The 128,684-nt window shown below is 45.5% G+C and overlaps 1 protein-coding gene and 1 non-coding gene across 2 annotated transcripts; one reads left to right on the top strand and one right to left on the bottom strand.

Moving 5' to 3' along the window:
- Nucleotides 1-983: 983 nt before the first annotated feature.
- TMEM241 (transmembrane protein 241) lies at nt 984-92,664 on the top strand. Its single transcript, XM_032310246.1, is given in 17 exon segments — nt 984-1,144; nt 5,502-5,548; nt 13,754-13,831; nt 28,148-28,229; nt 42,536-42,613; nt 51,349-51,374; nt 53,270-53,321; nt 54,922-54,970; nt 55,722-55,767; nt 57,133-57,168; nt 59,961-59,995; nt 68,592-68,661; nt 72,393-72,486; nt 89,539-89,668; nt 90,185-90,201; nt 90,203-91,237; nt 91,268-92,664. Coding segments are annotated over 16 exon segments (1,218 nt in total). The 5' UTR covers nt 984-1,072; the 3' UTR covers nt 90,509-91,237; nt 91,268-92,664.
- On the bottom strand, nt 86,976-87,083 carry LOC116572539. The gene has a single exon (XR_004278396.1). It is a non-coding gene; the product is annotated as a U6 spliceosomal RNA (small nuclear RNA).
- Nucleotides 92,665-128,684: the final 36,020 nt, after the last annotated feature.

Below are 128,684 nucleotides of genomic sequence, written 5' to 3' on the forward strand. Positions count from 1 at the left end.
TTTTTCTACATTTTATTTTATTTTTTAAAGATTTTATTGAGCTATTCAGCAGAGTGTCAGTGAAAGAAGGAACACAAGCAGGGAGGGGAAGTGGGAGAGGGAGAAGCAGGCTTCCCCTGGAGCAGGGAGCCCTTGTGGCGCTTGATCCCTGGACCCTGGGATCATGACCTGAGCCACCCAGGCGCCCCAGTTTATTTACCTTTTATGGAGAGGCAATACATCTAATGTTTGCTTGGATATTATAGTTTGATAAACAATTTTACACAGGAAATACAAAATTTTAAGAAATGAAGTTTTCAGGGTATGTGGTGCATTTCCAAAATCTATGTTTCTGCTGGTGGTGAACATTTGTACCTCTAGTTCCTGACAAAGTCCATCAACATGTTTCAGGTATGTTAACTCCTGTTTGCCAGAAGCCTAACCAGGTAAATTTTCCACCCAATATACTAGGGATAGGGGCAGTGCTTGAAACTCTACTTTTGGGAGGATTTCTTATTTTATGTAAATTTCAACACAACGGAATGACTTCTCTTCAAACAAACTATACTCATTCTAGCTCCTCAATGTTCCTTCTTTTAAAATAATAGTTTTCATTAACTTTTTGGTGTCGTTTGCAAAAGTAATACAGACTCAATGTAGAACATGGGGAAAATTCAGTAGGGCATGAACACCATTTTGGTCCCACCGTTTACAGAGAGCGATGAACATTTTTCTTTAAACGGCGGTGGAATGTCGTGAACTGTTTTGTAAACGGCAATTTTTCCTTGTTTACCATTTTCGACTTTTTTTACGGTGTTTACTGTCCGCCCTTTCTCCACAGGCAGCCGCTGCTGCCGCTGGTTGACCTTACGTCTCCTCCGACCTCCCCCGCCCAGCCCAGAGCCGCTGAGCGGCAGCGCAGGCCGGGTCCCTTTAAGAGGCAGGCGCGCGGTAGGGAAGGGGGCGGTCCCCGCGCGGATTGGCGGAGCTTGGAGCCACGTGGCTCTCCTGGCAGCAGAAGCGGTGACCCGGCTCCCGCAGGCTGTCGCGGAGCTTCCCCCGCGGGTCCCCTGGAAGGGGCGCGGGCTGACCGATGTCCGTGAGGAGGTGCCTGGTGGGCCTCACCTTTTGCACCTGCTACCTGGCTTCTTACCTCACGAACAAGGTGAGGGGGGCGGGCGCGGGGTGGCGATGAGCGCACGTGGGACGTGGAACAGATGCAGCCTCCAGCTGTGAATCTGATTTTTCCTGGTGGTGGTGGAGAGGAAGCTGACTCTGTATGGCATCCTTGTTCAGAAATAGGATTCGCTGGACTATACTGGCCCCGTTTCCCGCACTGGAAAGCATCCCTTACATCTCCTGGGACCCCGACTTTTTGGATTGGCAAATTCCCAGGAACTTAATTTTGGGTTGTGCACACTACTTTTAAGGGAAAGAGAGCAACTGGCTCTTGTTCTCTGGGGGAAGGAAGAGTAGAGGAAATCTGACAAACCCTGTTTTCCTTTCTGAAACACACCCCTGCCCCCAGAAACCCACAAGATTCCAGAAGCTTTCACATAGAAAAGATAAGTCCATTTACATCTCCATCTTTCCCTTACACCACTAATTCCCAACCCTTTTTAAAAATGACATTTCCAGTATCTCTTAGACATTTCCAGTATATTCAAGAGTATTCTGTGGAATTATTTTAGAAAGTAAAATGTAAAGCTGATTTATTTAAAGTAATGTTATGAAACCCTTTTTATGAAAAGGCAGAAAAGCAGCGGTACCATGTTTTTAATTTTGTTAGGAGGGGCAAACTGGCCTTGGATTTGGTACCATGAAGGGAAATGTTGGACCCCTGTAAGCTAGAGTGGGGCATCCCCTCCTGTTCTGGACACTGGGCTTGAAACCAAGACAAAGTGGTAATACCAGGCCCAGGACTACCTTTCCGCACTGTGGGATCTCCACCGTCTCCCAAACACCAAACCCCTCTTGCTCCTGGAAAAAAAAGCAACAAACTTAACCAATAGCATTTCCTAATACCTTCTCTCTTAATGTGAGCGGCTGTCTTCAGTATACTCAGAGGATGTGCCAGAACCCTTCTTCCCCATGTCCAGTTGATTTTTAGTTCTGGTGATGGGCCTTTGAAGATCCATACATAGTACCTTCCTGAGAAGGATTGATGGGTTTGCATCCTGACTTCACTTAACCTGGTCTTTGAGGCCTTAATTTCTCTAAACCTAAGTTTTTTAACTTTAAGAAAGGATTGGCAAGTCCTCTTCAAAGAGTTGTTCTGAGGATTAATCGAATTGATGTTAGGTAGTTGGACAAGTGCCTCAAATCATGGTAAATAAGGTAAGTGGTAATTAGTCTAGGAGAAACGGAAGGAAGGAGAGACAATCTTTTGCTTATAATATGACACAATAATTATTAGCTTTTAATGGGTTTGTCTTTTCCTTATTGGACAGGTAGCTAAACTAAAAGATTTATTGTGGCACCTGTTCTGGAATAAGTGAACTTGTGAAATCCTGGCCTTTTCATTTAACTATTCTGTCTAGTAAACCTGATGAATGTATTGGTAATGTTTCATTTAAAAACAGAATGGGGACGCCTGGGTGGCCCAGTTGGTTAAGCAGCTGCCTTCAGCTCAGGTCATGATCCCAGCGTCCTGGGATCGAGTCCCGCATCGGGCTCCTTGCTCCGCGGGGAGCCTGCTTCTCCCTCTGCCTCTGCCTGCCATTCTCTCTCGCTGTGCTCGCTCTCTCTCCCTCTCTCTCTGATAAATAAATAAAATCTTAAAAAAAAAAAAACAGAATGACCTTTCTTTTATCTCTCTATAATCAGAAGGGAAAGAGTGACAGGTCTTTCATGCAAATCCAGGAGCAGGAGCAGTGGCATTATTGGTCAACAAACAGTCAAACAAAGTATCTAAGCAGGCAGATAACATTTAGTTCACTGAAATGTATACCCTCTCACATTTGCATCTGTGGCATTATTTTTGTATTTATTGGGGTCCTGCACCATTTTCTGATCAGTGTAATAAAGACAGTACCTTCCGTGTGCATCATGCCTCAAGGTGCTAGATAAAAAGAAACCAAACTGTCATGTCTCTAGGAATATCTAATCTGAGTAATAGAAATCATAGATTCCCAAGAACCCTCAGAATTTAAACAGTAAACCCTACTCCATTTTCCACGGTGGTTTGGAGTGCTTTGGTTCAGAGCTCTTGGGAGTGCCTGAGTAGATGGAAAGTGGAAGAATAATGGCAGAAGGCAGAGAGAGAGAAGGGGAGGTAAGGTTGTATAAAAGGGAAAAGGGAAGTGGAATCAGAGTAGAGGAAAGCAGATGGGAGGCCCAGGTAGGGGGTGGAGACGTAGTCCTTCACAATGGGACTCAGGTAGGGAGTTCGTAACTCTTAGATTATGCCATTGTCTCAACCAGGACAGTCATGCTTCTTTCTGGCCTCCATTGCAGGTTGGCTTGGACCAAGTTGGGGCCAAATGAGAAAACAGCTGTGCTGTGGACCCCCAGCCTATAGCCTCTGCCAAATGAATTTTCTTTTGAATTAATGTAGATCATTTTGTGTTTACAGGACAGGATCCTCTTCCAGTTTTTAGAAGACTCTATGCTAGGGGGGTTTTTTGTTTGTTTGTTTGTTTGTTTTTTCCTATTTCTCAGTATAGTTTCCTTCTCAAACTATTTCCCTCTGTGGCTGTAAAAAGAAAATTCATTCAGGGACGCCTGGGTGGCTCAGTGGGTTAAGCTTCTGCCTTCGGCTCAGGTCATGATCTCAGGGTCCTGGGATCAAGTCTCGCATCGGGTTCTCTGCTCAGCGGGGAGCCTGTTTCCCCCCTTCTCTCTCTCTCTGCCTGCTTCTCTGCCCACTTGTGATCTCTCTCTGTCAAATGAATAAATAAAAATCTTAAAAAAAAAAGAAAATTCATTCAAAAAAATCTCGTCAATTTTAGTTTTATCGATTCTACTGTTAAATGAATGGTTGATTTTAGTTTGAACAGCAAGTGTTGACCTAGTCTGAGTGGCCTGTTGTTCTGGCCTCTGGGAGGTTCTGGCAATAACCAGGTTCAGGGCCCAGGCAGCCGCTGGTCCTTCTTCCCCTTACAGCTATTAAGCCTTCAGCCTGGAGACAAAGTGCATGTCTGTTCTCCTCTCAAAGGCTCCCAAATTGCTCCTTTTTCCTGGAGGTGTGCTCAATGCTATTCCACCAAAGAGCATTTTTTTTCTGAGCAACACTTTCAGTGAGATGAAGAATTGCTGAATGAATAAATACTAGGACTTAGATTCCATTTGTCAGAGATTTCTTTCTTCACTCCTTTTTAGCCAGGTGAGGTGAGAGCTTCAGCCTTTTTCCATCTACTCCCCAGTATCTACAACAAAGCTCAGCAGACAATAAACTAAATAAATATTTACTATCTTCCTGAAGGTTGTCAAGGGTGAGGAGCCCAGGGCCTAGACAGTCACTTTATCCTTTCTCTCTCTCTGTTTTGGAATGAAAATATCAGGGAAAGGTGGGGCAGAGCATATGGAATTATGTGAGTAAATTGATTTCAGAGAAGAAGGGGGTCCATCTCTAGTGAATATAGATCAGAGCTCAGCAGTTAGCTGTGATTGTGACATTTAGGAGCTCCTATGGGGAGGCCTATGTGTAGGTTAATTCATGGGAAAAAATAAGTATGTAAATTTGCCCAATACCAGTCCATTCTGTTTTCTAGATCATGTGAAAAATCAGTAGAGTCTCTGTCTACAGCCTTTAATGACTTTTAAACTTTACAAAAATTCTTAGTGTTCAATAGTAGGAAAAAATAGGAAGAGATACCCAGAAAACAAAACACAGCCCCCTCATTCATGAAGTATTGTGAAAGACATAATTGAAATACATATTGACCTTAGTTGGGTTGGTTTTATAAAATCCTTAAAATGCGAAAGCACAGAAAAAATTATGATGCAGAATTAGTTAAAAAAAAAAAAAAGATCTTTAGAATGCAAAAGCCAAATCCCCCCAAATGAAAGAAAAATGAAGGAAGTAAAGACTACTAAGATGCAGTTCTTGCTTGAAGAGAAACAGAGAAGGGGTTTGGATTTTTAGATAAATTGAACAGTAAATAACGTGGATACCGAGAAAAGAGACACGGCCAGTGTTCTCCAGTTGGTGCAGTTCCAACATGGCACTTCTGAGGTCTGGGAAGAGGCTGTGTGGTTGGGCTTCCACAACAGAGACCCAACTGCTGTTCATCCCAATCTGCTGATGGTCCCAGTTCCTTTTCTCCACCAAGAGGTGCTCAGGGTTCTGACAATACTGGGGGAAAACAGACCCAGTCTTTTTACTATAGCTTGGAAGGTCTTTCTTTTTAAAATTTTTGCCCAATGTGTGATTTGCGGGGGGGGGGGGGGGGGGGGGGGGGGGGCTAAAAGCCTTCTTGAAACTTGAGTATATTTGTATTTCTTCAATAGGGATTTCTTTGGTTATATAATCAACTCTCGATAATTTGAAAATGTCCATTAATCTGGTATTTTTTTTTCAGTATGTCCTGTCTGTCTTGAAATTTACCTACCCTACATTATTCCAAGGGTGAGTATCTTTTATGCTCTTTATACACATTTGTGGGACATATCCAACCAGCATCATTAGCTAAAATACTTTTAGGAGTGCTTTGTGGCTCCGTAGATTAAGCTTCTGACTCTTGATTTCTGCCCAGGTCATTATCTCAGGATTGTGAGATTGAGCCCTACTGCGGGCTTCATGCTCAGCAGGGAGTCTGCTTGAGATTCTTTCTCTCCCACTCCCCCTTCCCCTGCTCCTATGCTCTCTCTATCTCAAATAAGGATATAAATCTTTTAAAAAATATTTTTAATAAGTACATAGATTTTTTAAATGAAATAGACATACTGTAATTTGTTTAGCTGTTCTATTAATGGGCATTTAAATTGTGTCCTATTTCAGGGGGGATAAAAACAACAATGTTATCAGAGATTTTTATACTCAGTCTGTCAAATTTCTAGCTATTTCTTTGGGATGCATTCCTATATAAGAAATTTGGGTTAAAGAATATGAACTTTATTAGTATCCCTCCTGAATATTAAATTCTTTTCCAGAAATGTGTTACCAATTTGCATTGTCTGTGGGAGTTTCTATAATATTGTATTTAAACCATGACTGTTTTTTTCTTTTCTGATGATTTTGTGAACCGCAAATGGTATCACATTGTTTTGTCTTATCATTTTTCAGGAAGTTGGACCATTTTCTTTTCTTTTCTTTTAAGATTTTATTTATTCGAGAGACAGAGATCACAGGTAGGCAGAGAGGCAGGCAGAGAGAGCGGGGGTGGGCATGGGGGAAGCAGACTCCCGGCTGAGCAGAGAGCCCGATGAAGGGACTCAATCCCAGGACCCTGAGATCATGACCTGAGATGAAGGCAGAGGCTTAACCCACTGAGCCACCCAGGTGCCCCCAAATTAGACCATTTTCTTATGTGTGTTACCCACTTGTACCGCTTTTATCAGTGAATTGTCTATTTGTGCTTTTGGTTTTTTGTTTTTACTGGGGTTTTAGTATTTTTCTTATTAATTTAATGACTTCTTATTTTAAGAATGCCAACCACTTGTCCATCATGTTTATTAGAAATTTCATTTTTTGCAGTTTGTCTTTTGGCTTTTCATTTTGTTCATACTTATTTTGATTATTCAAATATATTTTCGAGTGCCGTCGTAGAAAATTTATTGCTAAGACATAAGAAGGAGGGGCGCCTGGGTGGCTCAGTGGGTTAATCCTCTGCCTTCAGCTCAGGTCATGATCTCGGGGTCCTGGGATCGAGCCCCGCATCGGGCTCTCTGCTTGGCGGGGGGCCTGCTTCCTCCTCTCTGCCTCCTCTCTGCCTGTGTCTCTGCCTACTTGTGATCTCTGTCTGTCAAATAAATAAATAAAATCTTAAAAAAAAAAGACATAAGAAGGAAGCAACAATAAACTACAGATAAATCTAGTGTGTGGTCTTATGATTGAAGAATGCCATTCTTAGAAAAAAGATAGAAGGAAAAAGGGATGTGGACGTAGGCCAACAGTGGAGATGTGGTAGAAGCAGCACGGAGTGCTCTGATACTCAAATTTCCCTTCCTTACCTCATCCCCACTCAAGCTTTTTAAGTAATTAATTTAGTTAGTTAAGATTTATTTATTTTAGAGAGAGAGAGAAAGCGTGAGCTTGGAAGAGAGGAACTGAGGGAGAGAAAAGAAGAGAGAAACTCAAGCCGACTCTGTGCTGAGGGCAAACCTGATGCGGGGCTCGATCTTACAACCCCGAGATCATGACCTGAGCTGAAACCAAGAGTTGGAGGCTCAACTGACTGTGCCACCCACACCTAGTGGAGTGCCACCCTCCACTCAAGCTTTAAAAAGAAATTGTCTTAGGGTGCCTGGGGGGCTCAGTCAGTTAAGCGTCTGCCTTTGGCTCAGGTCATGATCCCAGGGTCCTTGGATGGAGCCCCGCATTGGGTTCCCTTCTCAGTAGGGAGCCTGCTTCTCTCTCTCCCTCTGCCTCTCCCCCTGCTTATGCTTGCTTTCTTTTTCTCTCTCTCCCATATAAATAAATGAAATCTTTTAAAAATTTTTAAATTTTTATAGTGGACAAATTTTTTTTTTTTTTTTAAAGATTTTATTTATTTATTTGAAAGGCAGAGATTACAAGTAGGCAGAGAGGCAGGCAGAGAGAGAGAGGAGGAAGCAGGCTCCCCGCTGAGCAGAGAGCCCGATGCGGGGCTCGATCCCAGGACTCTGAGACCATGACCTGAGCCGAAGGCAGAGGCTTTAACCCACTGAGCCACCCAGGTGCCCCAATAGTGGACAAATATTGATGATTGATTGGTACCACTACTTTCATGTTTATTTTTCTCCATCTCAAGCTCATGTAGATATTTACCTACATTTCATTACAGCTTTATTCAATTTTTTTTTTTTTTTTTTTTTTTTTTTATTTGACAGACAGAGATCACAAGTAGGCAGAGAGGCAGGCAGAGAGAGAGAGAGAGAGAGAGAGGGGGAAGCAGGCTTCCTGCGGAGCAGGGAGCCCGATGCGGGGCTCGATCCCAGGACCCTGAGATCATGACCCGAGCTGAAGGCAGCAGCCCAAACCACTGAGCCACCCAGGCGCCCCGCTTTATTCAATTTTTAATCATTATTCATTTACTTAAATGTGTGGTATAATGTGAGGAAATCATTCCTCCCATAGTTTTGCTTATGTTAGCTCTATATATTTTTTAAAAAGTTTATTTATTGGGACATCTGGGTGGGTCAGTCATTATGTGGCTGCCTTCAGCTCAGCTCATGATCCCAGAGTCCTGAGATCAAGCCCCGCATTGGGCTCCCTGCTTGGAGGGAAGTCTGCTTCTCCTTCCCCGTCTTCCCCAGCTTGTGTTCCTTGTATAGCTGTCTCTCTCTGTCAGATAAATAAATAAAATATATTTTTTAAAAGGTTTATTTATTTATTTAAGAGAGATAGAGAGCATGAGTGGGAGGAGCAGAGGGTGAGGGCAGGAGAATCTCAAGCAGACTCTGCTCAGCTTGGAGCCGATGGAGGGCTTGAACTCACAACCCCAAGATCAAGAGTTGCACACTCCACTGACTGAACCAGCCAAGTGCCCCATATACTAGCCCTAGAGTTTATATTTCATTATATAATCCTTCCTTTTGCCTTTGGGTTATTAATATATTTGAAGTTATTTTTCTAGGGTCTGTCTTTGAGTATTTGTCAATTCTTATGAAGAGGGGCTAGTACTAAATTGTTTTAATTATTATAGCATTTAGATATGTCATAGAGCAGGACATCCCTCATTCTTCTTTTTTAAAAAAAAATGATACAAATGTGAACAAGAAAACAGGGTCATGATATTTGCTAGACAAGGTTCAGGACAAAAAGCACTAAACATATGAAGATGTTTTAGGATGCTAAAGATGTGTTAGGATGCTAAAGCATGCAGTTCAAAATGAAAAGACATGTTATAGATGTCATGAAAAGACATGTAGGAATGTGGGGTTCAAAACAAAAATAAAACAGTGATGAATATCTTTGAGCCAGACAATGAGGCAGGAATATCAGGAATACATAGAAACATGCAAATAATAGGAAACAAATTTGCCACTATTTTCCCATAATAGTTCAATTGAAAAAACAAAAAACTAGTGTTCATGTATGCATATGTATGTATGTATATATATAACCTATATATATAAATATATATATATATATAACCTATATATATAACCTATATACAATTATAGGTAAATATCAAAGGCTGTATCTTTACAATAGAGACTATATCTTCTTCTCAAATGTCCAGGGAATATTCACTATGAATAAAACAAGCAATAACTTGCCCAAAGTAACACTTATACAATCTTAGTGCCCTAAAGCTAGATTTTATTTTATCTTTTTAAAGATTTTTTTTGTTTTGTTTAAAGATTTTATTTACTTATTTGACAGACAGAGATCACAAGCAGGCAGAGAGGCAGACAGAGAGAGAGAGAGATGGGGAAGCAGGCTCCCTACTGAGCAGAGAGCCCGATGTGGGGCTCAATCCCAGGACCCTGGGATCATGACCTGAACTGAAGCAGAGGCTTTAACCCACAGAGCCACCCAGGTGCCCCTCTCTAAAGATTTTATTTATTTATTTGAGAGAGAGAGAATGAGAGATCGAGAGAGAGAGAGAACAAGTGGTGTGGACGGGTAGAGGGAGTGGGGGAAGCAGACTCCCTGCTGAGCAGGGAACCCGAGGCAGGGCTTGATCCCAGGACCCCAAGATCATGACCTAAGCTGAAGGCAGATGTTTAGCTGACTGAGCCACCTGGGGGCCCCTAAAGCTGGAATTTAATATCGAAACCAAAAATCTCTATTTATAAATGATTCTTCACTCAAAAGGAAGACATAATTAAAACACTACTGAAAAATTGTATTTTGCCTATAAGATTTGCAAAATAAAATTTCAAAATTTGGTAACACAGCCCTGATGAAGATGTAAAAAACAGGTGCTCTACTACATGGATCTGGGACAGCAAATTGGTACAGTATCTGTGAGTGACACTCTGGCACTATGTAACACTGTTGCCAACAGTCCGAATTTTTCAATTCCACGGTTCTACTTCCAGGAATTTATCTGAGAGGTTTGTTTGCATTTCTGTAAATGAAATATGTATGAAATGAAATATGCAGCTCTGTGACTGCAAGCATTTTTTAAACAACCTGATTTTCATCTCTATAGAACCCATTAAATATATTATATCCTTAATGGAATACTACTCAAATGATAAAAATAATAAGGACACTCAGGTATTGAAAAGATTTTTGAAATACATTTAATGGGGGACAGAAGCAAGTCTGTAACAGGGTAGCACAATAGCATCGTGTAGAAGTGTGTGTGTATGTTTTCCTTATTTAAAAATAGGTGAAGTGAGGCGCCTGGGTGGCTCAGTGGGTTAAAGCCTCTGCCTTCGGCTCAGGTCGTGATCCCACGGTCCTGGGATGGAGCCCTGTGTTGGGCTCTCTGCTTAATGGGGAGCCTGCTTCCTCCTCTCTCTCTCTCTGCCTGCCTCTCTGCCTACTTGTGATCTTTTTTCCGTGTGAAATAAATAAATAAAATCTTTAAAAAAAAAAAAAAAAGTGAAAAAACTACCCAGGGCAGTTACCCATAGGAAAAGATGGAAACAGTGCAGAGAGTGGGCAGGCAAGGGAAGGAGACTTTCAAACACTTGTTTTTGTATACTTTTGGATTTTTGTTCTTTATGGTTTCACCAATATATTATTTTGGGTAAACTTCAGAATGATTTTGTCAGGTTTCTCTCAAATATTTCATAATAAAACTTTAAAAAATATTGTTTATGATTACACACACCGTAGCCCCCTTATCCGTGGTTCCTCTTTCTGCAGTTTCGGTCACCCACGGTCAGTTCTGTCTGGAAGTAGATGATTCTCCCCTGACTTGCTGTCAGAGGTGGATGGTAGCCTACAGGTACATCAGAGTGCCTACATCATTCACCTCACGCCACCTCACCATCTAGTCACTTATCCTCTTGGGCAACGTGAGAAGGGTGAATACAGAGATTCTGAGAGAGAAACCACATTCACATAACTTTTATTATAGCATATTGTTATAATTGTTCTAGTTTATTATTGGTTATTGTTGTTAATCTCCTACGGGGCCTAATTTATAAGTTAAACTTTATCATAGACGTATGTGTAGGAAAAAGCACAATACATATTTGGTTCAGCTCTATCTGCAGTTTAAGATCCCCAGGCATCCTCTGGGGATCTTAAAATGCATCCCCCACTAGTAAGGGGGATGGGGAGCCACTGTATTTCAGTCAATAAAGCTGGGATGTTGTTTTCCCTTTTAGTGAACAGGAATCATTTTCTGATCCTGCCTGTCTGACAGTTCTCTCCAGGAAGAGAGAATTAGGCAACTTGGGTGGGAAGGGAGGATGTCTGTCTCCGGATTGCCTTTTCCCTTGCATATCCCTGGATGGGTCAGACTGAATGTCCTCCTCTGACAGATTGTAAGGTCTACAAATGGAAGAATTTTTTTTAAATCTCTTTTGTCTCCGGAGTATCCCCAGTGCTCACAACAACGCCTGGCATGTAGGAGGTGCGCCGTGGGGTGGACTAACTCATTCTACAAATCCTTATTGGGTACATACTATGTGCCTGGCCCTGTTTTAGACACAGGAGGTACATCAGTGGAGAAAGCAAAGATCCCTGCCTTCGTGCAGCTTTCTTTTCTCTTCTGCCTATCCCTTAAATTTACTGCAATGGATGACTTCTTCCATTGAGTTGCTTGACTGAAGAACTCCCAGAAACCTGGGAGTCGATTCCCTTGTCTCCTTCATCCCCAACATCTAATTAACCACCAGGACCTCCTAAACATCTTCAGAATCTGTCTGCCTTCTTCATCCAAATTGCCCCTTCCCGGGCCACTGTCATCTCTCAAATTACTCTTGACATTTTGAACTGGGTAATCCTTTGTTATGGGGCTGTCCCATAGGCTGTAGGAGGTTTGGCAACATCGCTGGCTATGACTCACCAGATCCCAGTAGCAACCCATCCCTTCCCCCACCCCCAGTTGTGACAACCAAAAATGTCTCTAGATACTGCTGAGTGTCCCCTGGAGGGAGAACCATATGGTTGAGTGCCACTGCTCTAGATAACGTTGTTGGAGGGCATGACCCACAACTGTCTGCCCTGCTTGGCTGGGTCAGTGAAGGTTTTACAAAGGAGGCGTAAAAATGGGATCTTACAGGATGAACAGGTGTTTGTCCACACACAAGGAGATGGGAGCATTTGATGGGTCAAGAGGACAGCACATGGAAATTCTTAGAAGTATGGCAAGGTCTGGCACATTTCCGAGGCTGTGGACTCTTCCCGATGGCTGGAGTGTCACTGCCTGTAGCAGGACAAGCTGGTCCTGGAAAGGGGGGACTGCAAGTCTGGGAAGGCTTGTGTATCACACACAATTGACTTTATCTTAGAGGCCAGCCGTTCTCCCGTGTTATGTCACAAGACACGGGTGTGTTGTAATCACTTCCCAGGTGAGGTGTCTCGAGTCATAAATGAGGTTTTGAGGTCTACGAATGACTCACCTAAAATAAAGCAATTAGAGTGAAACAAGGGGAAGTTACGCCACTAGTACCCTCTTGTTCATTTTGAACTTTGCTGTGCTTTGTGTCATGGGAGGGGCAGGGGTGTGTCATTTACAGCCTGGGCTCCCCCTGGGCTCTGCATGCTGAGGAAGTGTGTCTCCCGTGAGCTCTGTGGGCCTCTGTGTGTCATGTCAGAAAAGAGATTGGGGGGCGCCTGGGTGGCTCAGTGGGTTAAGCCGCTGCCTTCGGCTCAGGTCATGGTCTCAGGGTCCTGGGATCGGGTCCCGCATCGGGCTCTCTGCTCAGCAGGGAGCCTGCTTCCCTCTGTCTCTCTCTCTCTCTCTCTCTCTCTCTCTCTCTGCCTGTCTCTCTGCCTACTTGTGATCTCTCTGTCTGTGGAATAAATACAAATTTTTTAAAAAACCTAAAAAAAAAAAAAAGAAAGAAAAGAGATTGGGAGTTGCTGCCAGCCACCTGGGAAGAATCAACTATTTTGAAAACGAGCGAGTGGCAACATTAAGTTTGCATTCTAGAACAAGCCTTGGGGCTGCAAGGTAGAATGGGTGTTGCGGGATATTCCTGGGGATAGGGACACTGTTAGCAGACTGATGCGAGGTTCGGATGTGCCATGATGGGAGTCTGCATTAGGCAGAGGCGGAAGGGACGAGGAGGGGAAGGCGTGGCCCTTGAGAGCTGTGATGGGGATTACCGTGCAACAGGATTTTCTGGGCTTTGGTGTGGCTGATTAGGGACAGGGGCGGTAGACCAGGATGGGGGAGGGAAGTTCAAGGTAATGTTATAGGCAGGTTATCACTGGGGTGTCAGGGTGGTGGTCTTCGGGGGAGCACAGTGATTTGGGAATCATCAGTGCAGGGCAACGGAGGAAGCAGGGACTGTGGGTGAGATCAGTCAGGGACTAGTCTAGAATAAGAAAGAAGAATATCAGTGTCAGCACGGAACGGTAGAGCTGGACTCGAGAGTAGACAAGTTGAAAAGGAGGGGTCTGGGAACTGGGATGCCGGTTAGGGGAGGGTGGGAGAAAAGTGTTGGAGGGAGGCTTGGTGTGTATATTTGTGTGAACCAATGGGTCTGCTGAGGCTGGATTGTGTTTGAGGCCGTAGCACTCTCTCAAATTCACATGGGTTCATATCCTTTTCAGGTGGCAGACTTTAGTTGGTGGACTTTTGCTTCATGTGTCATGGAAGCTGGGCTGGGCCGAGATCAACAGCAGCTCAAGGTAGAACAACCTTTTCTTGCTTGATTCGTGATTCATACGCTGGCTTATTTTCACATTATTTAATTTCTTCTGGTGCTACATTGGGAAACAGGGATGTTTATTTGAGCTACTTGATCTCTTAGTTCCCATCTAACCTTGAGATTTTAGTGCTTTTATAATCCTATAGAACTCAAGGAGTGTTTTCCTGGTCAGTTACTTAAATAATACTAAAATTAATCAAGAGACACACTTTATAACACTGTATTAATTGGGCTTTGTTGTAGATCATGAGAGTGAGGAAATGAGCTTCTAAATCAACTTAAAATTTTTTGGTAAATTTTTTTTTTAATTTTATTTATTTTTATTTCCAGCATAACAGTATTCATTATTTTTGCACCACACCCCGTGCTCCATGCAATCCGTGCCCTCTATAATACCCACCACCTGGTACCCCAACCTCCCACCCCCCGTCCCTTCAAAACCCTCAGATTGTTTTTCAGAGTCCATAGTCTCTCATGGTTCACCTCCCCTAATTTTTTGGTAAATTTTTAATTTTGAAATTATTTACTACTTTACAGAACAGTTAGAAAATACTACAGAGGCCTGGGTGGCTCAGTGGGTTAAGCCTCTACCTTTGCTCGGGTCATGATCTCAGGGTCCTGGGATCGAGCCCCTCATCAGGCTCTCTGCTCAGCGGGGAGCCTGCTTCCTCCTCTCTCTCTGCCTGCCTCTCTGCCTACTTGTGATCTCTCTCTCTGTCAAACAATTAAATAAAATCTTAAAAAAAAAAAAAAAAGAAATGCCACAAAGAACGTCTGTATCCTTTACTCATGTCTCTCAATTATTATTTTACCTCACCTCTCCCACCATTTGCTCTTGAGAGAAATATGTATATATATATATTTTTTCCCTGAACTATAGGAGAGTAAATTGCAGATTCAAGAGTAAAATGCCTCTTTTCTTCTGAATTCTTTAGTGTGTATTTTATTTTTTTAAAAAAGATTTGTTTATTTGAGAGAGAGAGCACATGAGCACACAAGGGGGAGAGGCAGAGGGAGAGGGAGATGGAGAATCCCAAGCAGACTCCATGCTGAGCGCAAAGCCCAATGTGGGGCTTGATCTCACCACCCCGAGATCACCACCTGAGCCAAAACCAGGAGTCAGTTACCCAACCAACTGTACCCCCCACCAAGCACCCCTTTCATGTGTATTTTCCAAGCGCAAGGACATTTTCTTATATGACTATAGCTTAGTAATCAAAATGAGGAAATTAATATCGATGCCATACTAGTATCTCATCTCCAAACCAAATTCATATTTTTCCAGTTTTCTCAATAATGTCCTTTATTATGTCCCTCCCCCTGCTATTCTGATCTAGGGTCCATTTCACATCATACATTTAATTAGTTGTTATGAATCTATTAAGACAACTTGTGGAATAGATTTAAAAGAAATCTCAAAGACCATGGCATCATTTTTCAGCCAAAATTAAAATCTGAATTGGCTATGGACTCGTGCCTCACCTAGATAAATTCTCAGAATTCTTTTAGAGCATTACGCCTCCCCTGAAATGATGTACAAAATGAAAAGCAAATAAAGTCAAGGTTGATATGGACAAGGCAAACAGCCCTCCTGAGTGATCAGGTCAGTCACCTTCACTGGAATAACATCCTCACCTTCATAAAATAAAGATACTTTTGGAATTTTATATGTGATATTAAGCAGAGGGCTTACTTTATACTCCATTGTTATGGTAAATGGTTCAGTGGGAACTGGGTCTTCATTTAAACAAACAGTACCCTGATTTCACAAGGCCTGTGATTGTTCCAATATTTAGTTAAATAATGAAGCATCCTGATTCCAGATGGTTCCATTTATTCCTTCACAGAGGCAAGAGACTGGACTAGAATGAAGGAACTGTCAGATTGGGGACTGGAGTCCACTGGTGCTCATCAACATGGGTCCCCTACTCTGTTTACAGTATTCCTGATAATTTTCTTATAATTTATGATGTGAATTATTTCCTTCATAAAATAGTCTTTAATTTTTTTGAAGATTTTATTTACTTATTTGACAGAGAGAGAAAGATCACAAGCAGGCAGAGAGGCAGGCAGAGAGAGGGGGAAGCAGGCTCCCCGCTGAGCAGAGAGCCCAGTGCAGGGCTTGATCCCAGGACCCTGAGATCATGATCTGAGCCGAAGGCAGAGGCTTTAACCCACTGAGCCACCCATCTGCCCCTAAGATAGTACTTTAAACATTACTTTAATACAAATGTAGTGATCTAAAGGGACACATGCACCCCCATGTTTATAGTAGCAACGTCCACAATAGCCAAACTATGGAAAGAATCCAGATGTCCTTAAACAGATGAATGGATAAAGAAGATGTGGAATATATATTCAATGAAATACTACTGAGCCATCAAAAAAAAAAATGAAATCTTGCCATTTGCCACGACATGGATGGAACTAGAGGGTATTATGCTAAGTGAAGTAAGTCAATCAGAGAAAGTCAGTTGTCATATGATTTCCCTGATATGTGGAATTTAAGAAACAAAACAGAGGATCATAGGGGAAGGGAAGGAAAAAATAAAACAAGATGAAATCACAGAGGGAAACAAGCCATAAGAGACTCTTAATCATAGGAAACAAACTGAGGGTTGCTGGAGGGGAAGGAGCTGGGAGACTGGGGTAACTGGGAGAGGACATTAAGAAGGGCACATGAGGGGCACCTGGGTGGCTCAGTGGGTTGGGCCTCTACCTTCGGCTCGGGTCATGATCTCAGGGTCCTGGGATCGAGCCCCGCGTCGGGCTCTCTGCTCGGCGGGGAGCCTGCTTCCTCCTGACTCTGCCTGCCACTCTGTCTACTTGTGATCTCTCTCTCTGTCAGATAAATAAATAAAATCTTTAAAAAAAAAAAGGAAGAAGGGCACATGATATAATGAGCACTGGGTGTTATATAAGACTGATGAATTGCTAAACTCTGCCTGTGAAATTAATAATAGTCTCTCTAAAACAACAACAGCAACAAACCCCTAATACATTACTTTAGCCATGTTTTCTTAAAAGCTATGTTATTGGTTCATACTTAAAAAAATTTCTGTGGAGGGCGCCTGGGTGGCTCAGTGGGTTATGCCTCTGCCTTCTGCTCAGGTCATGGTCTCAGCCCACAAACCTGAGCTAGGTTTGTGTTTGCCCTGGTTGCTGTTTACTACTGGGCTCAGCTTTTTTATTGTATTCATAGAGAACCGAAGACCAGCTTTGCTGTGTGACTGTGCACTTGGGTAGGGATAGCAGAGGTTGGACTCCATTAAAGATGAAAACAGCAGCAGGCAGACAGCTTGGAGATGCCGAGATCATCGTGGAGTCGGGAATGTACCAGTGGGGCTGGTGGGTGCTCCCCCAAATCGGTATTTATTTATTTTTTTTTATTTTTTTTTTTTTAAAGATTTTATTTATTTATTTGACACAGAGAGATCACAAGTAGGCAGAGAGGCAGGCAGGCAGAGAGAGAGAGAGAGAGAGAGGAGGAAGCAGGCTCACTGCCGAGCAGAGAGCCCGATGCGGGACTCGATCCCAGGACCCTGAGATCATGACCTGAGCCAAAGGCAGTGGCTTAACCCACTGAGCCACCCAGGCGCCCCCAAATCGGTATTTAATAACATATGCCATGAGAGCTTGTTTAGCCTCCTTATAGCCTGGAGCATGGCAGACTCCCAGATTCCCTCTTAAAACAAGTCACAGTAACTGGCACCACATTTCCTACTTGGCAGAGATGCCACATTTGCTGTGTTGGTCAGTCCCTGGCCACATCATATATTGACTACATTGAGTGACCCGATGGGATACATCTTCTTCAGGAGTTTTACTCAGCAACCAGTTATTACAAAGTGTTGGACGATGCCCTGAGCAGTTCTGTCTTGGGGAAGATAGCACTGGTTTTTAGGCATTAGCCTGTCCTTTTATGGTAGCTACTGTCACTGCCAAACCATTGCAGAACGTCGAAGTGATTTTTCTAGCAGCTGTTGAAGTCCTGTGCTGTAGGCTGTTTGTTTCCAAAATGTAATCCAGAACACTGTGACCGGACATCTGGCAGTGAAACCATGGCATTCTTTTTTTTTTAATTTTTTTTTTTTTTTAAGATTTTATTTATTTATTTATTTGACAGAGAGAAATCACAAGTAGATGGAGAGGCAGACAGAGAGAGACAGAGGGAAGCAGGCTCCCCGCTGAGCAGAGAGCCCGATGCGGGACTTGATCCCAGCCCTGAGGTCATGACCTGAGCCTAAGGCATCGGCTTAAACCACTGAGCCACCCAGGCGCCCGTAACCATGGCATTCTTTACTAGATTCTGGAATCATTGCTTCTAGAATCAGGTGTGATTTCACTGGAGACTTTACACACCATCCTCTGGTTCCTTAATTACCAAACTACATGTTTAAATAGAAACATTTGGAAAGTATTTTTTAATGTACTTACTACTTTTTGTTCACTATGCCTAAGACAGCAAATTTTTAACTCCCAATTTTCCAAGTATGAGACGTTCTAAGTTAATAATTCTATGTTACAATATCTTTGTGACCAGAGGTTTCTTTTTTTTTTAATTTTTAAAGTGTTTTTAAAAAAAGATTTATTTATTTGAGAAAGAATGTAGACGAGAGAGAGTAAGCACAAGCAGAGGGAAGAGGTAGAGAGGGAGGGAGAAGCAGGCTCCCTGATGAGCAGGGAGTCTATGTGGGGCTCAATCCCAGAATCCCTGGGATCATGACTTGAGCCAAAAGCAGACACTTAACCAAATGAGCCACCCAGGTGTCCCTGACCAGAGGTTTATAACAGATGAAGAAGAAAGCCTCGCTCCTTAATTTTCCATTGAGAATCTTTGCTGGAGAACCATAAAAAAATTTTTTTTGATAAAACCTCCAAATTAGGGATGCCTGGGTGGCTCAGTTGGTTAAGCTGCTGCCTTCAGCTCAGGTCACGATCCCAAAGTCCTGGGACCGAGCCCCACATCGGGCTCCCTGCTTGGCAGGGAGCCCGCTTCTCCCTCTCTCTCTGTCTGCTGCTCTCCCTGCTTGTGCTCACTTGCTCTTTATCTCTCTCTCTGACAAATAAATACATTTTTATAAAAATCTAAAAAAAAAAAATTGAAAAAAAAACTCAAAACCTCCAAATTAACTCCAAATTAACTTGAGAAATGAACAGTTATGAACCACTTAGGATATAGTTCTTTTTATGATTATTTGTTTTTAGTTTTATTTTTTTAATTAAAAAAAATTTTTAAATTTTTGATTATTTGTTTTTCAGTGAGATAGCTTGCCTTCATCAAGGTACGCTATCTTGGTTGCCTTGTGGTTGGAATTTCTCAAGTATGTTTTCATGTGTTCGTATTTCATTTTGAGGGACTCTTACTGTTTTATGAACAGTTGCCTTTGCTTTCCGAGGAAAGTTAACACTCAAATTTTTGTATTTTTGATATTTCCCCCCTGTTGTCTAGGGATTGCTTTAGATATATATGTAGGAATTACTTTTGGGGAATCACAAAACCAGCTTTCAAAGGGTTCTCAGGAAACATGGAGAACTACTGAAGGGACATAATATTGAATAAAATCTGATTAGTGTTGGTGTGGTGATTATGGTAGTTCTCAGCAAGAGTCCACGAGGTTAGGGATGGTAGATGACAGGATTTTTTTTTTTTTCAGCTTTATTGAGGTATAGTTGTCAAATAAAATTGTACGATGTTTAAAGCATACATTATGGTAATATGGTACAGGTGGGATTTGGCCTGTGGGCCATAGTTCGAGGACTCCTGTTCTGAGTTATGCTTTGTGAAAAACAGTATCATCGTGGAGTTCCTGAGTTCAAGTAATGTTAGGGCTGAACTTTGTCAAGGGACTTGACCCTCTGTGAGTCAGAGAAAAAATAAGAATGAAGGAGGAAAGGTCTAAGAATAGTAGGAAAGAGGAAGAATAGTGAATAAGATTCTTGGATGACCATATTCACCAATAATGGACCCAAAAAATGACATCTAGGCATCTGCTGTAAGTAGGTAGGTAGTATATGTAGAAGTCAAAAGAAGAGGAGGAGGAGGGAGAAGAAAAAAGAAGAGGAGGAGTAGAATATATGCAGAAGTCCTTGTAAACTATGAAGCAAATATTGACTATAGTTGTGAGGTATTATGGTTTAAGGCAATTCATGAACCCTGTTGCTACCTGGGTGGCTTGGTATTTTTATGTTTGGAAAATGTCTTTAGTTCCACTAGGTGTCAGCATAATGCAGAGAATTTTCAAGAACTTGGCTCAAGGAGCCCTTCAGTTACCCATGAACAGATAAACTTCTGAGTGTTTTGAGGGAGCAGATGTTCCTTCCATAATGCATGCTCTATTTGAAAAACAAGTGATTTAATTTAATTAGCCTTCATCTCGGTAACAGCAGTTTTATAATTCATGGCAACAGACTATTGTTAGCTTCTTATAAAATGCTATATTCATCAAGGTTCTTAGGGACAAGAGAGTGTGCACAAGCAAAACAAAAAAAAGAAACACACACACAAAAAACAAAAAACAAGCCAAGACTCAAACAAGATGCGATACTTGTGCATACAAATCATGTAAGAAAAACTATGTTAGCACCACAGTTTTCAAACCAGACCCCATGGCAAATAGTCCTTTCCCCCAGGAGTTGCTCAGCGATCCCTCCCTGCAAGCACAGATACACATGCTCACTGGCTCTGCAGTGGTCCCCATACCACAGAGACCTGGGATTCTTCCAGCGCCACCTCAGGATTTAATTCCATCTTGCCTCCTTTGTTGGCACATAGGATAAGGAAAGAATAAGCCAGCATGGGAGGCCCAGAGGATGCCACCTTATAAATTGTAGATGGAGAAAATGTGCTTGGTTTGTTCCTAATGTGCAGGTATTTGGCTATTGTAGAATCTTAGAGTTGTAGTGGGAGATTATATATGTCATATATCAATAAATATATAAATATAGATATATAAATATATTAAATACATATTATATACATATATATATTTATAAATATAAATATAAAAATATATATATATAATCTTACCTTTAGCAGCTATAACAAAAATACCGAAGATTGGGTGGCTTAAACAGCAAACATTGGTTTTTCACAGTTGTAGATGCTGGGAGGTCCGAAATCAGGTTGCCAGCATGGTTAGGTTCTGGTGAGGACCTCTTCTTGTTTATCTTGTTGTATCCTTCAGAGTGGAGAAGAGGGAGGAAGGAAGGGAGAAAGAGAGAGAGAGAAAAAGCAAGGTCTGTCTCTTAAAGGGCCCTAATCCCATCATGAGGGTTCTACCTTCATGAACTTATTACTTCCCAGAAGACCCACCTGTAAATACATCATGCTGGGGTTAAGATGTCAACCTCTGAATTTGGGGGTGGGGGGACATGAGCATGTAGCCCATAGCAGAGGGTAGAGCCAGGGTAAGTTCTCTGGCAGATAGTTTTGTAACCAGTCCTGCACCTGGGTACATGGATCTTTGAACAGCAATTCCACTTCAGGAAATTTATCCCCATACTGCAAAAAGATAAATATCGAAAGGGAGCGTATTCAAGGATAACTATTACAGCATTAGAATAGTAAAAAGAAGATTAACTTTTACCTCCAGCAATGGCCTATCATTCAGTTAGTGATATTACTCAATTAGTGATGATTTTTTGGAAAGATGTTAGGCAGATGATGGAACAACTTGTATAGTAGGATCCCGTCTTCACTGCAGTGTTCATGTACATGCATACGGGCACTGTTTGGAGGGAGACCTAGCGAGGTAGTAATACTGATTATCTTTGGGTAGTGGGATGGTCATTGTAATGTTTTTCTTGATTATCTGTATTTTGAAAATTTTCTAGCATGGATAGGTGTGACTTTTTTTTTTTTTTTAAGATTTTATTTATTTGTTTGACAGAGAGAGATAGCAAGAGAGGAAAAACAAGCAAGGGGAGTGGGAGAAAGAGAAGCAGGCTTCCCACTGAGTAGAGAGCCCAATACAGGCTCTATCCCAGGACCCTGAGATCATGATCTGAGCCAAAGGCAGACGCTTAACGACTGAGCCACCCAGGGACCCCGGTACGACTTTTTAATAAGAAAACAAGACATAGGGGCGCCTGGGTGGCTCAGTGGGTTAAGCCGCTGCCTTCGGCTCAGGTCATGATCTCAGGGTCCTGGGATCAAGTCCCGCATCGGGCTCTCTGCTCGGCAGGGAGCCTGCTTCCTCCTCTCTCTGACTGCCTCTCTGTCTACTTGTGATCTCTGTCTGTCAAATAAATAAATAAATCTTAAAAAAAAAAAAAGAAACCAAGATATATTATTATAGGAAGCAAAATGACTGCCTCCATGCCAAGTTTCGGAGTTCATGTCTTTTGAAGAAAACATATTTGTTTTTCATTGCAGTTAGTTTTCCATTGTCCCAGTTCGAGATTACAACTGATTATTAGAGGTATTTACTGTTTATTGTTAGAAGTTCCCATTAGGGGTCGCCTGGGTGGCTCACTGGGTTAAGCCTTGCCTTTGGCTCAGGTCATGATCCCAGGGTCCTGGGATCGAGCCCCGCATGGGGCTCTCTGCTTGGCGGCAAGCCTGTTTCCCTCTCTCTCTCTGCCTGCCTCTCTGCCTACTTGTGATCTCTGTCTGTCAAAAATAAATAAAATCTTAAAAAAAAAAAAAGAAAAGTTCCCATTAGGGCCGTTTCAAAGAGGCAAATGGCAGTATATAGGTATTTTTCACTTTTATCCCTGCCCTTAAAAACCTAGTAGCTGTAAGCACCAGCAATCCAGTTCAGAGCAAAGTCTTTGAAGGGCTTCATAAAAACATGGGAAGAAATGGGAGTTAGGGTCATGTCTGGAGTTTCCTGGTTTGTTTTGTGGCTGTTGTTTTTCGCCTTGTACCCATTTAGAGAAAGGAGGGAAAATCTTTTTTTTTTAAGTTACAAAGTAATACATGATGATTCCTTCAGCAAATATTTGAATGTCTAGCATATATATCAGATATTGTTCTTGGTAGGGGGGTAGGTGCCCAATGAACAAAATAGACAAAAATCTTTGCCCTCATAGAGCTTACCTTCTCGTTGAGATAGACGGACGAGGAACGAAGGAAAATAGAAGTATTTGATGTGTCAGATGGCAGGCCAGGCGGGGGAGTAGGCGTGGATGTGTGTGCCTCAGTGTGTTCTAGTGGGCGGGCTTGGGGGTTGTTCTTTGACTCATGGATAAGATGGCTTGTGAGCATAGATCTGAGTATGTGAGAGAGTGAGCCATGCAGGGTTCTGGAGGGAGAGGGTTCCCGGCCGGGAGGCAATAGTCAGCCGTGAGGTGCTTGGCACACTTGACAACCAACAACGAGGCCAGAATGCAGCTTTATATTCCTTGTAAATGAAAAGGTCATTGTGGGTAACTTTAACTTTAACTGTTGTATATAGAGTACGCATATTTTTATTTTTTTTATTTTTTGTTTTCCTTTTTAAAGATTTTATTTATTTATTTGTCAGAGAGCGAGAGGAGCGAGAGTGAGCACAAGCAGACAGAGAGGCAAGCAGAGGCAGAGTCAGAGGGAGAAGCAGCCTCCCTGCCGAGCAAGAAGCCCAATGTGGGACTCGATCCCAGGACGCTGGGATCAATACCTGAGCCGAAGGCAGCCGCTTAACCAACTGAGCCACCCAGGCGTCCCTAGTACACATATTTTTAAAGCTTTTGATAAGTGTAGCCAAGTAGTGTGTATGTATATATGTGTAACTTTTCATATGTTAATTAGCTATTTGTATTTCTTATGTGTAACACACACACACTCACACACTCACACACACCCAAATACCTGGTTTTGCTCACTATTTTTCTTTTGTGATTTTTTAAAATTGAATTGTGAACACTCATTATACATTAAGAATATGAAATTCCAGCCTGTTTTATATGCTGCCAGGAGTTTTTCCTAGGTCATTCATCATCTCTTGGTTTTCTTTACCGTGATTTCTGACCAGTGCATTTTATGCAGGTGGATCTGTCAATCTTCCCTAGTGGTTTCTGTCTTTGGGGTTATGTGTAGAAAGACCCAGAACATTTATTAAGTGTCGTTGTGCCATGCACTGCTCAGGACTTGTGCACCCTTCCTCTGCCCCCACGTCTAGTGACCCAGTAAGCCCGAGATACATCCAGCCCTAGAGGACCTCACCTAGAAGAAAGGGCACAGCCCAGGGAAATGTGTGAAGTTTGTCCCTCCCTTAGAACTCTTGGCTAATGTTGGCTAACTGCAGGAATATTCCTTGGCAGTGAAGAGAGCTGATTATAATTCCCAAAGATTTGGGTAACCATGTGCATGTTATGAGGTTATACTCTTCAGTGCCCAGAACCAGGTATGATTTCCATCCTTACTGCTTTATTTCCCTGGAAAATAGTCCTCCATTTTAGCAGCATTAACTAGGATTTTTAAATTACAGTATATATTTCAGGGGGCCCCCGGGTCGCTCAGTCAGTTGAGTGACCAACTCTTCATTTTGGCTCAGGTCATGATCTCCGGGTCCTGGGATCCTGCCCCACACTGGGCTCCACTGGGAGTCTGCTTGGGATTCTTTTCTCTTGGGATTTTCCTTCTGCCCCTCTTGTGCTTGCACTCACGCTCTCTCTCTGTCAAATAAGTCTTTAAAAAAGAAATATTTCAAGAGATGGCAAAAACACAAAAAAGCACCACCCTTGTAGTCCTTGTTCCCACCTTGTTTCCGCACAACCTGGAAAAGCATGGAAAACTCAGTTGCCTTGCCTTTTATTTGCCCCAGGTAACTGTTGAAAGGTCTGACCCGTCCATCTTAGAGTAGCACAGTAGTGGATAGTCCTGGAGAACCCTGTAAGCCAGAGAGCCCAGGTCTGATTTCTGAAGCATCAAGCGCAAACCGTTCTTTAAGTGATGTTCACTGTCAGCGGCCTAGACTCCTTGCGGCAGGTTCTCTCTGGGAGGGAGGCAGTGTGCATGTCTTTGACTGCCTGTCTGTCTGGTTCTCCTGCTGGTTTATAAATTAAGTGATATCAGTGTTGCAAAGAATTTGGGAATGAAGAGTTAGGAAAGAACAAGCTTGTGACAAAGCCTAACCGAAACCTTAAGAGACTTTTACTGCTGTGATTAACGGACCAAGGGGGGGAATGTTGGGTCCCTTCTGCTTCTCTGCCCCACCCCTTGCACCCACTTTAACTCTGAGTTTTACCTCAAATGTCACTTATTAGAGAAAGGATTCCCTGTCCTCACTGACACTGAATCAGGTGCCCTTATGGTGCAGCTTAGTCCTTTAGTTTCCTTAAAACCTTCATCCGTGTAAGATTTGACATTTATATGAGCAAAACATTTATAGCTCCCACCTTTGTGAAACTTGCAGTTTATTTGAGAGGCGAGAGACACGTTAATAATATATATGTTATATATTATCTGACTCTGATCATTAATGGGTTAATTGAAAGATAAGTCAAAAAAGCATTTTTGGATGAAACAATCTATTTTGACTTACAATGTATAAATGTTCATTCATTTGCTAATCTCATGGGAAGGCTTTTGCTTGGTGTATGGTTTGTATGCTGGGTTCCCTTGAGTGTTTTCTTGTATAAACTGCACTCAATGTATACCCTATGATTTTCAGTGGAATGAGAGCTTTGATACTTTGGAACAATGGGAATGCAGAATTCTTCTCGATTTTTAATTCTTTTTCTCCCACCACCCCATCATTTCACACTGGTTTTGCCCGTGTCTGTTTCGGCAGCACCGTCCCCAGTGATTCGTATTCATTCTTCTCTACAGCAGCTATGCTTTTTTGTTGGTGTGCGGAGGAGGGAGGCAGCTGTCTCTGAAAAGAGCTCATGGGGGCCAAGACAGGGTCAGGCAACCAGCTGCTTCTGCAGGTCTCCAAATTTCCGCCATCAGTGCATGTTGCTTTGGCTCTGTCCACCTAGGAGGTGGGCCCCGAGTGAGAGGACTGTGGAGAACATAAGCCCCAGCGCCTGGGTCACAGTGCCATGCTTCTATCCAAATGCTCACACAGCTGCTCTGTAACATTTCCCAGAAGTCTCTTTGGTCCAACTAGATCTGTGTTTATTTTTTATAGTTAGTCATTTTTTTCTTTTTAATATTTTATTTATTTGTGAGAGAGCAAGAGAGAGAGAGAGCACAAGCAGGGGAAGCGGCAGGCAGAGGGAGAAGCTCCCCACTGAGCAAAGAGCCCGATGTCGGACTTGATCCCAGGACCCTGAGAACATGACCTGAAGTGGAGGCAGACTCTTAACTGACTGAACCACCGATGGGCCCCAGTTAAAGTCATTTCTTTGTTTTTAGGATAGAGGATTAAAATATAAGATGTCTACTAGCTGTGATTTCTTTTTCACATTCATGGTCATTCAGATGCCCAGATGTCTCTTAGAGCATATGACTGGTGAGGCATTTTCTTTTTTTAAGAGGGAACAGAGCACCGCCTGGGGCCTCACTGAGCTCAGGTCCCAGAGTACTGGGCCTGTGGCTGCTGGGCACCCCACTGTGTCACACACTGCCCCCCTCCCCACCTCCCCTGTGCTCCCTGCGGTGTGTACTGTGGGCTGCCTTCTGGTGCACTGCAGGCCGGGGGGCCTGGAACCTGTCTCCCTTGACCCTTGTGATCTTAATATCTAACGGGAAAGCCATTTCCTAGAAGAATAGCAATTGGTTTGATGTTCTGCTTGACACATGAGGATGGAGAATGGCATCTTCCTTTCTCTGCTCCCCTTTTGGGTACAAGTGCAGACCTCTCTTATTGCAGCAGGACCAGGAAGAACAGAGAATATTCCTCGGGAATTAGCTGCTCAGTCTGCAAAATCATGCTGTGTTTGCAGCTTATTTATTTATAGGTCAGTGTCTCCCATGAGATTTATGAGCTCCTCGAGGGCAGAGAATGAAAGGGTGGCTTAAAGCTAGGTCTTTAGAGTCAGATGACCTGATTTCAAATTCTTTCTTTGCCATTACCAACTCTTCTGACCACAGGCACGTTATTTAAATTATTTATGCCTCAGTTTTCTCATTTGCACAAGGGAGATAATAATAACAACATTTTCTTCCTAAGGTGGTTGAGCAGATTTTATTTATTTATTTTTTAAATGTAGGCTCCACGCCCATTGTGGAGCCCAACACGGGGCTTGAACTCACAGACCTGAGCTGAGATCATGAGTTGGATGCTTAACTGGCTGAGCCGCCCAGGCACCCCATGTTGTGCAGGTTATTTAAAGACACAGCATAGAAAACATTCAGCGTAGTGCCTCGTTTGTAACAAGTGATCAAAAATGTTACCTGTGATCCTGCTGTTCACAGTAATTCTGGTGCTGTTAGCACCTTGCAAGTTGCTGTCAGTATTTGCTGAATGAATATATTCAGGAAGTAGGGTTCAGAAGCCTCACTAGAGACTAGAGACATTTGAACACCAGGTTGACTGGGAAGCATACAAGGGTCTGATCACAGATAGAGTGCCTGTCCGTGCTAATAAAGTTAACAAAGAACATTTCTCCAGCAGGGACCATCCCAGGAGAGCAGTTCATTGAGTTAGCTGGGGTTATTATGTTAAATTCTGCTGGATCGGTCTCATTTATTTCTGTCTATTATTAGAATAACTCTACGGAGCTAGCATTAGCGGACCGAACGTGTTGGTGATGCATGGGGGCAGCAAGTGATTGGTGCTTTATGCAAAAACCGGGATTTTGCTTTTTTGGAAGAATGCATGATTCTAAACTGTACTGAGAAAAGCAGTGTTGGGTGTGGCCACAATTGAATCAAAGAAATGCACCCTTCAGAGGTCCTTAGAGATTCCAGGTTAATGGTGGAAAGCGTCAGCATGTGGGCACCCAGCTTGAGGCCTAGCATTCGTTTTTTTAGAATTCTGTCCTTTGACACTTTCTTCCTTTTGTTGTGGTTCCATGGAGCTGTTTGGTGTATTGCCTAGGTAAATAGTCTTTTTACATTCTTAATACTTTGGCATGAGTTCAAAGCCTCTAGCTTCTTAAAATCCAAAGAATAATGTTCACTGCCCCTTAAAAAAAAAAAAAAAATCAGATCTGTTCTCTCTCCCAAACTGCCGGAAGCCGTCTTCTATCTTCAGCTTGTCTGTGCCCTTTTGGGGGCTGGAAAGCAGATGCGGTAGCTGGGTAGCTCTGTCAGCCTCCCTCACTTGCAGGGGACACAGATGGGCCACACTTTCCAGGTTGCCCAGAGATGTTAAGACAAGGACCGTTGTCATATTTGGTGCATCTGAAGGGTCATGCCTTGCAACTAGGTCTTTCGGACAGGAAGTGACAGAAATCTGATGGCCTCTTTCCCTCTTCCCAGATCTGATGTTTGGACGTGGCTTCCTGCTTCCGCGTTGTTTGTGGGTATAATCTATGCTGGTTCCAGGGCACTATCCAAACTGGTAAGTGTTAGAAACTTTTTAGAGAGACAGTTTCTCTTTCCTCCTTACCTTTGCTTTTTAACTTTTTGCAGCTTGGATCAATAGGGGACAAAACAGCTTTCATAATTGTACATCTAGATTGGAGAACAGTGTGGGGCCTTTTACCCCTCTCCCTGAATTGAGGATGACCAGATAACAGGCTTGGGCCACCTTGTTTTATAAGACAAGGAGGTGTAGATGGAGACACAGGGAGAGAGAAGGTGATTTTGATGGAGCCTGACACAGACAGGGCCAGCCCGCTCTGCCTTGATGCAGGCTGTCCTCGGGAGCAGGGAGAGTGGGCTCAGCCTGCTCCTTGCTTCTGAGGAACTGTAACCCTGCCCACTGGTGACGTGGACTGGGGAATGCTGGGCTTAGTAGCCCTGTACATGCCTGGCACGGCATTGGTACCCAGTCCATGGGGACACTATTAAAACAACTGTCCACCTGTTCTGCCACCTCAGCTGCCCAGGTTTGAGCTCCTCAAGGGAGGGAACTGTAAAGAATAAACTTCTTCCAGGGTAGCTCAGTGGGTTAAGCCTCTGCCTTCAACTCGGGTCATGATCTCAAGGTCCTGGGATCGAGCCCCACATCAGGCTCTCTGCTCAGCGGGGAGCCTGCTCCCCCTCTCTCTCTCTGCCTGCCTGTCTGCCTACTTGTGATCTCTCTCTGTCAAATAAATAAATAAAATCTTAAAAAAGAAAAAAGAATAAACTTCTTCCAGTTATCTTATATGAAAATAAAAAAAATTGGGTTATTTTTTCTATCAAAAGAGAATCCGTTGATACTGCCATTAACCAGAGACTCAGAATGAGGTTTAAAAGCCGGTAATGTGGGGGTGCCTGGGTGGCTCAGAGGGTTAAGCCTTTGCCTTCAGCGCAGGTTATGATCTCAGGGTCCTGGGATCGAGCCCCACATTGGGCTCTCTGCTCAGTGAGAGCCTGCTTCCTCCTCTCTCTCTCTGTCTGCCTCTCTGCCTACTTGTGATCTCTGTCTGTCAAATAAATAAACAAAATCTTAAAAAAAAAAAAAAAAAAGCTGGTAATGCCTCTTTCTGTCTTGTACCCTGACTGCTCATACTGTCTTTATCAGAAAATGATTGGGTTCTGACTTTTGGAAAAATGCGAAATTTGTGCAACAGTTTAGTCTTTTTATGCAAAGTCTGTTGTTATGTTGGACCCTTAGGTCTCATATATGGAAACATTAAAGCAAACACCAAATCCGCCTACCTGCACAACAGTATTATTGTTAGGACAACCCCGAAATTTGCAAAATAGTGGTTAAGAGTTACTAGTGGTGATTAAATCATAATTTTTCTTTTGTGATTCATAAGCTTGAGTCATCGGATGATGTATCCCATTGTGGGGGAAACGTCCTGGGTGGGCCCCAGAAATGACCCACGGCACATAACTGTGCTCTGCCCAGAGCCAGAGCCCTGGGCTGCCCCTTCTTTTCTGTCCACTTCCCTGTCTGCGGCCTCGCTTTACACCCTCTGGCCTGCAGAGGGCGCTCCCCCTCGTAGAGCAGAACACAGGTGTTGATAAAAACAATGCGTTTTTTCAAAGTTTTAATTTAAATCCCACTTAGTTAACATCCAGAGTAGTAGTAGTTTCAGGTGAAGAATTTAGTGATTCAACACTTCATACAACAGCCTGGTGCTCGTCACAACAGGTGCGGTACTTAATCCCCATCACCAATATAACCGGTCCCCCCAGGCTCCTCCCCTCCGGTAAGCAGCAGTGCCTTCTTTATAGTGAAGAGTGTTTCTTGGTTTGCCTCTCTTCTTTTCACCCGCTATGTTCGTTCACTTGAAAAACAATGTGTTCTTGTTCAAAGGCTTTGAAAATTTCTTATGGGATCTGAGAGTTACAGATGCCAGAATTTTGAAGTTTGAATAACTATTGTTGTGCTAATAATAACAGTATTTTTTGTTTGTACAGTGCTTTTTTGTATGTTTCCATAGTGATTTCCTCTGTACCTTTTTATGTGATTCTCAGTCACCTGACAGGCAGCAGTGGAAGAGGCAGACGCTAATCACCTGACAGAGGAAGAACTCAGGTGTGGAAAGTCTTGGTAACCTGCCTCTAGCCCCAGCTCGTGACAGCTCCCCTGACTCCACAGACCTTTCGCCTTTTCAGATTTGTCTCTCTAGGGCCAGCATATGTGGATTTTAGAATAGCCCACGGTAGAGCAGTTAGGCGTAACTTTCGACTTTTAGTTACAAGTTATAGAAAGCTCATAAACTATTCTAAGCAGGAAATGAACTGGTTCCTAGAATTGAAAAGCTGTAAATCAAGCAAGGCTTGATCCAGGGGGTCCAGTGACGTTCTCAGAACCCAGTTTTGTCTCTCTGTCTTTCAGTTCTGCGCTATCTTTGCTCCATTCCACACCCAGGCTCTCCCCTCACGGGTGTTGTTGACTCTAGGCTCACATCCTCACAACATGAAGTCTGACGCAGGAGACTTTTCTCGTAGCTCTTGCAGGAATCTCAGGATTCACTCTGAACGCATCAGTAGGACCCCCGTCCTTCCCAGGTCTGAAAGCTCACCAGGAAGATGGAATTATGCTGATTGGTCGGCCCTGGATCCCAGTGTTCCTGGACCACTCACTGTGGCTTCAGAGACTCACAGCACTGTTCGGCCAGCCCTGCTCGACAGGGTCCTGTCTGGATCCCATAGCCTGAGAGTGGGGCTGGCAGATCCTTGATATCAGGATGCTTCACCAAAAGAAGGTGTTAGGATACTAGGTGGCCTAAAATCCCTCAGAAGTCCATTGTAAAGGTCGGTCCAGTACATTGTCAGGCAGATGGGATGTTCTGTAACCAAGAACTATGCTTCTTGAAGTGTGATGCACTCGTGGTGTCAGTCTGGGAGCTCTGTTAGCTGTCCATAAGGAGATCGTGCCAGAATGTACATCAGCTTTGGCACTAAACACACTATTTAGTTGAGCTGACATTTTTTTTTTCATAGCCAGACTTTTTGAAGAAGGAAGCAGCACACTGATTTACCTTTGGGCTCAAGCTCCTTATTTTGGGGGAGGACTGGTACCATCAGTGACCCTGGCCTAAGGCACAGCCTTCTTTAAAGGGTGAGAAGAAGGGTGCCTGGGTGGCTCAGTTGGTTAAGCGACTGCCTTTGGCCTAGGTCACGATCCTTGAATCCCGGGATCAAGTCACGTGTCGGGCTCCCAGCTCCACGGGGAGTCTGCTTCTTCCTCTGACTCTCTCCCCTCTCATACTCTCTCTCAAATAAATAAAGAAAATCTTTTAAAAACAAACAAACAAACAAAAAAACAGTGAGAAGAAGCTGCTGCAATTCTAACTCTTTGAGCAAAGGGAAAACAACCCAAACCCCAATATACCCAATTAGAGTGGGAGGAGTACAGAAAAGAGGTAGTCATTGTTTTTGAGAGAAATAACAGCCCAGCATCTTTCCTTTGTTTTCTGAGTTTTTTGTTTTTATATAGTTGCTTACAAATTTATAGAGTGGGTTAAACACAAGGCACTCATACAGCTTGTGTGAGATAGAAAACAGGCATCAATATGCCGGTGCAATCTGTCAGTTTAATGAATCTACAAGGAATTGGAGGAAAGTGCTCCGTTAAAAGCCGTGGGTGTATTGTTATGCAGAACACTTTCTCAGGAGTTCTGCTCCATAAAGCCCTCCTTTATCTGACAAGATTTTGAAGCTCTCTTCTTCTGATGTGCAACTCCTAAGAGGAAACAGGTTTAACTCTGGAAAGACACAGCAGGGAAAATTCTTTACTGATTTTTCCGTCTCACAACCGAATGGCATACAGAGTTAAGGGAAGGGGGCTAGTCTTGGGGCTATCCATTCAGGAGATATTTATCAGGGATCTACTGTGTGCCAGGTGCTTAACGACAAATAAGAGATGCTTCCTGACCTTGATGTTAGTATGTCCCGGGCACTTTCTATCGCTCCTTTTCATGATGTATGAAGTCAGACTTCATTACTTCCCCTTACAGATGAGAAAACTGAGATCCAAATTATTTGGCAAAGGTCAACAAGCACATAAATGTTAAAACGGAGGTGCCAACCCAAGCCTGTCCAACTGCAACCGTTCATTTCCGAAAGTTACCCTCTTCCCCCTCCAAATCATATCCACCGGGGGAGGTCAGCCCATGAGGACTGGGCTGGGGGGAGTGAAGAGGAACCATGTATTGGCTGTCCCTTCTACTTGGGCTCATTTGGGTCAGCTTCTCCAGCTGTCCTATGCTAAATAAGGTCCCAGTGATGATGGCTCTGATGACATGAGTGTCGGTCTTCGGAGGGTCAGTATGACCTCGACCAGTCATTAACACTCTTGTTGTAATTTCCCAGCCGAAGCCAGGTCAGCTAGACAGGATTGCCTCAAAGCTTGTGCTGGTGAGTGTTTTTTAGAACAGATGTGCAAAGTCAGACATTAGTGAGGTTGCCAGCGGGAGGCCATCCTGGTCGTGGTGATCCGGCCGCTTGAACCGTGTCATTTTCTTGCTTCAGGGAAGTCAGAGTCTGTAGTGCAGGACTGCTCTTAGTTCTCACCCAGCCCTTTGATCTTGGGCCTTCCCTAACTGTTGTCATGGTTTGCCTTCCATGAGCGCGCCCCACGCATCGTGATGGAGATGGGCTGGGGTGTTGGTGAGGAAACACACACAGATGATAAACCTAGATGGAGCAAATCAGTTAAGCAAACTGGAGCCCGTGAGTCCCCTCCGCATTTGTTTGGCTCGAAAATTACATGAAGGAACTTGGATCTGCAAAGGAAAAGAATGTCACTGTTGATGTAAAATGGAGAGTCTCTGCTAACGTTCGCTGGCACTGCTCATCTGAGGCGGCTCTCCTTCGCTTTCCTGTTGTTTTCTTCCCAGACTCACCAGAGTCCGTTTGCAAGGATTACTTTGTAAGGGGTAGGCTCAGTGGCAAAATAGTAAATGCTCCATCTGGATTTCAGGTATCTTCTTGCTCCATCTAAAGGAGATGGTCTCAGGGTGCCCGGGTGGTTTAGTCAGTTAAGTATCTGACTCTTGATTTTGGCTCAGGTCATGATCTCAGGGTCGTGAGACTGAGGTTCCTCAGTGGAGAGTTCTCTTGGGATTCTCTCCCTCAGCTTCCCCCCCGCCCCCCGCTCTCTCTCTTTCTCTAAAATAAATAAATAAATAAATAAATAAATAAATAAAATTTTAAAGATGATGTTTTCCATAACCTATATTAAATCACTTACTAAAACAGGGCTCCGAGGGGGAAAACTTAATGACATTAGATTTGGCAGTGATTTCTCAGGTATAGCACCAAAGACGCAGGCAACAAAAGAAAAAATAGACACATTGGACTTCATCAAAATGAAAAACTTTGGTGCGTCAAAGGCCATTGTCAGCGGAGTTAAAAAGGCAACGCACTGAATGGAAGAAAGTATTTGCAAATCATCTGCCAAGGGATGTGGAAATAAAATTTTAGGCCGAAGATGGAGCTCCTCCTTTCTGGGGTGCTAAGTCAGCAAAGCAGACTTCAGCATTCCTGGAAATGCTCCGCTTGACCAGAAACACAATACATCCAGACAACCAGTCCCAAAACGCCAAGGCAGCTCTGGGTTTTATACCTTCTTGTTCCCTGATCGTCCCAAATAAAGTAGATGCGCCATCCCAGCCATTCGTGGCATTTCCCCGTTGCTGCTTCTCATGCTTCATAAAGCTCGTTCTTTCCCAGCCCCCCTTGGGAAGAGGGCTCCACTTGTTCTGAGGTGCCATACTCCCCTAATCCAAGGGTTGTTTTCCCTTGAATGAGGGACATCAGACTCATTACTAAATTGTTTTAGTTCTATCATTTGACAGGGATTACTATCCAGAATATAGAGAAGTCCTCAACTCAACAACAAAAACCAACCCAGTTCAAAAATGGTCAAAGGACTTAAACAGACATTTTCCCAAAGAAGATGTACAGATGGCTAATAAGCCCAGGAAAAAATGCTCAGCGTCTTTGATCATTAGGGAAATGCAAATCAAAACGATAATGAGGTACTACTTCACACCCATTAGGATGGCTGTCGTCAAAAACCCAGAAAATAACCGGTGTTGGGAAAGATGTGGAGAAAGTGGAACCCTTGGGCACTGCTGGGAATGTACACTGGCACAGCTGCTCAGGAAAACACGAGGATGGTCCTCAAAAAATTAAAAATGGACTTATTCTATGATCCAGCAATTTCACTTCTGGGTTCATACTCCAAAAAATTGAAAGCAGGGAGTCGAACAGGTATTTGTACCCCTGTGTTAATGGCAGCATTATTTACAATAGCCAAAAGCTGGAAGCAACCCAAGTGTCCACGGATGGGGGAACGATGCGGGCTGTGGAATACTATTTAACCTTAAGAAGGAAGGAGATTCTGACCCATGTAACACTGCAGATGAACTTCGAGGACAGTATGTGAAATGAAACGAGCCAGTCACGACAGGACAAATACTAAATGATCCCTCTTCTGAGGTGCTTATGGTCAAATCGTAGAGACCAAAAGTAGAATGGTGCTTGCCCAGGAGGGAGGAGAGAATGAGGGGTTACTATTTAATGGGGACAGAGTTAGAGTTTTACAAGTTGAAAGAGTTCTGGAGCTAGAGAGCGGTGATGATTGCACAGCACTGTGAATGTACTTAATACCACTGAACCGTATACCTAAAAATGCTTAAAATAGTACATTTTATGTGTAAATTTTACCTCAGTCTAAAGGATTATATGAAGAGGAGGGGATGATAGCAGGTTCTCACTTGCTTTGCTCAGAATTCCTTTGGGTGCCGTAGGATGTGCACATTTGGCTTAACTCGTTCAGTTCTATGCACTCGGGTAAAAAGTATGAGAAAAATAACAATTCATTGAGAGCAGGCCAGTCCGCCCTCTGTTCTGGCCTGTACGTTTGTGCCCCCAAGTGAATGAGCTGGAACACGCTGCCATCCCTTCAGCCTTTTCTTACCCCCAGGCATCTCACCAAGGTGGAAGAATCCTTGGTAATTTATGATGTCATTTCTTTCTTTCTTTTTTTTTTTTTTAAAGATTTTATTTATTTGTTTGACAGAGATCTCAAGTAGGCAGAGAGGCAGGCAGAGAGAGAGAGGACGAAGCAGGCTCCCTGCTGAGCAGAGAGCCCGATGTGGGGCTCGATCCCAGGACTTTAACCCACTGAGCAGGGGCTTTAACCCACTGAGCCACCCAGGTGCCCCACGATGTAAATTTCTTGCACGGTAAGGCCCGTCAGACACAGACCAGCTATTTGAGGTGATGAACAAATGACGACAGAGATGGCCTCCAAACTCATACAGGAGATAGACTGCCAGGAGGGGAAGCTGGTCCTCTGCGCTCAGGGGCTTTGCCTTTAGACAGTCCTAAGATTAATGTAAATAAACACTTAAATTTAACTCACACAAGTCAACTTAGAATATATTCATGGATATGTAGGTGTACTTATTTGAATACCTCATCATCCTCCAAAAAGGATGGGTGGTGACTTGAATAATTAAAATAAGATAGACATTTTTTTTATGTAGACCCCACACCCAGCATGGAGCCCAACATAGGGCCTGAACTGAGATCAAGATGCCGATGCTTGACTGACTGAGCCACCCAGGCACCCCATAATAGATAATTTTTTTAAAGATTTTAAAAATTTATTTGACAGAGAGAGACACAGTGAGAGAGGGAACACAAGCAGGGGGAGCAGGAGAGGGAGAACTCTCCGCCAAGCAGGGAGCTGGATGTGGGGCTTGATCCCGAGCTGAAGGCCTACGCCCAATGACTGAGCCACCCAGATGTCCCCAAAATAGACATTTTTTAAGAACAGAAATTTACAAGAAATCTAGTTACAGAATAATAGAAGAACTAGATGAGGCCACGGAGAGACTTAGCACATAAAAATTTATGGTGTAATATCCTATAAAATAAATGCAGATGGGGTCTGAATTCAATTTTCAGCGTTCTCTAGCCAAACCATAAAGTTACAAGACTGCTTCTCCCTCTGCCCCTCCCCCTGCTCATGTTCTCTCTGTCTCTCTCAAATAAATAAATGAAATCTTTTTAAAACTAAAAAATAAAAAAGTTCCAAGACTCTCATCAGTGCTTCTAAGAGCAGAGGTCATCGCTACACCTGTCATGCAGAGTGTAACATACAGCAGTGTTGACTCACTGTGTTGTAAACCCAAAACTAATGTAACATTGTGTGTCAACAATCTTCAGATTTAAAAAGTTTCAAGAAAAACAAGGGTGAGGTCATTGCTGAAGAAGAGCAAACCTTCCTTGCTCTCAGGTTCTGAGTCCTCAAAAAAGGTAGGCTGGGCCACTTAGTGAGGCAGGGTCTCTGATAACACCCTTATAAGAAAACACAGTGACTGCCTGGTTTCTTAGAGCATTTCTGGGTGCATGATGAAATAGAAAAGTTCAGTAGGAGCAGTTGTGTGGGGCTAAAACAGATACCCTGCTTATCTGGCTCCCTTCGCAGACTGCCCTCAGGCAACCCTCCAGGAACATCGTTTCCGGTGTGCATGCTTCTGATAAAAATTGGGTAGCCAACGACTCCCTGCCAGGAGTGCAGTTATTGTCTTGTAGATTAAGCCCACACCTACTATCTAAAAATCACCCAAAGAGAAGATAGGATTGACATTCTTTTACAAAAATTAAGAAGCCAGTCCCAGGACTCTGCTTGGAAAAGGGTGGGGGCGGGTGTCGGCGTCTGCTGTGACCCATGGCTGTGCCTGTGCACAGGGTCAGGATTTTCCATAGAAAACTGTTCTCAGGCCGAACACCTGAACAAATAATAATCAAGGCCTCAGAATTTTCCATTCTGGAAAGCATGGGAATAATGAAAAATTGTAAGTAATAGATGCCAATTTCTCTTCCCAGCCAGAGAAAAATGTCCAATGGGACATGGATAAGATGTTGAATTTTAAGCTAATGGACTCTAAAATTAGTTGCAAACTGTGCCCCTAAGTAACTAAATGATTGGCCTGCAGTGTAGTTGAATTTGATTAATTACATTTTGTAATGATGATATGGGCTTTACAGTAGTTGATCTTGGCCATTTTTCCTGATGAAAGATGGTAGGACCTTTTGTGGTTTAGAGTATACAACATGGAAGAACATGCTTAGGTTTCTGTTCTCTTTAGCAGCAAACAAGTATATAGATTTTCTAAAAGTGGTTTTCAGACTTTTTAAAAAAGATTTTATTTATTTATTTGATAGAGATCACAAGTAGGCAGAGAAGCACCCAGAGAGAGAGAGGAAGGGAAGCAGACTCCCTGCCAAGCAGAGGGCCCGATGCGGGGCTCGATGTGGGGCTCTATCCCAGGACCCTGGGATCATTACCTGAGCTGAAGGCAGAGGCTCTAACCCACTGATCCACCCAGGCGCCCCTGGTTTTCAGATTATTAAGAGGCAGGTTAAAAAAGAGAACCGAAGTATATTCCTCCATTTTTCTCATCTGTATAATGGGAATGTTAATAGTATCTACCTCGTAGAGTTATTATGACAACTAAGTATGCAGAAGCAGTTAGAATAACAGCTAGCACATAATAAGCACTCAGTATATCTTAGCTATTATTATGGCTAGCATAACTTCTCAGAACTTTGGTCTGATTTAACATAAGTTCTGCTGATCCTCAGTAAGATAATAAAGGGCAGGTTTTCTTTCTTTCTTTCTTTCTTTTTTAAAGATTTTATTTATTTATTTGACAGAGAGATCACAAGTAGGCAGAGAGGCAGGCAGAGAGAGGAGGGGAAGCAGGCTCCCTCCTGAGCAGAGAGCCCGATGTGGGGCTCAGTCCCAGGACCCTGGAATCACGACCCAAGCCGAAGGCAGAGGCCTCAACCCACTGAGCCACCCAGGTGCCCCATTCTTTCTTTCTTTCTTTCTTTCTTTTTTAAAGGGCAGGTTTCCTTAAAGAATCACTCACTCTGGGGTGTCATGAATGGATGGCACAGTTTATAGACAGGGACTTGTACAGAGTTAGAGGCCAAGGAAAATCAGTAATTGAAGTTTGCAAACTGCGTTAATCGTTGTTTTTCATAGACCTTTATGGAGGCTGAGATGGTCAGTTGAAGAATGACTGTTTCTAAAGCCTGCTAGCTTCTCAGTAGAGAGATGGCTTAAGAAATCCAGATTTCAATTTGTTAAAGTAGAAATGGAAGCTATCCTTTAAAACCTGTCACAGAGTTTACTCTGAGTTCACTAATTTTAGATCATACCAGGATTCTTACTGGAGGAAGCAGACTGGTCGGATTTAGAACCCACCAGTCCTCCTGGACTTGGTGGACAGTTGTAGGGCTAGAAGGCTGCCCTGGTGGGCTTGCCATCATTCGGGTATCGTAGCACTGAGGTTAGGAGCATGGGGTCTGTGGTTAGAGAAGCCTGCATGGGAGCCCTAAACCGGCCGTGAGCGTTCAGCAAGTTGGCTCGTCTTCACAGCGTTCGGTTCCTTGTCTGTAAATCAAGGTACCAGCACCGAGTAACTGCGTTGTTGGAAGGAGATTTAAATAACAGAATGTAATTAAAATAATTAGCACTGTGTCCAACACATTGTTGGTAGCTCTCATTAGTGTACTTGAAAATCAATTCTGTGTGTAGCAATAGATCCTTTTCCAGAATGTGATGAGAGCAGGGCCTGGGGAGATTGAAAAACCTAGTCACAGTTTATTAAAATTCTTATTAATTTTCTGAATTAGCCTCCTTGAGATCTAGAGTTAGGGTCTAGAGTTCCTAAATCTCGTCTTCTTACGGTTTTATAGTCAAGGAGGCAAAAGCATTTTTTTAAAAGATTGTATTTATTTATTTGACAGGTCACAAGTAGGTAGGCTCCCTGAGAGAGGGGGGAAATCGTGACCTGAGCTGAAGGCAGAGGCTTAACCCATTGAGCTACCCAGGCACCCCCAAAAGCATTTTTTAAAAGGTCTTAATTTTAAATAAATAGCATCCATGTCGCCCTTTTGTATTCATTTTCATGTACACATAATTACCCCATCCAAGATTTTCTTTTCTATCTTCTAAAGCCAAGAACTGGAAGGCCAAGCCCTGAGTTTGCCAAACATAGGGCTAATGCATTGAGCCAGTTAAAAAAAAATCTCTCTTACCATCTTTAAAATGCATAAAAGTTAATTCAGAATATAAAAACTTAAGAGGAATAAAAAGAAACACAAAAAACAAATGAAAAATTAGGAAATAATAAAAATAAAGTATGATTTTTTTAACTTCACTTTTTAAAAAATAATTTAATTCCAGTGTGGTCAACATACTGTGTTGCATTTGTTTCTGGTGGACAATATAGTGATTCAGCAGTCTCCTACATCACCTGGTGCTCCTCACAGGTGCACTCCTTAATCCCCATCACCTATCTCCCTTACCCCCTCCCCCATTCCCATGTGCCCTCTGGTCAGTTTGTTCTCTGTACTTAAGTGTCTGTTTCTACATTTGTCTCTTTTTTTTGTTTCTTAAATTCTGCATGTGAGCAAAATCATATGGTATTTGTTTCTCTGACTGACTTACCTCTCTTAGCATTTTACTCTCTAGCTCCATCCATGTTGTTGAAAATGACAAGATTTCATTCTTTTTGATGGCTGAGTAATATTCCAGTGTGTGTGTGTGTGTGTGTGTGTGTGTGTGTATACCATCTCTTCTTTATCTATTCATCTGTACTTGGACTGCTTCCATAATTTAGATATTGTAATTTGGGGTGCATGTGTCTCTTTGAATTAGTGTTTTGGTGTTTTGGGGGTAAATACCCAGTAGTGTGATTGCTGGATCATAGAGTAATTCTATTTTTAACTTTTTTTTTTTAAAGATTTTATTTATTTATTTGACACAGAGAGATCACAAGTAGGCCGAGAGGCAGGCAGAGAGAGAGAGAAAGAGAGAGAGAGAAGGAAGCAGGCGCCCTGCTGAGCAGAGAGCCCAATGCGGGACTCGATCCCAGGACCCTGAGATCATGACCTGAGCCAAAGGCAGAGGCTTTAACCCACTGAGCCACCCAGGCGCCCTATTTTTAACTTTTTGAGGAACCTCCATACTGTTTACCAGGGTGGCTACACCAGTCTGCATTCCCACCAATGGTGCACGAGGGTTCCTTTTTCTCCATTTCCTTACCAACACCTGTTGTTTCTTGTCTTCTTGAGTTTAGCCATTCTGACAGGTGTGAGGTGAGATCTCATTGTAGTTTTGATTTGCATTTCCCTGATGATGAGTGACGTCGAGCGTCTTTTCATGTGTCTCTTGGCCATCTGTAGATCTTCTTTAGAGAAATGTCTGTTTATGTCTTCTGCCCATTTTTAATTGGATTATTTAATTGTTGAAGTATGACTTTATTAGTTTTTTAATTTTATAAAGTATAATTTTAAAAGGAAAAAAACTAGATTGAGTTGCACTTTAATGAAAGATAAATTAAGAGTAGAAATGTTACAAAGGCAGGAAATAGAAGGCCAGAACTCCAAAAGAAATAAAATAGTGCAAGTTAGAACAAAATACTAAAATAGGGCAGAGCTACAAAGTTATAAGAGTTTTCAAAACAAGGTAAAAATATATCCTCCAAAAAGATAAAGACTAGATCCATCTGGAAGTAGGCGAGCGGCATGATCTTAAGTGAGTTTTCCAAGCTGGAATGATGTCCCTGCTCAGGGTTCTCTGTCGAGGCTGCTGAGGGCAGGCTACCTGTTAATACTGACCACCTTTCACTCAGTGCTCCGGAGCCACTCATCTAGGTTGTTTACCTCCGTCTATCATTCCTCCCAGGTGCTCTGTGTTGTAGGTATTGTTATCCCCAAACAGAGGAGCAAACTAAGGTTAGCCTAGGCTCAGTTCCACCTATGCTTGGTCTTTTTCTGACTTTCAGGAAATATTGCTATCATCATCAACAACAGAGACAATAACAAAATCCCATGCCCTTTAATTCTTCTTGCTCACTGGGTCAAGATTAGCCACCAAATTAGGAGAGACAGCCATTCTTAGCAATAGCCCAGCGATTATAAACACATAGTGGGTGCTCTGTGTACCTTAATAACCGTCTGGAGTGTTCGGTTTTTTTAGTATCGTTTTCCCTTCCTCTTTTTTTTTTTTTTTTTGGGTGAAAAGTTGATCCTGGTTATTCAGATATTTATCTCAGCTCAGTCTCCTAAATATTTCCTTAATGTGGACACTCGCCATTGTCACTGCCACTACCAAGTTCAGGCCACCATCTTGTCATTCCTTATATTAGTTTCTTATGGTGCCTGTAACAAATGACCACATACCAGGTGGCTTAAAACAGCAGAAACTTATTCTTTCCAGTTGTGGAGGCCAGACATCCGAAATCAGTGTTGTTGTGCCCAAATCAAGGTGTGGGAGCAGGGCCGCTGTACGCTCCAAAGGCTCTGGGGGAGAATCCATGCCTTGGCTCCTGCAGCTTCTGGCAGCTGCTGGCATTTCTTGGCTTGGGACTGCCTCACTCCAGTCCCTGGCTCTGTGGTCCCAGTGCCTCTCCCTCTGTGTGCGTCAAATCTCTTTTCTCTTACAAGTACGTGCGTTTGCATTGAAGGCCTCCCCAGATAACCAAGGGCGAACTCCCCATCTCAAGGTTCTGAACTTAATCACAATTGCAAAGACTCCTTGTTGTTGTCCATTTTCCAGTCTGCCACACCTCTAGACTTTACCAACCACCTCTCCCTTTTGTCCTCTGCTGGGAGCCCAAGTTCCTTTAACCATGCAGATCTAATCCTGTGACTGCCTTGAAACTCTCAGCAGCTCCTTGGCTCTTGACAGCCTGACGACCTCTCTAGGTTCTTCTCCCCAGCTTCCCCCTTCACGTCCCACCACGCAACCCCACCCCCATGTGTGTTCCTGGAGGAGTGGGTTCACTCCCACCTGGGTGGCCCCTCTCTCTGCCTCTTGTTGAGTGGCTCACTCCAATTGACATTCCATTCTCATTTCTCCAAAGGACTTCGCTTCCTCTCCCCAAGCAGGATTGGTGTATCCCTTTTGTGTATCCCAGGAGAACTCTGACCTTGATAGGGACAGTCTCCTGATCACATATGCACCCTGGGTGTTTCCTGCACCTGGCACAGTGCCTGACACATAGTAGGTGCTTAATAAATAGGCGTTGAGCCTCTTAGCTTGCCAAGAGTAATACTATTAACAGAGAGCCCTAATCCGCGCCAGAGAGTTTTCGCTGGGGAGGATTGTGTATGCAAATGCCAAAAGTTCCCACGGATCGTTATTTTTAAGCAGAAATCAAGTATTATGTAATTATGGGATCAAAGAAAACATTTTCATGCTTATTACATTCTGTTTTCTTTCAGGCCATTCCTGTGTTTCTCACTTTGCATAATGTAGCTGAAGTTATCCTCTGTGGGCACCAGAAGTGTTTTCGGAAAGAGGTAAATGGTAATGCAGAATGCTAGTTTCGCTTCCTTTGCTTTAACTTTCAAAGATGCACCTTTTCTTATGGCCCAAATTAGTGTCTACCTTTTCCTGCCATCTGTTTCCTGATGGTGGTCAAGTCAGCTTGGCAGTTGTCCCTCATTTTTGACATCCCTTTGGTTCATCAGATGTATGTGGGGAACTTGTGGATCTGAGTGGCACTCACTGCGTGGCAGAGCGAGCACCCTGGGATACAAGGAGGAGTTTACTGTGGACAGAGGAGGGTGGGGTGGAGGGCAGCCTTCCTGCCACAGTGCATCCCAGGGCCGCCAGGAAATACATGGCAGAGCCTCCTCGCAAAGGGTGCTGGGAGCATCGGCCCACCCTGGGGGAGTCCCCTTTGCTTCCCAGGTGACACCCAGCTCCCAGGGTTGTTCGGAGGACACAGCAAGGCACCCATGTTAAGTGCGTCCAACAGTTTCTGGCCCACAGTAGCTGCTCTGTACATGTTTGCTGTATTTATTAACGTTATTAGTAGTGGTTTTAATTTGGTTCCTCTTTTGGGAGTTCTTTCCTTGTAACATCTGCCCTTTCGAAATGGTTTTGCCCACAGATCTGGAACTTTTCAACTAGAGAGGCTAGTTGGCCATTCAGGCAGCTCACTTCTCACAGGTGTGCAGGGGACAGAGGTGTCCTTCCCATGGCTGAGATCCCTCCACACACCCATGTACCCTGTCGCCCCTGCCTGCTCCTTGCAGGCAGCTCTGTGGACGGACTATCCCTTCTGTCCCTGAGAGCTAACCTCTCTCTCTCTCTGCTGCCTTTCTTCCCTCAGCCCCGAGACACTCTGTTCTCAGGCCCCCAAGGACAGAGCAGGCCCTGGGAGACCCGCTCCCAGTAGCCCAGCTCTGGAAGGCTGTTTTTAGAACCCTACCGGTGGGCTCCCTTGCCTGTGTACCCCTCCACCTCTGCCCTGCCACTTCCTTGCCCACCCCCAGCACAGCGCCCAAGGGAGGGTTGGGTTCAGAGCTGTCCATGGCCTTGTGTCCTCGCCTCCAGCCTGCTCCTGATTCTGCCCGCACCATTACCCTGAAGTTCTCTGGCCGATGTCCCTGATGCCTGCATTGCTGCGACTCTGTTGGCCTTTTACACTGTTCATCACCAGGTTCACTGCTGCCTTCCTTTGAGTCTCTAGGCCCCTGTGACCTGCTGGTTCTCTCCCCCAGTCTATGGCCCCTCCTCCTCCTTCCTTCGTCTGCCCTATAGGGTCTCCCAGGGTCAGGAGCCCTTTGTTCCCACGAACACACTTTCTGGACAGCTTCCTCCACACCCACGGCAGCCTCCCTCTCAGTTCACCGGTGACTCCTGTGTCCCAGGTCTAGCCCAGACCTCTCTTGAGTTCAGATCCCCATGGCTGCCACCTCTGGCTCTCCCTGCAGCTGTCTCCCGGGCGTAGGAAGGGCAGAGGGACCAAACTGGAACGGCTCTGTTTTCACGACCTGCTTCTTTCTTAGTGATCTTGATCCTGGCCATCACCGCCCAAGTCAGAAACATAGGGGTCCCCTTTGAGTCCTGGTCTCGTCATCCTTCCCCTGCACTCTGTTTCTGAATCTGTCCCCTCATCTCCATTCCCACTCTGCTCCCACCTTGGGTCAGGCACTCATCTCTATTTTAGGGCTACCTGGCTAGGGGTCAAATGAGATCTTGCTCCCCTGAGCCCTCGAGCAGCCAAGTAGGGCCCGGGGCAAGCGGTCCTGGCTTAGATGGTTATCCAATTGTGTTCTGTGCACGCCATCACCTGCCTTCGCCTGCTGGATGTGCTGTGTGCCTGGCCGGTTTCCCTGCCTCTCCCCATGCTCCCCTTCCTCCACACTGCACCTCAGTGACCTTCTGAAACAGATCTGATCATGTCCCCCCGTGTACGTGGGAGCTGCCCCTGACCTGCATGGAAGCATGCAAAGATTCCATACACCTCTCAGGTTTTAGAAAATCCAGCCACAACGAAACTTCTCATTTTTCCTAGACCATGTCGTGATGTGTTCTTTTCTGTGATCTGTCAGAGAACCTCTTCAAGCACCCGCTCATTCATCGCGATTATATTTACGTATCTGTGTACACGCCCACTGTGCCAGGCTCCGGGTCTCCAGTAGTGACCAAGGGGCATGGTCTCGCTGCTCTGGGCTGTTCTTAGAGAACGTCAGCTGAGCACATTGTGACACCTACCCGCCAGATTGTACAGCCACAGAGTCCCCTACGGGGAAGTGACGTTCAAACATGGACAAAAGCTGAGCAGGAGTTCGGGCAGGTGGGGCGAAGGGGAGGGCTCCCAGGAAGAGGCAGATGCAGAGGACCAGATGTCGGAAGGGACTCTGCAGGAGCCACTCTGGGCCAGTGCAGCTGGCGTTTGATAAGAGAGGAGGGCTGAGGATGAGGCTGGAGACTTAGACGAGCCTTCGATGCTGAGCAAGGAATTTGGGGTATATGCTGCCTGCAGTGGGAGACCGGGGTTGGGTGTGAAAGGCCAGACTGATCAGATTTATGGTGGGGGAGACAGGACTGCAGGAGGTGAGAGGGGGCGCAGTGGCAGCTCTCGAGTTCTCACGGGGGAGGCCTCGGTATTTGAGGTTGGTGTGCGTGCAGTTGGAGCCTGACACTTCGGACACCTTAAGGAGCATGAGCACCTCTCTCCAACACTTGACTTATCACACCATCTTGTGATTTCCGTATTTCATTAATTTTAACATGTGCTACTTTTTCTCACGTTAAAAAAATACTATCTGCAGTCGGGATGCTTCTACAATCAGTGGTGTGCCCAGGTCAAATGCTTTCTTAGTAATATATAAAGATTGGGGAATTTTACACCCAGGGCATCTGAGGTTCAGTGCAATGAGGTCGGAGTTTCCCTGGTCTCTGCCTGCTTCCTCTGAGTCCCCTCCTCTGCAGGGACCACATGGTTGTTGTCTTTGTAGCCCTCGAGTCCAGCCCCAGGATCGCTGCCGAGCTGAACATTCACGAACTAGCCACTGAGCCTCAGAAACTCAGCTTGAGTTTCTGACCAAGATGCTCAGCTTCTGGGAGAGGGACTCATGCCTCCTGTCTACAAAGTGAATACTTTTCTTGTGAATTGAAAATGAAGATTTACCTGGTCTGGGGGAAAGATCCAGGCGTCTCTGCAGGATGTCGCTTCCCGATGGACCAGTCGGATCCCATAGGCGAGTTTGAGTGTAGGAGACAGGTCAGAGCGTCCTCAGGGGTATTTCCATCAGGCAGAGACCAGGGGCCAGTCTTCCAGGCTGAGAGGACCTGTCCTTGGAAGAAACTGGATAAACCAGAATATTTTGAATCTTCATCTCCATTTCACCCCTAACACTAAACAACATCACTTTTTTTTAAAATTTTAATTCCAGTACAGTTAACATACAGTGTTATGTTAGTTTCAGGTGTACAGTACAGTGATTCAGCAATTCTATACATTACTCGGGGCTCATTATGATAAGTGCACCTTAATCCCCTTTACTGACTTCCCCCATCCTCCACCTCCTTACCCTCTGGTAACCACCAGTTTGTTCTCTATAGTTGAGAGCCTGTTTTTTGCTTTATCTTTTTTTCTATGTTTTTGTTTGTTTATTTCTTAAGTTACACGTGTGGTAGTTGTCCTTCTCTGACGGATTTCACTTAGAATTACACTCTCTAGCTCCATCCTCGCTGTCACAAATGACAAGATTTCATTCTTCTCTTTGGCTGAGTAATATTCAGTTGTAAGTATATACACCACTTCTTCTTTTTTTTTTTTTTTAAAGATTTTATTTATCTGACAGACAGATCACAAGTAGGCAGAGAGAGAGAGGAGGAAGCAGGCTCCCCGCTGGGCAGAGCGCCTGATGCGGGGCTCGATCCTAGGACCCTGAGATCATGACCTGAGCCGAAGGCAGAGGCTTTAACCCAATGAGCCACCCAGGTGCCTGTACACCACTTCTTTATCCATTCGTCTGTGGATGGATATTGGGCTGCATTCATAATTTGGCTGTTGTAAATGCCAATATAAATGTGAATGTAAAAAAATGCTGCAATAACCATGGGGGTGCAAATATATATTTTTCAAGTTGATGTTTTCATATTCTTTGGGTAAATACTCAGTAGTAGAATTACTGGATCATACGGTAATTCTATTTTTAATGTTTTGAGGAACCTCCGTACTGTTTTCCACAGTGGCTGCACCAGTTTGCATTCCCACCAGAGAAGCATGAGGGCTCCTTTTTCTCATCCTTGCGAGCCCTTGTTTCTTGTGTTCTGGATTCTAGCCATTCTGACAGGTGTGAGGTATATCTTATTATGGTTTTGATTTACATTTCCCTGAGACCAAGAACATTGGGCATCTTTTCATGCCATCTCTGTGTCTTCTTTGAGAAATGTCTGTCCATGACTTCTGCCCATTTTTAATCAGATTATTTGTTTTTTGGGTGTTGAGTTGTAAAAGTTCTTTATATGTTTTGGATACTAACCCTTTGTCAGATGTGTCACTTGCAAATATCTTCTCCCATTCTGTAGGTTGTCTTTTAGTTTTGTTGGTTATTTCCTTTATAAACAATATCATTTCTTATCAAGGTAAATTAGGAAATAGTTGCATGAATTATGTACTTATTTAGTAATTTAAAAAACACACCTTTCTTTCCTACTCTATTCTGTCAGACTTTTTTCCAACATACATATGTAGACATACTGCCACAAATGATATAACATATCCTGTCCACTGATCAGTTTCTCAGGAATCTCTATTCATGTCCTCATTCCACTCCACATGGAACATGATATGTTGGCCAATCCCTGTTTCTAGACTGGCAGGTGGTTTCTAGTAGCTTGGCATTAAAATCTGCTCTGTGATGACGATGGAAGATTGGCTGTGACCTGTTCCCACAGGATTCACATTCCTGATCATTTAGCCTGGAGCCTCAACAAAGTGACCAGATGTTACCAGGAGCACAGCTGTGTGACATCTCTTAGATTTCACCTGTGACTCACGTTCTGGCCTGTTTTGTCCAGGGTGTGTCAGTTTCACCAGGCTCCTCTCCAGAGAGTAAGGTTGGCCTTCTCGGGACCTTGTTCCCAAGTTATAAGGATAAGCTCTGTCTGGGGCTGTGATTCGTGGTCACCATCCGTGGCTCTCTGTGCTTGCACGCGCAAACACTCGCACATGTAGTCTGACTCTAAGGTAATATGGGGCTTATAGAATTAGTCTCGCTACCTTGCAAATAGACTTGTCACAGCTGAACATGAGAATGCTGCTGTTCATCTTTTTGTTTGTTTGTTCTCCATGTATCAAACATCTGGCTAGGCCTGCGGCTGTGGAGCTCTGCAGGACACACTGATCACCTTCACAAGACTCAGCTGAATGGAGGAGCCAACACGTAAACACACACTGTGATGCCCATAGAATGTCAAATGGGCTGGAACAGGGGTGTGGGTGGAGCGGGGTAAGTCTGCTTAGAAGGGCCAGGGGCAGGATTTGAACCCAGTCCTGCAGGTGGTAGAAATTTTCAAAGTGCAGGGAGAAAGGGCACTAGGCAAGCAGAGGAAGCAGCAGGTGAAGGTAGGTTTCTGAAAGGGCTGGCAGGTGTCCCTGCAGGACTGGCGGGCTGGCAGTGGCAGAATAGTGTCATAAAAGGTCAGGCTCTGGGGCTAGATCACTGAAGCTCAGACCCTGGGAGCTTGGGCAACTTTGCTGACTTCCCTGGCCTTGGTGTCTGCCTCTGTATCATAGAACCTGAGACATAAATAACCCATAATGAAATAAGTCAATACTGGTTGGGGCCTAGAACAACCCTGGCAGAGTATGTCATCCTCAGAGGAAGTTAGCTGACCTCCCTGGAATGTTAGTTATTTATTGTTATTTTTGTTGATGTGACTTGAGAAGTTATACTGACCCTTCAGAACACTGACATATCACTAGGACTTACCCCTGGGTGACTTTCAGACTGAGGAGGCTTAAAAGGTGAACGCCTCAAGTTAACTCCTGAGTTGTTTTCAGAGCCCCGGGAAGTGGAGCTCAGTAATGCGTTTAATGCTTGTTCTCATCTCCATATCTCAGGTTCTGGAGGCGTTTACAATAAAAAGCAGCCTTCCTCTGTGGAACGGGTGAATTCTTCCGGGCACTGTATTGATCTGCTGCCCGGTGTCGGAAGCCCCCAGACGGTTGCTGGGTGCACCTGTTACTACTCACGGACCAGCTAGAATTGCTCTTTAGCTCTGTCCTGTCTGTTCCTGCTTTTCTGCCTAGCTCTTGAGATACTGATTGCCTTTAGCCCGGAATCCTTTATTTTTTTAATTTCTTTTTAAAATTTTTTATTTTTTAATTAACATATAATGTATTATTAGCCCCAGGGGTACAGGTCTGTGAATCGCCAGGTTTACGCACTTCATAGCACTCACCATAGCACATGTCTTCCCCAATGTCCATAACCTCACCACCCTCTCCCTACCCTCCTCCCCCCGGCAGCCCTCAGTTTGTTTTGTGAGATTAAGAGTTTCTTATGGTTTGTTTCCCCATCCCATCTTGTTTCATTTATTCCTTTCCTACCCCCAAGTCCCCCACGTTGCCTCTCAGCTTCCTCATATCAGGGAGATCATATGATAATTGTCTTTCTCTGATTGACTTATTTCGCTCAGCATAATACCCTCTAGTTCCATCCATGTTGTCGCAAATTAGCCCAGAATCTTTTAGTGACACATTTTCCCACCATGGGGCACTTCTCCCGGGTGCCCTGAGCCAGGTCACCCTTTTGGGTCTTCCTTTCTGTACTGTAGGGATGGGCTCCCACCAGGTGGCAGTGGAGTCAAGGTTGGCACCGCCAACTGAGGCAGGTTCCACAGCGATGAGAGGAAAGGAGTTAGAGCTGCAAGCCGCTGCTTCGCACACAAACAGGATCTATTTATGAAAACAGTGCAAACGGGATTATTTAGTAATGCATGAAAACTGAATATGGGCTTTATAGCAAACCAAGTTACCTTTTCAGTCTCTGCATTTTTTTTTTAAATGCAGATACGATTGACCTATAACATCATATTTGTTTCAGGTGTCAACATAATGGCTTGATATTTATATATCTTGTAAATGATCACCGTAAGTCTAGTTAGCATCCATCACCATATGTAGTTACAAAAATTGTTTTCTTCTGGTGAGTACTTTCAAGATCTACTCTCTTAGCAACTTGTGAATCTGCAGTATGGTATTAGTAACTCTAGTCCCTGTGCTGTACATGACATCCCCAAGACTGGAGCATGTCTTTTGTAAATGGAAGTTTTTACCTTTTGAGTGCTTCATTTTTATTTTTTTAAAAGATTTTATTTTATTTATTTGTTAGAGAGTGAGAGCACAAGCAGGGGGAGTAGCAGGCTGAGGGAGAAGCAGTTTCCCTGCTGAGCAAGGAGCCCAACATGGGACTTGATCCCAGAACTCTGGGATCATGACCTGAGCTGAAGGCAGACGCTTAACGACTGAGCCACCCATTCATACTTCAAGAATTAGAGTCAAAAAGCTGTACTTTGGGGGCGCCTGGGTGGCTCAGTGGGTTAAGCCTCTGCCTTTGGCTCAGGTCATTATCTCAGGGTCCTGGGATCAAGTCCCGAGTCGTGCTCTCTGCTAGGCAGGGAGCCTGCTTCCTCCTCTCTCTCTCTCTTTCTCTCTGTCTCTCTCTCTGCCTGTCTCACTGCCTACTTGTGATCTCTCTGTGTCATATAAATAAAATCTTTAAAAAAAAAAAAAAAGCTGTAGTTTGTCCCCAACTAACAAAGTAATCCTTTGGAAATGTCCAGAATTAATGTTATTTCCTCTACCAAATATAGAAACATCTATGCTTCTTCGTGCTATAACATTATCCCTGAGTGCAAAGAACTAATTCCCATAAAATGACTAATAAAAACGATGGGCCGCCTGGGCGATTCAGTCGATTGAGGATCCAACTCTCAGTTTCAGCTCAGGTCATGATCTCAGGGTCACGAGATTGAGCCCTGCATCAGGCTCTGGATGGGGCATGGAGTCAGCTTGAGATTCTCTCTCTCCCTCTCCCTCTGCCACCCCCCTCGCCTGCTGCTCATGCTCTCACTCTCTAAATAAATAAAATGTTTTTTTAAAAAGACTAATAAAAAGGAGAGAATGAAGTAGGGCCTACATTAGAATTTCTTCATTTTGGTGCATTTTAAATGGCAAGTTTAGATTTCCCTGATCTGCCCCTTCTCTCTCTCTAGGGGTAGAGCCAACTGTCCCTTCTCCCTTTTCCTGTTTCTTCATTTGTCCATCATCCCAGAGAACTTCCAGCACTGCTCAGCGTCAGGGCTGGATCAATGAAAACCAAACATAAGGAGGCAGACTGGAATAGAAACTGAACGAGAGCTTGATTTCTCTTCTGCCGCAGGTCTCCATCGAGTTCTCTCTCTCCCTTTCTTGGTGTGTAAGGTATCTGAAGGCGTGGCCCTGGCCTTGTTTTGGGGTTTTGTGAGTAAACCCAGTTCCAGGGGTGAGGGTAGAAAAGCCACACACCCAGAGTTCTTTGCCCAAGTGACTCAGCTCTGGACCTCTGAGTCATCCTTTGTGTGGTCCAAGCAGAAAAAGCCACCAGAAATACCACGGTGCAGCCAGCTCTTAAGCCCCCATTAAGCTTACCCAACATTCATTTGCTTCTTGATCTAAATATTTTCTTTTAAGGGGAAAAAGAGGATTTATATGGACTAACTATAAGTCTCTTTTATTTTCATACAGAAAACTTCTCCTGCAAAGATCTGTAGGTAAGTTAACACAACAACAACAGCCCACAGCCCTCTAAAGTAAAAGATTTAACCTGATTTTAAATGATGATAAATGATTAGAGATTCCTTTTTGAGAGCTGACAGAATTTATTATAAACAGTTAAATAGCCCTGTTTTGTGTCTTGTGCTAAATTTTACTATCTTTCTTTCTCTGTTTTTGTTGTTTTGTTTTGTTTTGTTTTGTTTTTTTTGTAATATTCTGTTCCTAAGGGGAAAATAACCCATGCTTGATTTCAGTCACTGATGCCCAAAACTTCACTAAGAGTTGTGCAATACTGATGGGAGAAGGAAAATGGAAAACATGGGAAATGACTTAAAATGCTTATAATCATGTTTGCACTTTATTGGGTTTTTATGATTCCCTTGGTGGGACAAGCACTGGCTGCAGGGTCAGGGATCTGGGTCATGGTCTTGGGCCACAGCAAGGCGACTAAGGGCAGACTTCATGGCCCTTTGTGCCTCGTTCCCTCGGCTGAAACGCGAGCTGGGCTGGACTCCGGGCCAGTCCCCACACCCTGCTATGTGCTAACCTGTAACCCTGTTCTCTAGCTGCTTCCGGCCTCCTCGGCTATAGCTCCAAAGCTCAGTCCTGAGGATAGAAAACCAACAGAAATGCTTTGACACGTGGATTTAGGACTTTTTGTTTCAAGTATTTCTGGGCTTCCATCCAGTCTCTTATTTTGCCTTTATTACACGCTGCTACTTGGAAAAAGAAAAACACAACACTGTCAGGACTCATCCTCTCGTTTAAAAGATTAGCAGGTGTTAAAGAGAGGCATTAAAACCCACTAATACCTGATATAATCAGGCGTTGCTCAAGACCAGGTTTGGTGGGAAACCAAGCAATGTCTTCCACCTGGCTGTTCCCCATCTCCTCTCAGCCCCAAGGGGCTGTCTGTGTAAGAGGACCTCTAACATGCATTGCCTGTGGATGGGGAAGCCTGTAGCTTCCTGTAGCCTAGAAAGCCTTCTGCTGTAGGTAGACACCAAACCCATTACAGTTCTCCTCTCCTTTCCCCACCTAAAACCTGCCTAATTCTGGAAGAAACCCTTCCAGCCGCCTCCCTCCATTCATCCCACCGTTTGCCTGAGAGTCCCTTGACAGTCTGCTGCCTTGGAGTCTTCTGGAGGCTCTTTGTGTGTGCGCCGTCAAAGCTGGCGAGGCTGTAGAAGGAGGGCAGCCCAGAGTGGAGGACCTCCTTGTATTCCAGGGTGTCCCGTGTTGTGCTGATCTTCCAGGGCCGTGAGGTCCCAGCTCTGAGGATTCCCCATACTGGTTCCCCTGCCCCAGGCTGCCGGCCACACGCGGTGGATTCTGCATATTTGGCAGGAATGTCACGGGAGTGATGTGGCCGTCTTGGTATGTCGTATCAGGAGGCATATGGCACACACCTGTCCCATCACTGGAGATGTTCAGGTTGATCATGTGGGGAAGGTAAAGCGCAAAAGATTTTAACATGCATTCCACGGTGTTTCCTTTTTCCTAAGTGGCAGAACTGCAGTCTGATTACCCAGTTTTTGTGTATTTGGGGGGACCTGTGGTTTAGAAAATTTCTTATTACCTGGTTCACGGGCATCCTGTTTTTCTCGAGTGAGTCAGCTGTGGTTTAGCAAATGTCCTGCAAGTAAGTGCCCATGTCTGGGGATGAGGCCAGCTGAACCCCAGGGAGGGAACTGTCTGGTCCCCGGGGGGGGCACGCAGTGGAAAACTGCACAGGTAATGGGGTTCTCAGAGGAGTTAAGGGCACGGGGCGGAGTCTCACAGGGGCTCGGCTCCAGGCTCGCTCCACGCCATGTGTTTCAGCCCCCACGCCCTCTGGGCAACCCTTTGATACTGAAAAGTGAAGCTGCCTCTTTCATCTCTCTTTGCACAGTGCCCTCTTCCTCCTGGCTGCCGCAGGATGCCTTCCCTTCAATGACCCCCAGGTAAGTTCAAGGGCACTCATTTTGCCTTCCAGGTGTCTTTTTTATGGTCTGAAGCTTCCATGTATGAGCAGAACTTCCTAGTCCTTCCTTTGGGAATCAGAAGAACCCCAGCCTCTGCAAAGGCTAGGTGCCTCTAGGCCAGGTCAACACCTTTTCCGCAGGTCTTCGCCTTTTCTTCAGGGCTATGGCAGCTCGGCGGAGCTCTGGGCTCCCGGGGCTATGGCGGGTGCCGTTGGCCCTCTGTATGTGCTTGGAAGACCCATAAGTCCCGGCCCAAATTGCCCTAGCCTCGTGCACTGAGGCGATGTTGATTTTCCCTTTCATCCAAGGGCCTCATCTGCAGAGTGATTTTCACTTTGTTACCCTGAGTTTTTCCTTATTAGGCCCTGAGGACCCGCCTCCTCACCCCCCGGTAGTCGTCTTGTGGTGGGTCTGTCTTCTCTCTTTTCTCCCCCAGCAGTTATTAAGTCCCCATCAAGTGTCAGGCACTGAGCCAGGCTCTGGGGACACAAAGAAGAATTGTCCTCATCCAGGCAGAAGTCAGAGTCTAGTCAGAGCAAAGGAGAGGAGGACAGACAAGAAACAGATAATTATAGCATGGGGAGGCCAGGGCTCTGTCGTGGGGAGATAGGGATGCCATGCGGCACCTAAGAAGACTCTGGGGACCCGGGAAGTGGGAAGAACTAATGATTACAGGAAGCCAGCTATGTGCCAGGCTCTGGGCCAATGCTTCATGAGCTTTATTTTATTCAAAATCTCGCAGTTGCCCAAGGAGGACTCTTACTGTCTCCATTGCATAGCTAAAGAGTAACAAGGCCCCCAAGTCACCAGCTAGTGAGTAAGTGGGGGTCTTTCTGATGCTAGAGCCGGACTCTGCTCTCTGGACCTCAATCTTGGAGGGCGAGGAGCAGATGGCCAGAAGAAGAAAGCAGGTGTGGGCACTGTCGTGGGGGTGTCCTGCCTTTCTAGGATTCAGCTTTAGTGAGCACTATGTGCATACCCCTGTGTAAATTCCTGCCCTTCTGGAATTGACAGGCTAGTGGGTGGTGGAGAAAGAGAGAGATGATACGTGAAACAGAGTGTAGTAAGTGAGATAAACTTCGACAGAGAAAAATAAGGAGGGGAAGAAGAGAGGGAGTGCTCCTCAGCTGAGTTGGTAGGGGAAGCATTCAGGCTCGGGGAGTGCAAATTCTTCCTCCGGGGGGCGTGCAGTAGATGGGACTGGTGGGGTTGACTGGGGCTTGTCCTAGAGATCCTTGGGTACCATGAGTTTGGATTTTATCCTGAAGTCACTGGGGGACTACTGAATGATTTTAAGCAGTAGGTGACACCATCTGATTAGCCTTGTGGAGACACCGTGTGAAGGCAGTGTGGAGAACAGGAAAAGGGGTGGTGGAGGCAGAGAGCCCTAGTAGGAAGATATCATAGACATCGAGGTGAGAAATGAGGATGGACTGGCCAAAGGCCCCAGAGTCCTGTCATGGCACCCTTGCTTGGCACCATTCACTGACATTTAGGGTTTCTGATGGCCACTCTGGGTCCCGTTTGTCCCTACTTGTAGCCATTTTATTATTATTATTTTTTAAATCCTGTGTTACAGTTTGACCCCGGTGGATATTTCTGGGCTGTAATTCACTTAATCTGCGTAGGTAAGTTTTAAAAGAACGCTTACTTAAATCATTGAGGCTTATTATTTAGACCTTATGATATATCCACTTTCGGAGACCTTGAACGATAGGAAGATTACAGACAAGGCGTCAAGGTTAAACTTAAATGGGCATTTTCTTATCTGATTTTCCTGTTTGGGAGTTTTCCTCAAATGTTCCCATTTCTGATATAGTCTCCTCTTTTTCTCGACAAACGTTAATTAACTCACCCCGGCTCTGGCCTGCTTGCTCACGTCTACTCGAGAAACGCTGGTTGGTCTTTAAAAATGGTGAGAAGAGATCCAGAAGTTTGTGTCAGAAACGCTGTCCTTCAGCAGCATACCCAAAGAGAGGGAAGCGGGGGAACTAAGGGCCATCTGACTTCATTTCCAGTCATCCGTTTAGGTTTTCCTGTTTGGAGTCTTAGGGGGAGCAGGGCCCTGCTTTGGCTACACACGGTTCAGAAATGCCGCGTGTCCCTTCCTCCTGTGCACCTTGCAAAGGAAGCTGAAACCTGCCTGTGAACTGTGTCCTTCTGCGGATCACGAGCCCTCCCAGCCCAGCCCTCTCTGTACTGAACGGTCATCACAGGGGATTACTGTACTGGCATCCTGGGCTCCCCCCCACAGAGCGGTGGTGACCCTCTCGGGAAGAGCGGCCCTCGCCCTTGTGGTTTTCCTGCTTCCCCGCAGGTGCGGGCAGCCCCTTACGCAGAATGTCATTGTGCCAGTAACACGCACCGCTTCGTTTTCAGGGGCATATAAGATATTGCAGAAGGTCCGGAAACCCAGCGCACTAAGGTAAACCTTTTCCAGTGTGGTGGGTGGGTTGTTCGGTTCAAGCAAAGGGGTGAGACCTACGGTGTCGTGAGCTTGTTCTGTTCAGCTGGAGACTCTGCACGGCAGTCGAGGGCCCCCAGGGCCATTTCTCCTGCTGTTGGGCCCTTGCATGTGGGCACCACCAGCACCTGATCCTACCCACCGTCATCAGTAAGTGAAGAGCAGGGGAGCCCCTGGCCTCTTCCTGCAGGGGCAGATGTTCAGATGACATTTTTATAAAAATTACGTGATCCGCTGCTTTGGGGCCCCAGTTTACTTCTTCCAGCTCAGAGGCCAACTCTTTTTTCTTGTTTCCTCAGCCCCTTTCTAACTTGACTTCGTTCAGACCCAGAAGTTCCCCCAGTCCTGAGCTCTGTGCTGGGGTAAAATGAGAGCTTTGTTGCTCAGTCAACACAGCAGACAACAGACAAATGTCAGTGAAAGAGAGAGGAGTCCTGGCATGGGTCGGCCTGCAGCTGGGAGATTCAGAGGCCCCGGACTGGCCCCCTGGCCTCTGGGTTTTTGGGGTCACCAGAAGGACCCCTGGGAGGAGATTATACTCTCAGAGGTTGTGACTTTCAGTCCTTAGAACACCTTTTGTTCTTTCAGTGAAGGGCTTCTGCAGCAAAAAGCCAGCGAAGTTGCCAGATAAAATATAGAATGCCCAGGTTAAATTTGAATTTCAGGGAAGTAGTGAGTCCTTTTTTTTTTTTCTTTTTTTTGTTAGAGAGAGAGAGAGATACAGAGCGCAAGCACAGGCAGACAGAGTGGCAGGCTAGAGGCAGATGGAGAAGCAGGCTCCCTGCCGAGCAAGGAGCCCGATGTGGGACTCGATCCCAGGACGCTGGGATCATGACCTGAGCCGAAGGCAGCCGTTTAACCAACTGAGCCACCCAGGCATCCCAGTGAGTCCTTTTTTTAGTATAACTGTAGCCCATGCAATATTCGGAGTATACTTGAACGGGATTCCTTATATGAGATTCAGATTTATTTGGGTGTCCTGTATTTTTATCTGTCAAATATGGTGGCCCTGGGAGCCAGTCCAATGGCCTGAGAGACTTGACTCTCCTTTCGCAGTGGAAAATGTACATGTAGGAGATAATCTGTCACAGGTAAAAATGTTTGTGATAACTATTAACTAGGAAGTGTTTTTTTAAAAACAAGCCAGGAAAAAGTTTTGAATATAAAGTATACTTCATACAATTTATTGACAATTTTTAAATGTAGAAACTTAACCATAGATATAATTTACTAGAATATAATGCCTCTTTTGTGTATGTAAAACACTTCTGTTATTTTACATGTCTTATCTCTCTCTCTTTTTTTTTTTTTTTTCTAACTCCTTAGCGACATTGACCAGCAGTACTTAAACTATATGTTCAGGTAAAATATAACTTAAGTTTTCAAGAAACAACTCCTGTCTTTCTAGAGCTAACGGATTTTTAGTTCCCAATAATATTTTGATTAGAGTTCTGAGCCAGGGTGCCTACCAGAGAGGCAAGCTAAATAATTTGTGAGATGACTAGAAGTTGAGAAAACCAAATTGTAGTTCTATCCGTAGACCAGGCAAGAGGGACCTCTTTCTGGCTCCAGAGTTCAGAAGGCCATGCCTTTCCCCATGGGTGCTGAAGTCTGTAAGGCTAAGGGGACATTTCTTCCCAGGGCCCACATCCTCCCTTCTAGCCTGGGACCTAGAATTCCCTGCTCAAGTGGTCTTGGAGATTCCCAGGTCTGGCTTGATTCCCAGGCCTTCTATCTTCCCAGCGCATTCCTAGACCCAAGAAGTGTCCAAAGACAGGGTATTAGTGGGGGACAGGGTATGCGTGGAGGGTGGACTTGCAGGCTCACCTGTCTACACACGAGTACGTGTCCTAGTGTGTGGGATGGGCCTGAGGTGGAGACAGAAGGGAGCTCACCACGAGCCAGAAGCCAGAGGTTGGAGCTGTCCATGCCGCCGTATGGCATATGGATGAAGGAAGGAATAAAGGAGGAGGTTGGATCTGAGGCTGAAAATAAACAGAATGTCTAGAAATTTTAAGAAATTTAGGTAATTTATAAGGAATGAATATTGTGGAATGCATGCCCAACACCATTTTCACAGACATTATTAAATGTTAAATATAAAATTATCATATGTTCCCTGTTTCTACTCCCCCCCACCACCATTTTGCAGATGAAACTGGGTGTGTGTGTGTGTGTGTCAGAGGGAAATAGACAGGGGTTCTGTCAGGCTATGACTTTGATTGGACTTCAACCTGTAGAGAACACATTTTTCTCCTCTTTCCCCATTATATTTCCTATATGGGAAAGAGAGGAAGGTTTTCTGTTTTGTTCATTGCCATATCCCCAAATTAGAACAGTAGCCGGCACTGACTGGACAGTCAATAAACAGCTGTTGAATGCATTTTAAAAGTCTGCTGTCTGTCATGATATGCCTTTTACAGGCTTATAATTTCTTCTTTACATGTCACATATAGTCTTAGAAATATAGGGAGCTTCAAGGTATAACCTATGCCCACCATAAATACTCCTAAGGTGAATAACTACAATTCCAAAAACATACGCAGTGCCTGCCCTATGTCTCGTCCCACTAGGCACTTGGGATCCAGAAGGAATAAAATGTGGTTCTTTCCCATAGGAGGTCACAGTGGAGGAATTAGGAGTGGTATGCCAGTAGATTTGCCAAACTCCAACAGGAATGAGAGGATCAACCCTTTCATTTAATTATTTCTTCTTACTTTTGTCCCCTAATATTTTACTTTGGGAACATCCTTTGCGATGATGCCAGTGATGGGATTTGGGATACCAGAGCAAGCCCTGGGAGTTACTTGGGGATGGAAAGGGGCCTCCTCTGTCCTGCCATAGGAGTTCTAACCAGAAGGGGATCCAGTGAGATAAAATAATGGAGTGTGTATGTACAGGGTCCGTGTTTGCCAAAGAAAGAAGAGATGACCAGCGAAGGACAGAACGTCTCTAGTCTTGTTTGTAGTGTGTGTGTTTTGCAGCTACGTGTAAGGCCTGTCTAACAAACCCACGACTTCTGAATGACCAGCATTCTCACTGCCTTTCTCCTGACCCTCCTCTCCTCCTGCCTCTTCGCATGGCGCCCCTCCTCTGAGCCATCAGAGAACCTGCACTTCAGGGGCAGAGGAAAGGAAGAAATTGAGAAAAACTGAAATGGTGCAAGGAGTTAACCCCGGGGTAGAGAGGGGGCAGCCCTGTCACACTAACAGTGGCTTCCCTGTTCAAACTGTCCTCCACACTGCCTATAATGTCATCAGCTAGAGACTTTGATGGTTCTCCATCCTGGTGCCTTTGAGTGCACCCAGGGGTGTAAGTTTCCACCCAGGGAGAAAACCGGTTGATGCCCAGATCTTGCCCTTAGAGAGCCTAGCCAGGGTGTTGGCTATTCTGATGTCCAGCCAGCATAAGGACCAGCGTAGGCTATCTGGCATTAAAAATTTTAAAAATTCCCTCCTATCCTTGGATAAAAAGTTGTATTCCTAACCTCTACCCAGATAGCCAGCTGGGCAGCATGGGATTGTGATGGAAGAAGGTGACTCCGGGGTGACCCGGGGCAGTGTGAAGGTGCAGTCGGCGGGTAGTTCCTGGGAGACAGGAGAAGCTTCCAGAGAGGAAGATGGGAGAATGCCAAGGGCCAATAGGGCCAGTGTCAGAGACACTCCTCCTCCTCTTCATCCTTTTCGGCTTCATTGCCCATCAGTCCAGGTAGTTTCTAGGCACATGGTGGGTGGGATGGATCATTCTGTGGGAAATCTAGCTTACCTTCTACAGAGCTAATTTTATGGTAAACACACATACCTCATGCTCAACAGCTAGTTTTTCCATTGCAGCCGATCTATAATTGAGAGTCTGCTTTGTTGAGCTTACACATACCCTTGGCAGATTAGGTGAGCATGGTGATAACGGCCCAAGGCTGGCCTCGGAGTGGGGTGTCGGTCCTCGGCCCATCACGGGGTACGGTGAGCCCCCTTGCCCAAAACCGAGGCATCTCAGGAGATCTCACCCTCTCACTGATGAGTGAGACCATTCTCTGCGGATAATCAGCTTTTAGGCAGATTTCACTGTTTCTGAGCAGAATGGGCAGAAATGTGTATTGCTGTTTTCTCAGTGCTGGGGGAAGACTTCTTACTGTTCTGCTATTCCGTTTTCAGCGTGGTGCTTCTGGGACTTGCGTCTCATCCCACAGGTAAGTCCGTTTGTTTTCTGTGGCCCATTCAACCCAGCGCTGTGACCCGGTTGTATCTCTGAGGGAGATTCTGTGAGAGTGTGTGGTTTGCCTGCCAGGATGGGAGCCCCGGGGTTAGGCATGGCCCACGTACTGGAAACTGGTCTCAATGACCCCTTGAGGATCCATTGCCCGTGAATTTATTCTTACCCCTTCTTGAATTTTGTAGTCTGTTTTCATCTAGTGCGGCCTCAGCTGTCCAGACAGGCTTGTTATCTGCTGGATAAACTAGTGCTCATGTTTTCTTTTTCTAAAGTTCCTTCTTCAAACATCCAGAATTGCCTCAGTCCTAGTGGGAAAGGATTTGGTGGAAAAGTTCAGATTCACCCTACTGCCGACTGACATCCTTTCGTACATTTTCATCATACGCGATCATACGATATTCATCATTGATGAAAGAAGTCAGATTTTAAAGCCTACCTTTGCCCTGTTGGCTGCCTTGGTTATTTTATAATTGTTTCCCGGATTCAGGAATTGCCTGCAATACTCTGTTCCATTGTGGTTTTTTACTCTGAAAGGTTTTGAAGTTGATGCCAAATGTCACGAAATAGTATCCGCGTGCGGTATGGCTGGAAATGCACATTTCATCAGTCAGGCTCCTTCAACCCATGTTTGTTGGCCGTTTGCTGGGCTTAAGGCATTTCCCAAGCCCTCAGAGTCTCAGTTAAAATGAGAAAGGTGAACTGGCTTATTTCTAAAGCCCTTTCTAGCTCCCGTTGTGCCCAAAACGATGACAGCTTTCTGCTGGTACCTTTAGCTGTTTCAGATTATTTGAACTAGTCTCCCAAGGAAACTGTCAGTAGCGACACAGTGTTTCTTGGTTGTATCTGACCCATCTGAACCCGTGTCTCATGAGGATATCTTGAATTTCTTTTCTCAGAGCCTTACTCCATACTTTCCCACTGTGATGCACACCTGCTGTTTTCTGCCCATTCCCCCAGCCTGGGGCTGTCTCCCGACTATGAGGTTTGCTGTTGAGTGCCCTCTGCACACTCGTGTTGAAAACCTATCCTTAGCAAAACAAAAATCATATGAAACCCATGATGTGAACGCTACCCGTTTCCCCTCACCTGTGCCACAGCTTCTATGCCTTGGCGCGTGCCTCCTGTCATTCTTTCATGCCGTCAGGAGGTCGCCATCCAAGAGATACTCACGAGCCCCCGAAGACCCTCCTCCTTGCAAAGAGGTTTTGGTCAAAGCCTTTGGAAGGTTCGCTGGTTCTCCTCGAGCTGCATGCACATTTGCTCCCTGTGGAATTAGTGGTGGACTGGGGTGACTAATTCTCACCTAAAGAAATCACTCTGCCTTTCGACTAAGAGGTGATGCTCGTTCATTTGTTACTCGCGATTCTCAGAGCTGGAAGGAGTCTAAGTGATTATCTGCGTTGCCACCTTCTTTTGCAAATTGGGAACTTGGAGCCCGGAGCAGTTAAGGGATGTGGCCAAGGTGGAGCAGGGGAGGCGTAGCCGAGAAAGACTGGAATTTAGGTCCTGACCCTTCTCCCAGGTTTTTCTTTTTATTTTTTTTATTTTTATTTTTATTTTTTTTTTAAAGATTTTATTTATTTATTTGACAGAGAGAGATCACAATTAGGCAGAGAGGCAGGCAGAGAGAGAGAGGAGGAAGCAGGCTCCCTGCTGAGCAGCGAGCCCGATGCGGGACTCGATCCCAGGACCCTGAGATCATGACCTGAGCCGAAGGCAGCGGCTTAACCCACTGAGCCACCCAGGCGCCCCAGGTTTTTCTTTTTAAATGCTTCTTTTTTCAGGGATCCTGTGGTTTATTAGAAAGTCTCCTGAGTGAGTGAATACTTAAATACGATTTTTAAAAATTTCCTATGAGAGCTTCTCTTGGATTTTGTTTTTACTTTGTTCTGTTTTTGAGAGAGAGAGAGAATGTCTGTGCATGCACACATGCGAGGGGCCAGGGAGCAGAGGGAGAAGGAGAGAGAGAATCTTAAGCAGGCTCCAGGCTCAGCGCAGAGCCCAGTGTGGGGCTTGAACTCACAACCCTGAGATCACAACCTGAGTGGAAATCAAGAATCAGACCGACTGAGCCACCCCAGGCTTCTCTTGGTTTGAGGGGCATTTGTCCACCAGTTTCTGAGCACAGGGGTGCTAGTAATAGTTTATACAGTTTGGCCAGCATTTCCATATTTCACCTTGAGTTACTGCTAAAGGATATACTTACTTGCAAGGATATACGCTCTGGGCACACAAAGTGGTCAACAGCTTATGGTCGTAGAATGGCGTGGGCAGAAGAGTAATTTAAGATAGACCCCGGATTATTTTTGAGGTGATGAAATGTTCTGGAATTCGGTAGTGGTGATGGTTGTACAACTAGGATAACATGCTAAAATCTACTGAATTTTTAAAAAAGATTTTATTTCTTTATTTGACAGAGACACAGCGTGAGAAAGAACAAGCAGTAGGGTGGGAAAGGGAGACGCAGGCTTCCCGCTGAGCAGGGAGCCTGATGGGGGGCTCGATCCTAGGACCCTGAGATCATGACCTGAGCCGAAGGCAGCTGCTCAACAACTGAGTCACCCAGGTGCCCCCAAACCACTGAATTTTTTAAAACGTATGTGGGTTATGGGGCTCCTGTGTGACTTGTTGGTTAGGGATCTGATTCTTGATTTTGGCTCAGGTCATGATCACAGAGTTGTGAGATTGAGTTCTGCATTGCCCTCCAAGCTGAACATGGAGCCTGCTTAAGATTCTCTCTTTCCTTCTCTCTCTCTCTGCTCCCTCTTCACTCTTTCTCTCTCTCCAAAAAAAAAAAAAAAAAATGTATAGGGGCTAAAAAACAAATCACTCTTATTTTGAGAACCTGTTTGAAATTCAGTTATACCAGAAAAAGATATTTACAAAGATTAATTTTCCTCCAGATTATATTTAAAAAAAAAAGCATGGACATCAGATGCTTAGTCCCATTCCTTCTGCAGGCTTTGGTCACTTGTCTGGTGAATGATTGATGGGTCTGTGGTGGGCAGCTCAGGGAGTTGTAAATCCTGTGGGATTCATCAGAGAGACGGGGCACACTTCTCCAGAGGGACTTCTAGATGTGGATGTTTGCTGTGTTGCAGTTTTTCAGGTGGGTGAGGGGATTGTCTCTGAAGAGGCCAGGCAGGTGAAGAAAGCCGGGCTCCTGAGAAGGATCTTGCTGGCCTGAAAGACCAGCTGTGACTCTGGTGGCCACAGACAAGGTGGTCTTGGCTTCTTGCTTGGCCTCTTGCTGTAGGTGGCTGAGGCTTCCCAGTGAAAGGATGCCCCAAAGCTGTAGGGTTCAGGAGGCCTTCAGGCCTCAATAGCAGGGTCCAGTGGAGGCCCTGGTGAAGGTGGGTGTGGGGTTCTGTACAAGCTGGTGTCTGCCTTCCAGAAGAAGCTGAAGATTTCCATCTATCCCAGCACCAAGTCCAGCTTCTAACCCACGAGGATACCAAGGAAACACTGTAAAATTTCACCTATTTTTTGTGTATGAAGGTGTTCTGCGAGTGGTCACTATGATCCGTTTGTTGCTTTCTTAGAACTTCTAGAAATTGTACGCGAAGGGGCCTTAAAGACATAGATCAGTGTTTTTCTTTTTGCCTCTGGTCAGTGGGGTGCCACTGACTTGAAACCTTACTATCAATGGGCTGGTCCTTATGGGCTTGCTTGGATCAGGAATGTTGAGTAGCAAAACAGTCCTGACTAGAATAGGGAAGCTACTTGTGAAATCCACCTGAAAAGAGACTGTCTAGATTTTTATTAACTTTAACTTTTAGAAACTCTCAGGGCTGCCACATAACAATTTTGGTCTAGCTAAATAGTGCTCTGCTTTGAGGTTGTGCAGTGCACAACCTGAGCAACTGTAAGCAGTGGCTTTTTGCTTCAGAAAGCACTCAGGAACAGTAAAATGGTTGTATTTGTTGGGTAGAGTGGATCACTAAGGCAGATAGATAATTAAGGTAGAAATTTGAGATGATGGACTCTCAGAATCCAGAAGAGTACTGGGGAGTCCATTTTTCTCAGCTTTATAAACCTAGGTCAAGTACCCTCAACTCTTTGATGGGTCCTGATAATGTTTTCTCATAACAGTATACAACTGATTACAAAGTTTAAGCAAATAAAACACTGGAGGAAAACCTCTCGCCTCCAGAAGTACTCAAGGACTGCTGTGGTGGGACAGCTCTAGTTCCTTCTAATTTGTTACCTTTCTCATTGGACCCATAGGTAGTCTAGCCTGTTTTTAAGTTAGAGTGATCCTTCATTCTTTCCCACTTGCTTATTACATTTTCCATCTAAACTGTCCCCAGCAGGGCCTGAGTATCAGGGAAAGCATATCCCTGAGTCCCCACACCTGCACCAGTTAAGACACAGTAAGCCCTCAGGGCTCGTAGGTGCAGTGTTTTTACAAAGGATCTATTAACAGTTGGTGGCACTTTTATTTTAAAAAAATTTTTAGAGTTTTATTTATTTAAGTAATCTCTACACCCAGTGTGGAGTTCAAGTTCACAACCCCGAGATCAGGAGTTACATGCTCTGAGTTCGCCAGGTGCCCCACATTTGCTAATATTTTAAAGCAGGGCTTTGTTCCTTTCCATTTCTTTTCACCTCTTCTTTTTTTCACTTGTATCTTAATTATTTAGTAGTACTTTTGAAGCATTAAAAAATTGAGGTATAGGGGCGCCAGGGTGGCTCAGCTGGTTAAGTGTCCAGCTCTTGGTTTCAGCTCAGGTCATGATCTCAGGGTCGTGAGATCGAGTTCCGTGTCAGGCTCCGCACTGAGCATGGAGTCAGCTTCAGATTCTCTTTCTACCTCTTCCTGTGCCCAACCCCCACCCCGCTTGCATGTATACACTGTCTCTCTCAAAAAAATATTGAGGTATAATTTATGTATATGAAATGCACCTATCTTGTGTTGATCAACTTTGACAAAGGTATACACCTGTGTAGCTTACACTCCCATGAAGATATAGAGCATTTCTGTCACTATAGAAAGTTTCCTCCTGCCCCTTCCTCATTACCACCACCCAAGCCACCACGGATCTGATTTCTGTTTATCCCGGAGCCTCATATAAATGGAAACAAACAGAGTGTTCCTTTGTGTCTGGCTCTTTCTTCAGTGTAGCATTCTGAGATTTTTCTAGGTTGTGTACATATCACTAACTGATTCCCTTTTATTACTGAGGAGGGCGCTAGTGTGTGAACATCACGCCTTTTGTTTCTCCATCTGTCTGCTGATGCTCGCTTGCACGGTTTCCAGTTTTTGACTATTATGAATAAAGCTTCCATGAATATTCTTGTTTCAATTTCTTTTTAAAGATTTTATTTTTAAGTAATCTGTACACCCAATGTGGGATTTGAACCTACAACCCAAGATCAAGTCACACATTCTCCTGACCGAGCCAGCCAGGTGCCTTCCCCCACGGACGTTCTTATACAAGACTTTTTTGTGGACTTATGTTTTCATGTCTCTTTGATAAATACCTAGGAATAGAATTTCTGTGTCTTAGAATAGATGTACATTTAACTTTTAAGAGAGTGCCAGTTTTCTGAAGTGTTTCTACCATTTTACACTCCTACTCAGCAGTGTCGGAGAGTTCCAGTTCCTCCACATTGTCACTAATGTTTGGTGTTTAGTCTTATTTTAGCTAGTCTGCTTGGTCTCTTGATAATGCTCTTGACCGAGGTGCCCTTCTCACTCATTCCCGAGTGCCTGGAAAGAGAAGTGCTTCTGTAGTTGCAGATATGGCCCTTTGGGTCATATTTGTGAGTGCACTGGGAGACGGTGGTAGGGATCAGGTAGATGGTTTTCTTTATCTGGAGTGCAGACCCTGCCACATTGCCCCCTTCAGGTACTGCGTTTGCTCCTTGGTGGATGGAATCCACCTTCCCCTCCTGTCATTCAACCTCATGATTCACGCAGAGGCTTCAAGAACCTTGCTTCCCCTTGGACCATTTTAAGCACTAGTGGAGAAGAGAAATTCTTCTGTTTGAAAGTTTGCATTTCGTCTTTGTATCAGGCCCCCTCTGTTGTGTGTTCAAGAGGGAGGATTTCAAGGGCCCAGAGAGCAGAGAGACCCACAGGAACCGGACCCAGAAATGACCTTGCTGCCTGGTGTGCCTATTGCTTATGCGCGAGACAAAGCAAGTAGTGCTGATTACTTCTTGGACCCGACCTTCCATTTTCCTGCTGGTTCTCAGGGCTAAAATCTGGTGAGAGGAAGTTCTCTTGATGTTCAAATATCTGTTAGTCTTGACTGTGGTAAGATGGGGCCACACTTTTCCTTGTGGCTGTTTCATGCTCTGATCGTCAGAGAAATTGGATTCACTCCCTCAGTCTGAAGTCAGTAGAATTTTAACCGTGGCCCACAAAAGCACCGGGTCATGCTGTGACGAGCACTGGGCACTGTCTGGAAGTGTTTGGTCACTATCTGTCCACCTGAAATGAATATGCTATGTAATTTATGCTGTAATTGTGCCTTCCACGATAGCTGGTGCAGGGGTGTTGTCTTTTGAGCACCTTTACCAATTTTCCAGGTCCCTGGTGGTCGTTGTCATGAGTTTGGGCTGGCCGGCCCCACGCTGCCTCATCGTCAGGGCCCTCTGTAGCGCGGTCATTAACCTCTGCCGGGTGGAGGTGGCGTGTCTCCTGCTTTTTGAAGAATTGGGGGAAAGGAGGAGCCAGGCTAACGGCATCAGAGGGGAAGCATTTGGGGCACATTTGAAATTAAGGACCAGCAGAGCCAATTAGAAAGGGGAGCGTTCTCTGCAGAGGAAGCAAGGGGAGTTGGGTGCTTTCATGAGCTGCTGGTTCAGTAGCACTCAGTTGAGGCCGGGGTTGGTCCTAACACCACGGGTATGAGGGGAGTAGGGGCTGGGCAGGCTGCCAGTGCGCAGTGAACCCCATGCCAATGGGAGTCTGGGTGCCAAGAGAAGCAGGGCCCAAGGAGTCTTGAGGCCCTGCACTCAGCTTATCTCCTCTCCGCCCTTCTCATCACCACACGACTGCACTGCCATGTCCCTCACACTGAAAGGGAAGCTGGAAGGGGGCCAAGAACCACAGCTGCCAGAGAGACAGAGCGAAGCCCTGCATGGACTGTCCCTTTGCCCCCCTGCGCGGGGAAGCTGTGGCCGCCCTCTGGGGCTGGGGTGCCCCTAGTTGCCTCGCTGTCGCTTCTGTGTGGAAAAGGACCCCCACAGAAATCATGCTCTTCATGCCACGAGCCTGATGATGTCATTTGCAAAGCCCCTCCACCAGCGCCGGCCACGGGGACCATGGAAGCCTTCAGGGGAGCCGTGGCAGGAAGAAAGCGAGTGCTCTGAACCTCTTGTTGGGCTGCACGAAAACCAGATCCCAGGAGACCCTCCCCTTTGTTGTTAAGCACACACACATATGTACAAACGAAACAAAACAAAACAAAATCATAGTTGTGATAAAAAACAAAAACAAAAACAAAACCCTCTAGGGAAACGGAATTCAGGACTTTCCTTCCCAAGCAGTGGTTGAATTATTTGAAATCGGTTCGGTCTCTAAGGAAGTGTGGCAGCCCCTTGTGTCTTGTTCTGAAACTCTTGATTTAAGTGCAGCAGTGAACGAATGACAGTCTCTAAGTTGTTACACTGAGCACCTAACGCGCTGTGTCCTTAGGAAGATCGCCTTTCTTGCCTCGCTCCATCCAAATCTGAACGACAGGGGGTCTGAAGGTCTGGCTCCTCTCGAGTCTCAGAAACTCCAGCTTCGGGAGGATGAGGCTCTCTGCTGTGGAAAGGCTTAATTCCTTTTCTCTGGACATTTTTGGAAGGCTTTCTGCTTTTTTAATCTCCTGACTTCTTGTTTGTGACCAAGTTCACATTCCAGAGAGGGAAGCGGCCAAAATGTGTGATTATTTCCTCTTGCACCAAATGGAACTAAAAGAATGAACTTACTTCACTAGAAATAAATGTACCCTTTAGACCTTAAACCCGAATGAGTAAGCACGGTTGGTCTGGCCCCTCTGCCGTCTGTGCAGTAATTAAACACAGAATGAGAAAAAGATGTCAGAGGCATGCATTCCTAATCTTTTTTTAGACATAAGGCAGAAAAGAATAGACTACATTTTTTTTTTTTTTTTTAAAGATTCTTTCCGTCCTACACTCTGCCTTGGGCAGGGATGGCCACCAGGTGATGAGCAAAGACTAGGGTTTGGAGTGACTGGGAGCACGTTCTGGCTTCCCCGTTCAAGAGTTGTGCAGTCCTAGACACATCCTTAACTTCTCTGACCACCAACTGAATGGGGAGCCTGGAACACCAGAGAGTTATTGCAAGGACTGAAAGAGATGTTGTATGTAGAGCCTTCAGCATACGGGCCCATGCAGGGCAGACTCATGCTAAACAGGCGTTACGATCATCATTCTCTTATTTTAAGATGATTTAAGCCATTAACACAGAAACACTGGGAATGGCAGAGGGAATTCAGTGCCCGGTGGCTCAGTGCTCTGATGGCTGCTGTGCTAAAGACCTCACCTGTGTGTCCTGGGGCAACTGGGGGCAGGGTGTGTGGGGGCCATTGTCTCACCCTTGCTGTGACCCTCAGGTGACCTCTTCAGCGTCCCGGACTTCCCGTTCCTGTATTTCTACAGATTCCATGGCAGCTGCTGTGCCAGGTAAGCTTAACGCATAACCAACCCCCTGGCCCTGTTAATTTGTCTAATTACAAATTAGGGGCTGTACTAGTGGTATCTTTGTCAAGTCCAGGGTCACAGCCAGTTATCCAGATGAGGGGCAGAAGAGAGCAGTGGCCAGGCAGGAAGCAGCCCCCTCAGTCATGCACGGGTTGTCATCAACGTCCTTAGGTGCTCAGGGCCGGATTGGGGCCTGGCGGACCTGTGTTCTGTGGAAGTTCCTTGGCCAGAGCAATGCTTTCCAAACTTGCAGAAGAGCTGAGAACCCTGCACTGTTTTTCTCTCCACAAGCCATTCCTAAACAGCACTTCAGTGTATAAAATGATGCATCAGATTCAGTTCAAGGGAGGATTTGGGGCCAGAATTACACCCACTCAGCTTCCTCTGTGGCCCTTGCCTTGTCCCTAAAGGGCGGCCTCCCCAAAACCTTGACTGAATCCTAAGACGCTGAGGAACAGGTTTTGGAAGCCAGTGACTAGGAGACATCTAGACGACAAAGTGAATCTTACTACGTGGCCTTGGGAGGTACATCCCGGTGGGATGGGTACGTATAGATGGAGTTCAGACCCGCCCTCTCCCTACTTTCTTGCCATGAGTCCCATATTGCTTGACTTTCTCCTGCTGAGAAATGGAAAGGCTGGATAGCCACGCGGTGTGGGTTCTGCTGGGGTGGGAAGCCCAGTGTTGGGTTGGATGCCTCTTGCTGCTTGCTAGTGTGTTTGCTCTTTGGGCGAGCTGTCATTCTTCCAAGCCTTGGCTGAGTTTCCTCATCTGTAAAGTGGAAAGATAGTATCACTCCAGGTGATCACATATACTAAATAAGGTGAGTAAGCCCTCAGCACCTCGCCTGGCCCGGGAGACAATGGCCTTTACTGTCCTGTTCAGCTTGGCTGTAATTAGCTCAAGTGTCCATAGACCGTGAGCAATGGCTAAGCTAGACCACTTCACATGTAAAAGGCTGTACCTTGTGAGGCAGTGATTTCTTGCAGAGACCAGGAGCTAGTGTGCGGCTGCGTCCTGTTTCTGATAGGGGTGTGTTAGAACAACAATAACAAAAATCAATATTGTACAGTTTGCTTTTGCCTTTGAGCCTCAGAATGACTTGTCATCCTCAGCTAACTTTCAGGAAAATACTGACAATTCATCTTCCCAGTTGCTATCAGTTTGGTCAGACCTTGTCAGCTGCCCGTTAGCTGGAATCAGGTGGCGTGAGTGTTCGTGCTGCTCCCATGTTAGTGGACTTGTTTCTCTCTGGGTCCGGTCTTCTGGCAGCTCCAGCAAACACAGTACGGAGGGGAGGGCAAATGCCATGCGGTTCGTTGAAACAGCAACACGGTTCCTAGGCCGTCGATGCTGGCTTTGTGGGGTGATAGTCTGGCCCCATTTCTGCCTCTTTTAATCTGCATCTTCCTTACAACCCAGCATGAACAATCAGGGTTTTACTTAAAAGATTTGGGAATCTTTGCTTGAGTTGATATGAAACTATTCTGTTCTCCCCACTCCCACCCATTGCAGTGTGTATCCGTTTTCCTGTCATCTTATGATTCATCTACTTCCATATCTCAGACTAAGTGTTGTCACCTTCAGAGGCCCTGGAGGAACTCAGAAGGAGTCATGGAGGCCTGGGGGGATGGTGGTAGCCATGACCCAGAGACACATTAATGGGGAGCCCACAATCTTTTACTTCTGGGATCCTCTCATTGCTCTTAAGGTCGGCCTCTGGGTGAGGTGTAGAAGAGCTGAGTGTGGAAAGAGACAGAGAGAGACCCGTGAGTAATTTGGAAATCATTCACAGACATACCAGTCAAAGGATGGGAAGGGGTCGTGGATACTTTCCCAAGCGTGTTGGGCATGGGAGTGACTCTGTTCTAGCAGAGTCTGTGCTAAGGGGAAAAGGGACGTGGAATTTTGCTCTTCCTCTGGCAAGATTCCACGTCCCTTTTCTTGCAAAGTTGTTTCCTTCCTTGGGGTAGGGGTGACGCCAGCAGGAGCAGCCCTGCGCTGCCTACCTTATTTTCCACTGCCAACCTCACAGTGGCCATGGGCACCTTCAGCATCGCTCTCTGTCTTTGGGTCAAGAACGGATCTTTACGGTGAAGTTTGGACCTTCTCACCATGGAGAACCTTTGAAAGAGCCAGGAAACCTGGATGCTGATAGGCTAGGGAGGCTTTCTGTTCTGAAAAGTCTGATTTCCCTCAGATAGGATGAGGACCACTTTGCTTATTCCTACTTCAACACAGAACCTGAGGCAAGAAGAAAGGGAGAAGGGAGGGATGAGTCAAGGTCATGAGGGTCAGTGGGCACAGTCCAGGTCACTCAGTTTTTAGCCTGCTGCTTACCCACTAGACCTCCTTACCTTTCGGGTGTGAATGACTGACCATCTTCGTGCATAGCTGCCCAGCCTCCCATGATGGCAGACACAAATCTGAACCAACTTTGCAGGTCATCAGGGCCCAACAGGCTGAAATTTACACAAGGGAGCCCTCATCTCTGTCCTTGGTCCTGCCCCAGGAATGTGGCTGTGAACTAATCTAATGTAATGAAGAGAAGGCACACGTTTCCATGAAATTTGATCTTACAGGTGTTTAATTCCATCCAGCCTGCTTCTGAGTACACCTGTCAAACATCTGTGTCCTAGGCACCATGTCAAACATCTGTGGCCAAGGCACCATGTTTGGCTCTGTTGGGGAAAACACAGAGAAGCCCAAGATTGGGGCCTGCCCTCTCAGAGCTTATGACCTGAGTGAGGCCCCACAGCTGTTTCTATAATAAACATGAGATAACAGGGTGGTGTTTGAGACCCTGAGATACAAATGACCTATAGCTCATAGGACCTGCCTCTATGGTTTGGGGTACAACTGCAGTCATATCTCTTGCTTTTCGATTTCTAGTAAGTCACACTCAAACCTCAAACCTCCGTGTACATATATTTACAGGAAGTCAACGTCTATCATGGTGTCTCTCTGTTGCACTCTATTCCCCAATTGCCCAGCCTCCAAATGCAAGGAAGAGTGACCATTCTGTTAGAGTGCCCTTCGCTTTGTCCTTGACCACACAGTGATGCACTCAGAAGTGGTTCCAGCACAGGCCACTACTTCCTGGTCCACTGCTGCGCCAATGCTTTGCTGCTCCCGATCTTTAGAACACCCCGTGGGGCATGGTCTCTCAGGTCACACACGTGAGCTTAGACATCATTCCCAAAGGATTACATCTGCATAGCTTAGCCTGGTTTGGGGGACATTTGCTCCTGGAGCCAGCCCTCCCCTTCAGATTCTTACCTTGAACCCAGGAGTCAGTCCAGACCCTCTGTCCCCATATGGTGAGTTTCGCTTTGGAAGTCTTTTTCTGGCAGTTTGTTTTGCTTGAAAAAAGATGAAGCTCTACCTTGGCAAGCACTGTGCTCCAGAAATAATATGGAAGGAGCAGGAGGTATCGTCCGCCACGCTTTTCTTCTTTCATGATTTAGTCAGAGACTTCCCAAGTTTCTGTACTCTCTCCCTCTCTCCCCCACTGCCCACTACCCAGTGGAACTCTCTTATCATAGCTCCTTAAAAAATTAGAGCTTCCTGGGTTTTTAAATGCAGAGATCACTAGAAAACCCAGATGAAATACAGGTTCTGTAGTAATTAGAAACTGGTAAAATGTAAGAGAAAATAGCTGTTGGCTACAGGAAGACAAGTCTCACTAACAAAAGAATATTTTCTCCTTCCAGTGGATTGTTAGGATTCTTTCTCATGCTCAGCACAGTGAAGCTGAAAAGCCTTATGGCCCCAGGGCAGTGTGCAGCCTGGATTTTCTTTGCTAAGGTAAGAAAGAGGGAAGGGGAGGGAGGGGATTGATCTCAGGAGCCTTGAGGTCCAGTGTTCTTGGAGCATGTGTGACATCATGTGTGATCTTCGTGAAGTCACTTCCAGTCATGGGCCCTGAGCCTGAATCTTTAGTCATTCTGATGACAATTTCCAAGGTCCTCTGCCTATTATATCAGCATAATCTTTATTGCACACCTGGAAGCGATAATTCCCTTCTCTTCCCTGAGCCTTAATTTCCCCCATCTGAACATGAGAGGTTTTGCCCCCAGAAATCTCTAAGTCTTCTCCAATTCTTACGAGACTGGATTCCTGGATACATGAGGTAGGTCTTCTCGGGGCCGTGCGGGTGTCCAGAGCCCATATGGTTTGCTTGATAGGCCTCAGTCTGTCAGGGGTGGTAGAGAAAGGAAAACAGACACATGGCCAGGTAGGAGGACTTTGATGAAGCCTTTGGACAGCAGACTATTATAAGAATGCCCACTGCACATCTGATGATTATGGCTGAGACATAAGATAGAGAGGTGGGAAAATAAGGAGCAGAAAAAGCACCTGTGGGATGCTCAATCGTGACTGAACTGCTTTGGGACTAACTTTTTTCTAGCGGAGCATTTCATTTCTCTCGTGTCTGTGAAGGAGTCGAGTTGCAAAGCCCTATGTGCTGCTTCTGAGAAATGAGATTTCTTCTTCTCTTGTTTTTTTAAATTTAATTTATTTATTTGTTGGAGAGAGAGAGAGAGAGAGAGAACACACAAGCCGGGGAAGCAGCAGGCAGAGGGAGAGAGAGAAGCAGGACTCCACCCCAGGACCCTGGGATCACTGAGCCAAAGGCAGACGCTTAACTGACTGAGCCACGCAGGTGTCCCGAGAAAGGAGATTTCTTAATTTAACCTAATGAAATAATCATTTAAGGTCATACCTTTAGTCATCTCTATGTTTGTTGGTTGATTTTTTTTCTCCTCAGAAAACAAAACCAAACATTTTTCTTCAAAAACAACATTTCACAGTAATATTTTCACCTCCATAGATCTGCTTTTTAGCTGCAGTAATAATTCTAATTATAGTAAAATGTAAAGAGTGGTTGAGAGACTGACTTCCAGCATGACAGAATGAGGAGGTTGACAAATCCTCCTCCCCAAAAGTAACTGGACAGCTGGAAAAAGATTGTAAAAATATCCATTTCAGCTCTCTAAAAAAGGCATACAACAAACTGAGAAAGCAAGCATTTGTTCATGAAAACTGCAAAACTTTGAGTAGGAACAACATGAGCCTGTGGCAGTCTTCTCTCAGGTCGCTCCTGTTCGCTCCTCCCCAGCTCTGTCAGTGTGATATTTCAACCAGATGGGGCAGGCTGTGAAAACCAGCAGCCTTGCTGCTGCTTCCAGAATACTCTATTTGGCATATTTTTAGTTAAATCCGCCATTGTCAGTGGTAACTCAGTAAGAAGAGCCAGTAACTCCACCATCTTGAGTTTCCAGTCCTCTTGGGGGCAAGCAATGGACCAGTGGTCTAGCTGAGGACTAAATAGGTAGGTGGGGGAGGTGAGACAGCCAGCAGGGGTTTGATAGCTCTCCATGTGTCCCAGATTGACCGTAGTCTGTGTGCACGAGCGGCAGAGATGGAGTGTGCCCAAAACACCCACATGTCCCTGGCCAGCAGAGCCTGCATGCACACGCAGGAGATGGGAGAGAGCCAGCAAAAGCTGGGGCAGACATGAAAAACTTCAGCCTGAAGTTTGACTGTGCTCCCCAGCCCACACACAGTCAGAAGCAGAGAGAAGAAGCCTTTCTGGCTGAAAGTGTTTGAACAAATCCTCCAACTAGTCTTTGCTCGAACACTAAGCTATGCAGACATGGGGATGACTTCTAGAAAGCCAGAAAAAGCTTAAAAATAAAAAGAAGGGGAAAAAAAACTAAGTAAAGGACATTAGCAACTCTACCTTATATGGGAGACTAATTTCATAGACTTAGTCCAGGGAAATTACTAAACAAGCAAATTAATAATACCAATGACGATACACTGAGAAAAGTCAGAATCCAAAGTTGCTATCCTGTATTATCTAAAATGTCCAGTATTCAAAAGCAAAAAAGTTAGGGGCATTCAAAGAAACAAGAAAGCATGATCCATATACAGGAAAAAAGCAGTTAATAGGACCTATGTCTAAGTGTCCTCTGATGTAGGACTTAGCAGAAAAAGACTGCAAAGCAGATATTTACACTTAGAAATCTAAATTAAAAGAAAGACTCAATGAATACAGTCTCTCAATAAAGAGCTAGAGATGATTAAAAAAAGAGAGAGAGAGAGAGCCCCAAGTAGAAATTCTGGAGTTGAGAAATACAATAACTAAAATGAAATGAAATGAAAAAGTCCATGGAGGTACTCAATAACAGATTTATTTAATTTTTAAATATATATATTTTTAAATATTTTATTTATTTATTTGAGAGAGAAAGAGAACATGAGACAGGAGAAGGTCAGAGGGAGAAGCAGACTCCCTGCAGAGCTGGGAGCCTGATGCGGGACTCGATCCTGGAACTCTGGGATCATGACCTGAGCTGAAGGCAGTTGCTTAAACAACTGAGTCACCCAGGCACCCTCAATAACAGATTTAAATGGCAGAAGGAAAAATATGTGATGCAAAAATATGTGGAGCAAAATAAATTATTCAATCTAAGAGCAAAGATTTTTTAGTAATTGAAGAATTACGGACAGAAGTTCAGAGACCTGTGAGACAACATCAAGCATATCAACATATGTGTTATGAGAGTTCCAGAGGAAGAGAAAACTGATGTAGAAAAAAAAATATGATCAGTGGATGACTTATCAAAAACTATGGAAGCTCAAAGGCAATAGGATAACATATCCAACACGCTGAAAGAAAAAATCTGTCAACCAGGAATTCTACATACAGCAAAACTGTCCTTCAAATATGAATGAGAAATCAAGACATTCCCAGGTAAAGACTAAGAGATTTATTGCTAGCTGCTGTATCAGCAGTTATATTAAATGTGAGCAGACTAAATATCCCACTCAAAAAGCAAAGATTGTCAGACTTGATAAAAAAGCAAGATGCACCTGTATGCTGTCTGCCAAAGACACACCTTAGATTCGAAGACATAAATAGGATAAAAGTAAAAGGCTAGAAAATCATAACCATGCAAACAGTAGCTTATTAGCAAGCTAGCTGGAGTGACTATATTAAAATCAGACAAAATAGACTTTATGACAAGAAATATTACTAGGGAAAAACAAAGACATTTATTAATTATAAAAGCACCTAACAACAGCACCCCACATATGTGAAGCAAAAAGTGACAAAATAGAAAGGAGAAATAAATTATTCAACAATAATAGAGATGCCAATCCTGCACTCTCAAAGGTGGTAGAAAAGCAAGGATATAGAAGCTACAGATGACTTGAACAATACTATCAACCAGCTTGTCATAACGAACATATGCTACTCTACCCATTGACTGCAGAGAACACATTCTTCTCAAACACACGTGACACTTCAGGATAGATGTTATGCTGGGTCACAGAACAAGCCTCAGTAAATTTAAAAAGACTGAAATCATGTAGACTGTGTTCTTTGGCCACAGTAGAATTATATCAGAAATTTACAACAGAATAAAAATCTAGGAAAATACCCTATTTATTTGGAAATTAAATAACATACCTCTAAATAGCTCATGGGGCAAAGATGACATCACAAGGGAAAATAAAAGTATTTTGAACCAAATGAAAATAAAACCACACAATATGTCAAAATTTATGGGCTACAATTATAAAGTAGTACTCAGAGGGAAATTCATAGCTATAAACACCCCTATCAGAAAAAAGAAAAGTCTCAAATTGTAATCTGAGCTTCTACCTTAAGAAACTAGAAAAAGAGCAAATTAAACCCATAGCAAGCAGTAGGAAGGATATGTTGAAGTTTAAAGTAGAAATTAGGGACACTTGTGTGGCTCAGTGGGTTAAGCCTCTGCTTTTGGCTCAGGTCATGATCTCAGGGTCCTGAGATCAAACCTCGCATTGGGCTCTCTGCTCAGTAGGGAGCCTGCTTCCCCCTCTCTCTGCCTGCCTTTCTGCCTATTTGATTTCTCTCTGTGTGTCAAATAAACAAAAATATTTTTAAAAAATTAAAAAGTAGAAATTAATGAAATACAAAACAGAAAAACAAGGAAAATCAGTGTTGGTTCCCTGAAAACAGCAACAAAATTGATTTTTTATTATTTATTATTTATTATGAGTAACTTTCTTCATTCACATTATGCCAGCAAATCAGACAATTTAGAGAAATGGACAAATTCCTAGAAAGGTACAAACTAGGAAAATTGACTCGAGAATAAATAGAAAATCCAAATAAACTCCTCTAACAAGTAAATAAATGTAAGTAGCAATTAAAAATCTTTCCACAAAGAAAAGCTCGGACCCAATAGGCTTTACTGATGAATTCTATCAAATATTTTTAAATGAAATATTTTTTCTTTACAAATTCTTTTAGAAAGCAGAGGAAAGAGAATATCACCCAATTTATTCTATAAGGTGAGTTACCTGGATACTAAAGCCAGACAAAAGAAAATAATAAGAAAACTGTAGACCAGTATTCTTCATGAACACAGATCTTGAGCAAAATAATAACAAGCCAAATATGACAACATATAAAAATAATTTTATACCATGATCAAGTGATACTTATCAGGAATACAAAGTTGGTTTAACAAATAAAAATTAATATAATACATTATATTTATAGAATAAAGATTTAAAAAAGCAGCCACGTCAATAGGTGCAGAAAAATCACTTAATAAAATCCTATGTCCATTCATGATAAAAACTTGGAACACACTAGTAATAGAAGGGAATCTTCTTAACCTGATAAAAGGCATATGTGAAAAACCTATAGTTAACATTACAGCAAATGGTGAAAGACTTTCCCTCTAAGATTGGGAACAGCGCAAGAATGTTTATGCTCACCACTTCTATTGAGCAGGGCAATAAGACCAAAAAAAAAAGGGGGGGGGCAGCCAGGTTAGAAAGAAAGAAATTAAAGAAATTAAATTATATTCACAGATGACATTCTCCTGTATGTAGAAAATCCTAAGAAAAAACATTAGTTGAACTAATAAAAAATTTATCAAGGTCTCAGGATACAAGATCAATGTACAAAAATCAGTTGTAGTTTTATGTATTAGTAATGAACAGTCATGTTCGTAAAAATGGAATTAGGAAAACAAGTCCATTTATAATAGCATTACAAATAATATGTAGGGACTTAACAAAGAAGTTCAAGACTGAAAACTGTAAAATCTCTCTAAGAGAAATGTAAGAAGATCTCAATAAATGGAGAGACTCAATGTTGGTAAGATGGAAGTTCTTCCCAAGTCGATCAATAGATTCAATGTAATTCCTATCAAAATCCCAGAAATCACTTTTTTATGAATTCACAAACTGATCCTAAAGTGTATTTGGAGATGCAATAGCCAAAACAGTTTTGAAAAAGAAAAAGTTGGGGTGGAAAACTCACTGTAAAGCTAGAATCATCCAGACATTATGGTATTGGTATAAGGAGAGGAATTTACAGTCTGTTGACTTTCAGTATAGGTGCCAAGGCAATTGAACAGGGAAAGGATTTTCTTTACAACAAATGGTGCTGGAAAAATCAAATATCTATATGCCAAAAAAAGGTACTTAGACCCTCATCTCACATCATCAACTCAGCCATGGATCGTGAACCTAAATGTAGGCACTAAAACTAGAAAACTCTTAGAAGAAAACACAGGAAATGTAACTGACCTTGGTTTAAGCCAAGAGTTCTTAGATATGACACCAAAAGCATAAGCCACAAAGTAACTGATAAATTAGACTTCTTTGAAATTAAAATATTTTACAATCAAATTAATGGTCAAAAGACACTGTTAAGAAAATGAAAAGACATAGCCTAGGAGAAAAGATTTATAAATTATATATCTGATTAAGGACTTGTTTCTGAAATGTCTAAAGAATTATTTTTTGGGGGCGCCTGGGTGGCTCAGTGGGTTAGGCCGCTGCCTTCGGCTCGGGTCATGATCTCGGGGTCCTGGGATCGAGTCCCGCATCGGGCTTTCTGCTCAGCAGGGAGCCTGCTTCCTCCTCTCTCTCTCTCTGCCTGCCTCTCTGCCTACTTGTGATCTCTCTCTGTCAAATGAATAAATAAAATCTTTAAAAAAAAAAAAATTCTTTAAAAAAAAAAAAAGAATTTTTTTTTTTTTAAAGATTTTATTTCTTCATTTGACAGAAATTACAAGCAGGCAGAGAGGCGAGGAAGCAGGCTCCCTGCTGAGCAGAGAGCCCGATGCGGGGCTCAATCCCAGGACCCTGTAACCATGACCCGGGCCAAAGGCAGAGGCTTTAACCCACTGAACCACACAGGCGCCCCTGTCTAAGGAATTTTTACACTTTAATGAGACTACATAAAACCCAATTAAAAAATGATCAGGGGCACCTTGGTGGCACATTTGGTTAGACGTCCAGTTCTTGGTTTCGGCTCAGGTTGTGATCTCAGGATCTTGAGAACGAGCCCCTTACCAGGCTCCCCGGTCATTTTGGAGTCTGCTTAAGACTCAGTGCCTTTCGGGCGCCTGGGTGGCTCAGTGGGTTAAGCCGCTGCCTTCGTTTCGGCTCAGGTCATGATCTCAGGGTCCTGGGATAGAGTCCGGCATTGGGTTCTCTGCTCCGCGGGGAGCCTGCTTCCTCCTCTCTCTCTCTCTGCCTGCCTCTCTGCCTACTTGTGATCTCTCTGTGTCAAATGAATAAATAAAATCTTTAAAAAAAAAAAAAAAAAGACTCAGTCCCTTTCTCCCACTGCCCATCTTCCCTGCACATTCTCTTTCTCTCTCTCTCAAATAAATAAATCTTTTTTAAAAAATAAAAAACAAAAAAATGATCAAAAGAGGTTGACTCCTTTGACCACTTTTTTGTTCTATATATATATGTATGTATGTAATGGGATATTACTCAGGCATAAAAAATGATATCTTGCCACTTAAAATAATGTGGTTGGAGCTGGAGAGTATGATGCTGAAGAGGAAGACAGATACAATATGATTTATCTATGATTTATTTATGATTATTATTATCTATGAAATCTTTATGATTTCACACATACGTGAAATTTAAGAAAACAAATGAGAAAATGGGAAAATAGAGAGAAAGGCAAACCAAGAAACAGACTCTTACCTATAGAGAACAAACTGATGGTTACTAGGGGCGAGGTGAAAGAGGCTTGGGTGAACTAGGTGATGGGGATTAAGGAGTGAACGTGCTGTTATAAGCACCAGGTGATGTACGGAAGTGCTGAGTCACTATACTGTATATCTGAAACTAACATTACACGCTACAGTAACTAATTGGAATCTAAAAAAAAAAAGTTTAATTTAAGAAAAAAAAGGGAAAAAGATGTGAGTAGACATTTCACCAAAGAAGATATTTGATCGGTTCACCCAAGTCCATGAAAAGGAGCTCGTTGTCATTAGTTATCAGGAAAATGCAGATTAAAAAACCAGGACGAGATACCACGACACACTCACTCGGATGGCTATAATAAAAAAATATAGATGACATCCAGTGCTGACAAGGATGTGGGGAAACTGGGACCCTCACAAATTACTGATCAGGATGTAAAATGGTATAGCCACTTTAGAAAACCATCTTGCTAGTTTCTTACAATGTTAAACATAAACCAACTCTACAACTCAGCAGTTCTGTTCCTAGAAATCTACCCAAGAGACATGAAAACAAAGAGACTTTAACACGAACGCTCAGAATGACCTTGTTCATAGTAGCTCCAAACTGGACACAATCTTAGTGTCCATCAGCTGGGGAATGTGTGCAGAGGATTTGCTGCATACATGTGATGGGATACTATTTGGTGATAAAGAGGAATGGGCTGTTAATACATTCGTATGCCACGGATGAATCTCAAGAATGTTATGACCAATGAAAGAAGCAGGTCACAAAAAATACATATAGTATGATACCATTTCTGTGAAATTTCTGAAAAAGGCAAATGTAGAGAGAGAGCACAGTGATGGTTTCTTGGAGCAGAGATTGACTAAAATAGGCTCAAGGAAGTTTTTTTTTTAGGTAATGGAAATGTTGTAAAACTGGGTTGTGGTGATGGTTGCACCATCATTTAAATTAATTTCTTTAATGTGTTCATTAAAGATCATTGAATTTTACATTTACAGTGGCATGTGAACCATCCCTCATGTGAACCATCCCTCAAAGCTACAAAATGCTCAAAGAATAGGGCTTAAATCTTGTGTTTTAGGACTAGGGAGGATATTTTTCCTATGTGTATGGCTTTGCCTGTTTGGCCACTACTTTCATGAGCCTCCTTTTTATTTATTTTATTTTTTCTTTTCCTCTTAAACTCGGATGGCTCTGTTGTTGATTCAAAAGTGGAAAGATTTTTAATTGGCTGCTGTGGTTTGATGCTAATCCTCCCGAAATGTGGAAGATTGGATTAGATGAGCCATTAAGGTCTTTTCCAGCCCCAGTATATCAAGCACTCTCTCTTTTTCTCCCTCCCCTCCTTCTCCTTTTTCTTTTCTGTTTGAAAATAAGCTCTGTTATCCTCAGTGGCAGAATATTTACCCCTTCCTTGAGCCACCTACACATCAAAATGTGCTGACATTTGAAATACAACATAATTATACTTAGCAATACATTTCCCCATGACGTCATTGTGACTCTACTGAGTGCCAGCATATTCGGAAAGTGACTCAGAAGGATGTTCCATTGGCCCCAGAGGAGAATTTGGATTCTGTAGAAAAACTCAAAGATACTCAGAAAGAGAGGTCATTCAGAAGGGTACCTTCTTCCTTGCTCCAGATGGATCCATTCTCTGGTATTTTCTTGGGAGTTGTCACATGAACTTCCATCACTTCCAAGGCATCCATGCTTCTCTCCAGTCCTTATCTTAGTATCTTTGAATCTGAGAAAGCTCAGCGTGGGAAAAAAGTGCCCCTGAGTCACTTTATATTGTTACCACTGTTATTATTGTTTTTTTTTAATCTGTGAATTTAAGAAACATTCTAAAAAGCAAAAAATAACAGAATATTTAGCAACTTTTTATATTCCTCCCTTCAGTTTGATAAATTTGGGTGTGTGAAATCTAACTTCATCTTCATAAAATCTTGGACTCCCTTCCCATTTGTGAGCCATTGGTATAAGAAAAAGTGAGTGAATTTAAGAGGAAAGCAATGAAATGTTTACATATACAAGTAAGGTGTGGTATGCTAATGGGTTTTTCTAGCAAACTTAAGTTCTTGTGTGAGAATTTTTTCTTGATCAAATAGTGTCTTGTCTCACCCTTGTTAACTTCAAGCTGGCTGGTGTTGTCAGCAACCATTGGGAAGAAGTGGTTGAGGCCAGTGTGAGTTTATGTTGAGGATGAGCCAGAAGAGGAGAGGCATTCCCAGATAGCAGTTCTGGCCCTCTAGGGTCCTTAGAATCAGTGTTTACTCCCCAACTCAAAGCTGCCTCCATAAGACTGCTTTTTTCCTTTAAGCTAATGCCATAGTTGCTGCTGCCATTTTGTCCTGAGTCAGTGGTAAACAAGCAAGCCAAGTCTTACTTAGTTTGTTCTCCTGCTGGCCCTGGGAAAGATTTTCCTATAGCTTGCCTAGGATGTGTCTCTTGAATTGGTTTGGTTTTCTGATTGACAGAGTCTCAGCTTTCATGTGCAAGGGCTGGGATGAGGGCAGCCCTCGCTCAAGGCCATGCAGTGTGGGGTCGGCATCCGAGAATAACCCGTGCCTCCTTACCTGTTGCATCCTAGGTGCCTTGCTTGCCTCCCCTGGTCCCTTCCCTGACACTGTGTCATGATTTACTGCCTGCCTAAAACAGCTGTTAATTCCATGGGATATTAAGGTACACTAGATTCTTAAAAAAGTTTAGGTGGTATTGTTTTTTAAGATTTTATTTTTAAGCAATTTCTACACCTAACATGGGGCTCAGACACAACCCTGAGATTAAGAGTCACATGTTCCATGGACGGAGCCAGCCAGGTGCCCCTAAATGGAAAACGTTAAATTTTTTTTAATTAATCTCTGCACACAATGTCAGACTTGAGCTCAGATGATACTTGATCGAGAATTGCATGTGCTACTGACCGAGCCAGCCATCTCCCTCTGGGTGGTATGAAAAGTGCCTTATATCAAAGTGCATGGTCTCTCTTTGGCCTTCATTCTGGACATGATTCTACCAGTCAACATTGATTACAGAAACATTTGGAGCCTGGGGTGGAAGAAGTACATTAGTGTATGTGTAGTATATGTATGTAGTATATAGTGTATGTGTAGTGCTTGCCAAAGGCATCTTATGATCCAGAGGAGGAGGTAAGAGTGACAAGGGTAAGACTACTGGAGGACATTGCTGACAGGATGGTATGACTTCCGGAACTGGGAAAAGGGAAGCTGTGTGTAGACTGATGCAGTGGAGAGATCAAATGGGCCCTATAAGCCCATCCTGCCTGGGAGAAGGGAAGATGGAGGGATGGCCTTCCAGGTCAAGTGGCAGGGGCCCCGAGGTGGGATGTGCAGGAGGGGATCTGTGAGGAAATACATTTGACCAGAGGAGGAGGAGGAGGGTGTAGAGGTGTGAGGGGAAATTGGGCCTCGAAGAGACAGATTAGGGAACCCTAAAAGCCAGGCCCCAGAGACCACTGTGAACTTCTCAATGAGAACGACTAAAGGCAAATCACATTGGAAATGAGTTCCAAGCATTTAGAAGGGAGGCGAATCAAGGTCGTGAGTGATGGCAATAAAGGTGAAAGGTCAACTTGACTGATGACTGATCGTCTGAAGCAAAATAAATTGTAGTTATTTAATCTATCATCTAACTGTTGTGTGATGTGGTTAAGGAATGAGATAACCAAGACTCAAATCTGTTAAAGCAGTTAGGGGTGTGTGACAATTGTCTGGGTCTAGGGAAGATCACAAACGGCTCCAAAGTTTGTGGCTCAGGACATGAGAAATCCATGGCATCACAGACAGAAATGGGTGGTGGGGGTGGGTTATGAAAGAGCATGTTGGGGAGAAAAGCTGATGAAATATGTTTTAGATATGTATGGAGAGAAAACATCTAAGTGGAGCTGTTGTGCGTTGGAAACAGGTGAAATGCAGGGGAGAACTCAGGGCTTCACGTGTCTGGTTGGGCTTCACCTAGAGCAGTGGAGTTGGCATCAGGAGCTTGAAGAAGTAGCTGAGCTCACTGAGGGAGTGAGAGAGTTTGGGTGGAGCAGAGCAAAGGGCTAGGACTTTGCTTGGGAGACACTTCAATGCCAGAGATCAATAATGTGCAGGAGAGAGAAGTGATAGCCGAGGGGAGCCCCAAAAGTTCCATGTGGGGAAGTCTCAGGAAGAGTTTAAAGGAGTAAAACAAAACACCACCAAGAAATCAGAAAGATCCAGATCGAGAAAAGACTAGACCAAGGACATCGCTAGCCTTTAGTAGAAGGGCAGGGTGGGCAGGGCTGGAAGATGGATCATAAGTATCCAAGAATACACAAGACACAGGAAGGAGCTTGTGACTGGTGGTGATCAGGGGGATGACCAGATCTAGTGAAAGTAATTTCTTTTCTGGGGAAACAAGGACTTAGGCATGCTTGAAACCAGAAAAGAACACACCATATGCAGAAATTTGGAAATGCTGAAGAACGAGGGAAGTTGGGAGAACAGGCTTCAGTGGGAGATGGGAGGGGGACAGGGACTAGCTTCAGAGAAAACAGCCTTTTCCCGGAGCCTCAGTTAGAAGGGCTGTGATAGATGGGAATGAGGCTTTCCCAAGAGATATGTGGTAGGGGATTGGAATTTCAGAGGAACAAGGGAAGACCGCTCACTGTTTGGCTTTGTCCAGCTGATCAGAAATACTATGACTCAAGTGAGTTCTGACAGTGTTGGTGTATCTAATATTTAAGACTAAATGCTGGGGCACATGGGTGGCTCAGTGGGTTAAGCCTCTGCCTTCGGCTCAGGTCGTGATCCCAGGGTCCTGGGATTGAGCCCGAATCGGGCTTTCTGCTTGGCAGGGGGCCTGCTTTCCCCTCTCTCTCTGGCTGCCTCTCTGCCTACTTGTGTTCTCTCTCTGTGTGTCTAATAAATAAATAAAATCTTAAAAAAAAAAAAGACTAAATGCTGATGACATGTATATTCAATTGTAGGGTTATATATAATGATGATGTGCCAGGAGCCAGATCATTGATTAAACATGCCTTCTTAATAAAGCATTTACTAGTCCTTAATAGAATCCATTCGAAATCAAGTAGGAAACCACTTAGCAATCAGACCTTCCATCCTCATCGCAAAGTCTGCCCTCTCTCATGGAAGATGATGTGTAAATGCTACTGATGGTTAATTGGAATGTTTGTCCCCATTTTTATTTAGAGTTTTGAGTCAAAATCCATGCTTATACAATGGGGTTTCCTTTCCCATTGCTGCTTAGGAAGATGCTTCTTTCCCAGTTTGGGTAGGGACATGGTCCCATGTAAGTCTTGAAGCCTAGAATGTATAGTGGGCACAGAGTGAGGCAGGCAGACAAAGATCAAGGAAGAATATATTGCAAAGTTAGAAAATTCTAGAACTACACTCAGCGATTTGAGATAAAAACAGAATATCTGAGATAATGTATGTGAAGGTAGCTGGGGAGGGACAATGTGCTGTGCAAACACAGAGCATTATTATGTAGAGTGATACGAACCGGGACCAAGACTTCATTTTGATGTAGCTTTGAGGCGCAGGTCTGCTATCTTCTAGACGGGTACTTCATTTTCTCATCTGTAAGCACATGTAATAATAATGTGTGCTGTACTGAGAGGACTGAATAATATTGACACAGCCCTAAAAGAGTGAGTGACGGCCATGGGCAGGTCCTCCCTGGCACTGTCAACTACTAGTTTAATTCTTCCCCCAACTTAACCAGTGATTTCTAGAGTCTGAGTCTGTCGTTTGTATTCTGCCGTTCTAGGTAAGTGAATTTAGCTGTGGGCAGCCCACTGTAGACGCTACTGGGGATTCAGCAGGCAGGACAACAGGGTCTCTCACACATGTTTAATCAGACATTGTCTAACAAAAGAAGCAATGGATGCACCATTCACAATGTTTTTAAACCTATATAAAGAGTCATTGATTCAGAACAGTTGCTAGGCCTGTGAAAATGTGTGTTTGTTGGTTTCCATGGAGACCACCCTGCTGGCTGTTCACTGATGGCGCCTTAATTATGCGGTGGGATTGCCAGGGAGCCTTCACAGCTGTCTCTGAAACAACATCTCCTTGTGTAGTAACATGACCACCATCCTGAACTGTGTTTCCCACATCGGAGTTGCTCTTAAAAGAGGTGAGAAGACTCTGCTGGTAACTTTCGGTCTCCAGTTGATTTAGCCTTGCGAAGGTCTCTTTAAGTGGGTAGGAAGTTTTCTGACTTCTGACTGCCTTTTTCTTTTTTTAAAGATTTTATTTATTTGAGAGAGTATTAGTGAGAGAGCACAAGCAGGGGGAGCAGCAGAGAGAGTGAGGGAGCAGCAGACTCCCCACTGAGCAGAGAGCCTGATGCAGAACTCGATTCCAGGACCCTGGGATCATGACCCGAGCCGAAGGCAGACACTTAACCAGCAGAGCCGCCCAGGTGCCCCTTGACTGCCTATCTTTCTGGCTGTTTTGCCAGATCTTGGGGGCATGGCCTAATGTCTTTCTTTCTTCGATGACATGTCGACATTTCTCTTGATCAAGATATTGAACCAAGGAGTCTTGGCTATGTCAGTTTATTAGATAAAATTAAGCCTGTTTTACATAGAGGATGATTTTGTAAAAGCGTTGTCAACAGATACTGTTGGGGTTCGATGTTTAGAATTTTAAAACGTCTCTAAGACTGTTGATGAAACTCTTGCTGTTTCTGGTATAATTTTGTTTTTTTTTTAAGAAGAAGGAGCACCTTAGTGTCTTTTAAAATGAAATCATGAAAATTTTATGTCTTCTAAATAACATAATTTTTTTTTACTCTTCACTTAAATTGTTTAGATGTGTTTGTACAGAAGTTTCAAGGCTTGCTCTGAATCCTGTCTTGAGCTTCTGAGGAGGTAACAAGTAAATACATCTTTCAGGTTCAGGAATCAAGACTTCCTAGGTTCTATGTCTGGTATGCGTGTGTATACACACACACACACACACAGAACAGACCATGAGAAAGTCCTGGGAGTAGAGTTACTGTGCCCATCATGTTTTGCTCTCACTAGGTCGCCTGTGCTGAACAAGATGTTAATTCTCTTCCTCCTTCTCCTTCCTACTCTGTTGCTACTGTTACTCCCCCAACCCCAGTTTTATTGAGATGTAATTGACATATAACATTGAATTAGCTTAAGGCTCACCGCATAATGATTTGATATTTGTATATATTGTGAAACGATCACTCTATTAAGTTCAGTTAACATCCACCACCTCACATAGTTACAGCCAAGTAAGGAGTGCCTCATGAATTTGCATGACATCCTTGTGTGGGGGGGCATGCTAATTTCCTCAGTATTGTTCTAATTTTAGTGTATATGCTGCCAAAGTAGGCACAGTTACTTCCTTGCCTTTATTATCCTCATCATTCTTGTCATCCTCACTATCTGTTGGGCGTGGAGAGCCCATCACTGTCTTCTCCCACTTGTGCTTGGGGAAAGGGAATCAGGGGAAGTGGAGGCTCCCCCATGACCCCCCTCAGTTCCCCATTGGAATTTCTTCTCTCTCCTCAGCCTAAGACTTCCCGTCTTCCCATAACCTTGGAAAGCTCACGTGGAGGGGTCACTTTCCGTGTGGCTGTTGGGATTCCTTGTGTCTTCCTCCTTCGGTGGTTATTCAGCACCGTAATGCCTCAGGAATGGTCCGATGAAAATAAACGATTAAACCCAATGAAGCTCTGCTCTAAAGTGACTTTTATGTGGAAAGAGTGTGCTCAAAAGTCTAATTATGGCTATGACCTAATTAAATCCTTTTTCTTTTCCACAGTTTAAGCCACTATGGCAATGAGAATAGCTTCTCATGGAAAATTAAAACCTAGGGGCAGCGCCTGATTTCCTTTACAGTCTCTAGCCAGGCAACAAAAACAGCTTGTGGATGTCTTTCCATGACATCACTGTCGAAGCGACAGGAACTTGAAGTGGCAAGTTCGGGAGCTGCCTTGTTATTGTTGAGCTGTATGGAAACAGTCAGCGAAGAATTTAGTTATCTGGGAATTCTTCGTTTGTGAATAAGGTTTTCCCAGAGGGCACATGGGAGGGGAATTACAGTTGTGGATTAAAGAAAAAAAATTAAATTCCATTTCCCATTGTCAAAATAATTCATAGGGGAGGGAGTGATGCTAACGGACATTTTGCTATTTTGGATAAGTTTGTTCTTTTCTTGTTTCCAATTAAGCACTCGTAATTCTTTTCTGGGCTATTTTTAGTGCCATTGACCACCACAATGTTCTCTGCTGCAAAAATATGATAACAATGCTGGCTTTCACAACTTTTGACCTGAATGAATTTGCAGCAGTTCATTTACTAAGGAAATACCCTGAATTTCTATAAATTTCCTGGCTCCAAGGCTTATATGTCATTTAAAATAACTAAAATTAAAGTGATTTTTGCAACACAAAGGCCAGTTAGCTGGGGACATTGACAAGGCGCCTGTCGGAGGATACACTGATGTGTGCTTAGTTCACTGTAAGATAGTAAACGCGAAAATGAGTGCCGAGCGAATGCCTCAGTATGCTGATCTTGTACACATCTTTGCAGGTCTGTGCACCCCCGTAAGACATAGAAAATGATAGAAATCTGCAGGTATCTCTCAAGTACCTCCCATCGCCCCCAGTAACATTCTTGTGGTGCACATCTGTCTTTGTTGTTTCCCGCCAGAGACTGACTCTCTGTATCACTAAAACCAGGTTCCACAAGGTGTGGCCAAGCCCAGGGTCATCCGCAAAGAGCTCCCCCGACTCGGTCCTTGCCCAGAGCAAACCAGAGGGCAGGCGGGGGACAGAAGTGAATGGCCTGTACCGAGGGAGAATGAGCGGCCATAATCAGAGCTGATCAAATGAAACTGATCTTGGGACATCCCAAGGAGCAGACGTTCATTATGGGGTTGCTGAGGTTTGACACATGATGGAAAGGAATGAGCCGTGGATGTGAAAGACATTTGTGATGTTTTGCTTACACGCAAGCAAGTGTGTCCGACTGTACGGCCAGGCCAGGCAGCTAAGTACAAGCAGGTTGTGTGTGTTTCAACGACTCTAGAAGAGCCAGCCAGTCAGTGAAATAGGCGGCAAGGAACGGTTTTTTTCAGTCAAAGGAATCTCCTGGTACCTTATAAACACAAGGAGCATTAGACTATGTGTGTTCATTTTATCGTTTCTGCGCCTCTCTGAGGGGTGTTGATGGGGGGAGGTGGTGAGGGGAACAGGATCTCCCTGGTGACACCTCACGTCTGTCATCTCGTCCTGTGACTTCTGGGGGTTTGGGGGCAGGCTTCCGTTGCAGCCCCCATCTACCCCTGTCTCCGAGGAAAGTTCTATCTTGTTTCTTTCCTGCCTCACCTCGGGCCATTCATTATTCCCTTGTTGGGGCTTTGTGTGTTTCCTGCACAATTTTCCAGGCGCGTGCCATGTTTGGCCCAGAACGTGGTAGGTGATTGGTCAGGAGTTGATAAATAAGATACCTTCCACTTCCTCTCACCTCCATGTCAGGAGAAGAAAAATACGGGCAAGGATCAGGCTGATTAGAAAAATCATAATAATTGGGTCGAGGTTATAGCCTCGACACCTGCTGGCATGCCCAGCTCCCCATAAACAGGCCTAAGTGATGCTCAAGGGTCGATGAGTTCCCAGACACAGGTGTTGAACTGCAAAGGATTTGGTCACTGGGAAAGTGCCTCTTACCTTTTTTAGTGAAAATGAAATTAGGGTCCACTGTTTTCAGATCTCAATTCATCTTCTGCACGGTGATTACTCTATCCCCTCAAAATAAGAAACACAATTTTACTCTTTTTTTCACAGTCTGTTCGATTTGTCTTCTTGGAGTTAGAGCACTTTGGTTGCAAGGATCCCGTCACCGGTTGTTATCCCTGCACTGCCCTTTCTCCCCCGCAAGGGATTTTCACCTGGGAAAACAAATGCTTTTCTTCAGGTGAGAGTAAGAGTGTTCTCATGACGTTGGGCCCTGTGTTCTTACAGACCCTCACCTTACAAATCGTACTGTGAGCATCGGTGACACTACTGTCCCAAATTGCCAAGTGTTTGTGACATTCAGAGCCTCGTCTCTCTGTATGCCCATAAAAGGTTAGGATTTGGGAGGGAAGGTGTCACCTTTCATTAGAGTAGGCTTTATTGGTTTTGTCTTTTTTTTTTTTTTTTAAGATTTTATTTATTTGAGAGAGAGAGAGGAGAGAGAGAGAGCCAGAGCACCAGCAGGGGGAGTGGGAGAGGGAGAAGAAGACTCCCCACTGAGCAGGGAGCCTGATGTGGGGCTCAATCCCAGGACCCTGAGATCATGACCCAAGCTGAAGGCAGACGCCTCACCGACTGAGCCACCCAGACACCCCTCGGTTTTATCTTTCATGGATGGCTAGAATGCTCAAGAAATTAGAAAAGGAGTTCACTCCAGGGAACTGTGGGACTAGGTGTCGTCTTCTGTCCCCCACAGCTGAGGCTATAGTCTGTGATCAGTACATACTTCTTCATGAAAGTATTTCCCGCCCCCCACCCGGTATTGGAGTTGAGCTACAGCTGCGTGAGCCACTGGGATCTCCGTAAGTCCTGGTGTATCTTCTGTGAGGTCAGTAATGGTTATTCTTTTTCTCGACTTGTACTGGGACGGTTGACTGTTCGCTCTATGGATTATGTAAGGCCTACCTCGGTTTCCATACTCATGCTTCTTAGGGGGTTTTTGTTTTTCCTGACAGTTTTTTTCAAGTTGCTCTGTTGGAACATGTTACATTCAGCAGAGATTTGTAGAGTGAGGAGATAGTAGAGAAGACAGACTGGTAGCCCAGCTATGGATCAGAATTTCCCTCCAGCAGTGTCACCTTGGAAAGATTATTTCACCTCCATATGTATCAGTTTTCTTCTCTGTAAAATGGGAATCATGTAGATGTTGCAGGGATTGTATGAAATAATGTGTGTTGAGTATTTTACATTGGCTAGTATAGTATTACTTGAAAAGAATGAGCTTTTCCTTCGCAGATGGAGAAATGTTGGATGTGTTGTTTGCATTTTGGGTTCAGCTACAATTTCAGAGCTGCTGATATGGGTTGAGAGCCTTCGCTTCCCAGTTTGTTCCATTTTGCTACTCTAGTGTCAAGAGAGATCTAAAATGACCAGATCCAAGTGACACCCTAGGTTTCAAAGTGCTTTTTTCAATTTTTCAAAGAATTCAGAGAATCTAAGTTACCATGGAAGTTCTACACAGGTGTTGATTAAAAAATATAAAGAAGAAAGAAAAAAAGAAAAGAAAGAAAGATATCAGCCATGGCATGAAATAAAGATTGTTGACGGGGTGTTCAAGAGGGAAACGGCGGCTTTCAGCCTGGACTAGTTGGTGGTAAGGGAATGGGGCATTGAGATAGAAGTGGTATCAAATCTCATGTGGAACCACACACGCACCAGAGCTGCCAAAACTGTAGAGACTGACAGTACCGAGTGTTGGTGAGGACAAAGAATAGCATTTCTGGCTTAGAAAACAGTACAGCTAAACGAGGTCTGTGAGAAAACACTACAGCTAAACGAGGTTCCACTCCGGGCAAGTACCCGAGAGAAACGAAGGCGGATACACACGTGTACATTTCCTCTCATCTCCTTGTAATCCCTGTGTTTTGTCTGTAACCACTGTCTTTTTAAGCTTCTTGAAAATTCTCACTGGAATAAGTCAGGGAATGAATAAAATCTCCCATCCCCTTTAAAAAAATATTTTAAGTGAGAGACTAAAATTTAATCCCTGAGAAATACTTTGTAGATGATTTCTTTTTTTCTTATGGAGGGGAAAGCTCAAATCCAGAGAGGGGAACTGGCCCATCTGAGGTCCGTCAGGGAGTCTGGAACCCCCAGGACCCCCAGGACACTGGTGGCCCGGCTCTCCCACAGACACGGGCATGAGAGCGGATGCTCACGAGATTGAATCGGAGGGCAGGCCCACCTCTGGCGTCTGATCACACCGTGTGCCCAGTCATCCTGGAACCAGCTGCCCACTGTCCTTAAGGGATAGAATCCTTATGGGACTTTTCTAAGTACCTTGCTAGGAAAAAGGTGTTCCCACTATTGTTTTGTTTTCCGTCTCCCAGTTTTCTCTCAGCGTTAACCGTGGGCTGCCACTCACCTCATGTGGTGCTCCCCAGTTGAGACCCAGTGGCTTGGACTTTGCTGACTTGTTGGTCTTGTTCTTTGTACCTAGAAATGCCTTCCCCAGCTTCCTCACTGGGTAGTACTTATTTGTTCAAGATTAACATGGGCATCATCTCGATGGAGAGCTTATTCTCGTAATATCCAGAATATACCTGTAATCTCAGCACTTAACACGTTCCATGGAAATGACTTGCTTGGTGGCCTCTAGAAGCAGTGAGCCGGCACAGGGCGCTGTGAGGGCAGGTGCTGGCCTGTCGTGTTCTCCTCTCTGGTGCCTGGTGAAGTGCGAGGTGCGTGTCATTTGGCCTCTGCTTCATTCTAGCCATAGCTCAAAGCCCTTTTTCCTTTTTCTTCTAATTCGGGAAAAGCTTCTTCTGAAACAGTTAGTCATTGTTGTTGTTTTTTTTTAACTTTCACTTTTTAAAAACTCTCCAAAAGAGCAAGGAATAATGTCTTAGCTTGTGCTGCCATTACAAAATACCACAGACTGGGCGGCTGGAGCAACAGACATTTATTCCTCTCAGTTCTAGAGGCTGCAAGTCTATGGGGAAGTTGCTGGCAGGGCTGGTGTCTGGAGGGAGCTCTCTCCTTGGGTGGCAGATGGCTGCCTTCTACCTGTTCACATGGCAGAGAGAGAAAGAGAGAGAGCTCTTTGGTCTCTTCTTACAAGGTCACAAAGCACATCGTGAGGACCCCCCCCCCATGACCCCATCTAACCCCAGTTGCCTTCCAAAGGTGCCATCTCCCTGTACCATCACATTGGACATTAGGGCTTCAACATATGAACTGGGGACGGGGGTAGGGGGTGGGGGGGTGGGAGGGGCACAGGGGTGTCCACAGCAGAAGACTCACTGACATTTTGCAGAGTGCTCCGAACTGTAGAGCAAGAGCTGAAAGCCTTCATGGTTTGTGTAAATCCCTCAAGCAGAACTGAGCGGTCGGGGTGAAGCTCTCACAAGCGTGCTCAGGAGTTCTCACCCCCAGATCGTGCAGAACCCACTGTGACCAGACCTGGAGAAGGCACAGCCCGTGATGTCATGGCCTCACTTCTCCCACCTGTTATTTCTCCAGAAATTGTTGGGATTAAGGAAAGATGCAGGTTTAAAGCAGCAAAAGGGTTTTTACCAAATGAGCACTATGTTTCCTTAAACACTGCCAGGAGGTCTGGATGTATATCTTTTGGCAAAGCTGTTCTTTTCCCTCCATTATTACTCAGGATAACAATGGCATGAATTGAACTTATATCAAAAGGAGATGAAATGGCTAGGCTCAGGCACGTAGTAAGCTAAACACAGCCATAACTTAATAAGTCATGAGTGTGTTACTCTACCTAACCAGTGAAGGGGACAGCCATGAATAAAAACTCATTAGATTAAGTGGTAACAGCCAAACAATGGCAACTGGACATGGTAGACATCCGGTTCTTTTTCTTTCTTCATTTGGAAGCAGGATTGACTCCTTTGAAATAAATAAGTACCCAGGTTTTCTTGGAAAATTTGGGTGGGAGACCTTAAAATATTATGGATGCGTTTCTTTGTTTTTCTTCTGAAAAAAGCTTAGACCTAGAGACAATGCTCAAATATGGGAATTCGTTAAAACACCAGCGCATTAAAGGTCTTTTTAAAAAGTTAAAAAAGAAAAAAAGGAGATGAAAAAAATCTTCAGGCCTTGGAGTAAATATAACTGTGGTGCTTTTATTTAAAAGCTCCTTTGAGCTGAAATTTATTTCATTTTTTAAAATAAACTCTAGAGATTAGATCTATCCTTTGAGTGAATTGAAACAACTCAGAAAATTAAACACCTTAGCCACATGCCCTTCCTTTCCAGAAGCACAGAACCCTGTTTAGCTTGGGAGACTGATAGAACTTTTCAGTCAGCAGGACAAAATTTTAAAAATCACTTTGGCAGAAACCAATCATTTTTTGAAAGTAAGCCTGTCAGTAGATGAGGACATTTACTGAATACAATGGAATGGAGAAAGTTGAGAAAAAGTATCAGAATGAAGACTCTATTGGTTTTACAGCAGGCGGTCTTTGAATGGAGTTTGAGAGAAAGGTAGGGTAATCCCAAATTCCCTGTTCATCTCAACAACTGGATGTTCTAAGGATGACAACAGTATTTTGCTCTTTATACTGCTTGGCAAAGAAGCAGTACTTGGCATCTTTATAGCCTTTTTCCTTAAAAAACATAGTATATGATAGAAAATCAGACTGATTGGGTATTTTAGGATGAGCTGAAGTGGAATGCCCACAGAGAGAGAAAGAAAAGGAAGACGCCCTCCAGAGGTACCGGGAAACACCATATTAGTGTCCATGTCAGTATGGCTGCTGGAGAAATGTGAACACTGAAGAGAAAAATCTGACACCCAGCCACCCAGAAGCTAACACCTGCACAACTGTGCCAGGAAGTTGCAAGTCCAAGAGAAAAAATATCCAAAGGTCTTGAAGTTATAAGCAAAGGTTGGAAGGTTCAGAGTTTTGATACTTAAACCCTACTACCCGCTCCTCTTCCCTTCTTGGGTGTAGACTAAGAGAATACAGGGACAAGCAATAGTAGGCAAGTGGGAAACAAAGTTGAGCCGAAAATGTCAAGAGAGTTGAAATGTTGAAAATGTTTAGAATTAAGGCTTTCTGTTCCTGCTAGGATTCATGGCTTCCTCCCCATCCTCCATTCCACCCCCAACAGGTGGAGACAGAGACTCCAGGGAACTTTACTACGTCTATTCAGGGGAAGAGAGAAACCATTTAGAGTCTAGGTTTTGTTTGTAAAGCACCAGAATCCCATTAACTAGTATAATGAGCCTTGGTAAACGTACAGCAAGATGAGGAAGTCTTTCCATCAGAGTGGATTTGGATGAGAGCGAATGGCCAGGAGGCAGATGAGTTTCCTCTCCCATGGGCAGAGGGAATCATGAGGAAGAACCTGAATGTTGCTCTCACCACCAGCTGCCTCATTAATCTCCATCAGTTGCATCATACCTGAAACTGTCTGAGAGAAAGAGAAAGAGATTATGTCTTTGAGAAAGTCCTGTTGCCCCAGGCTGGTAAAATATTTATATATATACATATATAAAATATATGTATATATATTTATAAAATATTTTATATATAATATAATATATATTACATATATATAATATACATAGTCCTAGACTATGATAAAAGAAAAAAGGTAACTAAAATTATAATGCTGAGTTCATAAGATTGGCATTGATTGGGAAGATGTTCAGAACAAATCAAGTAAAGCCCCCCTTTCACCTTGCCTTACCATGACATTTAAGGAGGTTCTAGGGAAATAGTGGTTACCCAAACCTAGTTTGAAAGCAGTAGCTTAACCTTTCTCTGGATCTCAGTTTTATAATCTATATAATAATCTGTAATTATCTATATAATAAGTGGAAACCTTTTACTTCAGAGTACAGTGTGGTACGTTGTGACAGGTCAACATTCAACTGAAGCAACTAGGGGGAAAAGCAATTAAATTGCAAAAATTGTATTTTTAAAGAAATCAGAGGGGTGCCTAGGTGGCTTAGTCATTTAAGCGTCTGACTCTTGATCTCAGCTCAGGTCTTGATCTCAGGGTCATGAATTTAAGTCCTGTGTTGGGTTCCATGCCAGGTGTGGAGCCTACTTAAAAAAAAGAAATAAAAGAAAAAGAGCAAAGAAAAGAAAAAAAAGAAAAACAAATCAGAGACTGGTGAAAGCACTGAGAACCACATAAATAATTTCCAGAGAAGGAAGGACCCTTCCTATGTATACTGAGTAACACAAGGTCTTTTCTTTAAGGTGGTTGGGGGTGAGATGAACTTGCTGATTTTGGGTGGGGACTAAGGATCTGGCTAGCCCAAGAAGAGCAGACAGGACACAGTGTAGCAGGATTAGTGAGGCATAAAGGGAGGAAAAGAAAAGAGAGAACAGGGTGCCTAGGTGGCCCAGTGGGTTAAGCCTCTGCCTTGGGCTCAGGTCATTATTTCAGGGATTTGGTATTGAGTCCTGCATCAGGCTGTCTGCTTAGTGGGGAGCCTGCTTCCCACTCTCTCTTTGCTTACAGCTCTTCCTACTTGTGATCTCTCTGTCAAATAAATAAATAAAATCTTTTTTTAAAAAAATGGAGAGAACAGAAGAAAGCATGAGAGACATGGAAATTGTCAAAAAATTCAAAGTATGTGTCACTGGAGTTCTAGAAGAGAGAGATCGAGCAGACACAGTATTTGAAGGGGTAATAGCTGAGAAGTTTCCATAACTGGCAAAAGATATCAATCAGAGCCTCAAGAAGCTCACCGAACCCCAAACAAAAAATACGAAGAAAACCATACTTACGCATATCCTAGTCAAACTGTTGAAAACCAGAGGTGAAGGGAAAATCTTAAAATCAACTAGAGAAAAAAACACATTACCTTAAAATAAGTGACATTTCCCCTGATACTAGGAATGCCAACAGACGATGGAATAACATCTTTGAAGTGCCAGAATTTACGGGAGAGACAAGTAATCTCAGTAGTCCTGTTCCTCTATTCCTGTTAAAGAACTGATCACCAAGCTGTTCAAAATTACTGAGTGCATTTGGCGATTTACTGTGTGGAGTTTTCTAGACCCTTACTAAATGTATGTTCTTATTTGATCTCCAAAACTTTTCTAAAATCGCATTTATTTATTTATTTTTAAGTAATCTCTGTGACCAGCATGGGGCCTGCACTCAACGACCCTAAGATCAAGAGTGGCATGCTTGGGGCATCTGGGTAGCTCAGACAGTTAAGCATCTGCCTTCTGCTTGGGTCCTGATCTCGGGGTTCTGGGATCGAGCCCCGAGTTGGGGTCTCTGTTCAGCAGGGATTCTGCTTCTTCCTTCCTCCCTCTCTCAAATAAATTAAAAAAAAAAAAAAAAAGTTGCATGCTTTACCAACTGAAACACCCAGGTGCCCCATAAAATCACATTTAAAACTCATTATGGATCAAGGAAAGTAGTACATAATTTGGATAGACCATGTTCTAAAGTAAAATATAAATATTTGAAGGTAAAATAAATAAAAGAGTCTATAAGAAGGAAACCACAGGGGTGCCTGGGTGGCTCAGTGGGTTAAAGCTTCTACTTTCTGCTCAGGTCAGGATCCAAGGGTCCTGGGATCGAGCCCCGCATCGGGCTCTCTGCTCAGAGGGGAGCTTGCTTCCTTCTCTCTCTGCCTGCCTCTTCCCCTACTTGTGATCTCTGTCTGGGAAATAAATAAATAAAATCTTAAAAAAGAAAAAGAAAAAACAACCCATGATAAATTACATATCTGATAAGGGACTTGTGTCTAGAATATAGAAAGAACTCTTATCAATCAATAGTAAAAAGACAGATTGCTCAATTTAAAAGGGGGCAAAAGATCCCAATAGACAATTCTTCAGAGAAGACACAGAATAAGCCCCATGGAAAGATACCGAATATCAATAGCCCTCAGGGAAATGCAAATATAACCACAAGGAGATACCACTTTATACCCACTAGGATGGCTATTAAAAAAAAAAAAATAAGATCAAGCATGTGATTGGATTCATGATTTCAGCTCAAGTCATGATCTCATGGGTTGTGGGATCAAGCCTCATGTCAGGCTCCTCACTCAGCATGGAGTCTCCTTGAGATTCTCTCTCTCTCCCTCTTTCTGCCCCTGCCCTCTGCCCACTTGCTCGCTCACACGCACACATGCTCTCTCTCTCAAATAAATAAATAATAATAAATCTTTTAAAAAATGAAATAAAAGTTGGCTACTTCCGGCCCCCCTCCCCCCAAAAAAGATCAAGCTTGCAAAGAAATGGGAATCCCCACACTCTGTTGGGGGGAATGTAAGATGGTGCAATAAATGACCATTACAGTGATGATGGTGATAATGGTGATGGGGTGATGATGTCTTGGTTATCAGGTTCTGGCCTGTTCATCAGTGTTACACAGCGGTTCTGTGAATGGTGGCAGTTTTGTGGATACTTTTACTCAACCTAATGATATGTCAATGACCGGGGATTCAATCATACCTTCCTGTGAAATTTCTAGGGGATTTTTTTTTTAATTTTATTTATTTATTTGACAGAGATCATAAGTAGGCAGAGAGACAGGCAAGAGAGAGGAGGAAGCAGGCTCCCTGCTGAGCAGAGAGCCCGATGCGGGGCTTGATCGCAGAACTCCGGGATCATAATGTGAGCCAAAGGCAAAGGTTTTAACCCACTGAGCCATCCAGGTACCCCAAGGGGATCTGTTTTTTAAGATTTTGTTTATTTATTTCAGGGAGAGAGAGCATGCACGAGCTGGGTGGGTGGTGGAGGGAGAGAGGGAGAAGCAGACTCCCCGCTGAGCAGGGAGCCCAACGTGGAGCTCGATCCCAGGACCCCGAGATTGTCACCTGAGCCAAAGGCAGATATTTAATGGACAGAGTCACTCAGGTGCCCAAGATATTCCAATTTGATTGATACTGGGCAGGACTTTAGTTTTTGTCTTACGGGTGTTTTGAGAGGAGACTCTGATGTGTAACTGGGGGCATTGAGAGCTGCTGAGTCAGGTTCATGCCCAGGGTTCAGCAGAACTACCGCGGAGGGCTAGCTACCACTGGGGTGCACTGTGAGGGTCGGCAAAGGTGGCAGACCAGGCTGTTAGTCCCAGCTCTTCCCTTTTGTGACTCTGTGCTTTGAGCAATGTAACCTCTAGGAGCTTCAGTTTTTTCACCTGTGAAATGGGACCAAGCACCCTCCTGTGTAGGGATGTTGGGGGAGCACATGAGCTCATACATGTAACACTACAGAGTTAAACATCTGGCACATTTTTGGTCCTCTTTATAAATTGTGGTCACTTTCTTCCTTTCCCTTTGCCAAACTAGATGGTCATGTCGCATCTTTCCTAATTCTGCTCTTCCTCTGTAAAATGTAGGCGTTTATTCAAAGTCACCCAGAGGTTTTCTAGGTTTAAAATTTATCCTTCCTTCATATACCCTTCATCTCCTATTGTCCCTCATCTGTGTTCTCTGTCCCATGGTGCTTAGGGGAAACGTTGGTCTCCTGATATCTGCCAGAGTAAGGACTCATTGTGTCCCTGAACAAGGACACACCAAATTATGAATAGCCACGCCCAGAATTTAGCTGGCGTTGTCTGTCACTAATAACTACACTGATCATGATAAGAAATCAGAGGATTGATGGTGAGGGTTAAATTGAATGTTTTTAAATTGCCAAATAGAGTTCTCAGCCTTAGCTGTGGTTTGTGTCTGGTGGACTTGGAATAGTTCCTCGGGTCCTCGGCGAAAAAGAGATAATTTGCTCTAGGTTTATAAATTTTTATTGTTTTACTCTTTACCCTAAAAAGGCCTATTAGTAACATCCATAGGTGAGTCTACAGCACAGACAGACTCCAAGACACTCTGACATATGCCTCCTGCTCTGTGGCCTGGGAAGGAGTTGCAGCCTGCCCTTCCTTGGGGATGCGGCCCGCCAAGCGCTCCCATATCCTCCGGACAGAGTAGTTCTTGAGATAGTGCTGGAGTAGGAGGGGGTAGAGCAGAGCTCCTCTTATGTGAATATGAAAGCAGTCACCTGGCTGTCTGTTCAAATGTAGATGTTGTTCCATAGGTCTGGGATGGGGCCCCATATTCTGCAGGCTCCCAGGTGGTGTTGATGGCAGGGGCGTGCAAGACATCCGTTCTTCGGTCTGCCCAGCACATTCCCTCCTTCCTCCAGGGAAATGTGCCTCTTTCTTCATTCCAACCATGGAGTTCAAGGATGAACGTCCACATTCTTCCATTACTCTGGCCACTGCCCCCTCCCCCCTCTCCCCACCCCTCCCAGCATGGTCAGTTGGTCCAAGAGATAATCAGAATCTTTCCTGACATTTTGGACTCGAAATGTTTTTGGACTTGAAACATTTTTGGACTTGAAACTTGAAACTCGGAGGGAGCCAACCATGAATCTTCCCTGCGGAGGGAAGGAGGAGACGAGCCGAGAGGGTCTCTGCTGTTCTCCAGTCTGGCTTCCAACTGCCCCTAATGTATGAAAAGGGGTTTAAGAAGAAACAAGATTGTGACTTGCCAGCTCCAATGACTAGTGTGGTTCTAGAAAGTGTATCAGCCACTGACTGCATATGGGTCTCTGTCGGTAGATCCTGAACATACAAAGAGGGACAACAGACGTCCTGCTTGGGGAGATCACACATTTCCGTAGTTTGGCACTGCCTCTGGAAGAGGTACCTGATCCACCCAGAGTGTGGCTGGGGTGGCGGGCTCAGGTTCATAAAAGTTTTCTAGGGGCGCCTGGATGACTCAGTCAGTTAAGCGTCCGACTCTTGATCTCAGATCAGGATCTCGGGGTCCTGGGATGGAGCCCTGTGCCAGCTCCGTGCTCAGCGGGAGTCTGCCCGAGGAGTCTCTCTCCCTCTCCCTCAAACCCTGTCCCCCTCACATTTGCGCACACTATCCCTCTCTCTAAAATAAATAAATAAATATATTTTAAAGCTGTACAAGTTTTCTAGAAGTGGATTTTCACAAAGTGAGCAGGAATGGTAGGGGGAGGCCACTTGTGTGAAGTTCCTGGCAGAGGGACTTTGCTGAGCAAATGAGATGGTATAAAACCGTGTTAGAGACACTACAGCGCGTTTAAGTGAGGGACGTGGGCTGTCGCTGAAATAGCGACAGTGCAGTCTTTTCTCTGTGCTGTAGTCGGTCCCTTTCTTCTTCAGGCATCTGTGTCTCAACAATAACCAGAAAGCAGTAAGAAACAACAAGCCCAACTCTCCAACCACTCCCCCCCCCCCCACCGCCAATGCACAACTGTCCGGTTCCCACCACCCACCACGCCCCTTTCTCCTTCCCTCGGACAAACAGAAAATGTGTCTTAGGATCGGAATGAATGTTTAAAAAACAAGCCTGATCTGCTTTAAATACCAAAATCTGCTTCAATAACACAGAGGTTGTGACATCCGCTGACAAAGCCAGGAAGTTCAAAAGCCCGCTGCCCGGCACGACGCACCGAGCTCTGGTGTTGTTGGCCTCCCTCAGCCCGAGGCTGGTCCTGGGGTTTGTTGTTCAGATCCGTGTGTGCGACGGAGACATTCCTCAGACCGCAGGACTCTTTCTTCTGGGGGAAAAATTTGTATTTTTGAACTTGCTTTCGGAAAGCAAGAACAACAGTCGCCAGGCAGGGCTGCTACTGAAGTCTCTTGAAGGGCAAGGTCCAAGAGGAACTCGAAGTCGATTTCTTGAGCACATTTTAGCCATTTTAACAGCTTAAAAAAAAAAAAAAAAGTTTACGCATTCACTAACATTTGTCACCGGAACTTTTTCATCATCTGACGCTGAAACTCCATCCCTGTTCACACCGACTCCCCACTCCCAATTCCCCACAATCCCTGGCAACTTCTGTTCTACTTTCTGTCTCTACGAACGTGATGACTCTAGGTACCTGATGAAAGTAGAATCCTACACTATTTGTCATTCTGTATCTGGTTTATTTCACCCACTGTCATGTCATTCAGGTCCATCCGTGTTGCAGCATGGGTCCGATTTGCCTTCCTTGCAAAGGCTGAGTAATTGTGTATGCAACACATTTTACTTCTCCATTCATCCATTGATGGATACTTGGGTTGCTTCCAGATTTGGGCTAATGTGAATAATGCTGCTATGAACACGGGTTTGCAAATATCTGTTTGAATCCCTGCTTTTGGTGGATTTTTCCCCCCAGAAGAATCCATATGGACGGGTGCTTGGCTGGCTCAGTCAGTAGAACATGTGACTCTTGATCTCAGGGTTTTAAGTTCAAGCCCCACGTTGGGTGTAGCAATTACTTGAAAGACAAAGTCTTAGAAAAAAAAAAAAAGCTTTATGGAGCTGGTGGGGGCCCTTTCTTGAGTTTCTGGCTGTGAGGGAAGGCTGACCTGGGAGACAAAGCTTTGATTCTACTCCTCACTGCTGAGGGTCCCAGTCCCCTGGAGCCTCCATCGCTAGGTCACAGTTCCCCCAGCTGTGATCTTGGAGAGTCCCTTCTACTTCTCAGGTCCTGCCCCTAAGTGACCACGTGTAGGACACTTGGCACCCAGCCATGACCCCTTAGCTACTCCTGGCTTCTGTTTGTTCCACGGTAGAACTGGAAGTGGATTGGACCCTTGACATGAACAGGTGTTATCATTCCGAATTTTGAGTGTTCTTCCTCTTTGATGAGGCATGAATTTGAACCTCACACCTGGTGAGGTTAGAGTGCAAGTCACTTAGTGGGCAAGTCGGGCTAGCCCCCTGCCCAGAGTCTACCTCTCCGTCAGGCACCATTGGCTGCTACTCATCGCATCTTCAGCAGTGACTTTTTTTTTTTTTTTTAGATTTTTTTTTATTTATTTGACAGATCACAAGCAGGCAGAGAGGCAGGCAGAGAGAGAGGAAGGGAAGCAGGCTCCTGCTGAGCAGAGAGCCTGATGCGGGACTTGATCCCAGGACCCTGAGATCATGACCTGAGCCGAAGGTAGTGGCTTAACCCACTGAGCCACCCAGGCGCCCCTTCAGCAGTGACTTTTGTGAAGTGGTAGAACTTTGGTGAGTCTGTGTGTGTGTGTGAGAGAGAGAGAGACATGAAGAGAGAGAAAATGCCTTCCATGGTAACTGCTAGGGCTGGCAGTGGAAACAAAAGAAAGTAGAGAAGGCTCAGAAACCAATGGTTCTACTGAAGAGATCTCAGAGTGGTCCATTGAACTTTGCCGTAGCTCCGTAGGGTAGACAACTTCACCGTACAGTCGTTACAGAAATAAGACACACCTGTTGTGACATTTTAGTGGGTGTCTCAGCCAGCTGAAAATGTGCTCCTTGAGAGATGAAACTTTAGAGAAGTCTGAAAAAGTGCCCCAGGAGAAAGACAGGAGACTGAACAAACATTTCCAGGAAGCAGCCCGTGGCAGAGGCTCTGGTGTGGCTACCCAACCAATTTGAGTTTCAAGTAAGAGCCGGTTTGGAAGTTTTAAGATGTGTTTTTCTTGGCAAAAGGTGCAGTGAATGGGAATAAGCAGGCTGGTTGTCTGTCTCCTGGGCAGACAGGATTCCTCCTGAGCTAGAGAGGTACACGGAGGAAAGGAGGCGCGGTCCCAGGCTGTGTGGACTCCCTGTAGGAGGTGGTGGCCTCGCATACCAGGGGGAAAGCCGTGTGAGAGACACTCCGAGAATAAGGGACGGAGCCCACCGGAGAAGTCCATGAAGAGCTGGTGGAAAGGGGCGAAGGGCCTGAAGATGATGGTGAAGGATGAGGAAAGGCCAGTTGGACCTTTACAAATGTAGGGAGGTGTTCTGTTAACGCCAAGCTGCCAGCATCACAGCCGTCCATCAGTAGGACAGAGCCTGTTTCAGCGGTTCTAAGAAATCCCCATTGGCTCCGTCCCAGGAAATATCCAAGAAGTGGTAAAAGTAAAGTGGGATTAACAAGCTGAGCTTTGGTTAAGACTAAGGAAAGGGGGGGAAAAAAAGAAAAGAAAGAGAAAAGGACAGTAAAAGTAAGATGAAAAGGGAAGGTAATAAAAGTGAGCACAAATGAGAAAAAATAGTATTTTTTTCCAAATAGTGAAATGTTCATGAGTTGGAAAATCTAGAAGAAACACATTTTTGGAGAAAGGGAAAATGACAAGCTTGAAACAGGGAGAAAGAGAAGATTTGGTGAGGACATTGGCCACTAAGGCCAGCCGCAACTAGAAGGCCCAAGTCCAAGGTGTTCAAGTCAGAGTTAACATCCAAAGTCAAGAGTGCCTTCATCCTTTATAGGAAACTAAGCAGGGAAGCCAACGCGCTAACTTATGTGGTCAGTATAACCTTGTTTCCAAAACCAGACAGTTCCATGGCAAGCTAATAAAATTTTAGGCGCCCTTCAGTTAGGACCATAGGTGCAAAGGTCCTAAGCATAACGTTAAGTGAAACAAAGGGAGGGTAGAACAGCTGCCATTCACCCTGCTGTTGAACATACCTGCCCCCCTCCCCCCAGCTCTTTGACCAATCTTTTCCCCCTTGTTCTTTGGGTTCTGCTTTGCGGCTGTCTCGCTGACCTGGTCGCCACTTCATTTTTGTTCCTGAAGCCAATACAGGTCTGTTTCGTTGTCAGGGTTTTTTGCCGAAAATCAATAAAAGAAGCAAACAGAGAGGGACCTTAAGTGGGTAAATTACACAGGTTCTAAAACCCCTCAGAGTTTCTGTACCAAAGGTTCCTGGTTTAAATTTCCAGACTTCTTCTTGAGATGGTAGGTGAATGAGGATGAGACTCCTGTAACCATACTCTTCCTTAGGGCTTCCTGCTTGCTGTCTGGTTCCCAGTTTGGAGATCAGAAGAGGCCTCTAGGACAGCATGATGGTTTTTCACATTTCTCAGGGTGTCTGGACTGAGGGACCCACCCCACAACAACCTGCTTCTTCTTTTTTTTTTTTTTTTTTTAAGATTTTATTTATTTGAGAGAGAGAGAGAATGAGCACATGAGCAGGGGGAGGAGCAGAAGGAGAGGGAGAGGCAGGTTTGCTGCTAAGCAAGGAGCCTGCAGTGGGGCTCGATCCCAGGATCCTGAGATCATGACCTGAGTCGAAGGCAGACGCTTACCTGACTGAGCCACCCAGGTGCCCTGACAACCTGCTTCTGCTTCTCATTGCAAGAAAGCAGGTCCTTAGGCTCACCTTCCTGATGAAAGCTGTCTTGCACTTCAGAATACAGAATTCTAGGGCAGTGGGGGGGAATACATCTTTTCCTGAGTAGGCATTCCAGGTGGTGACCAAGTTGGGTCTTTGGTTCACACATACTCTCTGTGCCAACTGTTCAGTGATACTGTGGGAGTGGGAGTCCCATTACTGCCATTCCTAAGAGACTTTTCTATCATTTCCAGCTCTGAGAGATGTGGGGGTAACCTCTACTCTCTCTTTTGGCTTCTAGGTATTTGCGAATAATTTTTTTAAGGTTTTTTTTTTTTTTTAGTACTCTGCACCCGATGCGGAACTCGAACTCATGACCCAGAGATCAAGAGTCACACACTCCTCCAACTGAGCCAGCCAGGCATCCCTGCAAATAACAAATTAATGATTTAATTTTTCCTCCCCAGGAAGCACTTGGTTTCTTAGAATTTGTATCATGGGCCAGAAAGATGGGGGCATTGGGACAGGGGAGAGATGGTGCTATGGGCAAAGGCAGGGTGATGGCTGAGTTCTTATCTGGAGGATGTGGGAACAGACAGACGAGCACAACTGGACGTGGGTATTATTTCTGCACACTGAGACAAGATGCAAATGCATGTTCTTACTATCCCCCTGCCCTGCAGAGAGATGGGTGAGATGTTGGCCGGGTGCCTCCATTTTGAAGAGCTGGGAAGTTAAATGTTTCTTTGAAGATTCTCACCTCCCAAATAGATGAGGACTTAGCATTTTCTCCACCAAACACTTAGCTCAGAGGGAGCCCGAAATACAGTGACCTAGCAAGTGTGTGGGGGAAAGGACGTGAAGTAGAAACGGGTGATGTCTGGGATCTGAACCAACATGAACTCAGCTTGGAAACAAGGACTCTGGAGGAGGCTACCCAAGTCCTGCTGCTCTGATGGCCTTTCGTTGAAATTATTCCTGCAGGTGCTCACAGCTGGCTCTTCGGTATTGCTATTTGATATGATCCTGACCAGTGCGACAGTGGGATGGTAAGTCTTCCGCACAGAGAAAGGAAAAGCAAATTCATTGTTTGGGGTTTGTTTCTTTCTTTCTTTCTCTCTTTCTTTTTTAAAGATTTTATTTATTTATTTGAGAGAGGGACAGTGAGAGAGAGCATGGGAGGGGAGAAGGTCAGAGGGAGAAGCAGACTGCCCCTGGAGCCAGGAGCCCGATGAGGGACTCAATCCCGGGACTCCGGGATCATGACCCGAGCTGAAAGCAGTCTCTTAACCAACTGAGCCACCCAGGCACCCCATTATTTGGGTTTCATCAGGTTATTAATTTTTTTCTCTTCAATGTTGAAGAAAGGGCGTTTGGGGTCTATATTTTATTGACCTATAAGTACACATCCGAGGAGTACCCATGTCATGAACATGCAACTTGATGAATTTTCACAAACTGATTATCCCAAACCTACTACAGCCGGCATCCAGAATCAAGAAACAGAGCTTCACCCACAGACCTTTCGGCCACTAAGCCACACAAGCATAAACCCTACTGGTGATCCACTAACTTTATATATATTATGTGATTTTTCCAGGATTTTACAGCTGCTATGATTGACAAGGATTCAAAACCAGATTTGTGTGTGTCCAGGGTCCCATAACCTTTGTGTACCTCCTTAGGACTGACTTAGCAAACACCAAGGACTTACCAGCAGTGTAGGTAGTGTCTAGGTAGAAGTGGTCATATAAGGGAGGTGTTAAAGAAACTGGCCTTTATGGTCCTCTTCTCACCAGTATGACCATCTGTGAGAGCTTCTAGATAATTTGACAGCAACACAGAAGGAGCATTACCCAGGACAAAACAGCTCTATTTCTTGTTCAAGGGCTGACATGGTAAACTAAGAATGTCCAGGGAAGTGATCATAGAACAAAGATCTCACTGTCTTGGATTTTTTAATACTATAAACTATAATTATGTCAGTTTGCTGAAAACATTTATTAAGTGACTGCTGTATGCAAAATAAGACATCATTCAGCACTCCAAGAGGGGAAGGGGCAGGGAAATCATAAAGATAATTTGTGGGATTAGATGGTCATGGTCTGAAGGCACAGCAGATGTGAGGTCTGCAGGAAGGAGAGAGGTTGGGCCATCAGGAGGGCTATGGAACTGGCTTGAGTAGGACCTTATGCAGAACAGAGAGGCTTAGTGAGGCTGTGGGAGGAAGAAGATTTGGGCCCTCTGGCCCCAGGAAGACAGAGAAGGGTAGAGAGCAGGAGCGGCCAATGGTGCGAGTTAGTGATTTGGAACCAGAGCTGGGGCTGTGGGGCAGGAGGCTCACCCTCTGCTCCCTCCTTCTTCCCCTACACCTGTCCTTCCAGGAAGGCATGACCCCTGCAGTAGGCAGGATGTCCAGAAACCCAGCTGCCAAGATATCCTTGAGACTACTCCCCATCTGTCTGTATCTTCACCTTCATGGTGGAATTCTAGATTCTTGACAGTGGTTTTCTTTCCCACAAGTGAGCCTCCAACAACTCTGTTTTGTACAGAATTTCAGAATGAACTTTAAAAACCCAGGTGTGGAACTGAGTGTGAGAACTAGCGGAGTGAGGTGGCTCTCCAGCCGGGAGGAAATGCTCAGGCCGAGTATCACAGCACTTGTCTGGAAGGGGCCAAGCCTCCAGGCTCTTTCACATCCTGTGAGCTTTATGGGATGCCCTGAACAAAACGGAAAGAAAGGCTGTGTGTACCCAAATCAAGGAAACAGCATGTGCGATTATTGCAAAAGGAACCTTGACTTTGGAATTTCCTGATTTTTGAGAACTCTTGCGTTTAAGGATGGTGTGTTTTCAGCCTCCAAGAATTTTCCAACCACAAAGTGAACCACCAGAAGAGGAGTGTCAGACCGTATTTCAGACTTCCTGTCTTTCGTACAGAGCCAGTCTGTGCTGGCCATACAGCTGCAAGCTCACGCCGAAACCGGCTGACCAGCTCTCAGAGCTGGGGCCTCAGGCAGAGCTGCCTTCTGGCTTGTGAGAGCTTAGGCTGATCAGAAATCCTAAAGAGCAGGGACTGCAGAACTGTTTTGTTGGGACCCACTGTGTCTGCCTATATCATCGTTTCTTGTTTTTTGGTTTGCAAATTTTTAAATCAGTCAAGGTGAGAAATCAGGTGACTTCCTCATAAGGGTCTGCATTTCCAGATTCTTCCAAAAATGGGAACCAGCAACTACATTGGACATGTTCTTCCACATGGCACCCATTGCTGGAATAGGTAGAGACTGCCCCCTTCCGTGGGCATGGATGCTGGAAGTCAGCACAGCCTCCCCCACCTAGGCTGGCTGAGACCTGAGGACCCTGTGTCAGCTACATCCTGACCTCCATTTGCTTGTATGTTCATTCATTTCACAAAAAAATGCTTGGTGGGCTCTGAGGCTACTGACATGGTCTGGGGCCCCAGCGAGGTCACCATCCAGGGAATGAGTGCACAATGCGTCGGTATCTACCTTCTGGGGGGCAGCAGCAGCTTAGCTGCACAGAGCCGCTCATCATCTAAAGTAGGGTTTTTCAGGGCACCTGGGGGGCTCAGTCATTAAGCGTCTGCTTTCGGCTCAGGTCATGACCCCAGGGTCCTGGGTTCAAGCCTCACATCGGGTTCCCTTCCCAGCGGGGGGAGGCTGCTTCTCCTTCTGCTCCTCACCCTGCTAGTGCTCGCACTCTCTCTCTCTCTCAAATAAAGAAATAAAAATCTTTAAAATAAAGTAGGGATTTTTACCTCAGCACTGTTTACATTTTGGGTGAGATAATTCACTCTAGGGGGTTGTCTTGTGCCTTGTAGGGGTTTGGCTGTGAACCTGAGCCCTTCCCCCACGGGATGCCAAGCACTTTCTGTAGGCATCACCCAGTGTCCCCTTGGGAGCAGAACAGCCCCAGCTGGAATCATGGATCTAAAGATTTGTGGTGATGAGTGGAGAAAATGTCATTCAGAATTTCAGCAAGATCTTAGAAACCTGCTGATCTCCTAAATTAGAGACTTGGTCGGCTTAGGTCAGGTCCTCGGCAGCCCCTCCCACACTCCCCGAGCACAGCCGGGTCAGCCCCACCGTGCTGAGTGAGAGCTGGGTGTGCACGCGCCATCTGGCTGCAGCTGTGAGCTCCTTCAGCTGGGAACCCTAGCCAGGCACCTGTGCACCTCTCTGCCTCATCGCAAGAGCTGAATAAATGAGTGGCCAGCCTTCCAACTACTGTACTAAAGAAAAATTATAAACCAATGCTGGTCAACTTTTAAAGGCTTTTCTTAAAAGCAACTCCTCTTGTCCAGAGATGTATCTTGTTTTTAATGACAAAAACAATCTATTGCAAGCCGTGCATTTAAATATCCAGATTAATATTTAATTATTCACTTTTAATTAATGGAGTTTTATGGTATATGGTGTATATGTCCAAAATTTCAACAGAGGGGATCGAACACATACGAAAGAAAAAATTTTAAACTGTGAGCAGTGTCCCTGTTAAGTAGAAATAGTTACGGGTGCCCCTTCTTTGAGTTCTTTTTAGACGAGGAGAGACTCTCTTATAGTTTAGGTACACGAAGAGAAAACAAATAACCAAAACACAACCTCTTTGTCCTGAGGACTCTGCGATCATTTCTCGCCTTTGCCAATCATTCACGGAGCCCGCCATTGAGCACAGGTTAGTGCTCGATCTTAGCACAAGCCGCACTAACACCAGCAGGCTTTAGAAAGTGTTCTCATACCATCTTTGAATAATGATGTCTTATGCCTTTCAGTTTAGGACACTGCGCAGAGACTGCCCAAGCCCCTTTATAGAGAGAGTGAATTTAGGGGTGAAGGAAGTACTCCCCCCAACACACCCCAGAATGCCGCTAGGATCACAGTGACTGAATTTTTTTTTTTTAAGATTTTATTTATTCATTTGACAGAGATCACAAGCAGGCAGAGAGGCAGGCAGAGAGAGAGGGGGAAGCAGGCTCCCCGCTGAGCAGAGAGCCCGACGTGGGGCTCGATCCCAGCACCCTGGGATCATGACCTGAGCCAAAGGCAGAGGCTTAACCCACTGAGCCACCCAGGCGCCCCCACAGTGACTGAAATTTATCAGTTTTCCACTTGAGTTAAAAACTCCAAAATGCTAAGCAAGGCCTTCTAAGTAACTATCCCTCATTACCTCTCAACACAGAGTAATTGAGCAGATCATGAATTGTCCTTCAGGAGGTCTCCAAGGGAATGGGAGATTAGGCAGATACCTTTTGGTGAGGAAGAGAGAGAAAGCCAAAATCGTTTGGAATATAGATGGGAGAAGGGGGAACAAGGATAGGAATTCATTGTCCTTCACTGGGAAAATACGGGAGCTCCAGCCGGAAAAGTAACAGTCTCTGGGCCCCCATCTCATTGGGTCAGTAAGTGCTTGAATAAGCACAGTAATGAGTGTGAAACCGAGCCAGGGCCTCTTCGGGTGGGAGGACAGAGAAAGACTGGGGAGGAACTGAAAATCCGCTCCCCCCTCGGAAGAGAAGCTGGTGCTGAGTATTTCTGGCGGTGCGCTCTCCAGTCTGGTGTCTATGCCTTAGTTGCATGAAGTGTGTTCACTTCAGGAATGATGGGGATTACAAGATTTGCAAACAGTTCAGCGAGGCTCTGACTTAAATAGTTGTAATGCTATTAAGATTCCTGCACCCCGTGTCAGCTTCCCCTGCTGTTTAGAAAGCAACATCAAAGCTCACCTCCCTGGCTCTCTTACCAGTACAGGGAACCAAGGTTTGTTTCCTTGCTGAGCCTTCTCTAAGCTGCTTTGGTGTTTCAGGCAGTAGCTAAGCCCAGCGGTTGAGATGCAAGGTTATTACGCTTGGCATTGTTCTAAGGCTGTGGGGGAGAAGGGGCAGTGAGCCAGCCCGTGGCCTATTCTTCTCCCTGGTGACTAAGGAGGATTACTGGAAGCTCTAGAAATGACTGGGGCCCTGGTTATGTTGCAGAAATAAGCCCCTCCCCCGCCCAAAGGCCCATGCAGGCTTTGTACCAGGTCACCATGACTTTGCACTTGCCCCCGGGAGTTTAAGAAGAGTGTGTATGTGTGTGTGTGTGTGTTCCTTAAGGGATGTTGAAAGGAACAGTAGATCCGCATGAAAGGAGCAGCCTAGTCTTCAGGGCTGAGCCCCCTATACCAGAAGAAGAGCTTCCCCTTCATCCAAGAAAAAAGGCAAGAGAGCCCTCATGCACCCCTGGCACTAGGCCAGGGACCAGCACACATGCGTCCTGTTTCCACATACCGTCTTTTGGAAGCTGGACCCCAGTTTCTCACAGAAACAATCCTTTAAGCGATGAGTATAGATCTAGGAAGGTCCTTAGACATTTGCTTCGCTTATAACATAGACACAACCTTCAGTTACATTATTATGAGTTAAATATATGTCCAACAGAATTTATGGGCTTCTTGTCACTATTTATAATATTTCTGTACAAAAAAGAAAGTTCATTCCACCTCGGAGCTTCAGATCTCAGGCACACCTCCCCCTCACGCCTCTGACCTTTCTATCCCAGCCGTTCCCCTGGCTGGTGGGACGCCGTCCCGGTCCCCTCCCCCAGTGACCGGCTGCTAGGCGGGCGCCTCTGCTCTCACCGGGAGCCCTTTTGTCACAGGGAGAGGAGAGGATGGTGGTTTGGGGTTTCTCCCTGCTCTCTAGGGTCGATGGGGGTAAAGGATTTGTTCTCTCCGTCGCTCTAGAAAGCAGAACTTGGACTCACAGGTGAGGTTGTAAGAAGCAGCTGTTGGGTCAGTCTGAGGAAGGGTACCCCCTGGAGGGAGAAACCGTATGCCCACGGCCTTCCGTGATAAGACACCCGTCAATGCTGGCTGGAACCCCGTGGCCAGAGCTGCTCAACCAGGGGGACGTGCCCCTCATGTGAAGTCTTGGAGCAGAGTCAGGAAGCCAGCTCTGAGGCCAGTGAGGAAGGCATCACCGCCCTGGGAGGGCAGTCAACTAGTCTGTTGCTCGTTTGTTAGAGGCCAAGTGTGGGAGCTGATGGCTTCTTGCATGTCCCTTTCAGCCTCAGAGAGACTGCTGCGTGTGAGCAGCTCCCGTGGCACAGATGAGACGAAAGCTGACAAGCAGCTAAGCAATGCCCGAGCCACAGTTGGGACCCAGTTGGCTGTTTCAGTGGCCTCACACTTAGTTCATTCCTGTGCTAAGTGGGGCACACGGGACAAGTTACCTTTATGTCAGAGTCACTCACATGGGTGACATTTCTCCCTGGGAATGTGTGTTTCACAGAGTTGGCCTCCCAGGTGCACGTCCAAAATGTAAAGACACTGTCACCAAAATGTGCGTGTGTGGTGGGCAGGTGTGTGGGGGAGGTGGGACAAGACAGGAAGCACGTGTTGGCACCTCTGATCAAGGGCATTTCGTCACCATGGACCTCCCGTCATAATCCTGCAGGGATGGCCCAGCCTGGTGCCCAGAAGTGCTTTGTGGGAAGAATTTGGGGGTTCAGAGAGACAGCAGATTGTCTACGGAGAAGCTGAAAATAGAGAATGTACGGACCTCCAGACCTCCCCCGTCTACAGTTTTCCCACTACCTTTTCATTTTAGGATCGGCGACTGTATTTCTTTCTGCGCTGATGGGAAAGTCATGATTCGACTTTAATGTTTTCCTCTCTAAATGTTCTGCTAGCCTCTGTGGAATAACAGGGTTCAAAGACTGTGCCCTCAATCGTGACAAGGTTAGGGATACTTGCGTGTGTCCTGTCATCAACCCCTGTCTGCTGAAAGCCCTCGGCGGCTGTGAGAGGTGTCCTCGCTGTGCTGTGTCCCAGGCAGAGCGTTTGCTGGAGCACAGTCACCCCCGCCCCCCCGGGTCAGGATGAGCAAGACCCACCACCTCCTTCCCGGGCGCAGGGGAGGGAGGTGAGGGAAGGAGCAAACCCCACCTTGCAGCCCACGCCCCTCCTGCCTCCCAGCTGACGTTTACTCGGGACAAGCAGGCAGTTGAGGGGCCAACCCAGCGGCTGGGCAGGCTGGGCAGGGACGTGAGAGTCCCCACCACAGAGGGAGGGATCCCTTGCTGTGCTGCAGGCGGGCACCAGGCAGCTCCGTGGGCCCCCAACCTCCAGGCTCAGGCGACAGAGAAGCTAACCTCTCGCCATCTCTTACAGCCTCCTGCTCGGGGGCCTTGGCGAGGCCTTGCTGGTTTTCTCTGAGCGGAAGGGCTCCTAAGGGCACGAAGAGTCAACTCAAAGGCTGCCAGCTGGTGTACTCGGCCCCTGGTCATCGGAACTCCCTGTGGAGTGTGTCCGAGGCAAGAAACCAGGGAAAGTGAGGCCGCCACGTCTCACTGCATCAAGAACTCCGTCTGGGGTCCGTGGGCTGCTGCAGAGAAGGGACTGTGTTGTGTCTTCCTGCTTCAAGAGACTCCCTCGAGTCCTGCTGACCACGCTGCCCAGTGGGGCAGACCCAGATCCGGGGTCCCCCCCGCCCCCCGTATGGGGCCGGCTCTGCTCCCTTAGACTGATGCACAGGCCTCCTTGTCAAACACTTGTCACCAGACACTGCTTTGACTACTTGATGGTGGGCTCAAGGTATTCCACGGCACTTTTTGTTTTGTGATTTTACATCTTTGGAGACTCTTCTGGGGACGTCCTTCCCTTGCTCTCATGGGCTTGCCTGGAGCCCACCTCACCCGCTTACGAGCACAGACGGAATTCCCCAGGAGGGTTTCCACTGGGAGGGCAGGAGGGTCGACCGGGAGTTCTGAGCCAAGTGAGACACCAGCAAGGACACTATTACTCCGGATTGAGCGCTGAAGTCTTTTGGTGACCCTATGTTGTGTTGAATTCTGTGCACACTTTCTTTGGCCTGTATTAGGTTCACTCTCTCCTCCGTGATCAACAGACGGGATAGGGCTTATAACTCCCGATACTCCCTGGACAGTGAAACAAACCTAGAACATACATGTACACACAGGCACACACATTTATAATCCTCTTCCTTAAAGCTTTTAATCCATTTAATTCCCCGATGGCTCAGAGAAGATTTCAGATCATTGAACGCTGAAGTATATATTTTTCAGGCCAGATTAAAAATTGGATTAAAACCCTAAACCTTGCCTCTCTGGGAGTCAAAAGGAAGGAATATGTATGAAATGGTAACTTGATCCTGAACCCACACTGAAGGGTTAGGAGAATAGTGTCTCACTCCAGTATTTCTGCTCATGATGGGGTCCGAATCCCCTAGCTATTCTGCCGGGTGTTGGTTTTGGTCACTTGGAGATGTAGAAGGTAGTGGAGTCACCGTGAGCCTTCCCCAGGCAGGAAGCCAGGCTTGCAGTGCTGGACACGTGCGTCATCGATGGAGAACCATCTTCAGCATCTGGGAAGTGAGCCTGTCCATTCTCGGCTCTGTGAAGAATGAGGTTAGCTCAGTCAGGGGCCACTCTTCCTGCACATTCTCTCCGGCTTGTTGAAAAAGTAAATGGAGGGGCACCTGAGTGGCTCAGTGGGTTAAGCCGCTGCCTTCGGCTCGGGTCATGGTCCCAGGGTCCTGGGATCGAGTCCCGCATCGGGCTCTCTGCTCAGCAGGGAGCCTGCTTCCTCCTCTCTCTCTGCCTGCCTCTCCATTTACTTGTGATTTCTCTATGTCAGATAAATAAATAAATAAAATCTTTAAAAAAAAAAAAAAGAAAAAGTAAATGGAAAACGAAACAACTGGGAATGAGTTCATATTCTTTGGAACTTGGGTACCTTAAATCTCTTTTCTGGTTTTTTCCTGGTCTCTGCGTGTCATTTAAATAAAATCTTTAAAAAAAAAAAAAAGATAAAGATGTTCAGAGTGACCTTGACACAGAGACTGTTTCAGCTGGCTTTGAGTTCTTCATCAAGTTGAACTTTATAGAGGCTGAGGATCAAGCAGAAAACCGACTTGAGAATTGCCCTTGTTCTTTTGCCCCCACAAAACTCTCTCCGTACGACTGAGTCCTTCTCCTTTTGTGGAAAGTGGCATCTTGACCAAATGTCATCACGAGCCTGTCTTTCCAAGTGCCATTCAGGCAAATGGAGATTCCTAAGTCTGGAAAGAATCATGCTCAGTTAATAGGCCCATTTCTGGTTTCCAGGAGACCTGGTTTTTTTCTTTTTCTTTTTCTTCTTTTAAGATTTTGTTTATTTATTTGAGAGAGAGAGAGAGAGAGAGAGAGGGAGCATGAGCAGGAGAAAGTAGCAAAGGGAGAAGCAGGCTCCCCGCTGAGCAAAGAGCCTGATGCGGGGGCTCGATCCCAGGACCCTGAGATCATGACCTGAGCCAAAGGCAGAGGCTTAACCCACTGGGCCACCCAGGCGCCCCCAGGGTCCCATTGTTTTTATTTTTTAATTTTTTAGTTGGAGTAGAGTTGACACATGTTGTCTTGATTTCAGGTGTATGACGGAGTGATTTGACAAGTTTATACAGTATACTCTGCTCACCACAAGTGTACCTTCTGTCCCCAGACATCGCTATCTACTATTGACTGTGTCCCTCATGCTGTGCTTTTTATTTCTGTGCCTTACTCGTTCCATAACTGGAACAGAGCTATCTCCCCCCTTCACCTGTTTTGCCAAACCCTGTACCCCCAACCCCTCTGGCAATCATCAGTTTGTTCTCTGTATTTATATTTTTGATTCTACTTTTTGTTTGCTCATTTTTTTAAGATTCTGTTTATAAGTGGAGTCATAAAGTATTTGTCCCTCTCTGACTTATGTCACTTACCATAATATCTTCTAGGTCTATCCACCTTGTCTCACATGGCATGATCTCATCCCTTTTTTATGGCTGTTTAATATTCCTCTGTGTGTGTGTGTGTGTGTATCTGTGTCTGTGTTTTCCACATTTGCTCTACCCATAGGTCTATCAGTGGACACTTAGTCTGCTTCCATGTCTGGGCTGTTATAAACAATGCTCCAGCAAACATAGGGGTGCATATGTCTTTTCAAGTTAATGTTTTCATTTTCCCTGGGTAAATACCCAATGGTGGAATTTCTGGATCATAGGGTAGCTCTATTTTTAACTTTTTGAGAAATCTCCATACTGTTTTCCACAGTGGCTGCACCAGTTTGCATTCCCACCAACAGTGCACAAGAGTTCCCATTTCTCCACATTTTTGCCAACACCTGTTGTTTCTTGTCTTCCTGGTTTTAGCCATTCTGACAGGTGTGAGGTGAGATCTCACTGTGGTTTTGACTTGCATTTCCCCAATGATGAGTGATGTTGAGTCCCTTTTCATGTGTCTGTTGGCCATGTGTAGGGCTTCTTTGGAGAAACGTCTGTTCAGGTCCTCTGCCCATTGTTTTAAACAGATTTTTTTTTTTTTGGTGTTGAGCTCTATAAGCTCTTTATATATTTTGGATATTAACCCCTATTGACTATATCGTTTGCAAATATCTTCTCCCATTCACTAGGTTGTCTTTCTGTTTTGTTGATGGTTGCTGTGCAAAGCTTTTTGTTTTGATGTGGTCCCACTAGTTTATTTTTGTTTTTGATTCCCTTGCCTCAGGAGACGTAGTTAGAACAATGTTGCTCCGGCTGATGTCAGAATGATGACCATCTGCGCTCTCTTCTAGGATTTGTATGGTTTCGGTTCTCACATTTAGGTCTTTAATCTGTCTTGATTTATTTTTGTGTGTAGTGTAAGAAAGCGATCCAGTTTCATTGTTTTAAAATCTCAGGTCTTTTCTTACCTTGACATTAGCCGGAGGCAGAGGATAAGGTATTTCTTCAGTAGACCATTCTGTTTCCTTCAGCTTCTTTCTTTTCTAGGGCTTTTTCTCTCCCCAGGCCTTAACTTTTGTGTTTTATTCCCAAGTTCACATGCTCCGCTCTGATTGCCGGTGAGCCCAGAGGTCTGTAGACCTGGGGGCCAGCCCAGATTACAGCAGCCTCTTGAGCTCTCATTATCTGTGGCTCTCTGGGCCCCTCTCTGGGCTCCTGTCTGAGGGGGGAATCCCCAGGTAACATTTCTATCAAAAATGATCTGTTTTGCCATGTCCTGTCTGGATCCTTGTGATCTCTGACCTTGCTGGCCCCACGTCAAAGCCAAGGTGATTGCTTTTTTTCATTTGTACAAATAAAGAGTGTGCTTTCCATCAAGAGAGGCAAGGTTCTGTGTGATTGTGTATGGTTACTAATTTGCTGTGGATAGAAAGAAAAACCATTTGAATTTATGGCAATTTGCCTTTCTTCTCTTCCCTTCAAACTCAGCTGGAGAGTATTGCAAAAATCGTTGTTGTCCTTGGGAGTAGGGACTGGCAGTGTGGGGAAGGTCCTTGCATCTTAAACACAGGCCCAGACTTCTATCAACGTCTAGGCTACTTAGTTCTTGACTAGGGAGGCCGACCCAGCTCCTTCTGCGAAGGCTGTGCTGTCCAGCAGGGTGACTCAGCATAACCACATGTGACCATCGAGCACTGAAATGGTAAGCATCCAAATTCAGATGTGGTATAAATCAGCGTAAGTGTACGTGGATTTCAAAGATTTAGTATAAAACAATGAAGTAAAATTTTTGTAATAATTTTTATGCTGGTTATGGATTGAAATATGTTGATATGTTACGTTAAATAAAACAGTATCAAAATGAATTTCTCATTTCTTTTTACCCTTTTTAATGGGCACACTAGAAAATTGCAGTCTATAGATTTGGCTTGTGTGACATTTCTGTTGGCCGGCACTCATCTGAAACGGCTCACCTAGGGCACCTGGGTGGCTCAGTGGGCTAAGCCTCTGCCTTCGGCTCAGGTCATGATCTCAGGGTCCTGGGATCGAGCCCCTCATTGGGCTCTCTGCTCAGCAGGGAGCCTGCTTCCCCCTCTCTCTGCCTGTTGCTCTGCCCACTTGTGATCTCTCTCTGTGTCAAATAAATAAATAAATAATCTTTGAAAAAAAAAAAGAAAGAAACAGCTCACCTACCCTGAGCCAGGGAAGTGGCTGAGGAGATGGGTGTTGGCAGCAGCTGCTGGGGTTACTGACCCCATCACATTGTCTAAGACACTGAGTTATTGAATGCTTGTCAAATGTTGCTGTGTGCCAGGCACTTCCTGTATATCATGTCATTTCGTTTTACCAACGGTGGGGCAGGCAGCATTCTCCCCCATTTTACCAAGGAGATTCAGAGAGGTTCAGTAACTTTCCCAGGGTCACCCAGCAAGAACTCAAACCGAGGTCTCTCTGATGAAGTCTGTCCACCTTCTCCGCAGAGACTTCTATTGCGAAGGAGAAAGGACGCCCCTCACATTTTACAGCGAGTTGTCCATTCTGCACTTAAGTGCTTCCATGTGGTTGTCTGACATCAGTGAGGTCACTCGTGGCTTTCTCCCTGGAGACCACGTGTTTGCCAAAAGGTGGGGTCTGTGGCCCGTGTCCCAGCTGCCTTCCCAGTGTCCCTGTCCTTCCCACCAGCCTCCTCCCTTGGGGTTGCATCTGAAATCCGCCCTGCCTGGGGATGGAGCAACCCATAGCCCTTCGGGAATGGCGCTCCTCCCACCTGAACTGTAGCTCTCACCGTTTCCAGCCACGGTTGGATGCTCAGGATCAGTTTCTCGGGGGCTGGCATGCTTTGGTGGCTGCGGGGTCTGAAGGTTGAAGGAGCCTGGGTGGCAGTGCACTCGGTCTGCAGGCCCACCAAAGGGGACTTGGGGAAAGTACTGAAATAGGATCTGGAATCATCTGGAAGCTCAAGGCGTTGGGACTCTTTGGGAGTCTGTGGTCTTTTGATTCTCGTTCCGGGGAAGGCCAGTCAACGGAGTGAGGCTTTTGAGCTTTTCCTGGCCCTGCCCTGGCTTCAGGTTCTGTCCCTCTGCCCCGCCCAGAGGGAGGCTGTGCTGGCTTATTCCCCTGAAGGAACGTCCGCACCCCACCCCGAGAGTATTCATTCCCCTGCGTGGTTTCTGGCCCTTTCTCTCGGACCTGAACTGGCTCTGTGACTTGCTTGCTGCCAGTAGGATGTGGTGGAAGTGATGCTTCCAAGGCCAAGTCAAAAGCAGCCTTGCAGCATCTGCCTTAGTCTTCTGAAACAGTCTCTGAGAGCCCTGGGCTGACTAACATGCACAAGTCTGGCCCCCCTGAGGCTTCCGTGCTGCAGAGACCAGGTGCAGGTGCTCCAGTAGACAGGCTCTGCTGAGCACCCCCTTCTTAACACCCACCAGACCCCCAGAGTGTGAGGGGAAGCTGGCCTGCACCCCCCAGACCAGCCCATCTGCCAGCTGACTGCCGTCAAATGACCTCAGTGGATGCCACGTGGAGCAGAAGAATCACCCAGCCCAGATGCACCTGCGTGAATTCCCAACCACCGAATTAGGAGATAGGGTGAAATTGTTTTAAGCTGGTACTTTTCCAGAAAGTCTGTCACACAGCCCTATATAAGGGAGCAGAGGTCTTAGAACGCTGATCCTCTTAGTGGCTCCGATCTGAGTGCTCTGAGCTTCTCCCTAGAAAAGACCATCGCTCCAGGGGAAGCAGTCCCTGCTCTCGCTGACCTCCAGCTCCAGGAGGAGGGCCCCAGCTGCCGGTCCCAGCGTGCCAGAGCCGGGCTACCGGGCAGATCTGTGCTCTGGGTTAACGTACCTCCTTCACTCACTCGTTCATTTGAGACATACCACGTCAGGATCTGTTTGGCCTTCCTGAAGCTTGCTTCCTAGTAGCGATGGAGACAGAAGACAAAGGAGTAAATAACAGAATTTCAGAGAGCTCAGGGCTTTTAAGAAAGTAAAGCCCAGAGGGGAAACTCAGACTCTTCTGAGCATCTCCTGAAACGTAAGGAATTTCTCTTCTAAAACGGGTGGGATCTCACGCACACTTGAGCACGATGTCCCAGGGGCTGCTGTGCTGCCTGGCCTGGCGCTGAGGTTGACCCTGCGCCCTGCAGTGCTGCTCCAAGTGTGCCCCCTGTGTGGCATGTCACCACCCTCACCAGGAGCCTCTGGGGGAGGGATTGCCAGTGGTCTCCTTTACGGAGAAGAAGGCAGACACAGAGGTGAGTAACTCCCCTGAGGCCCTGAGGTCTCCTTAGAAGGGGCATAAGGACTTGAAGGAGGCCACCTGAGCTCGCAGCCCCGCCAGCCAGCGGGCCCTTCCCATGCCAGGGGACAGGGGACCCGGGGACCGAGGACGGAGGGAGCAGAGTCAGAGCGGGGAGGTCTGACCATGCGCTGGGAGGGGCGGCCAGTGGCAAAACCCAAGCCAGGGAGGGACTAGAGAGGGAGTCGGGTCAGCCTGGCCTTGCTGATCGGAGTGCTGGGGTGGGAGAGAACCCTGGTCCTTCCATACTGGCTGCAGGTGGTCCCAGCTCATTGTATCACCAACCACTTACATCTCTGAAGGTCCGACCTCCAAACGAGGCCTTGGAGACTCTGACAGGACAGGAAGCCTCCCCAGGCTCCCTGCTTCACAGCCCAGAATGTTTTCAGGGCCGGCTCCCTGGGCCCTCCCCATGCTATAGCTTGTCCATGCGCATTGCCTACCCCCTCTAGGCCGCCTCCCCAGATGGCTGGGTTCTGAGCACACCAGGGGAGTGGCGGCTGCAGGGTGGTGCTGCTCACGGCCAGGCACTGCACCCCCTCCCCACCCCCGGCCCTGATGCTGGCCACCTGCCGGCAGAACATGGGTCCTCTGAATGGGACAGCAAACCACCAGGAAGGCGGAGCCCATTCCGGAGCTCGCACAAGGCTCCCTCTGTTCTGGAACCTTTCAGAGGCAGCAGACACCCTGAGCTCCTGGTGAAACGGAGGTTCTTTGCTCCGGCAGGGAGCTGACTTTTGGTGGCCTGCCCTTAGTAAAACAAACTGGTGTATAAAGCTTTGTGTGGTTCCCTCCAGGATCCACTGGGGAGGGGTCTGAAGGAACCGCGCCCCCTTCACCCCCCAAGCTCCCTGCCCTTGGCAGCTGAGTGTGGAATCCCATTTCAACAACTGCCTGAGCCAAAAGGAACATTTGAGTCATTTATTTCCTGCCTGCGGTGTGAAAGGGCCCGCAGGGCTGGCAAGGCCAGGCGCTTGTGCCCATTTGTCTTCACACCGTCATTCCGAGGGAGCCTCTGGGAGAGCAGTGGAGACTTGGAAGGCCCGGGACTTAATCCAGGCCTGGTTCCCAGGACCAGGGCGTCTGTGAGGCCCCTGGAAGTTACCAGGTGCTTCGGGACGAGGTCGCTAAGTCAGAGGGAGAATCCCAGGGCTTGTCCAGGCTCTGTCTGTGCCGTGGCAAGTGACGTCAATCATTCTTTCACTTTGTCCTCACTCCTTCATTCTTCACACCCGCGTTGAATGTGGGGGGGCTGGTTGCAGGTGCTTCCAGGTGCTCCATTGCTGAAGTGGGGGGGTCTGGCTCCTCACATAGGTGAGGCCGTGGGCGGATCCTGCCTCCCACCTCGGTGTTCGAGGTTGTCCCCGAGGCCGATTTGCCCTTGTTCTGGCAGGAGCAGCTCCATGGGACTTTCTGTGTGATCAGAGGCAGAAAGCAAATACAGTGACCCTGGTACAAGGCAGAGGAGAAGGGTGCTGACCCCCTGCACAGCTGAAAATCCACGGACTTCTGACTTCCCGAAAACTTAATTTCTAATAGCCTACTGTTGACCAGAGCCTTACTGATAACCTAAATAGTTGATTATACATATTTTGTAAATGCATTATATATTGTATTCTTATCATTTAAACTAGAGAAAAGAAAATTCTATTAAGATCATAAGGAAGAGAATATGCATTGATAGTACTTTAGGTATATATTTTTTTTAAAAATCCGTGTGTAAGTGGACCTGACAGTTCAAACCCATGTCCTTCAAGGGTCCCTCTATCTGTTCCCTGTTCTCACAGAGGCCCTGAGTCTCCAAGAAGACCCCCCCAAAACAGAGCTGTATTTAAAAAATGTAGCTTTACTGAGATGTAATTCACATGCCCTACAATATATCCTTTTAAAGTGTACAATTCAGGGGCGCCTGGGTGGCTCAGTGGGTTAAGCCTCTGCCTTCGGCTCAGGTCATGATCCCAGGGGCCTGGGATCGAGTCCCGCATGGGGCTCTCTGCTCAGCAGGGAGCCTGCTTCTCCTCATCTCTCTCTCTGCCTGTCTCTCTGCCTATTTGTGATCTCTCTCTGTCAAATAAATAAATAAAATCTTTAAAAAAAATAAATAAAGTGTACAATTCAGTGGGTTTTAATATGTTCATGGGACTCCTCAACCATCACCACAATCTAATTTGAGAACATTTTCATCACCCCAGAAAGAAACCCTGCACTCATGGCCGTTCGTTCCTCCCTCCCCGGCTCCTGGGCAATGTACTTTCTACGTCTATAGATTTGTGGGTTCCAGAGATCTCATATGAACGGAGATCATGTGGCACATGGCCTTTTGTGTTAAACTCAGGAGTTTTTTTTTTTGTTTGTTTGTTTTTTTTTTTTTTATTTGACAGACAGAGATCACAAGTAGGCAGAGAGGCAGGCAGAGAGAGAGGGGGAAGCAGGCTCCCCGCTGGGCAGAGAGCCCAATGTGGGGCTTGATCCCAGGACCCTAGGATCATGACCTGAGCAGAAGGCAGAGGCCCAACCCACTGAGCCACCCAGGCGCCCCATTAGACTCAGGTTTTTAAGTAGTTCATAAAATTCTTTCGAAGGCTGCTTTCCTTAACAGCACATCTCTGCCCGGGGCGGGAGTCCTGAACACGGGCGGTGGAAAAACTTAGGGTGTAGGGATAGGACCTGCACCAGCACCTGGAGGCAGGTGAAGGGGCTCAGGAGAGAGGCAGCAGGAGGGGGCGTGGTCGACACTCTTCCAGAGCCCTGGGGGCTCCAGTTTCAGTTTATTTCTCAGCGATGCCTCATTTGATCCCCAGGCCTTCGGTCAAGTCTGTTATCACAAGATAGGCCGGTGTTGGCTGCTCTTTGGGGAATACAGGGGCCGGGTCTCCTGCGTGCGCTGACGTTGGACAGGGGAGAGGAGGACTGGTCACCACTCTCAGGTGGCAGCCCTTGAAGCTTTTGGCTCCCAGCCCCTCCTCTCATGGGGTCTTCATGGTACAACTGAGTCAAACGTGTGCTTTCTGTTTGTGTTTCTGTCAACGGTTTATCATGTCTCCTCTAAGTCAAGCATTCGGTCCTGGGCAAAAGGGAAAAACAAACATGGCCGTTGGGGGAGTTTGTTCTCCAGCACAGCCCATTCATGTGCACATGACGTGAGGACATGGATTGGGAGGCAGAGAATGGAGAGCATCACGGGGAGTGGCCGACTCCAGGTTCCCGGCCACAGCCTTGATGGAGGCCCCATGGAGGCCCGTTTGGAACCTTACCGCAGATGAGGGCAACAGACCTGGGGGATGGAGGGGCTAGGAAAGCCGTCCGCCTGTGCTGGGGATGATCCCCACCTCTGCGGCACCCCCACCCCTGTCTGTCACCCCTGCTCAAGCTCACCGCGGTCCACCTCCCCCGCCGTGGAGCACTGGAGCTCTCAGCTGCTGCTCCCACAGGCCGTGTGGAGACGGCTAATTGCTTCCCCAGCCTACTTCTCTTCTTCTCAGTGTATTTGTTTGCTGGGCCTGCAGTAACAAGACCACAGACCGCGTGGCTCAAACAACGGAAATGTCTTGCCTCACGGTGCTGGAGGCTGGGAGTCAGAGATGGAGGTTTTGGTGGGCTTGGTTCCTTCTGAGGGCTGAGAGGCAGCGATCCGCTCTGGGCCTCTTGTCCCCGTGTCTCCTCACATGGTCTCCCTGCAGTGCATGTCTCTGTGTCCCAATCCCCTTTGTTTATAAGAACACCAGACAGGCTGGATGAGGACCCACCCTAACTACCTCACTGTAACTTGATTAGCTCTGCAGAGACCCGATCTCCAAAGACGATCACATTCTGAGGTTCCGGGGGTGAGGACTCCAATGTGCCTTTATGTGGGGGCCACAGTTCATCCCGTGACACTTGGGAACAGCAGTAACAGTGAGCAGTTTACTTGAGAGGCTGTGTATACAGCTAACAGATGCATACCCTCCCCCGCCACACACACTCCCCCCACTCCCACCACCACCACCACCCGCTACCCCCCGTGTAGCCCATGCTGCTTATTTGGGTTCAGGCCTACGAGATGTAAGCAGAATTTGGTGGGCGACCCTTGGGGACAGTTCCTTCAAAGAGCTCAGAGAGGTGGACTTCCTACCTTCTTCCAGCTTTTTTCTTAGACTGAGGTCATGATAGCTGGGGTTCTAGCATGTATCTTGGGTCCCTCCAACCTTCAGGTTGGAAGCTGTGTTTTAAGGACAGTGGAGCTGATGCCGGAAGGAGCTGGGTTTCTGACAAGACAGTGAAGCCAACATGGCACCCATGGGCTGCCCACCTCCAGCTGTGTCAAGTGGGAGAAAATACTTAAGTCCTCCCTTGTTCATTCTAGTCTCTGTGACTAGCTGCCAAAGGTGACCCTAGTGTAAAGAGTCTCCAAGGAGCCGTGGGGTGGTGCGGGAAAGGCATGTGGTGATACTGGGGCGTGAGACATACTGGAGTGAGTGAAGGCCTCTTCTCTCATCTCTTCATACACACAGTTGCCTCACAGCATAAAAATGACCTCTCTGTTCTCTGCCCTGCCCTCTAGGTTGTAAGCTCCTAGAAGACAGGTCCATGTCTGCTTATCACTGTTTCCTCAGCACCTCCCACAGAGTCTGCCCACAGAAGGTGTTCTGGATATGTGGGCCTGAATGGACTTTAAATCCTCTACACTTGCCAACTCTGTGGTCTTGGACTCTGAGTCTCAATTTGTGTGACAATAAAAATGGAGGGTATAATACCAGGGCTATTTCAAAAAGCAAAGCACAGTTAAATGTGTAGCATTTAGCACAATGCCTAGCACACGTTGGATGCCCAGGGAAGGGAGGCCATTATCAGTATTACGATTTCCTAGAAAAAATCTTGTTCTAGCCCCTGTGTGAGGCTCCACTTACCTTCTGACAACCAGAGTTTACTTTTCCCTAAGACCAAGTCTCCGATTTACACACATTCTGTTCAAGAGGTTCCCATCTTATTCTCTTGGCTGTCTTTGGGTCTTGAGAACCTCATTAGTACATGCGTTCCTGGGTTGCCTCCGTTCCAGGTCTGGCACAGTAAGCCTTCCAGGCTCAGCCAGCTTACCAGCTAAGTCAGAATATAGAAAGAGTTGGGTGCTATACGTTCTGCCCAAGGGTCTTGGTGAGTGAAAATGGTCTTCCCATGAGAAGAGTAGGGAATCCGTGGCAAAGATGGCACCAGTGTTCACGGTTCCTCATGCCCGTTTGCCATGCGATGGAACCGTTTCACCACTGCCTGCCCCTGAGGCAGCCCTGTGACTTGTTTGGCTTTTAAAGGCAGTGGAAGTGACACCAACAGTTTTGAGCTAAGGCCTTAAGAAGACTGACGCTCTTCTACTCGCTCTCTCAGACTCTTCTCTGAGCCCTCTTCTCCACCAGGCCCTTTCCTTGGCTGCGGAGTTCAGTTCAGCAAGATTCCTGCCCAGCCAGTTTAGCAAATAGCCCTCCCCCTCCCCCTTACCAAACCGAGTTCCCCGTATTTTTCCATCTACGGGCTCCCTCCCCCTGCCCTCTGGCTACACACCCCCAGCTCTCTGTTGGATTCCCAGTTGAGTGCTGTCTCTGTCCCCTGTTACAATGGTCTTGATGTCTCTTGCAATGGCCTTGAGTAGTTTTCCTTGCCTGTTTAACTCTGTCCAGGGCGTTTCGCGTTTCCTTTGATAGCTTCCACCCCAAGAACAAGCCCGGACTTGCCTGCTGGAAGATGAGAGACCTTGTGGAGCAGGGCTAAGTCCTCCCCGCCGGGGCCATCCCAGACCAGCCGGCGGCCCTCAGCTGATCGCGGACACCCTAAAGGAGCCCGGTGGAGATCCGCTGAGCCTGGCTTAGGCAAGCATAACTGTCTAACTGACCCCGAGGGGCACGAGAAATCGTGAATGTCTGTTAGTCGATACCGCCACGATTGGGGGTTTGATTTGCAGCGATATTGTGGTCACCATGGGTGACGAAGGGTACAGCGGAGAATAAAAAGGTGAGAGAGGCAGAGCAGAAGGGTGTTTGGAAAGAGCCACCGCCCTGAGCCCTATTGTACCGTTCCCCTGGCATTAGAAAGGGACAGACAGCTCTCTCTCTCTCTTAGACTGCCACACCCCGGGAAGGGAGGGTGAGGGGGCTGCTGCTGACTGTGTGTGTCCTGCAGTCACCGGGCAACAACCCAGAGGCTGGGGAAGACAGAGCCTCGGGGGCAGGGAGGGACTGGCGGAGCTGGGGTGGCCTCAGTCTGTGCCCATTGGGGGACAATGGGGAAAACCAAGTCCTGTGTTCCACACCACTTCGAGTGAAGGCAGAGGGACTGAGCTGTGAATAGCAGGCTGAAGAACTTTGAAATGTCAGGGCAGAACACACTGCACGCTGGAGTCCCTTCTGGAATATTCTGCTCCCTGGTCTGGGCCCCACCCTGCCCTGGGCCTACTGTTCTCCCACACAGCATCTCTTGCCTCCTCAGCCATTTCTTTATTTTCGTATCTTTAAAAATGTGGTGGGCGCCTGGGTGGCTCAGTGGGTTGGGCCTCTGCCTTCGGCTCAGGTCATGATCTGAGGGTCCTGGGATGGAGCCCCGCATCGGGCTCTCTGCTCAGTAGGGAGCCTGCTCCCCCCGCCTCTATCTCTGCCTGCCTCTCTGCCTACTTGTGATCTCTCTCTTCTCTGTCAAATGAATAAATAAGCTCTTTAAAAAAAATTGTGGTAAAATATGTCCAATATAAAATGTACCCTTTTGACTATTTTCAGTGTCTGATTCGGGGATTCACAGTGTTGTACGATGATCACTGCCATTTCTGGAACTTTTCATCACCCCAGACGGAAATTTCATACCCGTTAGACAGTAACTCCCGATTCCTTCTTTCTCCCAGCCCCTCGGGGACCTCGGTTCTACTTCCTGTTGCATGAATTCGCCCATGCTCAGTACCTCATGGAAGTGGGGTCATAAATCTGTTCGTTTGTGTCTCTTGGCTCTTTCTTGTCAAAAGCAAGGCTTCTGTTGTTAGACATCTGAAAAGCAGCCCACCAGGAATATGCCATTTCTTTACGTTTTTATCATTTATTCATTTAAGTAATCTCTACACCCACTGTGGGGCTCAAACTCCCAACCCCAGGATTAAGAGTGATAGTCTTCTGGCTGAGCCAGCCAGGAACCCATCAACACCAAACGTTTTGTTTTTAGACCTCTGAAAACATCCCATCAGGGATCTACACTTTCTTTAATACCCATTTCCCCCTCGGATGGCCCCCTATAAGAGCTGGGCTGTATGACCGTGACCTTGGGGTATGGGTGTCCCTGTCCTCATCAGATCTCCCCACAAAACAAAACAAATCCCTCCTCCTGACCAAGCTCCTGAATAGGGGCCATGAGGACACCCACCCTGCATTTTCCTTTCCACCTCGCAAGTCCAGCCGGTCTTCTTACGCACTCTGAGCTGCAGGTTTGCTCTCACTCCAGTGGGATGGGGAAGCCGAGGTGCACTGAAGGCACTATGGGCCTCAGGTTTGTCTCACCAAGCCCCAGAGGACAAGGTCCATATTCCTGGAGTGGCCCCAAGGTGTCCCACTCAGTTTTAGGTCAAAAGCTTAAAAGATAAATACTACTTTAAGAGCAGAGGCCCCCCGCCCCCAGAGCGCCTGGGTGGCTCAGTGGGTTAAGCCTCTGCCTTCAGCTCAGGTCCTGGGATCAAGCCCCGCATCAGGCTCTCTGTTCTCCCGGGAGCCTGCTTCCCCCTCTCTCTCTGCCTGCCTCTCTGCCTACTTGTGATCTCTGTCTGTCAAATAAATAAATAAATAAATAAATCCTTAAAAAAAAAGAAAGAGCAGAGACCCCTGGCTTGAGGCAAGTTGTGATCAGACCGGTCCTAAGGGGCCAGACCAGTCCAGTGGAGACCGAAGTCTGCCAGCCGACTGTTTGCACAGGTGGGTGAGGTAAAGAGGATGAGGAGGGAAATGTAGAATCTTGCTAAGCCCCCCACCCCAGCACTGCCACCCACCCCCACTGTACACATGCTCACACACACGCACGCATGCTTGCTCACACACACACACACACACACACACACACACACACGCCTCAGGGCCTCATGTTTTTCAAGCCCGAGAGATGAGGGCTGCTCCAGACATAAGTCAAAGGAAGTATTTTTCAGAAGACTCTGGGGGCCATCAGCAGTGGGATCAAAAATGAAACTGATAGGGACGGGGGTCTGTTTCTCTCCCTTTTTTGAGAACTTAGCACTGTTCTGGTCTTTTGGCAAGTTAGGGACAGCACCCGGGGGCCAGTGGACAGGACACTGGTGGCGCTTGAGGTGGGGAGGTTGCCTTGAGAGACTGTGGGTACCCAAGGGGGCAGGGGAATTGGGGAGGGAGAACGGGAAGTGGCAGGGAAGGGGAAGGACGGTCAGCCCGTTATCGTGTGTGACTCCCCCGGGGGCTCTCAGGTTGTCTTTGATCAACTTTGCCCACAGACGGGGCACCAGACAGGAAATTCCACCCTGTCCTAGGCATGGAATTTATTTTTATCCTGTGGCAAAGCGGATTCTCCATTATCAGGAATCCCCTATGTGCCTTTCCTCCATGATCTTCCCCAGAACCCCTGGTCAGGCAAGTCGATTGCCGCCGGCGTTGAGGTCTGCAGAGCGTGCGGACGTGGTCCTGGGCAGGAGCTGGGGAACGCCTTGAATCCCTGTCCTCCTGTCTTTAAAATGGGCAATGGGGCGCCTGTGTGGCTCAGTTGGTTAAATCTCTGCCCAGGGTCTTGGGATCGAGCCCCACATCGGGCTCTCTGCTCAGCGGGGAGCCTGCTTCCTCCTCTCCCTCTGTTCCTCCTGCTCATGCTCACACTCTCCCTCTCAAATAAATGAATAATATATTTTAAAAAATAAAATATTTTTAAAAAAATAAAATAAAATAGACAATAATCCTTCATAGGTTTGTTTTAATAATTAAATGGGGAAAAGGTGTATATATATATATACACATATATTTATATTCACCCTATGTTTATGTACATATGTCTAAGTACACATACCATGTATATGTATGTATGTACACAGGGTGCTCAGCACAGTACGGAGCACATGATAAGCAGTAACTATTACTATTATTATTATCCTTATCCATGATGGCTCTCCATAGTGGTTGGCTCTATGTGGCAGGAGATGGGAAAAAATGGAATG

The sequence above is a fragment of the Mustela erminea genome, chromosome 13 (assembly GCF_009829155.1).
Source record: "Mustela erminea isolate mMusErm1 chromosome 13, mMusErm1.Pri, whole genome shotgun sequence".
NCBI classification, from domain to species: Eukaryota; Metazoa; Chordata; class Mammalia; order Carnivora; family Mustelidae; genus Mustela; species Mustela erminea.